At 41.7% G+C, this 140,202-nt stretch overlaps 14 protein-coding genes, 2 long non-coding RNA genes, 2 other non-coding genes and 1 pseudogene across 29 annotated transcripts in view; 8 read left to right on the plus strand and 11 right to left on the minus strand.

Annotated features, from left to right (window-relative positions):
- Positions 1-23,503: 23,503 nt before the first annotated feature.
- Positions 23,504-32,366, minus strand: LOC107279829 (chloride channel protein CLC-c). Of its 2 annotated transcripts, none has more exons than XM_015765362.3 (8): positions 32,073-32,366; positions 28,989-29,307; positions 28,117-28,317; positions 27,770-27,947; positions 26,251-26,513; positions 25,160-25,429; positions 23,933-25,064; positions 23,504-23,796 (listed from the first exon to the last, which is right to left on the minus strand). In XM_015765362.3, exons 2-8 carry the CDS (start codon positions 29,252-29,254, stop codon positions 23,707-23,709), a joined length of 2,400 nt encoding a protein of 799 aa, XP_015620848.1. In that variant the 5' UTR covers positions 29,255-29,307; positions 32,073-32,366; the 3' UTR covers positions 23,504-23,706. The 2 variants fall into 2 exon arrangements, with proteins under 2 accessions (XP_015620848.1, XP_015620849.1); XM_015765363.3 differs by having other exon boundaries at positions 28,989-29,312.
- A 12,039-nt stretch (positions 32,367-44,405) lies between these two features.
- On the plus strand, positions 44,406-58,021 carry LOC136356053 (uncharacterized). 6 transcript variants are annotated; one of them, XR_010740707.1, is made up of 4 exons: positions 44,406-44,556; positions 44,722-44,817; positions 45,269-45,364; positions 57,965-58,021. It is a non-coding gene; the product is annotated as an uncharacterized lncRNA (long non-coding RNA). The 6 variants fall into 6 exon arrangements; XR_010740705.1 differs by lacking the exon at positions 57,965-58,021 and adding an exon at positions 49,085-49,103; XR_010740703.1 differs by lacking the exon at positions 57,965-58,021 and adding an exon at positions 47,679-47,818.
- Positions 58,022-58,808: 787 nt separating this feature from the next.
- Positions 58,809-61,743, plus strand: LOC4335941 (protein FAR1-RELATED SEQUENCE 11). Its single transcript, XM_015780575.3, has 3 exons — positions 58,809-60,020; positions 60,137-60,583; positions 60,800-61,743. The coding sequence occupies exons 1-3, from the start codon at positions 59,013-59,015 to the stop codon at positions 61,418-61,420; spliced, it is 2,076 nt and encodes a 691-aa protein (XP_015636061.1). The 5' UTR covers positions 58,809-59,012; the 3' UTR covers positions 61,421-61,743.
- On the plus strand, positions 61,744-61,816 carry TRNAK-UUU (transfer RNA lysine (anticodon UUU)). Its single transcript has one exon. It is a non-coding gene; the product is annotated as a tRNA-Lys (tRNA).
- A 789-nt stretch (positions 61,817-62,605) lies between these two features.
- On the minus strand, positions 62,606-63,319 carry LOC4335943 (uncharacterized). Its single transcript, XM_015779570.3, has one exon. It carries the CDS (start codon positions 63,258-63,260, stop codon positions 62,763-62,765), a length of 498 nt encoding a protein of 165 aa, XP_015635056.1. The 5' UTR covers positions 63,261-63,319; the 3' UTR covers positions 62,606-62,762.
- A 2,148-nt stretch (positions 63,320-65,467) lies between these two features.
- Positions 65,468-68,089, minus strand: LOC4335944 (endoglucanase 11). Its single transcript, XM_015779604.3, has 4 exons — positions 67,813-68,089; positions 67,072-67,728; positions 66,496-66,771; positions 65,468-66,028 (listed from the first exon to the last, which is right to left on the minus strand). The coding sequence occupies exons 1-4, from the start codon at positions 68,077-68,079 to the stop codon at positions 65,696-65,698; spliced, it is 1,533 nt and encodes a 510-aa protein (XP_015635090.1). The 5' UTR covers positions 68,080-68,089; the 3' UTR covers positions 65,468-65,695.
- Positions 68,090-70,096: 2,007 nt separating this feature from the next.
- On the minus strand, positions 70,097-70,178 carry TRNAS-AGA (transfer RNA serine (anticodon AGA)). The gene has a single exon. It is a non-coding gene; the product is annotated as a tRNA-Ser (tRNA).
- Positions 70,179-71,438: 1,260 nt separating this feature from the next.
- On the plus strand, positions 71,439-76,970 carry LOC4335946 (uncharacterized). Of its 2 annotated transcripts, XM_015781635.3 has the most exons (13): positions 71,439-71,656; positions 71,794-71,878; positions 72,000-72,070; positions 73,060-73,174; positions 73,331-73,410; positions 73,749-73,833; positions 73,916-73,996; positions 74,528-74,622; positions 74,745-74,795; positions 75,313-75,393; positions 76,106-76,178; positions 76,504-76,581; positions 76,671-76,970. In XM_015781635.3, exons 1-13 carry the CDS (start codon positions 71,553-71,555, stop codon positions 76,701-76,703), a joined length of 1,032 nt encoding a protein of 343 aa, XP_015637121.1. In that variant the 5' UTR covers positions 71,439-71,552; the 3' UTR covers positions 76,704-76,970. The 2 variants fall into 2 exon arrangements, with proteins under 2 accessions (XP_015637121.1, XP_025880592.1); XM_026024807.2 differs by lacking the exon at positions 71,794-71,878.
- A 1,824-nt stretch (positions 76,971-78,794) lies between these two features.
- On the minus strand, positions 78,795-81,300 carry LOC4335947 (uncharacterized). Its single transcript, XM_015778541.3, has 2 exons — positions 81,018-81,300; positions 78,795-80,140 (listed from the first exon to the last, which is right to left on the minus strand). Exon 2 carries the CDS (start codon positions 80,064-80,066, stop codon positions 79,110-79,112), a length of 957 nt encoding a protein of 318 aa, XP_015634027.1. The 5' UTR covers positions 80,067-80,140; positions 81,018-81,300; the 3' UTR covers positions 78,795-79,109.
- Positions 81,301-83,769: 2,469 nt separating this feature from the next.
- On the minus strand, positions 83,770-85,043 carry LOC136356054 (ethylene-responsive transcription factor ERF022-like). Its single transcript, XM_066309473.1, has one exon. The coding sequence runs from the start codon at positions 84,687-84,689 to the stop codon at positions 84,093-84,095; it is 597 nt and encodes a 198-aa protein (XP_066165570.1). The 5' UTR covers positions 84,690-85,043; the 3' UTR covers positions 83,770-84,092.
- A 15,740-nt stretch (positions 85,044-100,783) lies between these two features.
- Positions 100,784-102,423, plus strand: LOC136356294 (putative RING-H2 finger protein ATL50). Its single transcript, XM_066310025.1, has one exon. It carries the CDS (start codon positions 101,819-101,821, stop codon positions 102,356-102,358), a length of 540 nt encoding a protein of 179 aa, XP_066166122.1. The 5' UTR covers positions 100,784-101,818; the 3' UTR covers positions 102,359-102,423.
- Positions 102,424-103,094: 671 nt separating this feature from the next.
- Positions 103,095-106,245, plus strand: LOC136356280 (uncharacterized). Its single transcript, XM_066310007.1, has 10 exons — positions 103,095-103,516; positions 103,620-103,658; positions 104,008-104,128; positions 104,227-104,288; positions 104,502-104,569; positions 104,688-104,737; positions 104,925-104,994; positions 105,167-105,287; positions 105,407-105,523; positions 105,747-106,245. The coding sequence occupies exons 1-10, from the start codon at positions 103,244-103,246 to the stop codon at positions 105,840-105,842; spliced, it is 1,017 nt and encodes a 338-aa protein (XP_066166104.1). The 5' UTR covers positions 103,095-103,243; the 3' UTR covers positions 105,843-106,245.
- On the minus strand, positions 106,033-107,391 carry LOC136356283 (uncharacterized). Its single transcript, XR_010740987.1, has 2 exons — positions 106,688-107,391; positions 106,033-106,506 (listed from the first exon to the last, which is right to left on the minus strand). It is a non-coding gene; the product is annotated as an uncharacterized lncRNA (long non-coding RNA).
- LOC136356281 (GTP-binding protein YPTM1) lies at positions 106,408-111,257 on the plus strand. Of its 3 annotated transcripts, XR_010740986.1 has the most exons (9): positions 106,408-106,550; positions 106,681-106,753; positions 106,883-106,930; positions 107,057-107,104; positions 108,633-108,704; positions 108,797-108,952; positions 109,050-109,153; positions 109,234-109,404; positions 110,885-111,257. XR_010740986.1 is itself a non-coding variant. In XM_066310008.1 (8 exons), the coding sequence occupies exons 1-8, from the start codon at positions 106,537-106,539 to the stop codon at positions 109,346-109,348; spliced, it is 630 nt and encodes a 209-aa protein (XP_066166105.1). In that variant the 5' UTR covers positions 106,408-106,536; the 3' UTR covers positions 109,349-109,636. The 3 variants fall into 3 exon arrangements, 2 of the variants coding, with proteins under 2 accessions (XP_066166105.1, XP_066166106.1); XM_066310008.1 differs by lacking the exon at positions 110,885-111,257 and having other exon boundaries at positions 109,234-109,636; XM_066310009.1 differs by lacking the exons at positions 107,057-107,104; positions 110,885-111,257 and having other exon boundaries at positions 109,234-109,636.
- Positions 109,736-112,305, minus strand: LOC136356282 (MADS-box transcription factor 26-like). Its single transcript, XM_066310010.1, has 7 exons — positions 112,029-112,305; positions 111,659-111,740; positions 111,354-111,415; positions 110,900-111,002; positions 110,772-110,813; positions 110,607-110,648; positions 109,736-110,070 (listed from the first exon to the last, which is right to left on the minus strand). The coding sequence occupies exons 1-7, from the start codon at positions 112,208-112,210 to the stop codon at positions 109,975-109,977; spliced, it is 609 nt and encodes a 202-aa protein (XP_066166107.1). The 5' UTR covers positions 112,211-112,305; the 3' UTR covers positions 109,736-109,974.
- Positions 112,306-120,043: 7,738 nt separating this feature from the next.
- Positions 120,044-123,152, minus strand: LOC136356384 (putative 12-oxophytodienoate reductase 11). Of its 3 annotated transcripts, none has more exons than XM_066310167.1 (5): positions 122,897-123,148; positions 121,816-121,877; positions 121,570-121,698; positions 121,115-121,291; positions 120,044-120,939 (listed from the first exon to the last, which is right to left on the minus strand). In XM_066310167.1, the coding sequence occupies exons 3-5, from the start codon at positions 121,634-121,636 to the stop codon at positions 120,344-120,346; spliced, it is 840 nt and encodes a 279-aa protein (XP_066166264.1). In that variant the 5' UTR covers positions 121,637-121,698; positions 121,816-121,877; positions 122,897-123,148; the 3' UTR covers positions 120,044-120,343. The 3 variants fall into 3 exon arrangements, 2 of the variants coding, with proteins under 2 accessions (XP_066166264.1, XP_066166263.1); XM_066310166.1 differs by having other exon boundaries at positions 121,816-121,956; XR_010741139.1 differs by lacking the exon at positions 120,044-120,939 and having other exon boundaries at positions 121,162-121,304; positions 121,816-121,956; positions 122,897-123,152.
- A 4,360-nt stretch (positions 123,153-127,512) lies between these two features.
- Positions 127,513-128,082, plus strand: LOC136356345 (GTP-binding protein YPTM1-like; annotated as a pseudogene).
- Positions 128,083-128,278: 196 nt separating this feature from the next.
- LOC136356354 (MADS-box transcription factor 26-like) lies at positions 128,279-130,993 on the minus strand. The gene is made up of 7 exons (XM_066310116.1): positions 130,714-130,993; positions 130,209-130,296; positions 129,925-129,986; positions 129,365-129,467; positions 129,242-129,283; positions 129,115-129,156; positions 128,279-128,582 (listed from the first exon to the last, which is right to left on the minus strand). Exons 1-7 carry the CDS (start codon positions 130,893-130,895, stop codon positions 128,487-128,489), a joined length of 615 nt encoding a protein of 204 aa, XP_066166213.1. The 5' UTR covers positions 130,896-130,993; the 3' UTR covers positions 128,279-128,486.
- A 6,235-nt stretch (positions 130,994-137,228) lies between these two features.
- Positions 137,229-140,202, minus strand: part of LOC136356083 (putative 12-oxophytodienoate reductase 11) — a 3,510-nt gene continuing 536 nt past the window's right edge. Inside the window, exons 3-6 of the mRNA XM_066309546.1 lie at positions 139,137-139,277; positions 138,891-139,021; positions 138,429-138,605; positions 137,229-138,241 (exon numbers count right to left, since the gene is read on the minus strand). Coding sequence (XP_066165643.1) covers positions 137,649-138,241; positions 138,429-138,605; positions 138,891-139,021; positions 139,137-139,277 — 1,042 coding nt within the window. The 3' untranslated portion in view covers positions 137,229-137,648. The remainder of the gene's footprint in view (positions 138,242-138,428; positions 138,606-138,890; positions 139,022-139,136; positions 139,278-140,202) is intronic.

The raw sequence follows: 140,202 nt of genomic DNA on the forward strand, positions 1-140,202 counted from the left end.
AAATCCCTGGAGATGTGGTCATACGCGAGGGGGCCGGGCCGTGGCAGAGGGGATGTGACGTTAAGGTGGGGCTATAGCTAGGGAGATCTGGGCGGAGATCCTCGCGTGGGGCCCACGTGATCCGGGCTTGCCGTTGCGATTGCGTTGCATTGCCTGTGTGTGTGCAGTGCACGCGTCATGGATGTCGTCTCGGCTTGTTCTCACCAACCAAGCTAGTACTCCAGCAGCCTGCCAGCTAGGTTTGTCTGTCTTTGGAGTTTGGGCATCATGTGACGTGACACCGTCAGTTCAGTGAGTTGGAGTATATGGTTAATTACAGGGAGAAGATTGGATAACTCTGCAGAAGATGTTGTGCACTCGCTGGACGTGATCCACCGCTCGCCTCCCTCACCCAGAGGAGGGCCTCTGCACTCACTGTACCATGTTTTTCTCACTGACATATAGACCCAATATATCATTAGGTCCACATGTTAGTTACTAAGGCCACGTTTAGTTCCCAAAAACATCACATTAAATCTTTGGACACATGTATGAAGTATTAAATATAGACAACTTAAAAAAACTAATTGCACGGTTAGGGGGAAAATCGCGAGACGAATCTTTTAAGCCTAACTAGAAAGAAAGCCCGCGCATATGCGCGGGCATCTAATTTAATGTGCTTGAAATATTACTCTACACATGTGAATATAATGTTTGTATATGCGTGATTGTTCCAGATTCTATTGGCAACATGTTTTTTTGTCAATATTTTGTTTGTGAATATTTTGAATGCTAATTATCCTTGCAACACATAAATTCTAAACTAAAATTACTTACAAACATGAAATCTTTAATTATTGGAAAGTATTATGTCGCAAAAATGAAGTCGGTTCCTATGAACTGTCATCTAAACTATATGTTATTTTTAATACATATCAAATCTTCGTTTTGGAGTTCTAAACTTTAAGAAATTCGTGTTCTTAAGAATAGTTATTGAACTTTAAGCAAAAAAAAATTCAAATGATTTCTTCAATTTATATTGGGCTTTGGATTCAACAAAATTTGTTTAAATTTAGCTCAAATTTTGTCTGAATTGCAGTCATCCTTTCTGTTTTTTTGGGAATATTGGAGGTCTATGTTCTATCAATTGTTCTTGAAATGCTTTTGATCTCTTAAAATTGGGATGTAAACATAACTATGTTGAGTGTACAACTTGGTATGGGATAAATGTGTCCTTTCTAATGCAGCGAGAATATATACATATAGACACACACACCCTAATCTCCAGTTGAATCAAGAGCAGCATCAATATTAAGATAGAGATCTCATCCAGCAAAGTATATAGGGTCGCACACATAAGATCGTTTACTCCAGATAGACTGAACTGAATAGCTATATATATATATATATATATATATATATATATATATATATATATATATATATATATATATATATATATATATATATATATATATATATATATATATATATATATATACATACATACATATATATATATATATATATATACATACATATACATACACATATACACACACACACACCCTAATCTCCAGTTGAATCAAGAGCAGCATCAATATTAAGATAGAGATCTCATCCAGCAAAGTACATAGGGTCGCACATATAAGCTCGTTTACTCCAGATAGACTAAACTGAATAGCTCCAGTAGCATCAAATTTAAACAGACAGATGATTCAGTTTATAATGAATAAACTAACGGAACCTGTACATAAACTCCACCCATGCAGCAAGAATGATAGCCGATCAGAGCAAGAAGACTTTGTCAGAAATCAGAACATGCCTAGGACCAAATTAACCAACGCAGCAATGATGGTGGCAAAACGTATGGAATCGCCATCTCCTTCCTGACCTAGGCGGTGGCGGCAGCACAACACAGAGGAAAACTAAAAACCAATCTCCTAATACAAGGAACATGGCATATATAGGTGGCACAAAGGCCTAGCCAGCTGAACGGACTAAAGCCCAACATGGACTCCTACATACCGATCCAAATAACAGAAAAAAAAAACCTTATTAATGTAAAACCCTGATTACTTGGTAATCCTGCCGCTAAGCATGGAAGGAAAGCATCCACATGCATGCGTACATGCGGACGTTGTGGGAGAGGATTTCGTTTTTTTTTGTGGGTCCTCATCTCCTTTCCTCCCACCACGTGGCAGCTTGAGAGCGCTTTTAGGATGCCACATGTCAGCTTGAGAGCGATTTTAGAAAGGTTAATGGACTTTTAGTATATAATAGATTAGTCCATGATTAGCTATAAGTGCTACAGTGTCACACCCTAAAAATCCTAAATATATAAATTGTGGTTTAATTGGAATTATTAGAATTTATTTTAAAAGCCTAGAAGAGAAGATCTAATTTTAATTAATAAATTCCAATATAAAATGGGGCCAGATAAAATTTCATTAAATACTTTGCTTAATTCTATAATTCCTAGATTTTTCTGAGATTTATTTGAGCTAAGGAAGTATTTTTAATAAATGAAATCGCATTTCATGAATAATTTAAATTGAAAAAGGATTTTAAAAGTCTCTTTTGGCTTTGGGCCGAAAGTCGGCCCAAAACCTTCTCTCTCTCGGCCCAGGTCGGCCCAAGCCGAGCGCCCGCCCGTGCGCGCACGTTCCCGTCGCTGACAGGTGGGGCCCGCCTGTCGGGGTCGTCGTCAACCTCCAGCCGCCACCGCCCGAACCCTAGCCGAACCGTGCCGTCGTCTCCTTCCAAATTCAGCCGCGCCTTTCCTTCTCCGGTGAAATCAATTGAGGGGAAATGTTTCCCGAGATCTCCTCTACCTTTTATCTTTTGGAATCATCGGCTAAAATCGTTTGGAAATTCGCGGATTCGATCTCGAATCGGATTCGTCTCTCTCTCCCGAACCCTAACCTTTCCATCGTGTCGCCGGCCGCCGTGGGCCTTCGCCGCCGCTCCTTAACCCCTATATAAGGATCCCCAAGTCCGCCGCTACCCGTCGCCACCTTCGCCTTCGCCTCTTGTCGTCCGTAGCGCCCTAGCCCCGTGAGACCTCGCACCGCCGTCGTCGTCGCCGCTCCAGCCGTGCGTTGCCGTCGCTCCAGTCGTCGCCGTCGCTCGGGGAGGTCGCCATCGTGGTCGCCGTCGCGTCGCCGTCCTCGTCCGCCCCTTTGCCGTCGCTGTCAACCGCCGGAGCACCGTCGCCGTCGTCAAGCCGAAGAGTGCCGCCGCCTTTTCCTCGACGCCGTCGCCGTCCGTTGCTCCTCCGCTGCTTCTTTGGTCACCGGTGAGTTCGCCGCGTCGCTCTCTACGTGCCGGTGCCCTCCGTTCGTGCCGTCGCGCCGTCGTTCGCCGGCGAGCATGCGCACCCGAGTCGCCGCCGGTGATGACGTCATCGCCGATGTCATCGTTGCCGTCCGTCGTGGTCCGGCCGTGGATCGGTCGATCTCAGCCGTCCGTTTTGGATCGAAAGATCTCGGCCGTTCGTTTCCGTGAGCCGCCGCCGTGCACCCGGTTCACCGCGAACCCTAGCCGCTGACGCAATAATTCCCTTTTTCCTTTTCAAAAATAATTCATTATTGCGTCGTAATTCAATTAAAATCTAAATAAATGATTTAAATCGATTTAATCTTTGAAAATTCATAACTAATTCATTTTAGCTCGGATTTAGTTGGTTCAAGTCTTTAAATTTTTCTAAAATTGAGATCTACATGTTAAAAATATCCACATGTACTGTTCATGCTTGTTTATGTGCTGTTTTGGTGATTTTGCTCTTTTCTGTTTAGATTCCGACGTTTCCGGAGAGTCCGTTTTTGCAGGAGAAGAATTTGAAGAGTTCCAAGGCCAGCAAGGCAAGTCACACAGATCCCAAACAACCCTTTGAGCATGTTGATCCCGTTTAAAGCTATTGTTTCTATTCAACTATCGCATTTATTTTCGAATGTCATTGGGTGGAATTAACCTATTGTTTGTTATAGCCCTTTTGTTCTTGATTACTTTATTCCTTGATACCTTGGGTTATTATAACTTGACTAGTTGGGCTATATATATATATTGGTTCAGCTAGATATTAGATATGATTGCTTAGCGATACTTAGAAACATTAGCACACTATTGGGATAACTTATGACTCACTATTATTTAATGATGGCTTAATGATAGTTCACGATGTTCAATCGTGATTAGGTTAATTAATTACTTGCCAACTAAAACTTGATAATGGTGGGTTGTGAGCACATGGTTTTGAGAGTCGTGCTCATGACAATTAAGGACCGGTTCACGAGTTTCGGTTGTGAAACATTAACCGTGCCAACCACAAGCCAGCGTGGGCAACGGCTTTACCTTTTGTATAGCATGGTTCATTGCGGAGCACGAGACTGAGAAGTGGCGGAGATAAGCCCACGGGGGTCGCTGGGGAGTCCATGCCTTGTTTATAAGGGGGTGATTATGATCCAGGAAAGGTGCCCTGTGGTGGATTGTGTTGTGCGAGGGGTATTGTCACAGCTCCTTTCCGAGGTACCGTGGTGATATTGAGGCACATGGTGACATGTTGTGGGGCTGTGTCTTATGGGTACAGTGGTACACCTCTGGCCAGAGTAAAACTATTCGAATAGCCGTGCCCGCGGTTATGGGCGGGTCTAACAATGTCTTTCGTGATTAGTCTCACACCTCTCATCTTAATAAAAGATGCTATAACTGGTAATAATTTGTTTAGCTCCTGGTTTGGAATGGTTTATTCCTGGTTTGGAGATAGATCTGTACAGCCGGGTATGGTTGTTCAGAATGGTTGGGCCTATACAACAGGTATGTTGTATAGCGTTGGATTAATATTGTTTAATTATTACTTAACTGTTTTATTAAATTCTGAAATGTTTATTAAATGCTGTTTATGCAAATGAAACCCTATTATGCCATCCTTTGTTATCCTGTGCACTTGCATATTTGCTGCGTGACTTGCTGAGTATGTCATATACTCACCTTGCAATCATTCATCAGAGGAAGAGTTCTACAGTGAAGCTGATGGTGTGGAGGATTAGGTGTAGCCCTAGTCAAGCTGCCTGTGGAGTGGAGCCGTCTGCGCCGTTTATCTTTTTTTTTCCGCTGCTTAGATCTTTATTGATTGAGAGGAACTATCTACCTCTGTAATGACATTTTATTCGCTTATTAATTAGAGTAATAATCGTACTTTATTATCAATTTGTTATTGTGTGCCTCGGCTGATTCCTGGACGAGGGTTCACACACATGTAAGCGTTTGGAATTTTGGATAGAAATTCCGGGCGTGACATACATTAACCCACATTTACTAATGACGGATTAAATAGGCTCAAGCGAGCTATGAAATTAGTTTTTTCATTCGTATCCGAAAACCCCTTACAATGTCCGTCAAACGTCCAATGTGACCTAAAGGCATGGTGCAGTCGACTGCTACACCGTCCACCTCTCAGCAGCAGCGCGGGTCTCCGCCACTCCGGCACACGTCCTCCTCACGGAAATCCGCGCGCGACCGCGCCACTGGCTGGCTACGTGATCCTACGGCCGCGCGGCCGTGCGAACCCCCTCCCCCAATCCCCGCGCGCGCGCGTTCACCGATTCCAATTCACGTACGCGAAGGCACAGGAAACGCTCCGGAGTCAGGGCCGGCCAGAATCCGGGCCGCGCCCCTCGGCGATTTCTCGCGTCGGTGCGCGCGCTGCTGCTGGCTTGCACGGCGCGTCACGGCAAATGCGCGCCGGAGCGTTTGACACGTGCGGTTTCCGGTAGTACGTGCACGCGTCGTACGCACGGTACGGGCGCGGGATATGTTGTGTACTGAAGCGATGCGACGTGACAGGATGATATCTAGCGTACGTACAGCGTACTGGTAGTTGTTGTAGTAGTACGCGCGGGTATCCCCAGCGAGCGGGTGCACGGTCACTGGTGGAGAAACCCTTTATAGTCCCGGTTCGTAACCCCCCTTTAGTCCCGGTTTCCAAACCGGAAGTACCAATCCGGGACTAAAGATCGCTATCTTTAGTCCCGGGTGAAATAACCGGGAGTAAAGATCGATCTTTAGTCCCGATTGGTAAAGATGGCTCAGCCACGTGGCCGGCTGAGAGCTGACCTTTTTTTTTTTGCACGGCCCTGTTGCTGCATGGTATATATATATATATATATATATATATATATATATATATATATATATATATATACATATATATATATACATATATATATACATATATATATATATATATATATATATATATGTATATATATATATATATATATGTATATGTATATATATATATATGTATATGTATATATATGTATATGTATATATATATATATATATGTATATGTATATATATATATATGTATATGTATATATATATATATATTATATGTATATATATATATATTATATTATATTATATTATATGTATATACATGCATAATATATATGTATTTATACATATATATGTTATGCAAATGCATATGTATATAGATATATATATGACCAAAATATATTTACATTATAGAAAATGTGTACACATGCATATAGAAACATATGTAGTCATGTATTAATTACAATCCATTATATGTCCTAGCTAGCTACGATTTCGACGTAGTAGTAGTCGCTGCTAGCTCAGAAGCTAAGGACCTGTGAATTGTGTTTCCGTCGTAGTAGAATTTACCCTTGGGATCAAGGATTTCTTCGTTGATGAATCCCATGAGTTGTTCTTGAACCGCCGCGATAAATTCCTTGTGCGTGGTCAGGTTATCCCTCATGCGAATAAACTATATGAATGTATGAAATTGATTAGTAATTAAACAAGAAATCGCTACGTAATGAAATTTTGAATTTATTTGTACGTACATCGAGCTCTCTTGTGGTGATGATTTGGTCTGCAAGGCAGTGGCAATACTCGCACACGTAATAGCCGCACAAGTTAGTTCCCTGCTTTTGCTTTGCGCACTACAAATAAATGACAAACAACGAGAGATCTAATTAATATACACTTGTATGTATTTGAATCGGAGAAATATAAATGTAGAGCATGTGTACTCACATGAAATTTGAACTTCCGCCTAAGTCTTTCTCTCCATTTGCCGCGGACCAAATGACGGAACCGATACCAAGCCCTACATGGAGTTTAAAGCTATGATTCGTAGTAGCAATTAACATAACAAGATTTTCTTAATTAACAAAGGAACTTATGACGATACCTGTCTATAAGTTCGGTACCTGTCTATAAGTTCGAAAACCTTGTCAAACGTAGACTCTTTTTTATCCATTGAGTCATATACGTTGACGGTGCAGGCCTCCAGGTCGAAGAGTAAAAGCACCCAGTGGAATCTGCAATGTGCGTGGGATGCATTACATATGAAACACTTAGCAAGTTCATACGGGAATGAAATTTGGTATGTAGGAAGACAGTAAAATTAAACTAACTCTGTGTTGTATGGCAACAGTATGAACGTCTTGTAATGCTGCGCCTTCAGGAGATGGACGAGATTGTCCTCTGTTTCTTGTGGATATTGGTCGAGCATTGCGACGTTTACTTTCCGAGGGTCGATGAATCCAGTATCGAAAACCCTCCGCCGTCGGGCCCTTTGAATCTCCATTCTACAACGATAAAAGGGAGTATATTATTTTCTATAGTCTACTTATATACAAGGACCTAATTAATTAAAGGAGACGTATAGTAAGAAATCTAACTGAACGATATACTTACAAAATCCAGCAAGAGACGTCGAGGGCGTCCAGCTGGTATAGTTCGTAGATTCCCCTGAAATTGATCCAGAGAATGCCATCTCCTTGCAAGAAGTCCGTGTCCCTGATCCTCGCTCCGATCATCTCTCTACCGGTGGCGCTCATCTCCATGTACAGCTGATGGAACTTGTACATTTGTGTGGGTAGGGACTGCAGCAGCTCAGGCTTGACAAGCGGTTTACCGAGTTTGTACATGTATTTCACTTCCGCCTTTTCGATTGGTGCGACTCCTAGCAATTGATCCGTAGTTAGACCGGTGTCAGTAATAAATTGTTCTATCGTCATTTCTTTACCGGTCACCAACGGCTCGATCTCCTGGTTTGGTTGCTCTCCAAGCTGAGGGACTGGTTTGGACTTTCCAGAAGATGCTTTCTTCAGCGTTCGCTCATAGTCCGATAGCTTGATGGCCTCCTTGACAGATGCAGACATACCCCTGAAGAAGTTCCTGACACTGGGGTCTATAGGAATCTTCTTTTCTGGACTTCGAGGCTTGAATTGTCTCTTGACTTCTGATGCAACGTAAGCGTCAAGCTCCTCTTGCGTGCAATCGTACCCCGGGTCCTTGTTCTTGGCGGCGTCAACTTTCGCCTTCTTCGTTGCCCTTGTGTGGGCAGGCGGTGGAGCTAGGGGGGCCCTTGACTTTGAAGGTGCCGGAAGAGGAGCTTGCGGGGGAGTAGGTGTAGGAGCACGAGGAGGAGTCGGTGCAGGATCCTGAGGAGGAGTCGATGCTGGAGCCTGAGGTGGAGACGGTGTTGGCGGAGCATGAGGAGGAGACGGTGCAGGATCCTGAGGAGGAGATGGCGGAGCCGGAGGAGATGGTGCACGAGACGCCGCTTGTCGCCCAGGGAGTATGATGTACCGCCTGCGCCATAGAATAATGGCATGGCTTGTGTCTCGTAGATGCGTCTCACCGTCTCCTCCAGGGTAATCCAGCTCGAGGTCCTCGTACGCGTCTTCGACCAACTCAATTTCGACCTTCGAGTATCCTGCTGGAATCAGCCTGCAGTGGTAAGTACCTGAAGGGTCCGTTGGGATGGCCATGCCCGAGGCCACCTTCATGTTGTGAGAGATTATTTATTAGTAATCAACATATATAAGCAGCAACTAGCGGAATGGCTAAATCTTACCTTTATTGATAAGTTCTTCAAAGGAATATGCAGCTCACATGGTGTCCGCTGAGTGATGTCATCAACGGGATAGGTCGATTCGTCCTGTGTTTGCATGGCGTCCATGCTCTGTGATCCTACCTGCCCCGTTGAGACGCAGCTGCTACGGTTTCCTGACGGGCTCACCATTGCAGGAGGAATGGTCGGCTGGGGATCATGGGACCGATGTGCGGCCATGCGTTCATCAACCTTCCTTGCCACCTCCTCTTGCATGTTGAGTTCGTAGCTCGATACCCGGAACTCTAGGTCTGCAATCTTCGCCTCGGTATCTCTCTTGCTCCTCATCCGACTCCTGTACGTGTGGATGTCCTCCTTGAAACCAATCTTCCAAGGAATCACCCCTTTCCCTCGTGTTCGTCCTGGATGCTCTGGAGTCTGCAGGGCGAGTGTCAGCTCGTCCCTATCTCTGTCTGGTCGGAACGTGCTCTGAGAGGAGGCTTCCACTGCATCTGTTAGTCGTCGCGCAGCCTCTCGTATCTGATCGCCGAAGACCAGTGAGCCATCAGCTGGGTTGAGCGTTCCACCGTGAGCATAGTACCAGAACTTCGATCGTTCCGGCCAATTGGCTGTTGCCGGTTCGATACCCCTCTCAATCAAGCTAGCCTCCATCTGCTCCCACTTCGGCATCGCGACGCTATAGCCTCCTGACCCCAAGTGGTGATGGTACTTCTTCTTGGCGGCATTTTCTTTGTTTCTTTCCATCATCGCCTGCCCTTGTTCACCTGTCTTATATGCAACGAACTCGTCCCAGTGATCCCTTAGCTTTGGGAATGTGTCGAAGTTCGGTGTCTGCCCCTTCAGTATATACTTCTGGTACAGATCTCCCTTGAAGCTCTGAAACTGTTCTGCCATTTTCTTCAGAGTCCACCTTTTCACTTTGTCCTCTGTACCCGCAGGAAGGGTGAATGTCTCGAGCATTGTGGTCCACGGCATCTCTTTCTCCGAATCTGGGACAAAGCTCTCATGATCTCCGCGTGCCCTTGTTCTTCGCCAGTACACCCTACTGACAGGCACGTTATCCCGCACAACCCAACCGCTGTGATGTACATAGTTCTTGGCGGCTTCGGCCGGGGCACTAGGACGTCCATCTTCTTGCACTTCCGTTATGATGTGCCGACCCTCAAGCTTCTTCGCTGCACCTCGTTGCCCGCGTGCCCTCTTCTGTCCAACGGAGGGTTGACTACCACTAGCCTCCTCCTCCTGGTTCCCCTCCACATCCCTTTCCATGTGCCCCTGCTGGTTCCCCTCCGCATCCCTCTCCACGTTCCCTTCCTCGTTCAAGTACTGGTTTGGATCCTCGTTCCCCTCTTCTTCATTCCAGTACTGGCTGCTTCCCTCCGCGATTGTATCGTACAATATCTGTTCCTCATCGCGGTCAGCCATCTGTTGATACAAGAAACATCTGCTAAGTCACGAGACATTTATGTTTTAACAATCTAAGTCATGTATGCTAAGTGTAAATGTCGTACATTAGAACCCTACACAACCTTACGTGCTAAGTCTAATTACAAATCGTGATATAAGCTAAGTCTAGGTGACGTATATTATACAACCCTAGCTAGTAAATAATTATATACTAAGTCTAATTACAAATAAAATAATCTTATATTAAAACTCAAATAATATTACATGCTAAGACTACAATAGTCATGTATATGCTAAGTGTTTCGTGCGTATATGCTAAGTCTAATTAAGACTACAATAGTCAATTGTTACTTGTCGCACCAATTCCGTAGTCAATAATTACATACTAAGTCTAATTACAAATAAAGTAATCTTATATTAAAACTCAAATAATATTACATGCTAAGACTAAAATAGTCATATATATGCTAAGTGTTTCGTGCGTATATGCTAAGTCTAATTAAGACTACAATAGTCAATTGCTACTTGTCGCACCAATTCCGTAGTCAATAATTACATACTAAGTCTAATTACAAATAAAGTAATCTTATATTAAAACTCAAATAATATTACATGTTAAGACTAAAATAGTCATCTATGCTAAGTGTTTCGTGCGTATATGCTAAGTCTAATTAAGACTACAATAGTCAATTGCTACTTGTCGCACCAATTCCATAGTCAATAATTACATACTAAGTCTAATTACAAATAAAGTAATCTTATATTAAAACTCAAATAATATTAGAACACTACACAATCTTATATGATAAGTCTAATTACAGGTCTAATAATCTTAATTAATTGCATTACAAATATAACAATCATTTACATTATTACGTCACTTGCCTGCTCCAATTCCTTCTAGGGCTAGCTCTTCCACTCAGGCTTGACGGACGACTCCGACAACACGTCTTTTCTGCAAGATACAAAAAGATGTATTAGGATAAATGCGAAGTAACATATATATATATATATATATATATATATATATATATATATATATATATATATATATATATATATATATATATATATATATATATATATATATATATATATATATATATATATATATATATATATATATATATATATATATATATATATATATATATATATATATATATATATATATATATATATATATATATATATATATATATATATATATATATATATATATATATATATATATATATATATATATATATATATATGTTACTTCGCATTTATCCTAATACATCTTTTTGTATCTTGCAGAAAAGACGTGTTGTCGGAGTCGTCCGTCAAGCCTGAGTGGAAGAGCTAGCCCTAGAAGGAATTGGAGCAGGCAAGTGACGTAATAATGTAAATGATTGTTATATTTGTAATGCAATTAATTAAGATTATTAGACCTGTAATTAGACTTATCATATAAGATTGTGTAGTGTTCTAATATTATTTGAGTTTTAATATAAGATTACTTTATTTGTAATTAGACTTAGTATGTAATTATTGACTATGGAATTGGTGCGACAAGTAGTATATATATATATATGACACTCATATGGGGGCACCATGGTATCAAATGCACAAAATCACTCAAATTTTTCAAATTGTGAGTATATACCTAGTTATAATAATTTGATTCATACCTATACCTATCAACAAAACAACTCAAATTTAACTTTATTTCACAATCCATGATTACATACCTAACTAATTATATGTATGGATGCTATATACTTAGAATCAAAATCTAACAAAAACAAGTTCAAATTCAGTTCAAACTTGCTTTGAACTAGTTAGTAAAGTAGTTAATGTTAATACCTAAGTAATTAAAAAAGTTTCATACTCATTTGAATTGGGTATATACTCAATTTCAACAATGGTGCCCGGGCACCATGGAGCACCAAACAAATTTACTATATATATATATATATATATATATATATATATATATATATATATATATATATATATATATATATATATATATATATATATATATATATATATATATATATATATATATATATATATATATATATATATATATATATATATATATATATATATATATATATATATATATATATATATATATATATTGCATTTCACGTTAACGTTCGTTCGCTCGTTCTCATTCACGTTCGTTCCCTCGTTCTCGCTTGTCTTCGATCGATCGTTCTCGTTCTCGCTCTCGTTCGTTCGATCGTTCTCGTTCTCGTTCACGTTCTCGCGGCAACGTACGTTGACGTGTTCGTTCTCGCTCTCGTTCGTTCCATCGTTCTCGTTCGTTAACGGCGGTGTGGCGGCATCGGGGCGGCGGTTGGCGCGGCGGCGGCGTGGCGTTACGGGGCCGTGGCCGCGGCGGCGTGGCGTGGCGGCGGCGGCATTGCGCGCGCGGCGGCGAAGGCGGCGGCGGCGTGGCGTTGGCATGCGGCGGCGGCGAAGGCGGCGGCGTGGCGCGTCGTCGTCGTGGCGCGTCGTCGTCGTGGCGCGGCGTCTCATGGCGGGCGGCGCGACGGAGAGAGATCGAGATCGGAGAGATCGAGATGCATGAAGGGAGATCTGGCGGCGGCGGCTCTCACCCCAGAGATGCGGCGGCAGCGGAGGAGGCGGAGGCGGCGGCGAGGACGACGAGCTCGAGACGACGGCGAGATACGGCGGCGTCGGCGCAGGGATTTGCCCTAGGCAGTGGCGGCGAAGAAGAGAGGCCGAGAGAGATCGATCGGCCGAAAACGTCTAAGTGTTGGTGAAGAAGACGAGGGCGTACCGGGAATATATATACCCTCGGATCTTTACTCCCGGTTGTTGAGAACAACCGGGAGTAAAGAAAAGATCTTTACTCCCGGTTGTTGAGAACAACCGGGACTAAAGATATCTTTAGTCCCGGTTGTTCTCAACAACCGGGAGTAAATATCTTTTCCCGCTATTTCGAAATTCTTTTTAAACCCGGTTAGGGTTAAGAACCGGGACTAAAGATTATAGCACTGCATATGATTTTCGCTTACATATGTGTTTATAAAATAGAAGTTAATGCATTAACATTATTTAAAGTACAAAGATTAATGACAATTACTTCGAAAAATTATTTTTGTCTGTAATAAATTAAGTGGATAAATCGTAATAAGCAAATATATGACTTATAATTAATAAAAATTCCAATATATATATATACTTAGCATATATATGAATGATATTATTATATTGGTAAAAACTGTAATTAAGATATGTATGTACATACTGCATGATTTAAAATTAATAAAAATTGTAATCATCATATATACTTAGCGTAGGAATTATATTAAATTAAATGCTAAAAACTCTAATTAACATATTTAAATGCCACATGCATGATTTAAACCTTTTAAAAATTCGAATAGTCATATATAAGTAGCATATGAAAGATAGTAAATTAAATTGTGAAAAACTCTAATATATGAATGATAGTTTTAAAAATATATTAAATTTAATACTTTTAAAAATTCTCCAGTCAATTATAATTAGCATATGAATGATAGTAAATTAAATGTTAAAAACTCTAATTAACATATGAAATTGCCACTTGCGTGATTTAAAACTTTTAAAAATCCTCTAGTCAATTATAATTAGCATATGAATGCTAGTAAATTAAATGTTAAAAACTCTAATTAACATACATATGAAATTGCCACCTGTGTGATTTAAAACTTTTAAAAATTGTAAGTATCACATATAACTAGCATATACATGATTTAAACTTGTTGAAACCTCTAATAATCGTGCGTAATTAACATATACCATACATCAATTGATTTATATGGATAATCAATACATCCAAAATAGTTTACATCGTGTACACAATAATTACGGCATTACATCGGCGGTGACGGTTGACCGCACGTACTTTCTCCTCACTATTGTTCCCTCCTTGTGATCGCTGCGTGAGTAAGGGGTGTCTTCATTTGATAGGAGGATGCTAGGGTCAATCGTCACCGTGAAAGGGGGTTGCCCATCCAACTGATCGTAATCCTCGTCAGTCTTGTCCTCAACTCCGACGATTTTTCTTTTGCCTGGGAGAACCACTTGACGCTTAGGCTCATCAGGCCCTCTGCCCTTCTTTCCTTTGCTAGACATGTCCTTCACGAAAAAGACTTGCGTTAAATCATTGGCAAGGACAAAAGGTTCGTCCGAGTATCCAACCTTGTTAAGGTCAACAGTTGTCATCCCACTGTCATCAATCATTACGCCTCCACCAGTCAACCTAACCCATTGGCACCGGAACAGAGGAACCTTGAGAGGACCATAGTCAAGTTCCCATATGTCCTCGATGGCACCGTAATACGTGGCAGTTGTTCCATCGTGTCCCATGGCATCGACACGAACAGCGCTGTTTTGGTTCGTGCTCTTCATGTCTTGGGCTCTCGTGTAGAATGTGTACCCATTGATCTCATATCCCTGGAATGTCGTGATCGACCCAGACGGTCCCCTCGCCAGGAAGGCAAGTTGTTGGTTGATCGACTCGTTACCCATGAGATGTTGTCGTAGCCACGCGGAGAAAGTATCAATGTGATGCCGTGTAATCCATGCATCGGACTTACCGATGTTCCTGGCGCGAACTAGAGCCAAGTGCTCCTCGATGTAAGGAGCTACCAATGAAGAGTGTTGCAGAACAGTGAAATGGGCTTTACGGAATAAATTGTTGTCTACCGTCATTATTGCTTTCCTTCCGAGAGTTCCCTTTCCCCGTAGTCTCCCTTCATGGCGTGATTCAGGTACCCCGATTGGGCGAAGGTCTTCGATAAATTCTACGCAAAATTCGATGACCTCCTCTGTTCCATAACCCTTGGCGATGCTTGCCTCTGGACGTGCACGGTTACGAACATACTTCTTCAGAACGCCCATGTACCTCTCGAAAGGAAACATGTTGTGTAGGTACATAGGCCCGAGAATACGGATCTCTTTCACAAGGTGACAAAGCAGATGCGTCATTATATTGAAAAATGAAGGTGGAAATATCAACTCAAAACTGACGAGACATTGCACCACTTCATTCTGAAGGGCTTCTAATCTATCCGGATCGATGACCTTCTGCGAAATTGCGTTCATGAATGCACATAGCTTTGTTATTGTTGCCCGGACATTGTCTGGAAGGATACCCCTTATTACAACCGGTAGCAGTTGTGTCATCAACACGTGACAGTCATGAGACTTTAGGTTTGTGAACTTCTTCTCCTTCGTGCTTATTATTCGCTTGATATTCGTGGAGTATCCAGACGGTACCTTTATGCTCTCCAAGCATTCAAACATACTTTCCTTCTCTGCCTTGCTAAGAGTGTAGCTGGCTGGACTCAAGTAATGGCTTCCTTTCTCCTTTGGTTCCGGGTGAAGGTCGCCGCGTTGTTCCATATGCTTCAGATCATTACGTGCTTCCAGTGTATCTTTCGACTTTCCGTATACACCTAGGAAGCCAAGAAGGTTTACGCAAAGGTTCTTAGTGAGGTGCATCATGTCGATTGCGTGGCGTACGTCCAAGAATTTCCAATATGGTAACTCCCAAAATATAGAGTTCTTTTTCCACATCGCCGCGTGACCATCTTCGCTCTCTATATGCTGGCTTCTAGGCCCCTTTCCGAACACTACTTTAAGATTTTTAACCATAGCAAACACTGTTTTCCCGCTGCGATGTTTAGGCTTCGTACGGTGGTCGGCCTTATGTTCGAAGTGCTTGCCTTTCTTCCGTACCGGGTGGTTTGCTACAAGGAATCGACGATGACCCATGTATACAACCTTCCTACAGTGCTTAAGATACGTACTTTCTGTTTTATCCATACAGTGAGTGCAAGCCTTGTACCCCTTGTTGGACTGTCTGGATAGGTTGCTAAGTGCAGGCCAATCGTTGATGGTTACGAACAGCAGCGCTCGTAGGTTAAACTCCTCCTGTTTGTCCTCGTCCCACACGGGGACACCTTCCTTCTTCCACAACTGTTTAAGATCTTCTACCAGTGGTCTTAGGTACACGTCGATGTCGTTACCAGGTTGCTTGGGGCCTTGAATAATAATCGGCATCATTATGTACTTCCTCTTCATGCATAGCCAGGGGGGACGTTGTAGATACACATCGTAACGGGCCAAGTGCTATGGCCGCTGCTCATCTCTCCAAAAGGATTCATGCCATCCGTACTCAAACCAAACCGTATGTTTCGTGCGTCCTTTCCAAATTCTTTAAATTTTATGTCGATGTTTCTCCATTGCGAACCATCGGCGGGGTATCTCAGCATCCCGTCCTGTTGACGCTCTTCAGCGTGCCATCGCAACATTCTAGCATTCCCCTTGTTCCTGAACAAACGCCTTAGCCGTGGTATTATAGGGAAATACCACATCACCTTAGCAGGAATTCTCTTCTTTGTTAGCTGCCCGTCAACTTCTCCTGGATCGTCCCGTCTAAACTTGTATCGTAGTGCTTTGCAAACAGGGCATGCTTCTAGGTTCTTATACTCCTCACCGCGATATAGGATACAATCGTTCAGACATGCGTGAATCTTATGAACTTCCAGTCCTAACGGGCAGACTATCTTCTTAGCCTCATACGTTGTCTCGGGCAATTTGTTTCCCCCCGGAAGAATGTTCTTGACGAGTTTCAATAAATCGCCAAATGCCTTGTCACTAACCCCATTTTTTGCCTTCCATTGCAACAACTCCAGAGTGGTATCCAACTTTTTGTGCCCCTACTCGCAACCTGGGTACAACGAAGTTCTGTGGTCCTCCAACATCTTGTCCAATTTATGGGCCTCCTTTTCACTTTCGCAGTCCTCCCTGGCGTCCTGCAACATCTGACCAAGATCATCCGCAACGTCGTTACCATCAGCGGCTATTTCGTCCTCGCCCGTTTGATTTCCTTCAAATCCAACATACTGAGCAAAGTCCGGAATATTGTCGTCTTCCACTTCATCTTCTTCCATTTCAACACCTTGCTCTCCGTGGGATGTCCAACAATTATAGCTTGGCATGAACCCCGACTCAAACAAGTGGAAATGAATAGTCCTGGATGCAGAATACTCCTTCTGATTCTTACACTTATTGCATGGACAACAAATAAAACCCCTTTGCCTGTTAGCTTCGGCCACTCTCAAAAAATAGTGCACGCCGTCAATAAACTCTTTGGACCGCCGGTCAGCGTACATCCATTGCCGATCCATCTACATGAGTCAAAAAAACCGTACACAAATAATTATTCTTACAATAATGACAGTCATACAATAATTATAAGATATCTTTATTCATACAAAAATCATAAAATATTACACCAAATAATTCTTAAAAACTATTTGTAAAGTTTTAAACTAATTTTAATGTGTTTTACTTCTTTTAATTTTCATTTTAGTTTGTTTTCTATTATTTAAGATTAACTTTCACTAGAGTTTTCCTTCTCAACTATTTTATAAAACCTTGTTTAGCAAATAAACTAAATTTCTATATATTCTTTCTTCCCCACACACATTTTCTCTCTCATCAACTTACAGCTAAATTTTGGAGACAAAAAAAGTGTGCAAAACATAGGTGCAAATGTAGTATGACAAAAAAAACATTGGAGGATGAAGTTGCAAACCTTTTAGGCACCTCCGATTTGTATGTAATCACCAAAATAAATTCAATAGAAATTTTGGCATGACCTCCCCTCTTTTTTGAAGAAATTTTGAAGCTTGCTCGGGCAGCTGGAGGAGGAAGAAGACATATATATAGGGGTGGGACTTTAGTCCCGGTTGGTAGCACCAACCGGGGCTAAAGATCACCGGGATCTTTAGTCCCGGTTGGTACCAACCGGGACTAAAGTTACGATCTTTAGTCCCGGTTGGTACCGGGACTAAAGATCCCGGGGGGGCCTGACAAGCCCTGACAGCATTCGAACCGGGACTAAAGATGATCTTTAGTCCCGGTTGGTAACACAAACCGGGACTAAAGATCAAATATGCCTGTTACCCTTTTGAACCGGGACTAAAGATCATCTTTAGCCCCGGTTTTTATTGCATCCGGGACTATTGTGGAAATCGGCCGACCGACGAAAGATGGTTTCTCCACCAGTGGGTATTCCACGGGCCACCGTGATCTGGTACTACCACGACCTGACCTGCAGCTGCCAGCCTTTCTTCTTCTTCTTCTTCTTCTTCTTGTGGTTCTGTGTTTCTCTCCTCTTCTGTTACTTAGGCTGTTTTCGGAACTTCCGGTTCCCATCCCCACTCTCTCATTTTCCGTGCGCACGTTTTTTAAACTACTAAACGGTGCATTTTTTGTAAAAAGTTTCTATACAAAAGTTGCTTTGAAAAATCAAATTAATCAATTTTTGAATAAAAAAAATTAGCTAATACTTAATTAATCACACGCTAGTAGACTGCTCCGTTTTCCGTGCGAAGAGATGAGTTCCCAACCCACAAGTAACGAACACAGCCTTACTTTAGTTCGCGAAAAAAAAAATTTGAGTGTCACATCGGATGTTTGATCGAATGTCGGAAGAGACTTTCGATTTCACAACTCGATTGGAAACCGTGAGACGAATCTTTTGAGTCTAATTAATTCGTCATTAGCACATATGGATTACTGTAGCACTTATAGCTAATTATGAACTAATTAGGCTCAAAAGGTTTGTCACACGATTTTTCCCCTAACTGTATAATTAGTTTTTGTTTTAATCTATATTTAATATTTTATGCATGTGTCCAAAGATTCGATGTAATGTTTTTAGGAAAAAAATTTGCCTTTTTGAGGATCTCTTGCTGGATCTCGCGGTGGATTTTGTGGTGATCAATATGGGGTGGAATGGCCGGATGGGGTACTCCCTCCGTCCCAAAAAAAGACAAACCCTGGTTTCCGTGCCCAACGTTTGACCGTCCGTCTTATTTGAAAAAATTATGAAAAATTAAAAAGACAAGTCACGCATAAAATATTAATCATGTTTTATCATCTAACAACAATGAAAATACGAATTATAAAAAAATTTAGGGTTTGCCTTTTTTTCTGAGAGGGAGGGAGTACTTGCTGCTGACGTGATGGCGGTGCGGTATTGCTGAGGTAGATATAGTAGGTTGGGCATAGCAATCGGGTTGCAGTGCATGCAACCTGCCGCATAATCGTAGTACTACTACAGGGAGATGAGTGCTGCGCTAATTACTGCTGTCATTTATGAGGACATGTAAGCGAACTTTGGACACACATCCATCAGTTGATGGTTCAACGATTGCCGGCTGCCGACGCGCGCGCGCGCGGGCGGCAACTGTACCGCCGCCTCGCGCTGCTGTCACGTACGCACGTACGGGCCCAACCGAAAGCACGACCCGTCCGTCCGTCCATCCGCTTCACCGCGCGGCCGGCGCCCGGATCGTCATCGCGGTTTTGGGTGGTGCGCATGCACAGCACAGGCAATACTGCCAGGATTTCGCCGTGCGCCCGCGGAGACGTATGGGAGGATATATCATCCAACGAGGCAGCAAAACCATCACCGTGACCGATCGATCGCTATAGCTCGCTCGATTTCGCGGATCTCTCGTGATTTTGATCAATCGCTCGCCGCGCGCGCGGCGCCCCCACCGGTGTTTTGACGAGGCTCTGCAGTGCAGGGTGACTGTTAGGACTATACGTACGTACACGTACGAGGCGTATCTAATCCGAATCGAGAGGAAGAAAAGTCTCGGTGGAAATGGTACGGGCGAGAGGGCATCGAAATAGATGGGAGTGGACGATGGCAAGGGAACGGCACAGGGACAGGGGTACGTGAGGTACGTTTGCCCGGGCGTAAATAGATCGAGCGAACGCACTAGTACAGAGCTGTTTTTCCACACGGGCCAAAAGAGATTTTCGCATGTAGATCGGAGACCTGTCTACACCTAAAAATCTACAAAAATCGTCATTTTATCGTGCGGGTGGCGCACCCAACTTTTGCATGCAGGCGCTTAAGCTAGCCGTCAGCGAAGATAAAATATCACAAAAGAAACTCTAAAAATCCAAATCATCGTCATGAAACCCTAGATCCGCCGCCACCCACTCACCGTCGAGGTCATCGTCATTATGGGGAGGGTGGCCACCGCCGGATCCATATGTGGGACGGCCACCGCCCGCCCGAGCCCTCCACTGCCAGAGGGGGCCACGCGCGTGGGGGAGCGCAAGGGGAGGGCAGAGGGAGCCGCCGCGCGCTGAATCCGTGCCGGGTGCCAACAGATCTGTGGCGGGACGATTGCCACCGCTGGATTCGTGCGGAGGTTGGTCACTACCCGCCGACGCATGCGCATGGGGAGCACGGGGAGAGAGGGTGGAGGAGGCCGCCGCGCACCGTTGCCAACGATTATGTTATTTTGATGTATTGATTTGGTGTTAATTAATCTTATTGTTTGAGAAATAAAGTCCGTACTCTTTTCATCGATCAACCGAACCGGATTGTGCAAATAAAAGTTTATAGTTAGAGGCCCACTAATCTTGGTCATTGGTATGAATGTTGGGCTAAAAAAATCTGATTGTTTTAGGCTCTGTTTTATGTTGCCACTTATTTAGATTGTCGCAGTCTCACAGAGAGAACTATATACGCTTTACATTTTGAGACGGTGGGAGGTGACATATGTGTTTGGAAGAGCACCAGGAGTTTGGCGGTGAAAACCAATATATTGCTTAGACTGATTGAGCACTAGTTCCACATTTTAAAAGGCATTGGTGAATTTTGTTTGTATTCATGGCCTTTTCTTCCACGCTTCATTATTCATTTATTCTTATAATTGCCCATGTAATTGTAGTTTCTACATGAAATCACGGAGCCAAGTCCTACCCACCAAGTCTCGACTAACTTGTAACACTTTTTGTTGTAGCAAGGATCAGACGACATGACTTTGAACCTTCAACGAGCATGCTTCTGCCTGGAACGACTTTAACTCTTTTTGGATAGCTGGTTGGGAACTCGAGAAGTATCAACCTCCGTTTGGAGATTTGCTCATTGAAGGTTCGAGTAATGTCTTAGACTCTTGGTCTAATAGGAGGTGCGGCGCCTAATCCCTGCTACAACACTTTGTATCCACGGTTTTCTCTAGACCTTAAGCTGGTCCACGTACACACAATATTATGTTATACTTTCGTTCTCGCTTAATGTAAAAAAGGTTAATTTGAGAGTACCATGGTTGAAGCATAAAAGGGTTATAAGTAGATCGTCGTACATGTAAACCTTCAAGGGAGCACTAAACCACCACTACCGTATCACTTCGGGGTCACTTGAGTCTAAACCACACCACCATTTGTAGGGTAAGGCACCTCTCTATCTCGCTAATTTCTTCGCTCTCGCTTCATTTACTTGCCCCAGATACCTCCCCCCCCCCTCCCGCCGCGTGAGCCGCCTCCTCAGTTTTTAGTGGTTACGTTCCCACCACTAGATTCACCACAACCGTCCCCATGAAGCGGCTTCATTGGTGTCACTATCACCTCACTGCTACACCATTACTATCATCGACCGTCATTCCTATATCAATCCTCAGATAAATTTAGGAACACCATAGCTTCCTATATTATAGAACACCCTGCGTTCTATTTAACTTGGGAACACCCCCATCCCATTCCCTCTCCCTAATCCCATAATCTAATTAGTTGCTCGAGGTTGTTGGGATTTGTGGAGACTACACATGTTCAAATCATGAAAATATATAACAAGTTCAGTAATTTGTAAGGTCCAACCATGAATTTTTTTTATCAGAATGTTGGCAAATCCGTTTTTATATGATTGGAATCAATATTTTTTCTCCGGAATACTATTCAATCTCCCTCGGATCTTCATATGATCCAAACCAATGAGCACTATTCAATTTCTTAGGAATATTGTTTTCCATCGGATACAAATGGGCCCAATACACAAAAGGGATTCAACTCCGAGACAAAAACAGGGAACTACAACGAATTTATTGCTCGTTTGCCTTGCTTGTAAGGCAAGGTTAAGCAATATTGCCAGCTTCCCGTATATCACCCACCAAAATTCTTTATCCCTTTTTCTCCTCGAAGTACACTGTAGGTGTACACATGTTGAGGTTGAGTTTTGTGTCCTTTCCCAGCATGATGTCTAGTTCCATTCGACTCACATGGGGTGTAACCTGCAATGCAACCAATCCTTCCCACTGACACCAAAAGCGCAGAGAAAAAACCAATCAACCAATGCCTAGAAAGGTTTCTAGAGACGATAATCTAATTTATTTAGTCCTACTGTAGTACTGTACCCTACTTTGATATGGAGTTTGTGCAAAAAGCTGTTCGTGGCAATTGTCAAGCATGCCTCACTCAGAAAAATGAAAAGGCTACATACTCTGCCTATACTTCCTTTGGTCCTGACCTGAACTCCTGATAGTTTTTTTTTTTTTTTGATATTTTTATAATGCACTCATGTTTGTTTGGGAGATGAGGGACTACAAGCAGGCAATGACCACATGCTGGAATCTACAGAGGCAGAATCATGGTGTCTTGCCTGTCACTGTTCCCTCCTTTTCTGTTCGTGTCTGGGGCGCCATGTCACTGACATGTGGGCCCACCGACGCGCGGTGGTTGGGATCAGTAGATGCCCGTGCCAACGTCGGAGGTCGCTGTGCAAGGATCCTGGCGAATTTCTCATGAATCTTTTGGAATAGCATCGGCATGTGACAGCAACAAATAGGATGTCTCTCCATCGACATGTGGACGTACGGACGGTTTGTTTGCAAGCAACGCATTCCCTGTCTGCATTATTATTATCTGCTTCCTAGGATGTGTTTAGTTTCACGCTAAAATTAGAAATTTGACTAAAATTGGATGTTTGAAGAAAAAGGTTGTAAGTTTATGTGTGTAAAAAAGTTTTGATGTGATGGAAAAGTTAAAAGTTTGAGGAAAAAGTTATAAACCAAACAAGTGCCTAGTGCTAGTAGTTTGCATCTGCTTGTTCAGAAGTAAAGAGGTCAATCTCGACAATTGTGTTACCATCGAAGATTTGAAGTAACAGTGAGGTTGGGAAGGCACATGAGAAACACACATCAGCACGTAGAGATGCAAGTGGATTGAACCACCTTACAAGTCATTTGAGTGAATCGGCATGTAAAAATGAGTTTAGTATATGTGGGTTTATGCCTTTATGGGCTAGCCACTAGTCCAATTATATTTCTAGCAGTAAGACTTTTAACAGGAAAAGGAAACCTCAGAATATACATTGAAAAAATATGGTTTCCGACAGGAACACAAACTACAAAATTTCCATTCTCTTGTTGATTATACTATTATTCAATGTTTTGAGTACATTTGGAAGAAATGAATATAGATAAACAAAAAGGCAAGATAGGAGCAGCGAATATTACACACAGTCGCTTCCTTCGATACCGGTAGCCACAAGGCGACGGCAAGCAAAAAAACAAGACATGTCTGCTGAATGCAATCGATTTGGCCCTTGTTAGTGTGACTTGCCGAGATTTGGGAACAGCCCATGAATATGCTCATGCATGAAATCGTGCCTTGTGAGAATTCCAACTATAGGGGGCCTCTGCATTGCAAAGAGAGAAAAAAAAAATCGTTAACCAAGGTTAACCCAATCACGATTACAGTGAACTTCCGTTTACGCAAAAAAGAAAGTGGGAATCATGTTTTTAATTAATTTCTTTGAGATAAAGAGGGCTTACTCCTGGGGTCTTTGGCACGACCAGTAGGTGCCTTAATCCTAGTGCCCTGAAGAGCACTGCAGCCTTTGCAAGTGACATTGTTTCGACCACCGTGTAGGGTGAGGTGTTTGTAATCGGATGGAGATCAACATACATGTCCAGCTCCTCATCGGTGAGATCCAGGTCTTCGATCTTGAGGCCTTTCCCAGAGCCTGGCTTGGCGAAGTCGAAGGCACCAAACCTTCGCAGCACGAAGCTACCGCTGGTTTTCACCTTCTCCTTCATGAAGGACCTGCCTTTCAGCAGAACCAGCAGATGGGACCGAAGCACCAACCCAACCAGCTCTGGGGCTTCTGATACAGGTGGCTCGTCGACCACTGGGAACCCATTGTGGCCCGTGATCCTCAGCGCGTGAACGATGTTCCCCACCTTCTCGACCCCGGAGAAGGTGATGAGTGGCCCAGACACGACGTCACCGGCAACCAGGTTCCTCATGAACGGCTCGGCATGTGCCTCCATGAATGGCAAGCCTTTCATCACCACAATCTGATCATAGACCCCCTTGTTGAAGCTATCGGCTATGGTCTTGGATATCAGAAGGACGAGCATGACCAAAGGGAGCATGTGGAGGTCATTTGTGAGCTCCAGAAGGATCACGCAGACTGATACCGTCATCCTCATTGTCCCACCAAGGAAAGAAGCCGCACCGAGCAGTGCGAAGAGGCCTGGGTCAAGATCAGATATGGGACCCAGAAGTGTCCCAACTATGCGCCCGTACGTAGCCCCAGCAAGTATCACAGGGATGAAGAGACCAGATGGAACGGCGATACCGTAGGTGACGAGGCCAAGGCAGTAGATGGCGGTGAAGAAGACGAACAGGGTGGACATATGGAACTCCTTCTCGGTGCCACTGCTGAACAGGTTGCGGATGGCATCATCGTTTGTGTTGAAGAAGAGCGACGCGAGGCCGTTGTAATGGCCCGGTGGGCACTGAAAGTTCTTAAAGTTTCCGGACCGGCCAATGGTGGGGCATTCCTCCGCAGCATCAGCAGGGCACGGCGTGCAAGGAGCAAGCCATGGGAGCCCATAGGAGCATGCTGAGGTGATGATTGATATTATCATGGTGAGAAGGATCTTGAATGGAGGGCCTCTCCTGCAGGTAAGCGTAACAATGTAAATGAGATTCATTTTGAAATACCAGATAAAACTGTCAGCGTAAAAAATCAAATGTATAATATTGGCCCATACTCATTAATAATACTGTAGGCACGGAGAATCCTATCCAAGAGAAAATTGAAAAGGCCTCCAAAAACACCGCCAATTATTCCAAGGACTATTATTGCCACAACATCTTGGGCAGTGTATGTCGGGATGGTTGAACTTAGATCAAACATAATCAACCCTCCTTGCCCAAAGAGACCGCATTTTCCACTACGACAGAACTCGATAAGGCCCCTCAACACAACAGCAACAACAGCAGTTGTAAAGAATGTTCTCCATAGAAGAGCACTTCGCCACCTGAAAAATCATATAAAGAATTTTATCATGGAAATAGATGAAAGCAGATGTGGTCGAATTCAAATGCCCACACAATCGTATTACCTACCCTAGGTATGCAAAGATAGAGATTAATCCATATTATTAAACTACAGTATTTATTAGGACATGAATATTGTAGAATACTATCCAGTTAATTTGCTCCTCTCCCATTCAAATTAGCAACAAGAAAGATGGATTTAGGTATTTCCATCTGAAATGTTGTTTTGTCTGAACAAATCCCATGCACAAATTTGAATTACAAAGCAACATATGTATTTCGGTTGCCTCATGTCGAATAGTTGGACAATTTTCTTATTTAGAGACGAACGGATATTCATTAGGTTAACTAAAAAAGTTACTATGATCAATTCTTCTGAAAAGAAGGGATCAAGGGACCAGGGTCATTCATATCTAACCAATATGGACGCATACAAACTCAACCAGGTAAGATAGAAATTTAATTTGCTTTTGTATTACTTTCTAACATGGAAATGATTACTGTGATTACTAAAATGCTGTTTCAACGCTATACCCAGTTATACACTAACTACGCTTGCAACAAGATCTTTTGTATTATTTGTCCATTTTCAACCAATTGTCCTATTGTGTGCCTAACCTAGACTAATATTGAAGTCTACAACATTCCATGTGGATTTTAGATTGAGAAAGTTATATATCCACTGGCACGGTTACTTCTTTAGAAACAAGACTTCCAGTTTAAGAGTGTCAGCAAGTAAAACAGTAATTTTGAAGCAAATGTAATGTGCGAAGAAAAAGAACAGCTTGAGAAGAGGTGATACCATGATGCTGCTTCCTCAAGAGCAAAGAGCACACCACCAACTGGTGCACGAAATGCTGCTGCAACTCCAGCTGCTGATCCACAAGTAATCAAATCTCGCCTATCCCTGTCGTTCTTAAAATATCTCAGCCAATTCCATGTAAGATGGTATTTGCGTGAACCCCCCTGACCAAGCAAGTTGGCTATGCATGCTCCTGTATGTACCATGGGTCCTTCCTTTCCAAGTACAAATCCAGCTGAAACTCCAAGTATTGAACCAAATATCTGTGAAGTACAAAGGAAAATTTTCAGAACATGGTCATTTTATTCTGACCAACAATTAGCAAAATATGTCTGTCTCTGAACTAAAAGTCAGAAACAAACAAACCTGCTATAACTTATACACCATTATCCTGAAGCTATTACAGTGCAAGATACATGCCAATTTTTTCCTAACTTTCACAACTGATATTTTTTTTTCTAAGTATCATATGCTGCCATGGCATCACCAATCTGAGAAATATATTACTACTAACAATGACACTCTTTCGCATTTACTAATTGCTGAAAAATATAAAACGATAATAAAATGAAGATGATTGTCCAATATATATTATATAGTGAAAGCAGCAAGCTTTCTTGCACGAGGATGTGCCACATCATCAAAAATATATTAGCCGTTGGATAAAGAGTTCGGATAAATAATGACCATTGGATCGAAAGAGTGCATGTATTAAAAAAAATCACAAATGGGCTAAACATACGGAAATTTCCGAATATTTCTGGTATCTCCTCCTAAATATATCATACATACATACATACAAAAGAGAAAGGGAACAAAGAGAAGAAAGAAGAGGCTTCTAGTGATTCCTCCTATAAACATATAGTACAACTTATCTATATTTATAGTTGGCTAGGACAATAGATACTTTGTAAACAAATTAACTTATATCAAAACCTTATTAAGAGCTAAGGTAAACTAATAGACCATATACAAAAGTTCTTAAACAGGATCAAAAAGTCGCGCAAAGCGCAACTATGTGGCTAGTATAATGGATGTATTTTGTAATAAGCAAAGTAGGTACCACCAAAAGTTGACTCCATTCCTATTTCTAGAATTCTGTCCAAACTACCTTTAGGCTTCCTTCGTTTTCATTGTTGCAGAAAGGATTCTACAACCCAAACTAGGCAGTTTGGCACCTGGCCAAACTCATTTAGATTGATCCTTGCTTACCAAGTTAGTTTCCATCTATATCAATTAGATCAATGCCTTGTTAGCCGTATTTTATAATAATTTAGGTATTGTAGATTGTAATAAACAATTTGGGCAAACAATTATGGGCTATGGCTGGGAAGGAAACAACAGTTGGAAAAATGTTGGATATTTTTTAGGAGGTTCTGTGAAAAATGCAATTGTTGGAAATTATCTAAACAATCCAACAATATAAGCTGACAGAAAAGAATAAATAGTGTAAATATACATGAAATATAAGAAATCTTACTTGACTGTGCATGTATGTTATTCTAAGTTTAAACCTTACCTTCACAAATAGTGTACTGGGAGCTAATATAGAATAAGCATCAACCCCATTAAGATATGCTTTAACTTCAGGAATACCAGATCCAGCAGCAGCTGGTGCTATGTAAGCACAGATTGCTGCAGCAGTAGTTGCCAGGACTAGATTACAACCACCATATGCCAAAAATGCTGTGAAGTACCTGCACTGGAAGCAGCACACCGTCAATAAATTTAAATTGCTCCATCGAATCAAATCAACAAACCATATGGAGAATGAGCAGGAGGCATTAATCTGCAACTTTTTTTTTTGAAGCCGAATTAATCTGCCACTTATGGTAGAATAGCAAAAGCACCAGAGTGAAGCTTTACCTCTGCTTGAGCATGAGATCACTTGTGAGCAATAGTTTTAATCCTGCAATATTTTCGACTGCAAGATTGTTAAAGAAGCCAACAATTCCAGTCAACATGCCAATAAGCAGAACTAAGGCCCATTTAAGAACAATATACTGAAATATCTGCTTCTTCTTTCTCGATCGCCAGTCTTGCTTGAAAAGGTCATTTTCCACAATTCTGAAATACACGGTATAAAATTAAGAGAGTGACTAATTAAACGGGCAAAGTAAACAATTAAGCACTGTGCATTCTTGAACACACTGCTATTCTTTCTCTTCAGGATTCAATCCCTGGCTTCCTTAGAAATTCATTGCAGGAACTATTGTAGTTAACTTATTATCAATTTCTTGATATATATTACTTCTGTATGTTGCAGTCCGTTAAAGAAACATCTTAATCCGTCTAAAATTTTTGCAACAAAAATGAAAACACAGTCCTGCTTATATATGATATTCGTTTACATGAAGAGAAATGATTGACACGTCCCCGGAGCAAAGCCCAAAATTCCCTTTTCTTTTTCACTAGCATCATCGTACAATCTATTACATGGTTATTATTTTACAGCAAGTGTTCGTTAAACAATATATTATCTGATTCTTTTCGAACTTCAACAAAAGGCACATCAAGATCACCCGTTTCCCCCTTTAAAATATCAAAAAGGACCATGTTTTCATCTTCTAAATGCACGGCAGGATCCTAACTTTCTTGTGCCCAAGTCAAACAATAAACTAGTATAGTAAGGATCATCCGTCAAGAATCAGATCGTCACCGCCAAACAATAAAAATCAAACTTTTCCCCAACCAAGGAATTATCAGAAGAGAGAGGTCACGGGCTTCGGGGGGCTTACTCGTAGTCGAGGCTCTCGATGGGGCAGACGTTGGCGCCGACGATGGCGATCTGAGAGGTGGTGTTCATGGTGCGCTTCCGCAGCAGCGGCTGGCGCGGGCCGCCGCCGGCCTCGTCGTCGTACCGCAGCAGCACCTCCGACGACTCGTACCGCCCTCGCCACGCGCCGCCGCCGCCGTCCATGCTCTCTATGTCGTAGTTGAAGCTGCCGTCCCGCTCTGGCGGAGGGGGCTGGTGGTGTGAACGCGGCGAGGGGTGGCCGTCCATCTTTGTCGCCCGAGTGGGGTTGGCCTCGCTGATCCTGCCTCGTCCTCTGCCCCCTGCACTTTTATGTGGCGTTAGGGGAGACGAAATTAGGAGAAAGGAAATGGACAAGAAAACAAAATGGCGTTGAATTGTATCTGCAACCCATTTTGGAGAAAAAAAAAAGGTTAAATACTTTGAACATACAGACAAATGTGTTTCTTACTACACTTAAAATTCCCAGTGGCATATTGTTGGTCTCCCAAAACTTTCCCTCCGATGTTGTTGATGGAAAAGGCTATATATATAAATTTTTCTTATGGACTCTTACAAATGTTGATGTAACATGCTGTGAGTAAATCAAGATTTTATTTCATACAATTAATTAAATGGTTAAGGCTTTGTTTGTAAGAGTTTGTAGGACTTCTTTTAAGTGCCTGTAGCAGTGCTTGTTATTGACAGAATGACAGGCCACAAATTATCCATGTAAATTTGTCTTGGAATATATATATTTAATTGTTGGCAACAGAGGCGGATCCAGAAAAAAATAATAGTGGGGCTAAACAAACTAGGAGAGCCTTCAGCCCCTATATCTTATGCATCTATGAAAAAAAATAGTGGGGGCTTAGGGGGGTCTCCATGGTCGGCCCCCATGTTAAATCCACAACTGGTTGGCAAAGGTTATTTTCATGGTGATATTTGCCATAGGTTTGCTTACTTCTGCACAATCCTACGAAAGCACACATTTATTTCGGCAAAAGGAAAAAAAAAAGATGTGTTCGGCAGCCATTTTTTGGCTGCAGCTGTAGCTGTGGCTAGTGCTATTTGGCTGTGCGCCGCAGCCGCATACACGCAGTGCAGCAGCAGCAGCTGTTAGAAACTTGCAGCCAAACACACCCAAAGAATACCGAGTGACCGTACCGAAATGGACGGCTCCATACAATCTGCAGCGCATTGTGAGCGGTTGTCCCCGGCCGACTTGTCACAGCAACCAGCGTGGCATTTTGCTTCCAATGCTCGCAAGATGAAAATCCCAAGCCTCTTCACATGCTTGAGACTTCACATGATTTTTATACAAATTTTGCAGCCTGTCCGTCCCTATCGCTCTAACTACTCACCCCGATCCCATTCGTCATGTGCTCCCGAGAAAAAGAAACGAGAGTTATACTCTCGACAGATCAGTCTAAACTGCATTTGCTTGTGGATTATCTATTGATTATAGAGATAAATAAATATTTTTTATAAAATAAATTAGAACAAATTGTATAAGAAATCGCTAAAGCAAATAATTCACGGTAATAGTCGGGTGAAGTGGTTGAAAATAATGGAGAGGATGAAAAACATGAAGATTAGGACAGACAGAGGCATAGGATAAGAATGAAGAAAGAAAAAAAAGAAAGAACAGGATATGCAACTCGATTAGGACAGACAGGCGCAACTTTTAGACTACAGCTGGGCCATACAACTCGATTATTGTTTGTCCTAGGAAGAATTCGATGGATTTCTCTCAATCTGGGACAGAGGGAGTATGTAGATCATGTACGTATCGCATAAAAGCAAGTTTAATAGTATAGTCCATTACTAACTTTAATTCATTTATAGCCAATTCATATAATAGATACTTACTATACTATTAATATATGTTCCTATCTGTCATACACATATTGCGTCTTGGAATCTGTACTACAGCTGGCTACAGATTTATAGCCCGCTGCTCTTCTCTCTCATCATTTATCTCATTAAAATATATTTATAGCTAGCTAATAATCTGTTATTGTATCTGTTCTAATGATGTGTCGCGTACTAAATACGAGTCAAATTTGCAACCATTTCACTGTGAAAAGATCAGCACCACAAGAAAGCACCACGTGTAAAGGCAAGAGATGCCCGCTCCGACGGGGACAAATTCCCAAGTCAATCGATCCATCCACATGGCGCAACAGCAGCGTCCCAGCAGTTAAGCTTTGCCATTCCCCTCACGGCTCATCATTGTTAACCTGATCCTAATTAGCTTTTTCCCCCCCGATTAATTTAATCCATTAGTTTATGGATTACTCCTCTTCTTCTTCCCACAAGTGGACTAGAGGACAAAGAGTTGGTAGAACGAAATGGGGATCTCCCAAGTGTTTTGCAACTAACACCAAAACCGGATTAGTCAGTTTTGGTAGTAGAATCTACTGGAAATGACTTGCTTATTCCATTTTTATATAAAAGAAAAAAATATTAGTTGGGTAGAGCATAGCATAAGTGACCTTGAACATGCAAATCACTGGCGATTCAAACAGTTTCACAAAGGTAAATGAAGGAAACAGTAAAAGTCATGCTATACTAGTGTTTCCCGATTTTTCCTAGCGTCGTACTCGCTCCGTCCCGTAAAAAATAAACGTAGAACGAGATACTACTACTTATGATTCACGATCACATCACCTAGAAAAGGAAAAAGGCTTAATGCTATATATATAATCAGATCATTGCTAGTGAAGAATTTCCCCATGTGCCTATGCAATTTTGTTGCTGATCCATTAGGTAGACGACAATAATTTGAGTTGAATTGAACTGGAGAGAGAGAGAGAGAGGAAGGTGGTCCACCGTACAGTTTGCCAATAGGATGCAGACACGTTGGATCCAGCTTGGCATTTTTCTGGTTAGTTCCAGACTAGTCGGTAATGAACCGAGCCCAAATTCGCTAGAACACGTCGCGAAGGAGGCATAGAACAAACAAACAATCAAACCCCATCCCCCACCCCGAGTAATCGCCATGGATCACACGCACGCGCGCACCAAACGAAGCAACAGCAGAGGCGGCGAAGCAGACAAAGGGGGCGACGCGGAGGGCACATACCTATATCAATCCCGACGCGACGTTGCGGCGGCGGGCGATCAGCGGGGTAGGGATCGGACCTTCCGGTTGCGGCCGCCGCGCGCCAGAGAGATCCTGCATGCGCGCGCGCGCGAACACCTTCGCCGGCCGATCGATCGGACCGACCCCGCCGCTGGCGATCGGCGGGAGTCGGCCGGGAGGAGAGGGGGAGCGCGCGCGGGAGAGATGCAGGGCGTGGTGGGGAAAAAGCTTGTGGAGGAAGGAAGCAAGGCGGGGTGGGGGAGAGGGGACGACGAAACGAGAGAGGAAGAGGAGGAAGACTCGATGGAGAGGAGAGAGCTTTATATCCACGGGGCACGGGGGGAATAGGGGGGGATGGCTTCCGTTTCGTGCACTCGACCTCGACTCGTCTGGGGCCGTCTCATGATGCGGGATATGTATGGATCATGCTGCGTACGACTGCAGCAGTGGTATTACATTATTATTACTAAGGGCCTGTTTGTATGTGTAAGTTTAGTTGAAATTAGAACGATTTGACGAAAAATTTAAAAGTTTATGTGTACGGAAAAGTTTTGATGTGATAAAAAAGTTAAAAGTTTGAAGAAAAAGTTTGGAACTAAACTCAGCCTTAGTTGGCAAAAATTTTACCAACTAATATGGACACATATTTGAAGTATTAAACATAGTCTAATAACAAAACAAATTACAGATTCCACCAGAAAACTGTGAGACGGATTTATTAAACCTAATTAATTCATCATTAGCAAATATTTACTATAGCACCACATGTCAAATCATGACGCAATTAGGCTTAAAAGATTCATCTTGCAATTTGCATGCTATTTGTGTAATTGGTTTTATTTTTGCATACATTTAATACTTCATGCATGTATCTAAACATTCGATGTGACAGCGTAAAAATTTTTATTTTGGGAACTAAACAAGGCCTAACCTTGTTTTCATAAAATTCTCTCGCACATTATCTACTTGTAATCCATTTGAGGGATTGTGAGAAAGAGGAGATTGCTCTCATTCTCCGCGAGCACACTTCCCGAACGGCTAAACGGTATGTTTTTTAAAAAATTATATAGAAAAGTTACTTTAAAAATCATATTAATATATTTTTGAAGTTTAAAATAGTTAATAATCAATTAATCATGCGCTAATGGCTTATCTCGTTTTGTGTTTCTTCCTAATCTTGTCCTTTCTCCTTCTCTCAAACGCAGCCTAAATGGATTTGCCATAAATGTGTCGTCATATTTTTCTTGAAAAAATAGTTAGCGTGTATTTGCATTGTACTTTCTTTGTCCCATACAAAACCAACATATTACTGGATGTGAGGCTCTGTCCAGATTTATTGTATTACAATGTGTCATATTCAGTACTAGATTCGTTTTTTTTATGAGACAGAGGGAGTAAGTCCCTAGATTACATATATAATTTTAGGGTATTTAAAATGAATACCCTAAAATTATATATGTAAGTTCCTAATTTACATATGTAATTACACTATATTTATACTATAATTATATTTGATATATTTTTTATCTAAAATCTGTTGTCATATTTTTAGATAGACTTTAAAAGAAATAATAAACTTAATAAGTGATCTAACAGAGCCATTGTTTCGCTTATTCACGGAATAAGAGAAACGACATATTTCCAAATGAAAAGTAATTTGTGAATAAAAATTTTATATACGTGTTCTTAGCGATCTAAAAGCAAAGGCTGAAAAAATAAATTTCGATAAAAAAAACCCCTCAAAATCAGCTCCAAATTTAAGGTTGAAAATTTAAATTTTTGCTGATAAACATAAGCATAAACGAAAAGATGAGGCATGCGTCGTCTTCAACCTCCGAAAGGTAGTCCCGTGCTCGTCAATGTCGGAGCCGATCCTCCCATCAAATTTGGCCGAATATTTCTCGATCTACTAAAATTAGCTGAGGGTTTTTGATCCACTCAATCTCCACTTTCTGTTTTTTCCAAAATTGAAGCGAATCAAGCTCGCTGACCGGCCATCATCAGCAACTTTTAAATAGAGATTACATTTAGCGAATTAATGTCAAATTGGCAGAGAAAATCATGGAGAAAATAATGATGGAGGAATGGGGAATTGATTTTTGCCATCAATTGGAGAAGGAAACATATGAGGAAGTAGATCGACGTGGCAACGGCTATAGGGTTCGGCCCAGCTGTGGCTGACGCGGGGCACGCTGCGCACATGTGGACAGACAAGATGAGATAAAAAAAGACAAAAAAAGGGACTTGCCGCGTGCGCGGAAAAATAAACCGTTTCGTGTGCAAAAAAATGGTAACCAAAAAACCACAAGAACCAAGAAAACCGGAAGCTTGGCGGCTGAGGCGGGGCGTGCTACGCGCGTGCGGATTGGACCGGAGATAGGAAAAAAAAAGTTTAAAAACCAGACTTACCGCGTGCACGGAAAGAAAAAATCGTTCGCGTATAGATGTTTAGATTGCTGCCTTGCCAGATTATGTTAAAGCCAAAATTTAGTAGGGTTAAGTTTGGCAACAAAGTGCGAAGTGAGTGTAGCTAAGGTTCCTTGTGGTGTGGAACGAGTTCATCTGGGTTCAATTCAAGCTCTAGACTTGATACGAGTACTCGTATTTACAGCTATTTATTTTTCAGTGGTAGACGATGTACCATCCACAACGAGTCACTTGTGGTGACCTTATCAATCTAAATAAATTATATTCCAGTTTTTTTCGGAGATGCTCATAGACGTAAGGTATGTGTACGTGTGTTCATAGGGGTAATAGTGTATGTATTTATATTGTGTTTTTAGAAAAAGTTTAGTACAAAGTGAACAGCCTAAAAAAAGAGATGGTTCATTTGTTGAGACCTGTATTTACACGGATATATACGTGCTTGATCGAACTAATCACGAATTTGTGATGTGGCAGCACGATAAAATTCATCGATGAAAACTCATCAGGAGGTCAGGAGTCAGGACTCGGGAGGCAGGCCGACCGCGCAGACGTGCGCGCGTCGGAAATCCCGTCTTGTGTTCCTTTCCGATTTCTCTCTTCCTCCCGTGTGGGACGCACACGTTTTAGAGCCAAACCGAGCTAAACAATGGACTCGGACTAAAAATTGGCGCGTGCAAGCAAACGCTAAGCGGGGCGCGACGCTCAAGCGGAATCGGATAATATGACGTACAAAATAGTTGGGCAAAAATATTTTTAATTTTTATAATAACTAGAAAAAATATCCGTGCGTTGCAACGGGTAAAACCATTTTTGGATTGATATACATTGTACCTTTTGATTTTGGATAAAAACTTATTTTCTTCCTTCCTATTCAGTCTCGGCCCAACCCCCGCTACTTCTCTCTACTTGACTTACTTCTTTTGAACCTAGACCACAAGTAGAGCTATAGGGCTAGCTCGTATAGTCGACTGCCGTCTTCAACCTCGAAGACAGTACCGTGTGGTATGATGCCAGAACCAATACTCCCCATCAAATACGATCCAATCTTTCTCAATCCCCTCAAATTGGTTGAGTGCTCTTATTCACTCGATTTTTTCTTTCCGTTTTTATCAAAACCGCAGCGAATCCATAAAACTCTAGGATATAAATGGTGACTTCTAAATATAGAGATTGAATCTGGTAAATTAAAGCGGAACTAAAAGAAAAAATTATGGGGGAAATGATGATGGAGTAGTGGAGAATTGATTTTTCAATCAATTGGAGGAGGGAAAGCATGAGAAAGCCGATCGATGTAGCGGTGGTGCTAGAATTCGGCCCGACGACGAAAAAACCGGGTAGATAAAAAAAGAATCCTCACAATGTGCACAGACCCTTTCTCATGACAAAAATTGCGAATAAAATATAAGGACAAAAAAAAGAGGATGGGAAAAAAAGAAAAGCGGAAAAAAAAAGAAAAAAAAGGCGGATAAAAGAGAGGGACTATTTTTTTGCTGTTTTATAATGTGTTTTTTTCTCTGGTAATTTTTGCGGTCTTTTTTCTACACCGTTTTTTAGACGACAGTTTCTTTTTTCGCGTGGCTTTCTTTATTTTTTTTACGATCGGTGACTTTTATATTTTTGTACAGTCGGCTTTTTCTGTTTTTTTCAGCTTTTTTCCGCCACATTATTTTTCCCGTTTCCAGTCCGGATCGGACTTTTTTTCGCTGTTTTTCTTTCGCGTTTCATTACGATGCGTTTTCTTTTCCCGCATGATTTTTTTTCACCCTTTCTAAAATTACGGATTTTAAGTAGTAGAGATTAAAACTGAAAAAAATATTAAAACCTACTCAAATACGGATGACGTACCAAAATATTGGCAAAAACATCTTAAACTTTTATAATAGGTAAAGACAAGCAAAAATGTCTGTGCGTTGCAACGGGTGAAAAAAATTCTAATGATAATATACGTTTTATATGCATAATGATTTCAATGACAATGTTTATATTTTAATGAGCGGCTTGTTTTTTTATAAACGGTGTTCGCGATTTTCTCAAACCATTTTTTAGAAATGACGCATTTCTTTCTAATATTTTTTCTTAGAAATGTTTTTTTTTGCTTTTTTTACTGACGACGAAAACCATATTTTTCTCCCTTTTTTTCTCGTGTGTTTTTTGCCTATTTTTTTGACAATTATTTTCTCACGTGTTTTTTTGCTTGTATTTTCGAATGTTCTTTTTTTTACTTTTTTCCAATACAGGAGAATATATGATGAAATAAAAGCCGTGTAGTAGATGGCAAAAAAATGATGGATTCTATCCGACTCAAGCGTCCATCAATTTAGCGTTTTTCTGATAGTTTTATCCAGAGAGATTTGTTTTTAAATAGACGGTGTTTTTTTCTTGCGAGGTTTTCTTAAACCATTTTTTTTAGAAATGGCACGTTTTTCTGGCAGTTTTTTCCTCGCATGTTTTTTTTTAAAAAAAACATTTTACCGACGATGGAAATAACTCTTCTCGCAAGTTTTTTTATTTTTTTATGGAAGATGGAAAACATTTTTATAGTATTTTTTTGCGCTTTTTCTAACTTTTTTCTCACATGTTTTTTGAACCGTTTTTTATTTTCTCATGCATTTTCTCTTTTTAAATAGTTAGATTAGATTAGAGATAGAGAAGAGATATATACTGATTAGAAATCAGACTTTGTTTCACCCATTCTATTTTTTTCTCGCGTGCATTTTTTAATTCATACGAACCAGCTTTTATTTTTTACGAACCATTTTTTTGCCACTTTCTTAGATGTTTTTTTAGATGTTTTTTTCAGATTTTTTTTCGCCTTTATAGGAATCGGACTTTTTTTTCCTTTTTAAAGGAATTGGATCTAGCTTTTTTTCACCACTTTTTGTTTGCCTTTTATAGGAATAGGATTTTTTTTGTTCGGATTTATGGTTTTTTTGCCACTTAGGGGAAACAAAGTTTTGTTGTTGTTGTTGTTTTTCTTTTTTCCTTTATTTTTTTGCGCCTTTTCTTTTTCTTTTTATGCACCTTTATGCCTTTGTTATCTCCCTTTTATTTTTTTTTAAAAACAACCTCAAATACCTTATTGTAAGATTATAGGGACTTAAATGTAAATGTAAAAAAAATATAGGGACTCAAATGCAAAAGTACATACCTAAAAATTAAAATCATATAAAAATAGAATACTCTCGACATGTAGGTTCCGTTTTTGCAAACAGATCTCCAATCCGGCACATCAATTTTTTTTCACCAAGATGTATGGGATATCACGGTATAGATTAAAACCAAGTGGAGTGGTGCCTGGGATCTTGGACTAAGCCTAGAGGAGAGGTGCCTTTTATTTTTCGTTTTCAAGGGGGAATCGGATCTAGAGTTGGATTTTTTTTTCTTTATAGACAGATTCTTTTTTTATTTTTTTCGTCCTTCTTTTTACCCGGAGTCGGATTCGTTTTTCTTTAATGGACAGATTTTTTTTTCGCCCCTTTTTTTTTATCGGACAGGTTTAGGTTTTTCTTTTACCCGGTTTTTCAGGATCGGATAGATTTAGTTTTTTTTTTTTTGCCTGGTTTTTTGTTTTTTCGCCTTTTTTATCAGACAAGTTTGGTTTTTTTTTCCTCCTGATTTTTTTACAGACAGATTTGGTTTTTTCGTCCGGTTTTTTCGACGGACGATGGAAGCACCTCTTATTTTAGTAGAGATAGAGAATAGTAGAGGAGAGATAGAGATATTATTAATTTCTTGTGCTTTACTTATGCATCTATTTTTGAACGAACGTTTAATATATATGGCATCTTTTTTTGGTATTTCCGTCACACTACTATTTCCATCTTCTGATCGAGACTTTTTATTATTTTATCCTGATATAGTTGCGTGGCTGGAGTAGATCGGTCGGTCGGCTCCTGTAGTCTGTGCTTGCCAACCGCTCGAGACACCATGCTACGTGCATCATGTGATCCCGATCGATCGATGGATGGATGGTTGCATCGATCACGGGGAGGCCCTCGTTATCATAAAGCATTGACAGGGATGGGTTCTGAAATTATACTCTTTTTATCTCAAATTATAAGACATATATTTTTTTACACAGTATTCAATAATATACTTTGATCAGTATTTAATTTCGTTCTATAATCCCAACTAATATAAAATTAGTACCACATAAAAATACTTCAAAATTTGAATCTAGTGATATGATATGTATAAGTATATAGATATAGTTAGTATGACAATTAGTTAAAAGCTACCGAGTTTAAATTTTTTTAAAAAGGGGACGTCTAATTTGAAAGGAAGGGGATAACACAAAAAGAAATGATGCGAGGCCAGTAGAGGCATCTACCGGAAGTACTCCAGGATGATAGTATGCATGCATGTTTAATTGCGCCTGTGTTACGAGGTAATCTTAACTCTCTTCCAATTGTGAGATCACGCTCGAATAAATATTTGAATGGTGGTTGGTTGGGACGATGTTTTCCATATGGAATTACAGAGGCGGCATGTGATGGTCATATGCAGAAGCATCTCGTTTTGAATTGATTGACGTGCAAGCGCGTTCGCGAAAAAAAAACTCGTTTCGAATTACAGAAATTAATTTTATATCATAATAATATAATTGATTTTACCTCTTTTAGTTATCCCTAATATAAGATATTTTAGTGTGTTACTTATCACACCACCAACTTCAATTCAAATTTTTAGCTATTTAACCCCTCAACTACCCACTCACTAACTCGCCTACAACCAAATATCATTTAATATGAGTATTATAGTATTTTTCTTACTATCCTTAGTCTTAAAATATAATCTATTAAAATATAGGACGAGTGAAGTAATTAATTTATGAGTGTTTTAATTTATCGGTACCTAATTTTTTCCGATAAAAACAAAAATATAAAAGTCATATCTCCAGTATTTTAATTACATGTCTTCAGCTCCAAATATACTGCATACATAACTTGTAATGAAGCAAATCTCACATGCGCTTGTATACCGATGTAACACGCTCATAGCGCTATGGTTGGGATGGCTGGCATATGCACGGATCATGCACCCATCAGTTCGGATTCGAGTCTCTTCGAGTAGCGAGTCTCGTCATCTCGTCCCGTTTGATATGTTGCAAGGAAATACATTGTTCTTTCTTAAAATTATTGACACCAAGATCCTTCCTGTGTCCAGCTTTTATCATCGATCGAATTACAGCCAGCCTGAAACCTTTGCATCAATCCGCTGATCCTCCGTACGCGATTGAATGAGATGACAGAGGTAATGCAAAAATACACACGTGCATAGGTCGGGAGGACGAGTTAGGGTCTGCTTGGTACAGCTCCAGCTCCTGGAGGTGGAGCTTAGCCAAACAGTTTCAGCTCCACCAAAACTGGGAGTTGAGCTGGATGAATCTCTCTCACAAAATAAACTAGAGTTGTGGAGCTAGATTTAGACAGCTCCACAACTCCAAAATTTAGAAGTTGGAGCTGTACCAAACATACCCTTATTATCATTGCGGCTTCGCTTCCACATCATTGGTCGCATGTGCACAGGCAAAATGCAAGAATTAGTCGACGAGTGCAGATATAACCGGGCTGGTATTGCCTCCTGGGCACGTGGGGCCCGCGCTGCCGCCTCGCGGGGATGTATCACATGGACTCGTCGTGGAGGCTAGCTCACCGCACATGTGGCACTGGCAACGGACGATGCGACCAGCAACCGACCGAGCCAGAGCGGCAGAGCATCCGTTGTTTCTGGACGGCCGGACGTGCGTTTCATGGTACAGTGATAAATGACGCGTGATGTTAATCCTAAAATCTTGTGTTTAATCTCTAACAGGCGTATAATTTATTTTTTAAAAAAATATTTAATCGCGTTTCTTTTTTTTTTCCGTTTCTGGCTGGCCATGGCTATTGTTAGGTTCATAGCTTGGGCGTCTTCGTTGTCTGCATGCACCTGCATATATCTACATGCGCGAGGTCTTGTTCCATGTAAGGTGGATCTTGTCTGCTCTATGGAGTACTCCGGCCGTATTGCGTACGAGTACACATGAATGTACTTATGTACGTAAGCCAGGCTGAATTTTAGTTGTGTTTGGACACACACACACACACACACACACACACACACACATATATATATATATATATATATATATATATATATATATATATATATATATATATATATATATATATATATATATATATATATATATATATATATATATATATATATATATATATATATATATATATATATATATATATATATATATATATATATATATATATATATATATATATATGCATGTTTTCTGTGCCTACGGGAAATTAATTAAGCAAATATATATATATATGCAGGGCACCTGCTGACATGCACATCTGCCAGTCCACAGGCACACATCACATTGAGTCATTGACCCTCAACGAACAATTATTGAAACATTATATTATCAAACCGTATTGTTTTCTTGAACGTTGTAACATGGGTACCAAACAATGTATCCAGCGAGATAGAATGTTTTAATTAGGATGTCATTTTGTTTGCGTAATTAATTAAATTAACACCTGTAAACCGCGCCGGACACGCGCACCCCATTCCATAATCTTTCTTGCAGTGTTTCCTATATAAAAATACATGTCATGGCTAATAAATCTGTAGTTAGCTTGGAGGATATTTTAACAAAAACGTACCCGCCTGCCAGCAAACAGCCTGACCCTGTAACTTTAAGGCCTCCACATCGGATAAGCTAATCTTTTCACGAGCGTACGTGTTCATGCGACGCATGTACGTCACAGACGCGAAACCACGGGTATAAACGGGCAGAAAGAAAAAAAAAAGGTTTAAAGCACTTTGATCGGCTTAGGTAGGTCAGCCAATACAACTAGGCATATCCCAACCAATGCTTCTTCACAATGGACATACTGGGAACGCTAAATTTTCGTAGTTTATCCACTATAAATGAGCCAGATCAGTCATGTTCAAATTAATTCTCCGGCCATCTGAATGGGATCGATGTAGTTAAAACTTGCTCTGGGATCTATATGTAGGTGTTTTTTTTCCTATATGTAAAGATACTTTTTTTATTAGTATGCATATAAAATTAAACATGATGATGAATACAATAGTAGCACTGATAAAATAATTAATTTTGTTGTAGTCTTTTGATTGTTATATTAATGACGTGATTTTAATTGGTGGGTAGGAAATGAAAGGGAACTTTCGCCTAATGGCTAACAATATCACATAGCGTGTTGGTTCAATAATTGAAATTATCTTGATAAAGTGGCTAAACGTTTGAAATACTTCAGTAAGCATCAGTGCGGTTGTTCGATATGTGATCATATATAAGAAATGGCTTATATACTTAGGGCTTGTTTCAAAGGCTAGATTTTTTGGCACATATGTTGTAGAGAGCCTATGATGCTCGCAAGGTCAAATTCTTAGTATATCCATGAGATGCGTTCCACATTGGCTACGTTCAGCATCCAATCGAGGTTGGTGTGCACATTAATCGTATCTTAGCCCTGAGTTGAAAATAAATTTATTCACACGAGCCTATGAGGTACTATTAACATATGAGTAAACATATATCATTAAATTTTATTAGACGGTAGGACGGATCTATGAGCGATAACTAAGCTTCATAATTAGATGAACGACCCACAATTCATGTGTGGTCTACTATCTCCCTGATAAAAGTGGCGTCACAAATTTTGATAGAGGGGTCATGTTCCTTTAATCCCTGCTAAACTATAAATAAAAATATACCCCCACCGTCCCAAAAGGAATTCAATTCTAACTACGAACCTGGACATATGCGTGTCTAAGTTTATAGCTAAAGTTTATTTTTTTTAGACGGAGTAGTATGTCATATTTTAGTTAAGGCATTTATTGATTTGACATTATTATCCATATTTATCTTACAGGTCTATTAAATAAAGAAGATAGAGCGTGTTTGATAACCTTTGTGGAAGGGTGATACTAGGGGTGGGCATTCGGTCTAACCGAGAATTTTAGTCTTGGTCTTCGGTCTTTCAGTCATTTCGGTCTTTGAAAAGTGAAGACTAAATTTCAACGTAAAAATGTCATGATCGATAAATTCGGTCTTGGTCTTGGTCCTGACCGAAATTCAGCAATATTTTCATATATGCAAAGAAATATTGGAAATTTTCAACACAAAAATCACAAAAAAAAAATCGTAAGCATGTATGCGTAAAGACACTTCTTACGTTGCATGCCTATAAGAAGTAGGGATGTGAAAATTAGAGTTTAATCTTATTGAATTTAGTGGATTACTAGCAAAATGCCCGTACGTTGCACCGGGTAATGATAGGTCTGAACTATTTACCTGAAGAAAATAAGTGGAATTGAGCTGATGGCATATCTGTGTATCTCGTGCACATCTCAGGAACAATTATCCTATCCTATGCGTGAAACGAGTCAGAGTCCCACGAGTCAGAGTCCCACGACAGCTCCACTGCTAGTGTCTATTGTCGCTAGTGTGTCTAATATGTCGTCTCGTGGAAAATTTTATTTTATTTACAATCCATAATTTTTATCACAAACAAAGATTAACATGCAAGTATTTTAATTGTCTGTATTTTATACTATTTAATGGTTTATTTTACCCTTAACGAAGTATAGATATTTTGCTAGTAATATTAAAATAAAATATTACTTGTCTGTAAAGTAGGTACGTGTATATAAAAAAAGTTTGTTTTCAGCGAAATTCAATGCTGTGATTAGCACAATATAGGCATTGTTTAGTTCGCAAAATGAAAATTTTTAGATGTCACATCGAACATTTGACCGCATATCGGAAGGGGGTTTTTGGACACGAATGAAAAAACTAATTTCATAACTTGCCTGGAAACCGCGAGACGAATCTTTTAAGCCTAATTAATCCGTCATTAGCACGTGTGAGTTACTGTAGCATTTATGGCTAATCATGGACTAATTAGGCTCAAAAGATTCATCTCGTGATTTCGTCCATAACTGTGTAATTAGTTTTTATTTTTATCTATATTTAATGCTCCATGCATGCATGTGTTAAAGATTCGATTTGACTTTTTGGAAAAAAAATTTGGATACTAAACAAGACCAAAGAGCATAATGGCACTTGACTGTAATTATCTAAAGCCAAGTAAAAATATCGTGACTGTCGCTCTCTCTCTTTTTTCCTCTCTCTTCCTGTCTTTCTCCGCCTCTCTCCCTCCTCACTTTGTCGTTTGTTCCTCTCCTCACATTTCTTCCTCTACCTCAACCTTGCCGGCCGATCCACCACATCATCTCCGGCCAATCCACATGATCGTCGTCAGCCTTCTTTTTCCCTCGAAGTTGTCGGCCAGATCCACGATGCCATCACCGCGGAGGTCCTCATCGAGGGTGAAGACGTGGGTCCTAGAGGATGCGGCGGCGGTACTCGGAGGCGAGCAGCTTGAGGCAGAGGGAGTGGTCGAAGACGGGGAGGCCGAGCGAGTCATGGATGGATCGCCTCGCTCGTCATCTCGCCTCCCTCCCGCAGCAGATCCGGCGTCAGTGGCGGCGGCGGCGGCGGCCGCGGGTGGATCGGCGACGGTGGCAGTGGCGGCTCCTTCCGCCCTCTCTCGCCTCCCTCCCGCTGCAGATCCAACGGCGGTGGCGGCGACCGCGTGTGGATCCGGCGGCGGTGGCAGCGGCCGAGGGTGGATTCGACGGTAGTGGCTCCTCCCGCGGCGGATCCGGCGGCTGCTGCTCCTCCCTGGCATGGTGGCCGGCGGATGCTTCCCTCCCCGGTGTGTTGGCAGCACCTGCCCGATCCGGCGATCTCTTCCCCTCTCGCACGGATCCCATGGTTTTTCCATTCCCTCTTGCGCGGATCCGCCGTCGGCTGCGACGGGATGGATGGATTCGGCGACCTCCTCCTCTCCCGCTCTGATCCCGTCGTCTCTCTGCGCCCTGCTCATGCGGATCCGCCGCCGGCGACGATGGGAGTGTCCAGATCCGGCGGTGTCGACCGTGGTCGCGGCCTCCCTGCCGCCACCGTTTCTGCACGTGCGGCCCGTACACCGCACCCTGTCGTCTCCTTCTTCTCCAGGTTAGTATGCCTGTCATATGTTTTTATTCATTCGATGTTATAAAATTTGTGACACAAGTACAAATGCTAGACCCATCACCTAAAAGTTTTCGGGTGAAATTAAATTGCAAATTTTAGTACCATAGCTTTTCAGGTGATTTACCAATATGACCTGTTGAATTGCAGATTGGAGAGGATGTTAGAACTGCTTGTGTCTATGTTGAATCATTGACAAAGGAGTTAGTTTTCACTACAAAGGATGTAACACAACTGTTGGTGAAGGTACATGCATCTCAATATTGTCGTCTAAAGATTTGCTGATATGTTTCTCATATGTTTGTGCTGTTGAATATTGATCCTAATTTCTAATAGAGTTAAATTTGTCACTTGTCGCTGTCAGACATGCCTATTCTGAGCTAAAACAATTCACGGTTATGATTTCGTCTTGTTTAATGTCTTATCTGGCTGATAACGTATCCTTGTTAATTCTGCGGGCAGTGGATATTGTTTACTTTACCTGAGTTCTTGTTTTCTTCCAAGACACTGTAGCATCTGGAAATAACAATGATGCAGCATTTGCAACAATAACGATTAGCAGATGCTGCATAGTAGTTCTAAAAAATTCATGACGAGCTGCATGCTTATTTCTTCCTAATTGTTATTTCCAGTACCTAACATAGAGCATATTCTTTCCTCTTCTATTTAGGAACTTTGATTAATTTATATGTTGCAGGGCCTCTCAAATCGGAGGACCGGGGCAACAAGCGCAAATGCAGACAGCTCACGCTCACATTGCGTTTTTACATGTGTCAGCAAGTCTGAATCAAAGGTAGTTCTATTAATCATACTATCATGTACTTTCAACTTTTATTTGGTCATGTCCTTTTTCTTGCGATCATGATGCTCTATCTTATCTTGTTTATGTGAGCTGATAATTTTTCCAAGTGGGTTTTCCACTTCACCTGTCTGCATCTTATTTATAGTTTATTTCATTATGCTGAAGCATACGCCAAATGCTAAATGTATAACTTCCCTCCTCTCTCTCTCCACCTCGCCTCTATTTTCCTTCTCTCCCCCGAGGGCAGCGGCACAAATCCTCCATCCCGAATCATCCCCATGCCCGAGGCTGAGTTCGGGGGTTAGCTTGAAGCCTTGAAGGCACATTTGGGATAGTTTAGGTATCGTCTGTAGTCATCCATATTTTGTTGTGATGGTATTATCCCATGATTTTTGTTGCATGGATCGGAATAGCAGTTAAGATTAGACTCGGATATGATTATATTCAATTCTTGCAAATAAATAGATGAGCGCATATTTTTTTTGATGCTGTAGATGAGCATATATCACCTGATCATCGGCAATCCAGGTTTCAGAGATCGATATTTGGTTGCATGACTAAATTGGAATGTACTGTACTTGCTATGCCCCCTTTAATGCTTTGGAAATTGTAAGAGCTCTATACTGTTGTCTATGACTGTTGTCTGCTGGTTCTGCATGGACCACAGGTGTTTATTGTCACGCCAAGAAATTCCCGAATAGAATTCCAAGCAGAATGTGCATTAAAATCCCCGTTCAGGACCGGTCGGGGTACACAAACGACAATGTTGACATTCAGACCCACGTCTTACAAACATCATAAAAGTCTTACATAAATGCAGCGGAAAAGCGAAAGACAACAGGAGCTAAGCCTTGATTAGAACTGCAGCGGGAACACCACTCCACAGGCATCCTTGACGGCACGGACGAAGCCTACTCCTCGGAGAAACCTCCATCTGACACATACTCGTACTCTGGGGTTGGGAAAAATAGAGCAAGACTGAGTACTACCCACTGTACTCAGCAAGTCATACCGGAATAGGGGTATGATGCAGGGAATTATCAAAGGAGAGCTAGAGTGGTTCATTTGCATAAAGCGAGCATTTATAAACAGAAGTTGAAAGATTTAAACAGTTGTAATAATTAATTAATATTAACTATCCATTGTCCAACGCTATCCCACGTTGCAACAGGCCCAACCATCCATCTAAACTATCCAAATTCAAAAGATTACACTAGGGTGAGACTAATCACGGTGAATCTGGTTGACCGCCCATAACCGCGGGCTCGGCTATTCGAATAGTTTTACTCTGATCAGAGGTGTACAACTGTACCCACAAGACACAGCCCCACGACACGTTTCCGTGCGCCGACATGCCACCACGACATACCGAAAAGAGGCCGTAACAGGACCCTTCGCATAACCCCCTCTAGCCAAGCACACCACACCTCAGGTTTCACCCCCGTCCCCAGCGGGCAACGGGCAGTCCCCTCTCGTGCCTAGGTGAATCCGGAAGCGACAGAGGCCGTCGCAGGGCCCGCCCCGCTCCATCACGCCCACCCTTGCCTGGATGCGTCAGCTAGAGGAAAGCTACACTACAAGCCCAGCCGTTGCCCACACTGGCTTGTGGTAAGTACGATAAGTTCTTCCAGGGCATCCCGCGAACCGGTCCTTAACTGCCATGGGTGCGACCAGCAAAACCATGCACCCACAGCCCACCATGTGATTTATTTTAATTAACCAACACCCAAGCGGTGGCACTAATCCAACAATACCATTAGAACCAATAGTCTAAACATTAATAGGATTTTCCCCATTGTGCACTAGTTAAACTAAGCATGGCTAAGCAATCCCTAGTCCAATCTCTAGTCATGTTATAACCCCAAGCTGACAAAGGGACATGGTACAACAATAGCATGGCTATGACAATAGGTAAACATCCCATAATAACATTATAAAACGATGCAGTATTTGAAGAAAAACAATAGAGCATTTGCAATATAGGATCAACATGTTCAAGTGGCAAGCATGACTTGCCTTGCTCTGCTGCTGAAGGAACCTTGGCGACTATTTCGAAGTGCACCGGAGCGTCGGAAGAACCGGAATCGAGCGACATACAAGGCAAAACATTGCAAATAGGCTATAAGACTACTGAAACAGAGAACAAAACCATTTTTAATGGATTCTACACATTTTTCTTGATTTACTGAGACTTGAATGGGCTTAAACGGAGCACGGATGAATTAGTTATGAATTTTAGAAGATTCACTGTGTTTATTACTTTAACAAAAAGTCCTTAAACCATTTATTGCTCAATAATTCCCAGGGTTGACGTCATCAAGGGGGGGCGCGGCGCCGATATGCGGGGCCCACCGGTCAGCGGCTCGGGAGAGAGGGAAAAGGGGCGCCGGCAAGCGGGCCCCACTTGGCAGCGGCTCAAAGGGGGGTGGTCCACCATGGACCGGGACCATGCGGGTGGTCCACTGCCGGTCCACGGGACCGACGGCCCAGATCGCCCCCGGGGTTGATTGGACGGGCGGCGGCGACCCGGCTCGGCTCGGCTCAAGGCCGGCCGACCGGCCACGGCGATGGTGACGGCGCGTGCGCGCGAACGCGTTGCCGGCGACGGCAACCGGCGGCGGAGGCGACGGCGCAAAGGCGACGCGAAGGCGGCGGTGCTAAGCGGCGGCTAGGAAGGAGAGGGAGGGGAATAGAGGGGAGAGGAAGCCTCACCGAGGGTGGCCGGCACGGAGGAAGACGACGGCGAACGGCGACGGCAAGCCACGGGAGGACGACGGCAACCGACGGACGGGCTTCGGGGTGCTCGGAGCGCGAGGGGATGCGAATTCCGGCGACGAATCCCGGCGGAGGAAGGGCGGATGGGGTGGAGTTCGTCCTTGCGAACCCGACGGCGGCGACGGCGCGGTGCGGCGGCGAGCCTAGCGGCGGCTAGCGGCGGCCGGAGCGGCGGGAAAGGCGGCGGCGGGTGGGTGCACGGCGCGGGAGCGATGGGGAGCACGAGGGAGTTCGGCGAAATGGGGAAAAGGAGAGAGGGGACGACGGCATAGCTTAAATAGGGAGAGAGGGGGGCCGGACGTGGCCGGGGGAGGCGGGAATCGCCGGCCAACGTGGGGGAGTGGGGGAGGAGAGAGAGGCGGGATTCGAAAATCGAATCCCGGCCATCTCGGGCGCGGGCGGGAGAAAGAGGGGAGTGGGCGCGGGAGGTGCGGCGCATGTGCGGGTGTGGCCGACGTGGCCCGGAGGAGGCGGAGGCGTGGGCGCGGCGGCGGTTGCGGGCGCGGCGGCGTGGGCGCGAGGTAGGAGACGGGTCCGACAGGTGGGGCCCACCTGTCGGCGACCCGGGTGAGAGGAGGCGGGCGGCTGGCCCGCGCGGCCTAGTTGGGCCTTGGCCTTCGGCCGGCCCAGCGGGAGGAGAGGAGGAAGGAGAATGGGCCGGTGGCCCACTCGAAAAGAAAAGGGGGAAAAAGAAAAAGAAAAAGGAAGAAAAGGATTTTCCCTGGAATTAAAATATTGCTTGCTCAATTTTAATTGGTTAAAATTATTTCTAGGGCTCTGAAAATTCCACTAAAAATCCTGTTAGTGACTTTCGACATGTAGAACTCAAGAAAAATTCCACATGCCAGATTCGATTATTATTTGTATTACTTTCTTAGGGTTCTCTCTTGATTTACACCGGCATTTTCTCAGGATCATTTATAAATTAAATTTTAGGCTTGGGAGGAGAACTGCAGGGTGTGACATTTATTCCACTTGCTGTGTTCTATTGCCATTAAGCAATACTTTTGCACACTGAGTTCAGAGTAAGAAGGTATTTTGAATATATTTATGTCTCTACTGAGGGATATTGTGTGTGTAGTTTATGCATGCTTTCAGTTTTTAAATATTTTCCGTGGTTGATTAAGACGATTAGATTGAATATATTTTTTTAGAGTAAAGTCCATCACCGGTCCCTAAACTTGTACCGTTGTGTCATCCCGGTTCCTAAACTCGCAAATCGACCGTTCAGGTCCTCAAACTTGTTCGACTGTGTCATTCCGGTCCCTAAACTTTCATATCACTCATTTAGGTCCTCCAACTTGTTCAGTTGTGTTACCCCGGTCCCTAAACTTGGATTTGAATATTATCTGGGTCAAATAGGACGGTCTAAAGACTTTATATTTAAAATAATTCATAACTTTTTCATGTGAACTTTAATGAAGACAAACTTTATATCAAACTTGTAGCTCTCAACGCGATCTACAACTTTGTAGTTGATTTTTTTTTATTTTAAGTCATTTTTTGTCCGAAAATGTAATTTTAAAATTAAAATTTCAAAATCTATAAACATGAAACAATATTTTGGGACCCTAAACAGTTTAAATTCAAAAACTTTTCAACTACAAAGTTGTAGGTCGTGTCAAGGGCTACAATTTTGATATAAAGTTTATCTCCATTAGAGTTCACATGAAAAAGTTATGAATTATTTTTTATATAGTTTTTAGACCGTCCTGTTTAGGTACCAGGGTGACACAACTGAACAAGTTGGAGGGTGACACAACTGAACAAGTTGGAGGACCTAAACGAGTGATTTGCAAGTTTAGGGACCGGGATGATATAGTCGAACAAGTTTGAGGACCTGAACGGTCGATTTGCAAGTTTAGGGACCAAGATAACACAGCGGTACAAGTTTAGGGATCGGTGATGGACTTTACTCTATTGTTTAAGTAGGTGTAGATATATTTTTGTCTTGGACCCTGTTTAGATGGGACTAAAACTTTTAAGTCCCTATCACATCGGATGTTTGGACACTAATTATAAATATTAATAAAACCCATCCATAATCTTGGACTAATTCACGAGACGAATCTATTGAGCCTAATTAATCCATGATTAGCCTATGTGATGCTACAGTAAACATTCTCTAATTATGGATTAATTAGGCTTAAAAAATTTGTCTCGCAAATTAGCTTTCATTTATGTAATTAGTTTTTAAGTAATATATATTTAATACTCTAAATTAGTGTCTAAATACAGAGACTAAAGTTAAGTCCCTCGATCCAAACACCACCTTGGTTGCATAGCTAAATTGGAATGTACTGTACTTGCTATGCCCCCTTTAATGCTTTGGAATTAAAGCTCTGTACTGTTGTCTACTGGATCTGCATGGACCATAGGTGTTTATTCCACTTGCTATGTTCTATTGCCATTAAACAATACTTTTTCACACTGAGTTCAGAGTAAGAAGGTATTTTGTGTTGAGAAACCAGTCGATTCTACTGATCAGCACACAAGCAAACCAAACACAGAGTTGTGGAACACAGAAAGTATGAGCGAGTGGAAGCTTTATTTCTTCTGGATTTGAGTACAAGCTACAAGAGGAGAAGCAGGAGACCGAAGATCGGTTATTCTTGCCTTGGACCTTCTGGGCCCTATTTATAGGCGGAGGAGGGTGGAGGCTTACGTCGTAAGCCTTGGACCTTCTGGCTTGCGTCGTAAACCGGCTTACGTCGTAAGCTGGCTTCTCTTGTAAGCTGACTTCCTCTGTAAGCTGGCTTGCGCCGTAAGCTAGCTTTCTTTGTAAGCTGGCTTCTAGCGTAAGCTTTCTTCTGTAGTAAGCTTCCCACTCATAATTTAATTCGTCCACAATAAGATAGGTTTCATAACACTCCCCCTTGGACGAATTTGAATTATGCGCATGCCTCATCAAAAACTCCTCCCAAAAACCCAGTGGGAAAAAATGGTAGGAGAAAAGAGTACATGGCACTCTGAATATTGTGTTGCACCTGTTGCCTCGTTAAAAACCTTGCGTGAGAAAAACCCAATGAGAAAAAAAAACTCACCAAGGGAAAAAGAGTACAACAGTTGATCAAGTCTTCAGGACTTGTTTGTGATTCTTCAGGATCACAATCATGGGCTATTCTCTTAATTGTTTGCTCCCCCTGATCCTTGCAATTCACTAAGTCCTCTCATGCCAATGCCACGAACACATCTGTGAAAACTTGATGCTGGCAGAGACTTCATAAATAAATCTGCGAGATTTTCGCATGACTTAGTTTGCAGGACATTTATTTCCCCGCTCTTCTGGAGCTCGTGGGGATAAAAGAATTTGGGAGCAATATGCTTTGTGAAATTTCTTTTCACATAGCCCATATGTATTTGTGCAACACAAGCAGCATTATCCTCATATATAATGGTGGGGGTGTTATCAATGTTTAGGCCACATGACTTCTGGATGTGACCGATCATCCGCCTAAGCCACACACATTCTCGTGTGGCCTCATATAGAGCAATTATTTCTGAGTGGTTGGTTGACGTTGCAACCAGGGTCTGCTTTACAGACCACCAGGAAATGGCAGTATTACCACAAAGAAATACAAACCCAGTCTGGGATCTGGCATTATGAGGAACCGACATATAGCCAGCATCCACATATCCCACCATGGATGGATCTTGGTTCTTCGGGAACCATAACCCAAGATCTTGAGTACCTCGAAGGTACCTGAGGATAGTTTTGACACCAACCCAATGTCTTCTAGTTGGGGCTGCACTATATCTAGCCAATAGATTAACTGCAAAAGCAATATCAGGTCTCGTGCAATTGGCTAGATACATTAGTGCTCCAATAGCGTTTAAGTAGGGAACTTCAGGTCCCAACACTTTCTCATCATCTTCCTTGGGTTTAAATGGGTCCTTATCCGCTTCTAGGGATCGGACCACCATGGGGGTTTTCAATGGATGACATTTATCCATATTGAACTTACCAAGGACCCTCTTGGTATAGGTAGACTGGTGCATAAACACTCCTTCAGGGAGGTGCTCGAGCTGCAGGCCCAAACAGAACTTGGTTTTCCCCAAGTCCTTCATCTCAAACTCGGTCTTAAGATAAGCCATTGCTTCTTTAATGTCCTCTGTGGTGCCAATGATATTAAGATCATCGACATAGACCGAGATGATACAAAATCCATTCAGGGATTTCTTTATGAACACACAGGGACAATCATCATTGTTTAAGTAACCTCTCTTCAGGAGATAGTTACTTAACCAATTGAACCACATCCTTCCGGATTGTTTCAATCCATATAATGATCGCTGCAGGCGAACACTATACATGTTGCGATTTCCTTTCGGATTCGCAATCTTGAGTCCTTCAGGGACCCTCATATAAATTTCCGAATCTAGTGACCCATACAAGTATGCGGTCACTACATCCATCAACTGCATATCCAAATTCATATTAGTTGCCATTGAGATCAAGTATCGGAACGTGATTCCACTCATCACAGGAGAGTAAGTTTCATCATAGTCAATACCGGGTCTCTGCGTGAACCCTTGTGCCACTAGCCTCGCTTTATACCTCACCACCTAGCCATGTTCATTCCTCTTCCGGAGGAAGACCCATTTGCATCCTACAGGGATGACTTTTGGAGGTGTTGGGACTACAGGCCCAAAAACCTCTCTTTTATAAAGCGAGCGCAACTCTGCCTCTATTGCTGCTTTCCATTTGTCCCAATCTGAGCGCTTCTGGCACTCAGCCATGGACTTTGGTTCTGGATCCGGATCCATTATGTCAGCAATCTTTGAGGCAAAGTGTATGTCGACAATAGTGGTCTTTCTATGATGTAACTCTCCTGTATCAGCATAGTTAGTGGAAATCTCCTCATTTATTTCCTCCAGCTCGTCGTGATTTCCCATAAAGACCGAGTTGGAGTGTTCCGATCTTCCAGTGCCAAGGTACGCGCGTAAAACACTGGGTTCTCCATCTTCAGGATGGTGTCCTTCTGGGACCATCTCAACTTCAGGTTGAGTTGCCTCTTCTGGGGCTTTCTCAACTTCAGGTTGAGCTTCTTTAACTGATTCTTTGAGTGAAACAAGTGGCTCAGGTTCTTGTCTCCGCGGACGTCTCTGCGGAACCTTGTCCCGAGCACCCGGAGGTCTCCCCCTCTTCCTAGGATGGGGGGTAAGAGCAGAGTCAGTAACCTTCTGGGTTACCTCTACTCTTTCCGGCGCATTTACTGCAGGTATATGCGGCCTTGTCACTCCCTTGTAATCAGTGAAGGCATCTGGCAACTTATTTGCAAGATTTTGCAAATTTATGATTCTCTGAACTTCCAGTTCAGCTTCACTAGTGCATGGATCTAAGGACTGCATCCCAGTTGCGTTCCATATTATATCTCGGCATTCTTCTGGATGCTTTTCTCCCCCTAATGCTGGGAAATGGTCCTCATCAAAGATACAATCAGCGTACTGAGCCGTATGAAGATCCCCAGTCATAGGCTCAAGATACTTGATTATGGACAAAGTCTCATAACCAACGTATATCCCCAACTTCCGGTGGGGTCCCATAGAAGTACGATGTGGTGGTGGGATCGGCACATATACTACACTGCCGAATTTACACAGATGGGAAATACTTGGTTCTTTTCCACGCACTAGCTGAAGGGGGGATGTACTATGATATGCAGTTGGCCTGAGTTGAATTAGTGTTGCTGCATGCAACACAACATGGCCCCAACAACTGGTTGGCAGCCTACAATCCTGCAATAGTGGCCGAGCAATCAACTTGATCCTCTTGATCAAGGACTCAGCTAGGCCATTTTGAGTGTGGACATGTGGTACTGAATATTCTACCTTAATGCCCATGGCTAAACAATAATCATCAAAAGCCTTCGACCTGAACTCACCAGCATTATCCATTCGAATGGATTGTACGTGGCTATCAGGGAAGCTAGCTTTTAACCTGATGATTTGGGCAATTAGCTTTGAAAAAGCATGGTTCCTTGTGGACAACAGGTCCACATGGCTCCACCTGGTAGATGCATCAATCAGTACCATGAAATACCTAAACGGGCCCGACAGGGGCTGGATAGGTCCACATATGTCACCTTGTATCCTTGCCAGGAAAACAGGTGACTCATCCCTAATCTTCAGGAGGGATGGCCTAGTGATCAACTTCCCTTTTGCACAAGCAGGGCAAATAAAATCTTCAGGATTAGGGAAGTCTTTAGTTTCAACATTGTGGCCAGCAGAATTGTTGATGATTCTCCTCATCATACCCAACCCAAGATGACCCAGCCTGTCATGCCAAACTCTAAATGACTCTGGGTTTCTAAATATGCTCTTCATCGCAACATATTCCTTAGTGGGTTTTATGTACGTGTAGTACAAACCCGATGGCGATGAAGGGAGCCTTTCCACCACTTGCTTTTGATATCCATCTATTTTTGTTATGAGCAGATATTCAGCATCTTGCTCAATCTCGGTTCTATATGGAAACCGTTTGCACGGATATCTTTAAAACTTAAGAGGGTACTCTTTGAATCAGGATACAATAGAGCATCCTTTACAAAGATATGGGTACCCATAGGGAGAACTAGAGTAGCACTTCCAGTGCCTACTATATGGGCATTGCTTCCGGCAATGGTCATAATATTTCCAGTTTTCTTAGTTAAGGTGTGGAAATATCTAGTTTCCCTTAAGATTGTGTTAGTGTTGGCACTATCTACTAGACATATATCCTCTTCTACCATGGGATTCCCACAAAGTCTGTTTATAGAACATAAACATAAATGAAATTAAACATGGAGTAAGTTGATTCTATTAAGGGAAACATTACAAGGACTTCAGGCCCAGTAAAAGACTAAGCGTGCTCTTCAGGAGCATTATTCATGACCAAAGTTCTACATGTGCTACTCATGCGGAACACTGTATATGACTGACATATAGGAGATTACTTCAGGTCTCCAAATATGTCATCATCTTTTTCAAGAAGGTTGTCCCAATCATCGTCCATACAGACGTCCCCACCATCCTTAACATTGATAAGCATGTCATCATGTTTTTCAATCTGAGCTTCAGGCTCAATGGTGAAGTGGGACTCATGTTGGCTCTTTTTCTCATTCATGCTTTGTTGGTAGAGCTCAACCAGGTGCTTGGGGACACGGCAGTTACGAGACCAATGCCCTCTGCCTCCACATCTATAGCAGTTATCCTGCTTTACCCCAGATGATTCACCTGTAACCTTCTTGAGTTCGCCTTTACCTCTGGGTTTACCCTTGTTCTTGCCCTTGAATATGATACTTCCCTTACCTTTCCCTTTCTTCTCACCATGGCCTCTTTTACGGCCATGTGAGTTTCCAACAACATTGGCGTGTGCTTCGGGCACTGCCATAGACCCAGTGGGTCGAGCAGAATGATTCTTTAGAAGAACCTCATTCTGCCTTTCTGCAACTAACAGGACTGAAATAAGATCAAAGTACTTCGGGTACTTTGAGTTCCTGTATTGCTGTTGCAGCACTATGTTGTTGGGATGAAAGGTAGATAAGGTTTTCTCGATCATCTCAGCGTCAGTGATCTTCTGGCCACATAAACGCAACTGAGAAATGATCCTATGTAGAGCAGAGTTATACGCTGCCACAGACTTGTAGTCTTGGAAGCGTAGGGTGATCCAGTCATGTTGTGCTTGTGGGAGCACAATTGACCCTTGCTGGTCAAAGCGATCCTTCAGGGATTGCCATAATACCAGTGGATCTTTCTCGGTCATATACTCAGACTTCAGGTCTGGGTGGAGATGGTGGCGCAAGAAATGCAATGCCTTTGCTTTCTCGGCCTTCGTAGACTCCACAGTGCCAACTTTGGGCAGCACAATAGTATGATCGAGACCCATGGAGTCGAGTTTAATCTCAACGTCCAATGCCCAAGTGAGGTAGTTACTACCATCCAAGGCAAGCTCGGCGAATTCCTTCTTTGCTATGTCCGACATGTCCTGCAACAACATTTGGTATTTACGACAGGTAAATACGATGTGCAGGGTCGACATGAATTGGTCATGCGTAATCTTCAGGATTACTATTGTGTGTAATCTTCAGGATTACTAGTGTGTGTAATCTTCAGGATTATCACACAGTTTCCCATAGAATCTTTCCTAGCAAATTAACTTAAGTAATCTTTAGGATTACAGATTGCTTGATTAAATATTATCAATCATGCTAGGAAATCAATTTCATAACAATAAAATAAATGTTATGAAAGTCATGCAAACAGCAAAGTAAGCATGTAAAACAAAACGAAGAGTATACATGGGCACAACTTCATGTATATTGTGCAGACTGTAAAAAGTAAGATAAACCATATAGTACTTTCCCCACTATGAGCCCACGCTTCATGGCGACAGAGCCGACCTTAGTGGCATCAAGGGCCCATATGGGTGATGTCCATAAAACAAAGGGCATCCATAACGACACTTCAGGGTCGTGCAGAAGGTTCGTTTGCTTCCGATATTTGGTGGCAACAGCGGCAGAGCCGTCCATTAAGTTGCCATGCCGGTGCTTCACGCACCTACATCACCTCTAGCATTTGGGCGATAACGGCGGCAGAGCCTCCATTGTGTTATCGAATAGTGCTAAGAGGATGTACCATCTCAAGCCTTTGGACGGTAATGGCGGCAGAGCTGCCATCATGTTACCGAGCGTTGCTGAGAGAATGTATCAACTCTAGCAATTGGACGATAACGGCGGCAGAGCCGCCATCATGTTATCGTGTATTGCTGAGAGGATATCGGAGGATGGTACTTCAGGTACCATGCTCTTCTGCTTATTTCAACTATAGCAGAAGAATGATTTGCATATAAAGAGCAAGATGATCAGTAGAAACTGATTTCTCACCTGTTTACCTTTTTAGCACGGTAAAGTCTCATGCTGATAACGTGTTGAGAAACCAATCGATTCTACTGATCAGCACACAAGCAAACCAAACACAGAGTTGTAGAACACAGAAAGTATGAGCGAGTGGAAGCTTTATTTCTTCTGGATTTGAGTACAAGCTACAAGAGGAGAAGCATGAGACCGAAGATCGGTTGTTCTTGCCTTGGACCTTCTAGGCCCTATTTATATGCGGAGGAGGGTGGAGGCTTACGTCGTAAGCCTTGGACCTTCTGGCTTGCGTCGTAAGCCGGCTTACGTCGTAAGCTGGCTTCTCTTGTAAGCTGGCTTCCTCTATAAGCTGGCTTACGCCGTAAGCTGGCTTCCTTTGTAAGCTGGCTTCTAGCGTAAGCTTTCTTCTGTAGTAAGCTTCCCACTCATAATTTAATTCGTCCACAATAAGATAGGTTTCATAACATTTTGAATATATTTATGTCTCTACTGAGGGATATTTTGCGTATTTTATGCATGCTTTTAGTTTTTAAATATTTTCGGTAGTTGATTAAGACTGTTAGATTGAATATATTTTTGTCTCTATCATACTATTATGTTATTATTATGTTATGAATTTTTTAAAAAATATTCAGGTAATTAATGTCAATATCATCTTGTTAATAATGAATTAATTATGCAATATCATCTTGGTAAATAAGTTGTATTTCTTGCTCCCGCTACATGCATTTAATAGGACAGAGTTTATGCAAATTACAATTACTCCTAAAGTTACAAAAAAAACAAATATAATTGTTAAGGGTTAAAGAATTATCTTCCGTCTTCATAAATCAGTACGCTCAATATCCACACCAAATATTGGATGTATATATGAGTCTTGTTTGTGTTTTCAGTTTCTTTATATAGGTTGAGAAGATGTTTGTATCCTACTTGGACATGTAATTCTTATTCTTGGATTATGTAGGTAATTCCTGCGTTGTAATTCGAGCCATGTAATTGTATGACTCTATTTGGGATTCAACATTTCCATGTGGCAAACCGGGAAAAAAAAAGGGAAACCGGGCAAAAAAAACGCGTGAAAAAAAAGAATCGGACGAAAAAAACCGCGTGTGCGAAAAAAACCGGGAAGAAAAAACAAAAAATGAATCGGACAAAAAAAACCACGTGAGAAAAAAAAACCGGACAAAAAAAACCGCCCATGAGGGAAAAAACCGTGTGCGGTAAAAAAACCTCCCGTGAGGAAAAAAACCGTGTGCAGTAAAAAAAAACGACGGACGAAAAAAACCATCGGAAGCCTTGCGTATTTTTTAAGTAGGTATAGATAGGTTGGATTTAGACATTTTTGTTAATTCGGTCTTTTTCGAACTATTCGGTTAACCGAGGAGACTAACCGAATTGACCGAATAAAATTCGGTCTTTCACTACCTAGGACCAAATTGATGACTGAATTTCTCGGTCTCGGTCTTTTCGATCTCGGTCTTTTCGGTTCGGTCTTTTTCTACCTACCCCTAGGGGTGTGTTTGGATAATGAGAAATGGGGAGTGGGATTGAGACGGGGAAATGAATGAAGGGTTAGGATTAAATGAAAGAGGGAGAATAAATGGTTAGGATTTAAAGATGTCTTTTGGTGGGTGGAAAATCATTTCCCAAACCCATTAGCCAAACACTGCCTAGGTGATACACACTGTTACTGCGTTGGACGGACGACGGAGTGGAAGAGTGGAACGGAAGAGGCGGAGGGCGCTTGGCGGGCTTGGGATTGCAGATGCTACTGGGCCGGATCGAGCCCAACGCCACAGTTTCTTCTCGTCACAACTTCCAATTTCCCATCGCCCCGTCGCCGACTCGCCGTCTCCTTCTCCGGCTACGGCGGTCGCCGCCGGCGGTACCACTCGTCAAGTTCATCCTCTCCCTCTCCCTCTCTCTCCTCTCGCTCTCCGATCCTCTCCAATTCTGGATTGCTGCTTTCCCCCGTCGCTGCCCCCGCCAGTCCCGAATCCACAGATGCCAGGATGATGCCCGCGGGATCGGCATCCCTTCTCCTCGAGTGCTACGGCGGTGACCCTCCTCTTTCCTCCATGGAGGGGACCAGCAGCGGCGAGGAGGTCGAGGACGGGACGGGTCCCTCGCCGGAGGCGGAGGAGGACGACGACCCGGCGCCGTACGTCGGGCAGAGGTTCCCGACGCACGACGCGGCGCACGAGCTCTACAGCGGGTTCGCGAGGCGGCGCGGGTTCTCGATCCGCCGCCACCGGACGGAGGGGAAGGACGGGGTGGGGAGGGGCCTGACGAGGAGGTACTTCGTGTGCCACCGCGCTGGGAACCCGCCGGCGAAGCCCTTCGCCGCCGGCGCCGGCGACAGGCCGCAGAGGAACCGGCGGTCCTCCCGCTGCGGGTGCAAGGCGTACATGCGCATCGGCAGGAGCGCCATCGCCGCCGCGGCCGCGGGGGAGGCGGAGGGGGAGTGGCGGGTCACGGGCTTCTCCAACCACCACAACCACGAGCTCCTGGGTCAGGACCAGGTCCGCCTCCTCCCGGCGTACCGCGTCGTCTCCGGGGACGACAGGGACCGGATCCTGATGCTCGCCAGGTCCGGGATCTCCGTGCAGCAGATGATGAGGATCATGGAGCTGGAGAGGCGCGTCGAGCCGGGCAATCTGCCCTTCACAGAGAAGGATGTGAGGAACCTCATCCAGTCGTGCAGGAAGTCTGATCAGGAGGAGAGCGTCGATCTGATCAAAATGTGCAGAAGATTTCAGGAGAAGGACCCCGATTTCAAGTATGAATTCACCAAAGGCGCGAGCAACCGCGTCGAGAACGTTGCCTGGTCGTTTGCATCGTCGGTTCAGTCGTATGAGATGTTTGGTGATGCTGTTGTATTCAACACGACACATCGGTTGCCTGCTCTGGACATGCTGCTTGGTATTTGGGTTGGATTGAACAATCATGGGATGCCTTGCTTCTTTGGTTGCGCTTTTCTAAGGGAGGAAAGTCTGCAATCCTATGCATGGGCATTAAAGGTATAAAACATTCAGGGTGAAAACTCACAGTACAGTTTTTAATATCCTGTTAGCAAGTACAAAGTACTTTTTTTTTTGTTTTGAAAAAAACATTAGCAAGTCTTTCTTGTTGACAGGTATTTCTCAACTTCATGAACAGAAAGGCTCCGCTGACAATATTGACGGATGAAAATATGTACCTCAAGGAAGCAATTGAAAAGGAGCTTCCAGGCACAAAGCAAGCCCTCTGCATATGGCTTATCGCAGCCAGGTTCCCATCTTGGTTTGATGCAGTTCTTGGCGAACGGTACAATAGCTGGAAAGATGAGTTCGATAGGTTGTATAACATGGAAAGCACAATGGAGTTTGATCTTGGGTGGAGTGACATGATGAACAGCTATGGACTACATGGGAATGGGCACATTGCTAGTCTGTTTGCATCACGAACTCTCTGGGCATTACCATATTTGAGAGGGCAGTTTTTCGCAGGACTGCTTGCTTCTCCAGAAACTTCAAAGTCAATTAGTGTCTTCATTCAGCGATTCTCGAGTGCTCAGACTCGCCTAGCCCATTTCATTGAGCAGGTGAGCTTGTAAAGATTCACAAATGACTTTTTTGTGTGTGTGTGTTTGACTTTGATCCTAGAATTATGCCTTTTTATTTACGATTCCCTTCTTACTGCCCCAAGGCAGCTTACTCATACATGCTTGGTAGTATAGAAGCCTTTTTTTGTGCTTCCTCATCGTTACTTTGTGTAAATTAAAAGGCGTAATGCATTATACTGCTCATGTTTTGCATAGGTCGCAGTCGTTGCCGAGTATAAAGACCAAGCTGGGAGGCAACAAATGATGCAACACAATCTGCAAAGCATAACCCTCAAGACTGCAACTCCAATGGAAAGGCATGCGGCTGCAGTTCTCACTCCTTATGCCTTCTCTAAGCTACAAGATGAGCTTGTTGTGGCTTGTCAATATGCATCATTCCACTTGGAAGGGAATGTCTTTCTGGTCCGTCATCATACCAAGACAGAAGACGGTGGGTGCAATGTGACATGGAGCCAAAGAGAGGAGCTAATTTCTTGCAGCTGCAATATGTTTGAGTCTGCAGGGATCCTCTGCCGGCATGGCCTCCGTGTGCTCTCGACCCTCAACTACTTTCAGATCCCGGACCATTATCTCCCTCCTCGATGGCGTAGAACCTGGCCATCACCTTCCAAGGCCTTGAATGGTGCTTATTTCCACGAGTCGCCTGAGATTGGGAGAGTGAAGGCATTGCAGTCCATGGTGTCAGCTCTGGTGAGCGAAGCTTCCAAATCTACCGAGCGGATGGATATCGCGACGCGGGAGGTCTCTGCCCTGTTGTCGCGGATGAGGCAGCAACCTGTTGTCATGCACGTTTCAGGTGATGGTGTTCACAAGTAGGGGTAGCTAAACCGTGCACTCCTCCATGAGTGAGTGACGACTGACAGCTTTAGACCTGTTAGGCTGGTGTAATGCCGATGCTGTTTTCCCCTTCATTTTTAGGTACATTTTGGTAGATTTTTTAGGGATAACCATTTCTTTAGACGCAATTCTGCCCAGTTTTTCAGGGTGACCATTTCTCACCCGCATACCTTTTGCTATGCACACATCTTGCCCATATATCTAGTACCCTAGTCATTGCAATTGGAGCTTCATGGTGTGCTTTCACGCAAAATGGAAGTGAATGTCAATAATTAGCTTATGTGGTTAAACCATTCGTGCCAGCCGTCTTAGCTCAGCCGGTAGAGCGCATGGCTTTTAACCATGTGGTCGTGGGTTCGATTCCCACAGACGGCGTTCAATTTGATTTTTTTTTACTACCTCCGTCCAAAAAATTGCATTTTTAGCTCCAAGTATTTGTCCCACAAAAATTGTATTTGTAGCTATATGGGGCCCAGCAAATTGATTGATCTAGATAAGATTCCTAATGCGAGCAACAAATTTTTGGTTCCAAATCCATTTGGCGCTAAAGCATGAAATTTGGGCTGTTAATGCTTGTAATTAAGTATGCTAATTATATGGGTTAATTCTCTCAAATTTCCTTTTAATCATTTGTATATATGGAATGTGTGCATGCAGTGGGTTCATTAAATAAGGCTATTGTGGTCATTTTCCAATCATACTGTTTTGTCCTAAATTAGCTAGAAATGCAATTTTTATGGGACGGAGGGAGTACCTTTTTGGTCATTCAGTTAAGCTGATGTTTATTGGTCATCAGTTAAGTTAAAACTGAATATCATTATCAGATCATTCAAAATAAATCTTTCCTTTTTGGTCATTTAGTTAAGCTGATATTTTATTTTGGTCATCAATTAAGTCGAAACTGAACATCATCATCAGAACATTCAGTCATTCGGTTAGGCTGATGTTTTTTGGTCATCAGTTAAGTTAAAACTGAATATCATCATCTGAACATTCAAAATAAATCTTTTTCTTTTTGGTCATTTAGTTAAGCTGATAACTTTTTGGTCATCAGATAAGTCATAACTGAATATCATCATCAGAACATTCAAAATAAATCTTTACCAGCAGAGTGACAAAATCAGTACTAGGCTACTAGCACTGATTCAATCTTTCCTGGCACAGTGACAAAAAAAAGAGAGAGTACTTGGCACTGATTTATAGCGTTTAATCGTGTGTGTAATCTTATGAACAAGTGTTGTTCACAGGAACAAGTACACCAACCCTGTCCTAGCAAATAGCAACGAACTAACTGCTCTAGAAACCAAAGGCTAATCAAGAATCATCCATCGCTCGCCGTCGCCGGCGTCGCCGCGCCGGCGATGCAGCGGGGGCTGGACTTGAACCCGGCGGCCGGGAACGACTTCTTGATCGGGCCGAGGCTGACGGTGACCTCCCCGCCGGCCACCTCGACGGCGGTGACGGGCACCCAGGCGAACAGCACGCGGACGCGGACGCCCCCGAGCCCCGTGGCCCGCCCGGGCGCCACCGCGCCGGAGAGCTTGACGCCGTAGCCGACGCGGTAGCCGCCGGCCTCGGCCACGCAGCCGCCGTCGAGGAAGAGCTGGAAGGAGCCGTCGTCGTGGAGGAGGTACCGCCGGGCGGTGACCGGGAGCAGAGCGCGCGGGAGGCCGAACCGGTCCATGAGCTCCGGCACCGTCGGCGGGTCGTAGGGCCCCGCGGCGGATTCGGCGGCGGAGGCGGAGGCGGAGGCGGTAGGGACGACGAGGGCGGCGATGAGGAGGAAGGTGGAGGCCGCCGCCGCCGCCATGCGGACCATTGGGGATTGGCGGTTGCTTGTTTTGGGCGTTGGGTTTTTTCCTTTTTGACACCTTGGGCAGATTTTGGTTAGATGGCCGAAGGAACTCTTTTTATTCCACTAGACTACTAGAGTAGTTGGGTCCCAGGAGAAGGCTCAAATGCTGAGGAACCTTGAGATATTCTGTTTAGGGGGTGTTTAGATACACGGACACATATTTAAAGTATTAAACGTAGTATAATAATAAAACAAATTATATAATCCGCATGTAAACTGCGAGATAAATTTATTAAGCTTAATTAATCCGTTATTAGCAAATGTTTACTGTAGCACCACATTGTCAAATCATGACGCAATTAGGCTTAAAAGATTCGTCCAAAATGAATGAAAGAGATGAAGAAGAAATTAAAATCTAAAATGGAAGAAAGGGAGAATGAGAAATATTTTCAATTTTTTATGTTCAACTTTTTAACTTTTAGACATATTTTTGAGTATTTTGTTATATTAAAAAACAATATTATCAATTGTTTTGTTGTAATTTATTTTTATCACTAAATGTACTTTTAGCATATAAGAAAAGATGAATGGTTAACGGCATCAAACATAAATCGAATGGCGTAGTACAGTATAAGCAATGTCCAAACTGATTTGGTCCAGTTTTAATAAGCCAAATGAACTTGATACTATATTAACAAACCAATTTCCCTTGCAACCATGTGCAATTTTAGGCCCTATTTATTTAGGCTTATAAATCAACTTATAAGCTTAAAATTCTAACCTTAAACAAATGAATAGCTTCTAAAAAAAACACACAAGTCACTATTACACTAGTTAGGTTGAAGTAGCTTTTTTTTCATATAAACAGTGGAAATAGGACTCCACCATTAAACTCTTGAACTTAAGGTTTAAAAGGCAACAATTTATAAACCATATAAGACAAAACATTGACTTAAAAGTCTAAGACAATAAATCTAAGCTCAAACCAAGAGAACCTTAAGGTTGCGTTCTAAAGTGAGTTTTGGGTGGGCTAGTTTCTCATTTATCGTGAATACATTTCCAAATACTGAACGGTGTGTTTCATATAAAAATTTTCTATTTAAAAGTCTTTTTTTCAAAATAAATCTATTTTTAAAATTATAATAATTAATTCACATCGAATCTTTAGACACATGCATAAAGCATTAAATATATATAAATAAAAAACTAATTACACAGTTAGGGGGGAAATTGCGAGACGAATCTTTTGAGTCTAATTAGTCCATGATTAGCCATAAATGCTACAGTAACCCATATGTGCTAATGACAGATTAATTAGGCTCAAAAGATTTGTCTCACGGTTTCCAGACGAGTTATGAAATTAGTTTTTTCATTCATATCCAAAAAACCTTTCCGATATCCGGTCAAACATCCGATGTGACACCTAATTTTTTTTTCGCGAACTAAACAGGCCCTTATTGGCATATGAGCTCCACTTACCCTTGGCCTTATATCAAGGGGGCAGTCATGAGTCATTTGCAGAATATGTTGCTAGCTGATACATCGTGGATACTTACATGTGGGAGTTTCCGTTCCTTTCCAATATAAGGAGTGGATAAAGTTTTGGATATTCCTGGTACGCTTTTTAAACTGCTAAACGGTGTGTTTCGTGCAAAAACTTTTTATATAAAAGTTGTTATAAAATATTAGATTAATCTATTTTTCAAGTTTGTAATAATTAAAACTCAATTAATCACACGTTATTATCATCTCATTTTACATGAAACACTTAATTTTTATCTTCATCTTTATTTTCAGGATATTCAAATACCACCTAAGAGTAACTGTTGTTTGTAAATGGTCTGTTCTTTCAACCATAGTGGGAGCAATTAAAGTGTTTGATTTGTAAGGGGGTGTTTGGGAGAGAGGTCTCTCCCAAACACCCCCTAAGAAGATCTGCTGATTGCAGTGATGCTGGTGTGAATTGATGACCTCTGGGATATTCCACGTGTTGATTTCCTTTGGTTGGCAGGTGAACATGACAAGTGTCCAACTGTCCATCTCTCTGTTCCTGAAACCCTGGATGATCTGCAGATATTTTACTGATCATTGATCAGGAGTTCATACACTTGTCCCGATCCTATTTGCTTACCTTGCTAAACGTCTAATCCAAATTGGCGCGCGAAATGAAGAGCAGTAATTCAGACGGAATTGCCATGCCATACGGATCGGATACGGTTCCATTTCCTTCTAACGTACTTCCAAGTAATCCTCTCATCTCAACTCAGCAGGTTTGGATGTTTGATTCTACATTATCAAAGTGTCTGATCCGATCACCACATGATCTAGTGGTTAAACGAAAATAGATTGCTAAGTTCTTCAGCTTCCAGAGCAGTAGAAAATAGGAATGTAGTGAAGATACATGCACGGATCGTCGTCGTCGTCGTCAGTGGATGGACCGATCGACGGTGGCGGCGTCGTCAGCTCCTGTAGCTGCCGGCGAAGTAGGCGAGGCAGCCGACGAGGGCGGCGTTGGTGTACGTCGTCGGCTCCGACCGGTCGTAGTCGCCGCGCTCGTCAGGGAACGCGTCGTGCTGGTCCGGCCCGCCGACGACGGCGCCGGTGTGGACGTTGGGGTTGGCGCCGCCGGCGTTGAAGTAGCCGCTGAACCCTTCCTGGCAGCCGATGTGCGCCGGGTACGCCGCCACCGACGGCATCGACGCCCCCCTGTGGTGTATCCTCTGCGGGAACCGCGCGCCGTAGCCCACCATGTACGACATCCCCTGCGGGTTCGCGCCCAGGATGTAGTCCACCTGAGGAAAGGATGACGACGACCAGAACAAGCTCAGTATGTCGTCGAGTCTACGAGAATCGGTAGCCAAGCGTCTTTTATTCTGTTTTAGATATTGTAATATCTATATAATTACTGGCTAGAATCTACGCGATTTGTGTTAACTTGTAGTTCAGGTCTTCAGGTGATCGTTTTTTCAAGGAGTTTGGGAGTTGTCCCACCACTCGATTTTGTTTAACGCTAAACTCATTGTTGTGTGCCTGCTAGCAGAGACCGAAATGTAATTAACTATTTCTATTATTAAAAAAAATATGTTGACGAGTCCTTAGAGGAAGACGACGACGACGTGGTGCTGGATACAAATCATCTGCAATACTGCTGATGCAAGTAGCAGTGACTGACATGTGGGTCCGGACCCACATATAGTATCTGCTACTGCATCAACAGTACTGCTGACAATCCCCAGTGGTGGTGCTGGTACAGACATACCTGTTTCCTGGCGAGAGCTCGGAGGGTCTTGGCGGTGACAGGGAGGCTCTGGCAGGAGAAGGTGTGGTTGGAGACGGCCATGTACTTGGCGAACGTGGTGAGGAGGAAGCTGGCCGAGGTGACGTACTGCAGGTTGGCGTGACCGGACTTGTACATCATCCCGCCGGGCGTGTACTGCGTCGTCGACGACGGCGACCCCGGCAGGATCCTACAGATGAAGTCCTCCGCCAGCCGCCGGAACGCGTCCAGCCTCCGATCGCCATTCACCAGCGCCCTCTGCTCGTGCCCATGCACGGACGGACGAACAATGTCAAATTTGGGAGTCAGATGTGGCTGAGTTCTTATCTCTACTTTTCCAACCCACTTTCCTCATTTTTCACTCAGTTAAACAGTGCATTTTTTATAAAAAATTTCTATATAGAAGTTATTTTCAAAAATCATATTAATCTATTTTTCAAATAGATACATTAAACGCTGCTTCGTTTTGCGTGCTAGGGAGCGACGGTTCCCAACCCTCACTACCGAACACAGCCATAATGGAGGTGGTGATCGGTGAGAGCTCGCTGCGCGCCTTACCCGCGACAGGAGGACGCGCGCTCCGGCGAGCTTGTTGTCCCAGCTGAACATGTCGACGCCGTCGTTGGCGCCGAGGGAGGCGAGGTAGTCGAGGTAGGAGGCGTTCCTCGTCGCCCAGAGAAGCCACGCGGACCCCCACAGGAGCTCGTCCTGGTAGCCGGAGTAGGAGGCGTAGTAGGCGCCCACGTCGCCGCCAACGTGGTCGCTGTACTTCCCCTGGTGCCGCACGGCGAACGCCATGACGTCCCTCGCCGCCGCGAGCAGCCTCCGGGAGTACCCCGGGTCGGCGGCCCTGAGCGCCAGCGACGCGGCGGCGAGCGCCGCCGCGGTCTCGGCGGCCACGTCCGACCCGGGGCTCGACGCCGACACCGAGTACACGGCCCGCGGCGTGTCCATGTCCTCCGGCCGCTCCCAGCACCGGTGGTCGGCGTCGGGGTCGCCGACGCCGACGTAGAGCACACCCGGGGTCGCCGTCGCCGCCCTGAGGAGGTAGTCCGCCGCCCACCGCACCGCGTCGCGCGCGTCGCGGAGTACGCGCCCCCGCATCCGCCCGCCGTACTCCACGACGCCCCACGACAGCATCGTCGTCGTGAACGCCATCGGGAACCCGAACTTGACGTTGTCGCCGCCGTCGTAGTAGCCGCCGGTGAGGTCAACCTGCCACAAAGTCAAAACCACAGGTCAACACGTTGACTAAAAGGTCAACACACGGGAGGGAGCAGATGCCATGAAGAACCGTACGTTCGCCGCCGAACCGTCGGAGAGGCCGGAGTTGGACCTCCACTTGACGGCCTGGTCCGGCGGAAGGCGGCCGGACCTCTGCCCTTGGAAGAAGAGAATCGACTTGGCGAGCGCGTCGGCGTAATCAGGGTGTCCGGCGGCGGCGGCGGCGACGACGACATGGCCGGAGAATGACAAGACGGCGGCGGCGACAAGCACGAGAGCCCGCCATGATGATGATGACGACGACGGCGACATTATCATCATCCTCGAGCAGCTCACCATCATCGTCTTCTAATCTTCTTCTACCCACTACAAACGCAACGAATGCACGATGATTTATACTGCTGCTATCGATCGACGAGCGGATGCAAATATGCATGTGGCGGTTTAGTTTATGCTATCTTCTCTCGAGATCTTGCACCGAAAACCGCGACAGGTCAGAGGCTCAGAGCGAAGCGAACGATCATGGGGTTGAAGTCTCGACAAGATCCAAGATTGCTCGCGATATATAATGATCTTTTCTGGATGGTTTAGCATCTGGTTTATTGTTGCTCTGAAGCTAATCATACTGCAACTGTGCTTGCTTGCTATGTTTCTGAAGGAAAAAAAAAACACTACTAATACTAGTAGGAATCTTTGATTGAAAATGGCGCGAGATGGCGGCGGTAATTGACGATGGATCTCGTACGCCAAGGCGTCCTCTCGGTTTGCGGTTCTTTGAGAGATCGGGATGCTGCCTCGGAGTGTGCTAATTTTTTCTCAAGGCTTGGTGACTTGAGTGCCACTTAAAGCTAGATTAGAGGAGAAAGGCCATGGTGATCCATGGAGAAAAAAATAGTGCAGGCTATATCTCGAGGCCTCAGGCTTTGTGGCAGAGAAACCGGATCATTTTACGAAAACTGATAAAAATTTCGACGTTTTAACATAGGACGGAAGCATATTCCGAGTGAAATTTCGAATGGTTTTCAGGAATTCAATTTTGAAACATTGAAGTTTGATCAAAATTTAATAAAAAAAAATCGTCGAAAAACGGCATACAAGATGGAATCCAGCACCCAACCCGAAAGAGCGAAGCGAGCCAACCGTGCTGGTGAAAGAGCGAGACGCAGGAGAGGAGACGAGTTTTTTATATTTTTATATTCATTTTTCAAAAATTTATAAGTAAATTCTCATTTCAAAGTTTTATAAAAATATGCTCCTCCCATCCTACCATTAAGCGAGGCATATAAATTGTGCCTACGATAAGGCAATTTATATAACATGCCACCTCGCGGGAGAGGCGCACCGTGATAATTTTTGCAGGCGCCCTCTTCTTGCTTTCCGTAGGGTGACTTAGTTTGATGACACTAACAATAGTTTGGTGATGCATGGAGCGCGTTATGAAAATTTTGCAAGCAGGCCCCTCTTAGTGATAGGGGCCGCATTCAAAATTGCCATGACGCTCTCGCCTTGTGCCACATCGTTTAATCCGCCCTACCGTAGAATGATTTATATTCCCCGTTGGATGGTATTTCTGCAAATCTTTTGAAACAGTAATTTATTTTTTAAATCTTTTAAAAATGAATTAAAAAATTTGAGACACAGACACCATGCGCTGCAACCCACCAATTGCTGGGGTACGATCTAACAGCCCACGAGGAGGAACGGGAATTCTTCCTCCGTGTGGCCCATACATGTTATAGGCCGGAACAAGTGGGACTAGGCCTTAATGAGGCCCATTCACTCGGACATAATAGAAAGAGTAAATTTTACAAAACTACATATTATATTTTATAGTTCAAGTTATAAAAAATCACACGCGCTTTAACATCTGGCACTTAACTACGTATATTTTAGTACTGAAGTTTCACAAAACTAAGCTATTAATGAATGAATCTATCGGCGAGATGGCGTGGCTGTTTATCTACTTATATTTAGAATGTGGATGTCGCATCGTGGATGTTCCACCTCGGATGAAGTACTCAAGTTCGGATCCTAGGTGGAACAACCACGTAATCTCATGGGTGGATGTATTCTCTGATAGTATATTTTTATGAAACTTTGATACCAAAATATATGTATTTAAATGCGAAGTGTTAAAAATATTTATGGATTTGTGCAACTTGAACCATAGACTATATAGTTATGTGAAATTTACTTTGATACAAAATGGTACAATAAGTAATTTGCTGTAATACAAAAAATAAAAAAAAATATTTATGGATTTGTGCAACTTGAACCATAGACTATGTAGTGATGTGAAATTTACTCTGATACAAAATGGTACAATAAGTAATTTGCTGTAATACAAAAAATAAAAAACCGTGGATGGCAGGATTCGAACCTACGCGGGCAGAGCCCACATGATTTCTAGTCATGCCCAATAACCACTCTGGCACGTCCACCGCTATGTTTAATTATGGATGCAAAGAAGTTTTTTTATTATAAATACATTTCGGAGGACATGATGAGGGAGAAGTTTGTCGATACGAGTGTGTTGCAGACTTCAGTCGCGAATGCTGTCCCAAGTGTTTACAAGGCAGCAGGCCCCAACGTGTTACTTATTACTTCCTCCCACAAAAAAAAAATACAATGATTTGATATCATCTAGATAATGAGATCAAATCCCTAGCTGGGTTGTCTTTTTTTTTTACGGAGGGAGTAGTTACTTACGATGTGGAGTATAACGGAGTATGCGGTACTTCATCATCTTCAAATATAAGATTTTTTTATTAAATGTGATATATTATAATACTATGAATCTGAACATTTAAACCGACTTTTATCCAGATTCCTATTATTAAGATATGTCACATCTAACTAAATCACTTGTATTTTCGGGATGGATGGAGTATTAGGATCAGTTTGAGTCTCTAACCTAATTTAGTTTTCTAGTGGCACGTAAAACAAGATAAGCTATTAGCATACGAACAATTGATTAATTATTAAAAACTTTTAAAATAGGTTTATTTTATTTTTTAAAGAAACTTCTATATAAAAAGTTTTTGCAAACAGCACATCATTTAGCAGTTGAAAGACACGCTAACAAAAAAAACAAGAAAGTTGTACTCCCTCCATTTCAGGTTATAAGTCGTTTTATCTTTAGTCAAAGTCAAACTGTTTTAAATTTGGCTAAGTTTATAGACAAATATAGTAATATTTATAATACTAAATTAGTTTCATCAAATTAATAATTGAATATATTTTCACAATAAATTTGTCTTAGGTTAAAAATGTTACTACTCTTTTCTACAAACTTGGTTAAATTTAAAGCAGTTTGACTTTGACCAAAGTCAAAACATCTTATAACCTGAAACGGAGATAGTAATTTAAAGTTGAAGAACATAATATAAAAAAAAGAAACGGATTATTATTCCATAGAAACTGTAAGTTCATCTGAGCATCAACAAAAGTCTCAATAGAGCGTTTGTGTGTTATTCCAAAAAATGTCGCGTATCCGCGGATAACGTCTTCTCCATGGGAAGACGTATTTCGTTAACAACGTCTTCTCCGAAGGAAGGCGTATTTCAAGCCATCTTCTTCGCCTTCCCCCACCGGCTTCCGTATCCTCGGATAGCGTCTTCTCCGAAGGAAGGCGTATTTTTCAAGCCGTCCTCGTCTTCCCTTCTAGCTTCCGCCCTTCGCTTCTCTCTCCTCCTCTCTTCGTCTCCCTCGAGAGTCGAGATCCTTCTCCTCCCAAACTCCCCAAACTCTCCAAACCCGCCTCCTACCCATTTCGCTCGCCGCCTCCGACGCCGCGGCCGCCGCCACCGCCACCCATGGAGCCCGCGCCGCTCGCCTCGCTGCAGGAGGAGGGTGAGGGGGAGCCCGGCGAGTCGCCGTCCTCCGCCGCCGCCGCCGTGCCGCCCCGCCCCGCCACGCAGTAAGTCACCCCCTCCCACTCCCCCTCCCCATCCCCCTGCCCGCCGCGCCCCACGCCATCCCCCCCGTGGCGTGGAAGGCGGAAACCCTAGCTGACGCGCCTGGCCTGACCTTCATCATCCATCCCCCCTCGCGCAGCCACTCGCTCCACAAGTACGCGCCGCTGGACTGGTCGGCCTACTTCGACGAGGAGCGCCGCGTCGCCATCCCCGACACCGAAGACGTGCGTTGCGCTTGCGCGTCCTGGGAGTAGAGGACCATTCTTTTAAAATTTTTCTCCCGGCCGGTGTGATCTTGTAAATAAATATATCATGTTCCCTTTTATGGTGTGGTTTTCCTTGTAGGTTTTCAATGTGTACATGGCCAGATCGGAGGGGCCTGTCGTGTTCTGCCTGCATGGTGGCGGCTACTCCGGGTACGTCTGCTCCACGGGCTAACATGCCGAATTGTCCGTTTCGCTGGTGAATTGCGTGGATGTTCATGGCATTTCAGTTAACAACTTGCTGGAAATGATTAGCATGGAACCAAAAATGATTTTCTGAATTGGGTGTAAAAAAAATGCTGGATATGAAAGGTGGGACTTTCATATCAATGATATTAAGCAGGGAGTGAGTCTCGAACCCAGGCCGGCTAGCCGACCAATTTGCGGTGCTAGCCAGTAAGACTCTGGACCCAGGCCGGATTGGGTGTAGGTATGTGGTTTACATGGTAATAGTCTTATTGAGGATGGTCCTGTGGGCCAAAAAAAAACTCGCAGACAGATTGAAGTTATCAGCACTTAAAGTGCCGAGGGCTGTGCTGCAATAATCCTTCTTGTGTTATTTTACTTTTTAAGGATAAAGGATTAAATGGTAATACTGTAAAATGCAGAAGTGTCTTATCTTTTTGGATATCTATAGAAGGCCTTCCATAGAGCCTTCTTTGCACTACGGAAAATGAACCAAACCCTACTTGTGTTGCAGCGTACTCCCTCCGTCCCAAAAAAAGTGAATCTAGGACTGGATGTGACACATTATAGTACAACGAATCTGGAGAGGGGTATGTCCAGATTCGTTGGATTAGGATGTGTCACATCCAGTACTAGTTTTTTTTTTGTGGGACGGAGGGAGTAGAATTTGTTGGTAAATTTTAGTTTTGATAATGATTTGACAAAAGAATCGAGATAAATGCAGAAAGCCTGGAATTAAATTGGTTTTATCGTGAAAATCGAAAGCGTTGCTGTTTAATCTTGATTCTATTTTGGGTAGGGAGCATAAGAAACTATCATTTCCTTTTTTATTCAAATTAATCATGCATAAGTTACTTTATTTGACTTGATTATTACTCCTTATGAAATGATGCAATAAGTCTTAAATTAATATATGTGTTCTTACATTGTGTTGATTATTCCCCAATCTACCTTAGGCTTTCGTTTGCTCTAGCAGCAAGTCGTATGAAGGAAAAGGCTCGTGTTGTTTCTATGGATCTGCGAGGGCATGGAAAATCAACCACAAGTGATGATTCAGATTTGTCCATTGAAGTATGTCCTTCAATTTGTACACGAATTAATCCTCTTGATAAAACATTTGCTCTTCCTCATATAATAATATATGTCATTAACTCAACTTAATAACTTATTAATTTTTGCTGAACACATGAATACAATATTTTACCTTTTCCATCTTTGCAATTGCAGACTCTCAGCAGCGATGTCATAGCTGTTTTACGCACATTGTATGGAGATTCTCCACCAGCCATTATACTTGTTGGGCATAGGTGAGTTGGCACCATGGACTTTGTACCCATTGCACGTGCACTCTTTATCTGAAATAAGATATTAAGATTGACTGAAAGTTCTACTTCTCTATGCTATTTCTCTCCAAAGGATAATGTAATGTATAAAATCCTTTGAATGGTGCACATATACCATAATCTGGGAAGTATAGCTAAAAGGCAATTTGACTTTTAGTTTCATTTGTGCTTCTACTTCAGTGCTTAATACAATGCTTTTGTTTTCTTTTCCGGATTTGGCAGGCTATTTTTTTTTCATTACTAGCATTGCCATTAGCCTCGAGTGATTGAAATTCAATTAAATAGTTATTTATCCTTTTTAGCATGGGCGGTTCTGTGGCTATACATGTGGCCGCAAAGAAAGTTATTCGCAATCTTCACGGTCTTGTTGTTATTGATGTAGTTGAGGTTAGCTATTCCTTACTTAACCACTTATATTATGATTTACAATTTTTCTTATTGCTGATATCAAATGCTTTTTCCAAAACAGGGAACAGCAATGGCTTCATTGATTCATATGCAGAAGATCTTAGCAAATCGAGCGCAACATTTCCCTAGCATTGAAAAAGCTGTATGGTGATGTAGTCCTCCATGACAATTTGAATATTGCTAGCAATCTTATTATTTAGAAAACATATCTTGTTTAGCTTATTAGTTACTCCCTCTGTCCCAGAATATAAGAAGTTTTAGAGTTGGACATGGTTATTAAGAAAGTAGGTAGAAGTGAATGGTGGAGGGTTGTGATTGGATGAGTAGTGGAGGTAGGTGGGAAAAGTGAATGGTGGAGGGTTGTGATTGGTTGGGAAGAGAATGTTGATGGAAAAGTTGTTATATTTTGGGACGGAGGGGAGTATCATTTATGAGATATGTTCCTGTAAAGAAACATTCTGATGAAAAAAAGGTATGGAGGAATGCATTTGATGTTTTAAGCTCATAAACGTCATTGGCCTGTAATAGGAGGAAATCAAACAAACATGCAATGATGGTCAAGATCTTGAATTTCTAATAATAGGCATGCTAGTAAAGTCAGTTGATTATGGTCATGCTTACTATTGCAGCAGTAAACCTTGTTTCAATAATATCCTTTCACGTAACTATGCAGATTGAATGGAGTGTCAAAGGTGGGCCACTCAGGAACATTGATTCTGCTCGTGTTTCGATTCCATCTACCTTGAAATATGATGAATCAAGGGAATGGTAAAAAACTAGCTTGCATAGTACATGCTTGTATTTTGCAGTTCAATGCGCATATGCAAAACTCTGCAAAAAAGCTTTACCCTTCCTTGAAAACCTAAGTGAACTTTCATACTTGGTTTCAGCTATACATATCGAACTCCTCTCGAGGAAACAGAAAAATACTGGAAAGGATGGTACGCTTTCAGTTTACTGGTGTTCTTTATGTTTCAATCGCTTCTGTTTAAATTCTGGTATTTCTGAACGCCTTTTTGTGATCATTACAATTTAAAAGCATGTTATTACTACTACTATATACTGTATAAAAGTATTGGTCATATTTAATTACAAGTATCTAACTCTTCATTACCTACGTAACAGTATTGATACTACTGTATTCTCTTATCCCTGTCATGTTTTGATTTAACAAAGATCTACTTTTTTGGTTCCTACACAGTAATATTAATTCTATTGTATTATTCTCTTATCTTATATGTCTGGAAGCTTGAGCTATCTTGAATTTATCGAATAAAACAGAGAATAGGGTCAATGAGTTGTTTCAGAAGTGGTAACCACATAACAAAATAGCAGCAAACATGGGGTGAACTAGGCCAGATTTCAGTTTCAAATAACATCGTTTATTTTTAGGAATACTTGAGTTATTTGTTTATCTCCTTTTGGTTGATACTGAAATATGAAATGTTTCTGTTTTAGGTATGAAGGTCTTTCTGAAAAGTTCTTGTCTTGTCCAGTGCAAAAGGTCCTATTATTAGCTGGAACTGATAGGTTGGACAGGTTTGTATTTATCTTTCTAGTGTAATGATGTTAACAATTTTCTCATTCATGATGATTGCCCTGTTGAACTCGGACCTCTATCATTATTAGCTCAATGTAATTTGTATTTAATTGATTACAAAATTTTATGCTTCCTGTTAGCTGCAATGGCATGCTATATATCCTTGGGTTTTCTACGGCCAAGCAGTAGTGCATTTTAAGGAGTTTTAATTAATCTGCCATTAGGCTAAACTGCACTAGTGATCAGGCTATCAAAATTTTGTGGCAACCTATTTGTACTGCGAAAAGCGAATTATATTATAAGTCTTTTGTTTCTGAGGAACATCTGGTTATGTTAAATCAATCAGCTGGTATGTGTTGAAGTTGATGCCTCAAGATATATGTTCCTATGAAACACAGACCATTGCTTTACTTCCTCAACCTATGTATAGGTCCTTCCAAAACAGAACTGCACATAGATTACACTTCACAATCTATCCCACCTGTACAGGTATGCTATCAGATCAGGAAATGAGAAATGACTCGAGCACACAAAATGCTACTTCTATTTAAGCTATTTGTCTTATGAAAACTATTCGATTAATGCATATATTTTTCTTATCACCCATTCTTAGTGCTTTGATTTGTGAAAATTGCATCATTTTTTAACACTTCTATGAACCATTATGGAGGACATATTGGTAATGCATTGGTTTGTCAATATGTTTTGCAGAGCTTTAACAATTGGTCAAATGCAAGGAAAGTTTCAAATGGTGGTGGTTCGACACACTGGACATGCCATACAGGTTAGCTCCTAGCCTCCTACAGTCCTACCGTAAGGCTTTCAACATTATTATTCTAATGATATCAAGGCACCCCCTTTCTAGCATTATTTCAATTTCTGCTTTTCTCCCTGCTCCTAGAGCCATCCTGCCTAGCAGCTCTAGGGTTTACTTTAAAAAAGTCACAAAAACCAATAATATGTAGAGGCAGCACATGAATTAACAACCAAAGGTTCATTTATCGAGTGTTGTTCGTTATGTTATGTAAGTATGATTGCTAACAAGATCATCGAGCTGATGAATTATTTTGTAATGGATTGTTAACATACCATCGAAAATTTCCTTTCAGGAAGATGTGCCTGAAGAATTTGCATCGCACATACTAAATTTCATAGCTCGCAACAAAATAGGTCCTAATGGTGTTGAGGTCAGTACTGCCTTAGCATTACACTTTTCAAATATTTACTCTTTTACCCATTTTTCAATGAACCTAATGCCTGTTACTTTTCTTCTCAGATTCCTGGACTGATTAAAAAATGGCAGCATTAGACGGAACGGACCTTGCGTTCCAATGTTGACAGTTTTTAGGAAAACGATGAGGCTTCTATCTCCACCGGATTGCCATATTTTCCACAGGGTAGAAGGTGTTGCAAGAAGATTGGGGATATCATAGGCACGAGCGATCTAGGTTTAACCATTCTGTTGCCGCTCGCCTTGATGCATGTCATGAGTGATTTTTATATGACACGGCTTGTGAATTCCTTTCATGGCAGGTTGTGAGAGTGAATAAAATGGAGTAATTTGACTGCTTTCAAATGCTTGTGAGAGTGTTAGATTGTGAATGTGATGCACATACTCCAGAAAAATACAAGGAAGCCAGGATTACATTGTTCGCTCTACCAGCTAGAGGCATGGGATTCAATTTTCTCCTTTCCAGCGGAACAATGATTATTCGTACGCTGATTTTTCATGGCCTGAGGTGTAATCAATGATGGGTCAAGTTATGCATAGACTAGGCAATCAAAGATTCAGGCTACTGCATGGGTATATAGTCCCTTCGAGGATTGATAGTTCAGAATTAAATCAAAGCTACACAAATTGGTAGCAGAATTCAATGCGCAATGTTATTTGCCAACCACCAAAGCATGGATAGCATCAGGATTCAATGGATCTGCCCACCCGATACGAGGCCTACGTATGAATGGTTAGGGCACCCACAATGGTTATCTATAGGCTCTCTACAAGAGAACGAGACAATAGATTAGAGAGCTATAGATACCCATGTAGACATACCATTGAAGTGGTTTACTATTAATCTAGTCTATTGTTGAGATGTATATGTTTTATAGATAGCACCTTATTTTACCATTGCGGGTGCTCTTAGAGAAAAACACAGATTTTGGTAGGACTGCGTATGCAAAACAAAGGATTATAGACGATTGGAAAAACATGAATAGCCGTTTGGATAGAACGTAGGGGAAAAATGATTTTAAGCAATGCATGATTTCACTTTGTTCAGTTTCACAGGATTGTTCAGATGCACCACCATTTATAAAAACAAACATAAATGGGTAAACAACAGATGAAGTATAAAGAACAGGAGTCACAGAGTTTAACAATACGGTTCCAAGAGTTCAACAATATAGTTGCACCCAAATCAAGTAGGATGTGAGGCATAAAATCCTAATATAAGAAACTCAAGCTAGGCAACAATAATCACTCCTATGAGCCCATCAAGTAGGATGTGAAGCATAAAACCCTACAATAAAAAAACTCAAGCTTGGCAACAATAATTACTCGTATGAGCCCAACAAGCTTGTTATCAGAGTGGACCACTAAGCTAGATAAATTGTGAAGTGAGCGTAACTTAACTGGTTAGTTTACTTGTGATGGAACCAACCTATCGACAGTGAGACGTTCGTGGTGATTACGTCAATATCAAGATATGTTATCTAGAGGTGCGTGGTGACTTCGTCAATTTCAAGATATATTGGCTTAAACTTATAGGGTAGGGTGTACGTTAATTGCGAAGTGAGTGTAACTTAACTGGTTAACTTACTTGTGATGGAACCAACCCGTTGACAATGAGACGTTGGTGATGATTTCGTCAATCTCAAGATATGTTAGTCAAGTCTTATAGAGGTAGGGGTAGGGTGTGTGTTAATTGGTGGTAGGGTGTGCGTGTGTGTATTTATAGGGGTGAGTGTGCGTGCATTGTGAACACCTAAATTTGTAATGTGTCAGAAAAATAAATCATGTTATTATTGTTCATAACTGACAACATGCCAATTATACTCCAGTCGTAAATCAAAGGAGTTAACTGTTGGCTAAATCTACAATTATGCAAGCTAAAGAATTGGCCACTAGAAGTGCTCGGAAGCTCGGTATTGCGGTGGATCATGGTAAAATCTTTGGTTGCAATTGCTTTTGATCAGAGTTTGACACACTGTTTTCCTTTTGATCTATGTTGCAAACGATGGTATTATTGTGTTCCATATAGAAATGGGGAGAGGCACGACAATTGTACAACATATTTTTATCTAACCTTTATTTTATTTGTAAAACAAATTACAACGATAATAAGTTTTTCACTTTCACGGTATCTTTTTTTTTTTTAAAAAAAAGCATGCATATCACTAGTTCACTACAACCACAAACTGATCATTATTAAGTTTTTTTTCTCGATGCACTACACCATATAATAGGTAAAGTATGCCTGGTCATTTCACTAGCCTATAGAAACTATTGTACAGGGTATAACTTCTGTTCATGGCGACATGCATGAAGAAAAGAAAGGAGAACGATAACCTAATCTAATTTGTTCTATGTTTACAAAATTGGGGAGATAGCTCTCAGCAACAACCACATAATAAATCTGAAGCATCTCCCAATGTCTTGTCCTTAGAATGAAAAGCTGAAACATATGTCAAATCATAAGGCTCAGCCATCAAAGATTCACAGGGCAATGGAATGACTTGTTTGCAGCTCAATATGCTCTTGGTTTCTTACTTCAAAGGTTTCCGCAACTGGGAAATACACCAGAATAACAATACCAAGCATAGCAGCAATCATCAGGACAAGGAAGGAGACAAACACGAGAGATTCATGGACTATTTCACCTGGCCATGGAAGAACCGAGAATCCAAGAAACATAGCTCGAGGAAGCAGTATTCCGGTGGCAAAAATTAGCATATATATCCTCCGTCGAAGCCCCTTGTTGATCACTAAAGATAATATCTGCCCTCCAACAAATATGACATAAAGAGTTAACACGGTGTAGAACGTCCCAAGAAATATGCTGCTCAACAATGGGTATGTGCATGCAACATCGCCATCATGGACTGAAGAGGCTGAATACCAATACTTTGCAACCTTTGATGTCTGTCCATCGTTTGAAGCAATATGAGGACCAATAAAAACTACACAAGCTTCCCATATGAGTGAGGGTGAGCAGAGCATAAACACTGCACATATGGTCCTCTGGTTCCATTTACGATTTAAGGCACCAACCTCTTGATTTTGCAATGCTGCACTAAGAAGGAAAGCTAGCAACAGGAACAACCCTGGTTCTGCAAACCCCAAATTTGAGACGATGTAAAATTTGCATACATTGGCTTGCCATGTCTGATCAGAAATGAACCTCCCCTCCCCATTGACAAATGTGAGCCGCAACACCTCTCCAACACCCCACCATAGTGCAACCAGTATTAATGTTATGCGAGTCAGCCATGGCCCATTGAAGTAGCTAAGCTGCTCGTCATTCGCTTGGTAGTAATTTCTCCTCCTCCGTTTGATCAACAATTGGAAGTTCAGTGAGTGGCACAGGCAAATAAGGCCCAAGATGGAGACGATGGAGATCAGAACAATGGTCACCACACCAATGATATTGGTGAAAAATGTTATCGGGTGCATCACATAAAGCACACCAACTCGAGACTTCCAGGCATTCTCACTTTTATCATCAAAACAGAGGCAGCTCCGACGCCCTACAAGCCAAGCTAAACATTAAGAGAGGAAGATTACAAGGACAAGAGAAGCAAATTATTTACAGATGGAGGATTTGTACAGGGCGGTGGGCCAACAAACTAACATTAATCGAATTAAGAATTTGATTGATCAACTGCAGGTTTTAAACACTTGATAGATGAAGCTTCTAATCTATACGCATGTATAGGTTGGGATTTTAATTCAAGTTTCCAGCCAACACAAATGGATGAGCTAGGATTATGGCACTTTGCCTTAAACTGCTTATCAATGCTCTCACGGGGACTCAGGCCCCTTGCCAGCCCGCGGTGTACTTGACCAATTAGAAAATAGCATGGTAAAATTACATACCTAGTTCTTCTTCTAGATTTGATAAGCAGAATGTGCACGCGTGTGCGAGTCTAATGGGTGTTGGGCACACGCACGCATACAATCAAATGTATTGTCAATGAACATAGAGGGGCTCAAGCATACAAAAAATAAATATACCACTATTGTTCTATTGTCAACCAAATTAGAAGGGGAATTGATCATAAATCCCCGTCCAGATAAAAAATTGAGGATTTAAGCTTATGTGCTTATACTGACATGGGGGATCATTTTAAGGTTATTGACTGGTATGGAATGGCGATAAATATAAATTCTTAATTTCAATCTAAAGGAGGGTATATGATCGAACCTCCGCAATTTGGGAATCCATACTTACACAACAACAACAAAACAAAGCAAATGATCAAAACATGTCTAGAATCAACGATCTCACGCACAAAACGTACATCTCATCTAACTATGCCAATACCTAAAAATTAAGGAAAAATCGAGTGGTGATTAGATGAAGATATAGATTCAGGAATAGCGCCAATCAGGCCCTCATCTCACCTGCCGCCCCGCCGACGGTAGGCACAGAGCCGCCGCCGCCGCTGCACGCACGTACGCCTGCCGCCCGCGATCGCACCGCGGCCAAGCTGGTCTCTCGGCTCGGCCCCCCTCCCTCGTACGTCCAGGTAGAGCACACGGCCGCGCGGCGCGGCGTCGCGTCGCGTCGCCCACTCCTCCTCTTCCTCCTCCGCCGCCGCCGCCGCCGCGCGCGCGATCGCCGGCTCGCCCTAGCACGCGCAACCGCGCAGGCGAAGCCCCCAGAGAGAGAGAGGGGGAGATGGTTGGGAGAGGAGAGGACGATTGATTACAGCTGTATTTTTAAAAAGTTTCCCTTTTCTTTTTTGGATTTTCTTTTTTTTTTTGTCCCCGCGTATTTATAACTGCCCCTATCTACAGAGGCTCCGTTTGGCTAATGGGTTATACCCATTGGGAAATGGATATAATATCCTGGTAGGATGTGGTGGTAGTTTATATGAAGGGAAATTTTATCCCATGTTTGGTTGGATGGATTGGAAAAGAAAGTTTCTAGAAGAATGACCAAAATACCCCTTCAAATTATGCTAAATGAGTAAACAAACAGCATAGCTATAAGTTCAAATGGTGAGGGTAATTCAGTAATTTTCCCTAGCGGTCAATCTACCCTCAATCAAGTAGGATTCTATATCCCACTCCCATCCACACCCAAACGGTGGAAATATGAAAAATGGAAATAACATCCATTTCCCACACTCCTCATCCCATTTGCCAAACAGAGCCAAAGTGACTTTTAATTTGTGTCCTTCTCTGGCTGCACGTATCATCTGTCAGAGTGAGGATAATATTGTAGAGCTCACTTCTTACTGTAGCCCACATTAAAATCAACATATATAATAAATTAGCTATAATGTTGTCTATAATTTTTTTCTCCTATTTCTATCTCTCACTTATACATTTAATGTATTTGTCTTAGAACTTGTGTTAAGCTAGCTCTTGAATTTAATTTGTTACATCTCTCCTTCACGTAAGCTTACAGTAAGCTTATAGCTCACTATTATACTTGCTCTCATCAACTGCAATATATACTTGCTCTCACCAACTGCAATATATACCTCTCTCCTCCATTTCATGAAGACTTCATTCTTGAATTTTTATGTCCAACGTTTAACCTTCCATCTTATTTAAAAAATATATAAAAGAAAACTAAAAAATTTAGTCACGCGTAAAGCACTATTCATGTTTCGTCATCTAGTAACAATAAAAATAATAAAAATACTAATTATAAAAAAAATTTAAATAAAATAAAGAGTCAAATGTTAACTATCCAAAATTGGAAAACAAGGTTTTTTTTTTATGGATGGAGTATGAATGAAACTTAGTTTTTAAATTGATTTTTGGTTTTTTTGTCGTGCTTTCTTTTTCAGTATTTGCTTTTGAAGCGGTGAATAATGCAGTATAAAAGTTTTACCTAAATTCTTTTAAATTAACACATGTGTAAAAGTTTTACTTTATTTCTTTCTTTCTTTGCTTTGTTTTTTCATCACGTCTTATATACCATAACTCAACCAATCGAATCTAATATATCTAACTCTTTTGGTTCGAATATATGTATACATGGGACAAGTGGACAACAGCTTGATCACGTTTGTACTTGTATTCTTCGTTTCTAACTTGGATATATCTAAAAATTCATGATGTCCTTCTTTCTCAGAAAAAAAACGTAAATCATGCTGAAACAAATGTGCTCAGGTAAGTTGAAAATTTTGATGATGCTGATTTAATTTAAGCACAATTGATTGGTAAGATACTCGATAAACGCCCAGTGGTCTTTAGCTCCACAAGATGGTGGGCTAGACGACCTGGGTACGAAGTCTCACCCCTTCTAGTTATTTAATATTAGGTTATTCCTTAATATTCACATATTTTATTGGTAAGATACTTCATCGAATCAATTGATCGGTGAGGTACTAAATCTATTAATTGATAGTAGTAAGATGCTAAATTAATTGTATCAATAATTACTAATATAAATAATGAAGGTGGATTAAGGAATACTTTCAGTCAAAAATGAAGAGGGTATATTGAGAAAACCAAATGGACATTCTTTTATGTGAAAATAAATATGCATTTACTCTTCTAGCCATCTCAACTCACTTCTTTTTATTTATATGATTAGATGATACTCCCTACGCCCAAATATAAATACATCATCGTACATATGTAGCATATTCTAGAGAACTAGGCATCTTGAACAAACAACTATCCAAATTCGTAATACTATGATAAATCATATTTGCTGGTCAGATTCGTAGTTCTAGTATATGTCATATATGTACTAGCTTGCACTTATATTGGGACGGATGGAGTATATGATATGGTAGATGATGGATTATCTAATATTTGTGATAATATCCGAGAGTACAAATGAATAAATTCACTACTATAAAGTTGAAACGTTGCTTTACAATAGGGAGTATCTATACTTCATGCGACATAAAACTTGGTAAACCTTTTGTAAATCAGACCATTTAGATACTCGAGAGATATGTACACGGTAAGAGAAAAAAAAAACTCATGCTATGCATGTCAATTTAGAGAAACCCAATCTTTTTTTCCAGCACCAAAAGTAGTGCTATAGTAGTACCACTACCATCCAGCGTACCCAAAAAATTCATAAACTATTTTCATATTACGGTGAGCAACTGGCTGGACCAAGAAAAGTCTTCTGTACTCTGTAGTAATTAGGTGCCAAATAAGTTGTCATTTTATTTTCAGATGGTGGCACAACTGTTCCGAATATCCCATTTGATTTTTTGCATGCTTCTTATCCAACGGTAAAGAGAGAGCAACCACCACCACGGAAGCAAAGAATTTGCACGGAAAACCCAAACTATAGTACTATCGATAATATTTTCAAATCCAAACTCTACATATCAGTAATGTTTTTTCACTAATTAATCATCATAATTAGCCTAACATAGGTAGTAGATGATACAATTAAAAACCGCAATCCAAGCATGATTGGAAAAGATAACCACACGAGTGACAGCTGATTAATCAAGCAAAGCTGGATTAGCTACTCGTACTTTGTAGTACAGCTTAGCAGGCGTCCCACAAGGACCCGTGGGCCCAGCAGTGTGGGCCTTCCATCTCGCTGACATCCACGGCCCATACCGGTGGGTCCAGCAGCATGGCCTCCGCCATCTCGGCCCACAGCCTCGGCGAGTCCACCTCGAACTCCTCGTCGCTCCCGCCCAGCTGCTGCTCGACCTCGACCTCGAGGCCGGCCCACCTCACCGCCGCGAGCTCGCCGGCGGCGGCGGCGGCGCCGCGCACCACGACCAGCGCAGGCTCGCGGCGCACCCGGTCCGCAGCCTCCGCCGCGGCGGCGCGGATGTCGCCCGGGCGGGAGCTGGCCGGGCGGGGCAGGCGGTCGACGGAGCCCGGGAAGTTGAGCTGCGCGTCGCGGCCGCGCAGGCGGAGCGCCGCCACGTCGTGCGCCACCGCCGCCATCTCCGCCGACTCGAAGCTCCCGAGCCAGATGCGGGTCTTGGTCCCCGGCTGCCGGATCTCCGACACCCACTTCCCCCACTTCCTCCTCCTCACCCCCCTGTACTGGCATCCGCCCCCCGCCGCCGCCGCCGCCGACGCCATCGCCGACGACGACCTCCCCATTGCCACCACCATTTCCTCCATCTGATTCTTTCTCCAAATCAACTAGCCAACCTCAACAACCTCAAAGAAGAAGAAGAGAGTGTGAGATGATGATGATGATGGATGATGCTATGCAGATCACGATCGTTGATTTCAGATGTAATCTTGGGGAGCTTTTTATAGGCGATGGATGAGATGAGATGCACGGCCACACGAGACGTCACCTTCTTAGGCTAGTTACTATGTTAAGCTAATGATTTGGTTCATGATTGGGGCGAGAGGCAATAATGGATCGATCGATGGATGCAAATGCATGCATGCATGCAAATGGCGTCCTACTATAGCTAGCGATAGTGTGCAGATGCGTCGTTGCCATGAACACTGTCAAGGCTGTTGGTTCATTTTTCTTCTTGGCAATGTATGCATGCATACTGTTTGCAGGATCGACCAGAGCAGCAAAGGACACAGAAAGTTAGTGGCATCTACAAGTAGGCTAGTCTTGTCAACCAGAATAATAATGCAAAAAGCATGTACTGATGCACACTCAAATTGGCAACTACAGTGACAAAAAGGTATATCAGGCCAAATTAATTATAGCTTTTTCTTTAAATTAAGGGGATCTTGATATGCGCGAGTGGTTCGGATTATTTGTCTTCTTTCAAAATCTTCAGCTTCCCAAACCCGTGTTTTGAGAATATATATGTAGTGGTAAAATCCAGCAAATATACCGGAGAATCGGAAACCAGAAGATGGGAAAAACAGTTTTCTCAAAATCTCACAAAATGACTCTCTGAATATCGATCTCTCCCAAACATAACTGAGGATTTTATCCCAAAATATATGTGTGCCACTGGTTAACGTGGGATGGTGTATAGATATCCAACCCAAGTTTGCGCAAAATCGTACTTAAAGGAAGATTACAGCGTCATACATACGTACACACGTACCCCTCTAGAGCCTGGATGCTATCCTTCTTATGGCGATCGAGGTCCTCTAGCTAGCTTGTGAGTTGTGATCAGCCACAGTCTACGTACATGCATTCAAGCTTGACCTAGTCCATGCATTTCAAGCTGATCTTCCATCGATCCCTTTCTCAAGTTTGGTTAAAAGCCGCCCTCTGGCCCAAGCTAAAAGTGTACTAATTAAGTGTGTGGTGAGTAGTGTAGGAGGCTATAGTTTGCGTTGTTAATTTGGGTCCAGTGAGCAGTGTTGGAATGGGGTCTATATATACATATACTTGTAGCTATAGGAACAGCCTGGATTTGGACTGTTCCCTTGACTCCTGAGAGAGACACATGAGCACAGTACAGGCTAATGAGTGAGATAGTAGAGGAGGAAGCTGGCTAAGGTCTTGTTTAGTTCTTAAATTTTTTTTCCCAAAAACGTCACATCAAATCTTTAGACACATGCATAGAGCAAATATAGATAAAAATAAAAACTAATTGTACAGTTTGCATGGAAATCACGATACGAATCTTTTGAGCCTAATAAGTATATGATTAGCCATAAGTGCTATAATAATCCACATATGCTAATGACGGCTTAATTAGGCTCAATAGATTCGTCTCGCTGTTTCCAGGCGAGTTATGAAATTAGTTTTTTTTTCATTCCTATCCGAAAACTCCTTCCGATATCCCGTTAACCATCCGATGTGACACCCAAAAATTTTCTTTTTGCAAACTAACCCGGGCCTAACTAGAATGGATTAATGGTTATGACTTACGAGCATTTGATCGATCAGATCTCCCTAAAATTCTCAAGCACACGCGGTTGGAGAGGCTTATACTTCCTCCGTTTCACAATGTAAGACTTTCTAGCATTACCCACATTCATTTAGATGTTAATAAATCTAGACATATGTATGTGTTTAGATTCATTAATATGTATATGTATGTGAAAGTCTTACATTCTGAAACGGAGGGAGTAATAGCTACGACCTCGCTTAGCCAGCCAGCAAGGCTGATGGGAATTAATTTCAGCCAGAATGCATGGTGTCCCCGAGTCCGAATCGGGGAAGGGTGCATGCACCCTGGATTTTTCACATTTTGGTCCTTTTGAAAAACTTATTTCGCAAATAGACCCCAAGAAAAACTTATCCCAAAAATGATCCTTTTTGGGGCGCCAGAGTGGCTGGCGCCGTCATTCAACAGGACGGCGCTAACCTCTTTGGCGCCGTCCCCCTGCCGACGTGGCGGGGCGATGCTGAGGTGGCTAGGGGGAGTGCGCCAGAGTGGCTGGCGCCCCCCCCCCCCCCCAAAATTTTTTATTTTTGTTTTATTTGTTTGATATTTTTTTCATGCTTAGGGACACACAAGAACCAACCATAGAAAAATTGAACTCAAATGGACGTAATATGTGACATGTAGAATTTTTCCTCTCCTCTCCTCTCTCTCCGAACTAGTGCAGAGAGAAATGTGCAACTTTTTTATTTTTATTTTATTTTTTTGATATTTTTTTCATACTTAGGAACTCACAGAAACCAACCATGTAAAAAATAAACTCAAACGGACGAAATATGTGGCATGTGGAATTTTCCAAAGCTCCACCGAAAAACTTCTCTCCTCGAAAACACAATCTTGCAAGCGGAATTTGGAGGTTTTAATATCACCGAACCCGGCAAAGCGGGGGAGAATCGGATGTAACTTTTTCTGTAGATGTCCGTGCATATATTATTTGCCTGATTCCGAGTCCGTATGAGAAAGTTACGCCTATTTTAATAGATGACATATTTTGTCCGTTTCGGTAGAGTTTTGGAAAATTCTAAATGTCAGTTATTTTGTCCGTTTGAGTTTATTTTTTATACGGTTGGTTCCTATGTTCTCCTAAGTGTGAAAAAAATATCAAAAAAATGAAATAAAAATAAAAAAAATTGCATCTCTATGTACTGTTTAACTTATATATGTCATTTCATGTGGTTATATTTTGAATTAGATTAAGTAATTTCATATAGTGGTAGAGTGCATTATGTTTAACATGCTGATCAAAGGGTTTTACTAAAGGAGTTATGGTCTAATTTTAGTGAAGGTGCAAAGTAGACTAAGTGGTATGCTAGATATTTTCAGACTTAGCTAAGTGATAGTTCGATTTAAATTTTTTTTGTGGTTGGTTGTATCGTGATCCTGAGTGTGAAAAAACATCCGAAAAAATAAAATAAAAATGACACCGTTGCAACTCCATACAGAGAAACAGGAATGGAGGCGGCGGCGCCAGCCATGCTGGCGCCCTCCTCCCTAGGGCAGCGCCAGCATAGCTGGCGCCTCCTCCTGCCACGTCGGTTCGCGTGCGCCACGGTGGCAGGAGGACGGCGCCAGAGAGGCTGGCGCCGTCCCGTTGAATGACGGCGCCAGCCACTCTGGCGTCCTAAAAAGGACTATTTCTGGGATAAGTTTTTTCAGGGGTCTATTTGTGAAATAAGTTTTTTAAAAGGACCAAAATGTGAAAAATCCAGTGCATGCACCCGTGTGGGGCCATCAGGGCCACGTGTCCGATCCTGCTCGTACGGAAGATCCCGTTGGTGGCCGTACCTCCAATCATGCATGGTACGGTGATGGATTGAGCTCATCATCGATAGTCGAAATATCTGTATCTAAATTAATCTAATTAACCTGAACGGCAATGTGCAGCTACTAGCTATGCATTGCATGTGACCAACAGTATGTGTATGTGGAAGATCTTAGGGGCGATGAATACGTACAACAATATATAAATGGATCCATCGATCGATCTATCGATCCCCATGCTAGCTAACAGTAGCTGTAGCTAGCTATAGCTTGTCCTGAGTTAATTGGCATTACATGTGCACGGCCACGAATGATGAGGTAATCATTTGTGTGGGTAGGAACAGTATAGGCTGGGACCTAAGATATATACTCCCTCCGTCCCTAAATATTTAACGCTGTTAACTTTTTTAAGACATGTTTTGACCGTTCGTCTTATTTAAAAAACTTTTGTAAAATATGTAAAACTATATATATACACATAAAAGCATATTTAACAACGAATTAAATGATAGAAAAAGAATCAATAATTACTTAATTTTTTTAATAATGTAAACAGTTAAACATTAAAAAAATTAACGGTGTTAAATATTTTAGGACGGATGGGGTAGTTAGCTGCGTGCTGCAGCAATATTGCAGAAAGTTGGTGGGGATATCTCGAGGGGGAGCTAGCTAGACCTCCCTGCGAACCTCCTGCGCCTTACGCACCAACCGTACCCAGCCGCATGATCGATAGTGGGTCAAGCTATGATTTGATCGAAACGATCTTGATCCCCACAGCCACACGCACGTACGTACAAGGACGGTGCCAATAGGTTTGTCGAGCCAGAACGACTATTTTTTTTATAAATAATAAAAACTTTATTAAGCACAACCAATTACAATTGTCGGAGGCCGGTGAACTCCTCAAACGGGGGACCGTGAGGCCTCCTTTTTAGTTCGGCTGGGTGCAGCAGGTGAGAATCGAGAACTCGGTGGAAGGTGTGATGTAGAGGGGGTCGGGCCCCTTAAGAGAAATGAGACAAAATGGGTTTATACAGGTTCGGACCGTTGAGAAGTGTAACACCTTACTCCTGCGCTTCGTTGATTGAGTATGGAATACCGGCTCTTCAATCTCTGAGACCCAAGCGTGAGTTAGCCAAAGAACCGACCTCCCTCTCACTAGGCCTGGGCTACCTTTTATATCTCAAGAGGCTGCCACATGGGCCTAGAGGTCTATCTAGGGATAAAGGAAAATATTCTTTATATTAAATGCATGTATTGTGCCTTAACTTGGAAGCCACACGCACGAGCGCTGCAGCATGGGGCCCATCAAATCGAACCGGCTGACATGGGGGACACCCGTGTCATTCACCATTTAATGGGTGAAGACTTCTGGGTTCCCATTTGCACCGGGAAAAGGGAACCCTGCTTGACCAGAGTGGACCAACCGACTCCGTCCGGGATGAGAGACTAAAAGACTCTCATCGTCACGACGTGATGGGGCATGGCAGGCTGCACGCCGCCTGACGCGTGATCAGTGCGCAGGCGCACTACCTCGGTCCCATCAGTCATTTGACTGGTTAGGCGTGCAGCATGTCACATTAAATACGGTGTGGCGCGCCCACTCAGACCGCCTTAAATGCGGTTAGGTGGGCATTGGGGCCGCCCACCTAACCCTGCACACGTGGCGTCCTGCGGAGGGGGTCGGGGCAGCCCGACCCCCAGGCATGGAGGGGGCGGCCACCGCCCCACCCCGGGCCCGACCCCATTCGGGGGAGTGCCACGTGGGTACTGGGGGCAGCTTTCTCCCTCTAGTCTTGATACCCTCGGGCCCATAACACCGACAACAAATATTTTGATAACACTTCCGGTTGATGCTTCACGAAAGTGCACACAATCTGTACACACCCGCTAAAAAAAGGAATACAAAAGCAAAAATTGATCAACGGCCACCTATCCGAGGACTAAATCGCCATCTATGTATTAGGGTAAAATACTCTATGATCACTTACTCCAAAAGTGGATAAGCCACAGAAATAAACTCTTATAAACTGGGCGTCTAGAGGATAGATCAAGACTGAAGCTAGTGTATGATAAAAAAAAAACTTGTAAAGGGGGAAGAAACATATTTCCTTTCAAAAATCACATCGTTCCTATAAAACCAAATAAACCAATAAGTAGCTGCCAGTCTGCCACCCCAAGTAAAAAAACAAGTCTATACTCCTTAGTTTGAAAAGTCCATTGTCCAAACACATATGTGAGACATTCCTCGACGAACAAATGTTCGGTGCAAACTGGCTAGATTAGAGACCAAACAAATCGAGCTAACCGACAGTCTGATCACTGAATTAGAGCCCGAACGACTAATAGCTCTGTTTTAACGGTCGGTTAGTCATTTTTTTGCAGACATCAACGACGGTCGGAAGTGGAGATATGCAACAACAGCTCGAGCGGCCGCCCGACCAAGTACGTACGTACATTAGGTGGTTCCGCTTCTGCTCACAAGACTTCTCAGTTCAGTTGATTAAACGAGAGCGGGGTTAACGGAACGAGTTAAGTGACCCCGTTGCCAGTGAGCTCGATCGATCTTATGTACACCGACGACACACACGGCCATCGATCGAACGAGAGATGAGCCGTACGTCGACCGACCAAATTAAACGATTCGTGCGTGCGATCGCTCGCTCTCGCTCGCGCCGGCGCCGCCTGTAGATATGCATGTCGGCCGAACGAGAGCCACAAAACGGGCAACCAACCGCGGTGCTAAGCTTTTGCTTGTGGCCGGAGCACGGGCCGCGTCACGCGCCCATACCGACCGATCGAATTTGACCCGGGGGGAATTTAACTGGTCGATCTATCGATCGATCTCGGTCGTACTACTTGCCGTCAAATCGTCACGTCACACGTGCATCCATCTATCCATCCATCAAGCCAGCTCCCACGTACGGCCACCTGATGGAGTAGAGAAATTTGCATATGTACCATGGTTAAAAACCGGCTACGCTACAATACCACCGCTCAAATGGGATTCGCCCAAACGCCATCCTCAAGATGTGGGCGTCCGCTATAATGCTATTTTCACCATTTGTTGCAATTCCAAACCATTTTTCATTGAAATAATATTTTTGCGGACCGTTTTACCCCTTGGGAACAAATCGCATTTCCATCTCCATGCCGTGAGCACAGATTGATATCTGTGACCACGCATTTTCTATCCACCGCGAGAGGAGAGATGGCGACGACGTCGGCGCCGTCCGCCGGAAAACCCGCCGCCGCCTCCACAAGCTAGGTCACGGCGCCAGCTCTTCTCTCCCCAGCCGAGCCGCTCCTCCTCCCAGAGCCGCTTCCCCTGCGCAGCGCAACTACCCCAACCCATCGGCGCCGGCTCCATCCTGGTCCTCGTCAGTGCCGTCTCCGTCCTAGTCCTTGTCGGCGTCATCTCCATCCCGCTAGCACGCCACCTCCCCCACCATCCGTGCTGCTTCCATCCCCCTCCTCGCCGAACCTCGCTACCTCCCCCACGCTAGCAGCCGGCGCACAAACCCTAGCTATGGCGAGGTGGGGGAATGCGGGGACGAGGTGGGACACGGCGTGCCCGGTGCGTCCTAGGGTTTAGGCGCCTACGAGGTGGGGAAGGCGGTGGCGCGGATGGCGGGGGAGGAGGCCGCATCGTCGCGCTGAGAGGAGAGCAGCCGTCTGGGCAGCGGCGGCGGCGTCCCTCGTGTGTGGTTCAGTTCAACCAGTTCCTAGGGGCAAAACGGTCCGTGGAAATATTATTTCGGTGGAAAATGGTTTAGAATTGCAACAAATGGTGAAAATGGCATTGTAGCGAACGCCCACATCTTAATAATGGTGTTTGGGCGAATCCCATTTGAGCGATGGTATTGTAGCGAAGCCGGTTTTTAACCGTGGTACATATGCAAATTTCTCGATGGAGTACTCCGTTCCCGCACATATACGCTCTCGTACACCTGAGAAGGCGTCGTGCAAGCGTGAAAAAACCTCGCACGCAGGAGGAAGCATCGTCTCTCTCGTACGGAGGATTTTAGAGGGCGATGGGAATGGTCTCATCTTTTCGCTTATGCTGATGCTTATCAGTTAAAATTTGAATTTTCAATCTTAAATTTAGAGCTGATTTTGATGTTTTCTCGTCGAAGTTTATTATTCAGCAGTTACTTTAAGATCGCTAAGAACACATATATAAAAGTTTTATTCACAAGATACTTTTCGTTTGTAAATATATTGTTTCTCTTATTCCGCGAATAACGGATCGGAGGGGATTCGTTACGTACACGTACAAGACGGGGGCCCCTCTCCGTGCAATTCAATCAGGGATAGAGCTGCTCCTAGCTAGTAGTAGTACGTACTCCAGATGAGCTGTTGGATCAATCGCTATCGTCGCCGCACGACGTGACGCCCGATCCATCGTCCGCCCCGACGGCCGGCCGGTCAAGGAAAGGAACCCGTACTGTAAGTGTGGTCCGCTTGACTTCGCCAGTTGATCAATTTCGCCTCGCTCTCGCAACGTGTGTGGTCACGCACTAGCTCATGCGCGTGTGTTCTCCGTCGATCAGCCCGCGCGCGCGCGCGGTTGATGACAGTAGCCAGTATGGCGCATTGGCGCCTAGCTGTGTTAATTTGCGAACATTGTCAAGCACCGCGCGCCCTACTATGGCTGAGTACTTTTTCTAACTTTCCCAACTCATCTATCTTGTTTTACACATGCACGTTTTTTAAATTACTAAACGGTGTTTTTTTTAAAAAAAATTATATACAAAAGTTGCTTTTAAAAAAATAATATTAATCCATTTTAAAAATATTAGTAAATACTTAGGTAGTGTTTGAGAGGAGAGGAAAAGATAGGATTGAGAAGATACGCAAAACGAGGTGAGCCATTAGCGCATAATTAATTAAATATTAATAATTTTAAATTTCAAAAATATATTAATATGATTTTTTAAAGCAACTTTCTATAGAATTTTTTTTTTGAAAAAACACACACCGTTTAATAGTTTGGGAAGCATGCGCGCGGAAAACGAAGTGCTTTCTATCTCAATCTCATCTGGATGAACGCAAAATCATAAGAAAATATGCCGCTCCATTTTACGTGCAAAGGGAATCACTTCCAAGGAAACGAACACAGTCTATATCCAGCCCATGGCCCAATCTAGATCCTCTGCAGTACTGCACCATTGACGTGTGGGCCTGATGATCTGTGAGACCTATATGTCAGTGCGCAATGCAGTTCTGCAGAGAGGACTCTCCCTCCCTCCCATGGCCATATACATGCGGCGCAGCAGGTGGACAGCGACGACACCGCGCAACACCGATCGATCGCGCGAGTGATCAGCTAAGCTAGCAGCGCGCGGCGCCGGTTTACAAACAGGGCGCAGTACGTACCACACAGGTCCCGCTTAATATTGTGTACATGCATGTGCATGACCGAGAGCTAGCTAGCAACCGGGCGGGTGCATGCACGCGCGAGCAACAACAAGCAGAAAATGGTTCTTCCAATCCATCCCATCCATCACACGGCGCCATCACCCATATGGCAGCTGGCGATCGAGCGCCTTTTACTGCTGTGCCTCTGTTTTGCCGACAGTCGCCATCAGTCCGATCGTCGGTCTCGGTCTCCTCGGCGTTAAGCAGGCCCGCCGGGAGATCGATGACCACCTATAGTAACCGTGACTCAGATAAATCGAGTTAATAGTGATAAAGAGTAAAATATCCATTATCTAAAAAAATAAGGAGTAAAATATACAGCTGGTATTAAAGTTTTATGGTGATGTCACTTTGATCCCATCTTGGTTTAATGTCTCACATTAGTTTCAAATCTTTTTTCAAAATTGCTAGAAAACTTTCGCAAGTTTTTTATCCCCAAACTTTTAGATTTGAGACCATTGGATCACTTTGAAACTTGTGCATGAAGGAAAAAAATGCCAGAAAGAAATTTTCACTAGGTTACATTTAAGATCCCAATACTTACTAACCGAACCATAGCGAGGATAGGCTCATTACGTTAAAAAGTTAGAAGTTGAAAAAATGGAAGTAGCCATAACGAAGAAGAAGAAGAAGAAGAAGAAGAAGAAGGAGAAGAAAACAAGAGCGTGAGAGCTTAATGAATTGAAAAATTCATGTGAATATAAGTTTTGTATAAGGTATATCATAGTTACAATACAGTTACAGTACAGTCACAATATAATTACACTTCAATTGTACTATAGTTACATTCGATATAACAATTTTTTAGATACTCCCATCATTTTTTATCGTGTATGATTGTTGACGTGACACTTTAAGCTGACACACATTTCACATTCAACCTCTTTGGCAACACATTGTGGAAGAAAATATATTTACCCTTTCATGCTACAGTGCATCTCCAAATCCCCCAGATACCAGACTTCCCGCTCCATTGCAAAGCCTTATTAGTCGTTGCTCCGGTTATATTGCCCATTTTGCTGCCATTAACTCCCCGTCTAGCTCGGCCTCCCCGCGTCCCTTGCTCGCATTGCCGAATGTGACATGGGAAACTCCTTGCCAATATTGTGGGTTTATGGACGCTCACCAACGCTGTTTGTTGGACCGACCGACGACATATCAGCCCGATCACTCCTCAGATAGTGGAGCTGCATGGGACAATAACGAAGGTTCTTAACTTCTTGGTGTCAAAGAAGGCGTTCTGCTTTCTGGTAGCACTCTAACATAGGGCATGGCAGGCACTAGATATATGTTATTTGGGGCTACACAGAAGCGGAAAGGGAGTAAATGCAATTTTTTTTTTTTGCCGTGGCGTGCTATGGAGGGGGCCGAATAAAAAATATGTGCAAACATAAAGCATTACATCGACGGTTGTATACGGTCAAAGGAGGTTTGGATATGTTGTGATATATTGAAAGACAATTATAAATCTAAATGTGCATTTTACAATATCGGGAATCTAAGTGACACACAATTGTAGAACTATTAAGAATCTATCATATATATTCCGCTCTTAATTAATTAACATACAAAAATCGTGGTCGCACCGCGAGTGACAGCTAGCTTAGAGATCGATCGATCGATCGAAACCGTGTGTGTATGTGTTTACACGCCGCGTACAGCGAACTGGCAGGGCGCGCTGTGAACTGAATGCGATTGATGCGCACGTACCCTTGTCGATGATTAGATGGTCCCATGCTCCATGACAACAATATAATCTGTATATGTGCATGACAGCATGGATGGATAATAATGCAGCTAGGATTGATGCGACTGTTCATCCGACGGATTTGAAAGAACTAGCTAGCTCAGCCGGCCGGGGATCTCGACCGATTGACGAAGGAATAAGCTACGAAATTACTCCCTCCGTCCAAAGAAAACTAAACTACAGTACAATGTCCAGACTCACTGTACTAGGATGTGTTCTATCTTAATATGAGGTTGGATATTTATGGGATGGAGGGAGTATGTACTACAGCTAGCCTACGGTCTTTCGATGGATGTGTCAGTTTGGTACTCCATCCGTCCTTAAAAAAACAAACCTATGATTTGGATGAGACATAATCTAGTTGTAACGTCCCGCCTTCCCCCAGGCCGGGCCCGCTTACATCTGATAGCTTTCATAGGTCATAAACTGCCATATGTCAGTTTGGTACTCCATCCGTCCTAAAAAACCAAACCTATGATTTGGATGAGACATAATCTAGTTGTAACGTCCCGCCTTCCCCCAGGCCAAGCCCGCTTACATCTGATAGCTTTCATAGGTCATAGACTAGACATAATCTAGTTGTAACGTCCCGCCTTCCCCCAGGCCAAGCCCGCTTACATCTGATAGCTTTCATAGGTCATAGACTAGACATAATCTAGTTGTAACGTCCCGCCTTCCCCCAGGCCAAGCCCGCTTACATCTGATAGCTTTCATAGGTCATAGACTGCCCTTACAGACCAACACATGTCTTTTCTGCACACTTTGTCCTCACTCATGCGCACCCGGGAATAATTTCTCAGTCGGTCACCCATCCCAAATTGCTCCAGGCCAAGCACGCTTAACCCTGGAGTTCTTTGGAGATCGGTTTCCGGAAAAGAAGTTGCAACTTGTTGATATGAGTATTCTATTAATCCTAATAAGCCCTGGGATGTCACATCCTCACCCTCTTAAGAGAGATCGATGCCCCCGTCGATCAACCCCAGGCCAGGAACGTCCCCTCTTGGCCACGTCCATGTGTCCAGTGCCAGCGCATGTGCCATGCTGTGTGACCACTCCCGGTCCACACTAGCCATGCGCACCATGCCTGCGCAACTGCGACACACGCGCCCGTGAAACCGTGAGAGTCGGCTCTAATCGGGACAAGTGCGACCACATGGGTGGAATGGGACACCCCTGGCTGAGTAACTAGCTAATCGGGGGAGCCATGATGCCAAGAGATATGTGGATTCAATGGGGTGGTGCCGGGGAGAACCACCGGGTTTCCTGGCACAGTATGGTCTGGGACCTAACCTGGTGTTGGTCTGGGACCCCTCTCGTTGGCATATGGTAAACCTGTGTCGGCTTTCGAAATGCCTTGTCATGAAAACCTTAAGGTCTCTAGACGTGGCCGTTCTGCACGGGCTGGATGATCCGGGTTAGTAATGTCGTGTGGGTAAAGTGTACCCCCCCTCTGCAGAGATTATTAAACTGTTCGAACAGCCGTGCCCACGGTCATGGGCGGATGTGAGGTGATTCCTAGCGTAGTTTTGTTTGACTACTGCTTTGTGAAATTGCTGTTGTGGAATGGGTTCGATGTTTGGAAAATCTGCGGCTGATGGGATCAGCCAGGCCCGGGTGGCCGTTTGAAAGCTGTTGGCCGGGTGCCAACCTTGAATCAATTCAAAGACTGATACATTGCACATACTCCGACTGGACGAAACGCACTGTCTCATCCGTGTCGTTTGAGAAGCACTCACTTAGTTGTTTCAAAAAGGAGTTTAACTAAAATCAATTGTGAAAACAAGCAGCCTTTCCTTTGAAGCCTGCATTAAACACTTAATTCCCATAGCTTGCTGAGTACGAAAGTACTCACCCTTGCTCTATATAAATATATATATATATAGTTCCTCCGTCTTGAAGAGAAGATGAAGTGAAGCGAAGATTAGGGTTTCGTCCTGGTTCCCAGCCGTCGCCTGTGGTGTTGGGTGTTAGTTCGTTGGTTCCGCTGCTGCTGCTGCTGCTGCTGCTGGTGTTTCCCCGTCCGCGTCGTCGGTTGTATTCTCAGGCTGTCCTGAGCTGCAACCTAAGTTAAGGTAAATAAGTCCTCTAATTATTTTAAGGATTTGCAATGATTCATATTTGTCATCGTGAGTACCAGCACTATATCCTGGGACTGGTACTGAGAACGCGGTTTCGTAGGAAGCGGTTCGCGCCGTTATTCCTACGACACGCTCCAGTCAGGTGCCGTTGTATGGCGGTGCTAGATTGGGGTGTGACACTAGTACAACGAATCTGAACAGGCTGCCTGTTCAGATTCGTTATACTAGATTATATCCCATTCAAATCTTAGGTTAGCTTTTTTTTTGGATGGAGGGATCTATCTATCTATTATATTATTAAAACAGCTTTAAAAAAAGACATCACGTTCGCTGTGGGGGCTAGAAATTCCTACATTAATCGGAGAAAAAGAAAAAAAAAAGAAAAGAAGAGTCTAAGTAGAAATACAATTTAAAAATAGCTGAAATTCGGAATTAAAAATAAGCAATATTAAAAGAAGTTTCCATATAAGAACCCAATACGAGATTAATCAAAATTCAAAATAAAAATAAAATAAAATCTAAAATTCGAAAACGAAAGGAGAGTCCAAGTAGAAATACAATTAAAAATAGCTGAAATTCGGAATTAAAAATAAGCAATATTAAAAGAAGTTTCCATATAATAACCCAGTACGAGATTAATCAAAATTCAAAATAAAAATAAAATAAAATCCAAAATTAGAAAAGGAAAGGAAAGTCCAAGTAGAAATACAATTAAAAATAGCTGAAATTCGGAATTAAAAATAAGCAATATTGAAAGAAGTTTCTATATAAGAACCCAATACGAGATTAATCAAAATTCGAAATAAAAATAAAATAAAATCCAAAATTAGAAAAGGAAAGGAGAGTCCAAGTTGTAATACAATTTAAAAATAGCTGAAATTCGGAATTAAAAATAAGGAATTTTAAAAGAAGAGTCCATACAAGAACCCAATACGAGATTAATTAAAATTCAGAATAAAAATGAAAATAAATCCGAAATTAGCAAAAGAAAATAAAAGAAGAGTTCAAGTAGGAATATAATTTAAAAATAGCTGAAATTCGAAATTAAAAATAAGCAATATTGAAAGAAGAATCCATATAAGAACCCAATACGAGATTAATTAAAATTTCGAATAAAAAGAAAATAATAACCAAAATTAGAAAAATTAAAAGAGAGTTCAAGTAGGAAAACAATTTTGAAACAACTGAAATTGAAAATAAAAAAATAAAAACATTAAAAGAACACAATACGGTATTAATTAAATTTTTTTAAAAAAATAAATTCTGAAATTAGAAAAAGGAAAATAAGATTTCAATTAGGAACATAATTTATAAATAACTAAAATTTGTGATAAAAATAAAGACTATTGAAATAAAAGATAATCTAAAACACATGACGAGATAAATTAAGTAATATACCTTTAAAGGAGTAGAGTGGTGGCGGTTGATACGACATATAAAAATTGTTAATAAAATACTAAATAGAATCCTAATGACGATTAAAAGGAGGGACGTCAGGCAGGCCGTGAAGCAAACAAGTAAGGCGATTGCCGGGACTTCTAGAAAGTAAAAAAAAAAACCCCATTAATAATCATATTCGAATTTTAAAATCTCAATGACAATAAAAAAGAGAAACAGCAGGCGTGGTGTATAAGAGTATAGTTGCAAAGCCGTCGACGGTTGATGGGACTTTTAGAAAATAAAAAATGAATTCCAACGATAGTTATATTCGATTTTTAGAATCACAATGACAATAAAAAGTAGGCGGCGGACAGGCTGTAGAGGGGCATAGTGGCATCGTTTGATGGGACTTCTAAAAATTATAAAAAAATGAAACTACAAGTCCAATTTTTAAAGGTTCGGAACTTCTAAAAAGAAAAAAAAACAATGATAATCATGTTCAATTTTAAAATCTCAATGATAATAAAGAAGGGAGAGAACCCAATACGAGATTAATTAAAATTCAGAATAAAAAATAAAATAATATCCAAAATTAGAAAAAATAAAAGAGAGTTTAAGCATGAATACAATTTTGAAACAACTGAAACTGAAAATAAAAAATAAAAATATTAAAAGAACACAATACGATATTAATTAAAATTTGAAAAAAAATAAATTCTAAAATTAGAAAAAGAAAAATAATATTTCAATTAGTAATACAATTTATAAATAACTAAAATTTATAATAAAAATAAAGACTATTGAAAATTTATGATAAAAATAAAGACTATCGAAAGAAAAGACCATCTAAAACACATGACGAGATAAATTAAGTAACATGCCTATAAAAGGAGTAGATGGTGGCGGTTGATACGACATATAAAAACTGTTAATAAAACACCAAATAGAATCCTAATGATGATTAAAAGGAGGAACGACATGCAGGCCGTGAAGCAAACGAGCAAAGCGGTTGCCGGGACTTCTAGAAAGTTAAAAAAACCCATTGATAATCATATTCGAATTTTAAAATCTCAAATAAAAAGGAGAAGCAGCGGGCGGGGTGTATAGGAGTATAGTTGAAGAGCCGCCGACGGTTGACAGGACTTCTAGAAAATAAAAAATAAATTTCAACGATAGTTATGTTCGATTTTTAGAATCACGATGACAATAAAGAGTATGCGGCGAACAGGCCGTAGAGAAGCATAGTGGCATCGTTTGACGAGACTTCTAAAAATTATAAAAAATGAAACCCAACAAGATAATAAACTCTAAAAACTACAATGTCCAATTTTTAAATATGTTCGAAACTTCTAAAAAATTAAAAAAAACAATAATAATCATGGTCGATTTTAAAATCACAACAATAATAAAGAAGGGAGGCAGCGGACGAGCCGTAGAGAAATACAATGGCAAAGCCGCTGACGGTTTGGCGGGACTTCTAGAAAGTAAAAATAAACCTAAATGATAATTATGTTCGATTTTTAATATCTCAATGACAATAAAGAGAAGAGACAGTGGACGGGCCATAGAGGAGTATAATGGCAACGTTTGACGGGACGTCTATAAATTATAAAAACGAAACCCAACGTGACAATAAACTCTAAAAACTATAAGATCCAATTTTTAAAAGTTGTAAGGAGAATGAATAGAAATAATGGTAGATCAAGCAAGCAAATAAAGAAAGAGATGGTATAAGGGGTAGCAACTGGTGTGACTTTTAAAAAAACTATATAATTAGAACACGTGAATGATAGGGTTTGGTCTTTCAAAATCTTAAGACAATGAGATAGCTATTTAATAAATTTTAAGTAAAATCATACTTAATATATATATAATTTTGTTTAGGTGCTAGCCGTGCAATTGCGCGGGCCACCCAGCTAGTTTAATTTAATTTGGCTGGAGATGCAATGCATGTCCTTTTTAGATGGAGTTCGTCTATATGACCGTATCCAATGAACTTACTACATCAGCCTTAATTGGGAGCGGGTCGATCGACAGCAAAGCCGGAATTGAATCCCGGTACAATGTGACACGAAGTTTTTCATTAATGCAGTTAAGATTCACCCAGCCCCAGTACCATTAGAAAAAGAAAAAGAACGGTTAATTGGATCCATGCCACTATAAATATACCAAATTAGAAAAATACCAATACTATTTACGATATCGGCTGGGTGGCACTAGAATTTAGAAAAATTAGAACCGTGCCACTCCGTCGTATTTTCCATCCATTTTTCCGTCATCCCAGTTATTCCTATCGTTGCTGTCCCGTGCATCTCCGACACCACGCCACCGCAACGACGAGCAAACCGGAGGCGATGGCGGCGGCGGAGGAGCAACCCGAGCACTCCTGGGGGCTGGAGTGCGCCGACCAGCAGCACTCCTGGGTGGCGGCGAAGGAGCTCGACCGCGGCAAGGGAGCTCGGCGTGCTTGTGGACGCTGTTGACCACCTTGAGGACGCGCTTGGCCGGAGGCGGTGGGCGCTTCCGCGGCGGCATAGCTCGGGGACAGCGACGGGCGGCGCCGTGCCGGACGCCGTCCACGACCGTGTCGGCCTCCGGGAGAACCTTCGGCAGAGGGCCGTCTTCCAGCGGCTGCGTCGCAGGACGGCACCTCCTGATCAACCAAACGCAAAGATCGATGGTTGTATGTTGATTGGTTTAGTTAGCTAGCTAGCTAGCCTCGCGCGCTGCATCTGTAGCAGCTAGCTAGCTACTCCCTGAGCTCGTTGGGTGTTTCTGCCTGAGCTCCCTGATGAGTGATGAGCGGAGGTGCATGGATAGATATGATGTGTGTCTCACTCGCCTGCCGCCCTCCCCCTTGCTTCCGCGCGCGCATCCGACGATCCTGTTCCGCGCCGAACCCCGTCAGGCCCGGCCGCGACCGCGCCGGGCTGTCCTTCGCCCGTGCCAGCCGTCGCGCCAGCTCCCCATCCTCTTCTCCGTTTTGTCGCGTGCGCCTCATCGGCTTCGACTCCGGTGGTCGAGCTGCTCACGCGCGTCCGGGGGATGGTGCCTCCGGCGCCGGGCGCGGCCGCCGCCGGCGAAGGGCTTCCTGGGCGGTGGATGATGCGAACGCTGGACGCCGGCGGCCGCCGCGGCGGGGCGCAGCAGAGGTGGCGGCGATGCAGCTGCTTACGACGGCCAGCAACGGCAAGGGCGGCGCCGTCGTGTCGCCGCACCCCAAACGCGTCCATCTACTGCTTCATCCACCGTAGGCACCAGCACCAGCACCAGCACCAGCTCGATGAGGTGGCGATCGAGTCCATCGCCCTCACAAGGTACCACGACGGCGCCTGCATGCTCGGCGCCACCGACTGCCCCGTCTGCCTCGGCGAGTTCCGCGATGGCGAGCTCCTCCGCCTTCTCCCCAAGTGCGGCCGCGCGTTCTACGTCCCTGCATTGACGCCTGGCTCCGCGCCGTTGGCCGCGGCGGACAGCGCCGGAGGGCTGGGAGACAGCCAGCTGCCGCTCGATCTAACAGAAAAAGTAACGGAGACGACAGAAATCGTGATGGAGTGGCATGGTTCTAATTTTAGAAGATTATAGTAGCATCTACCCGATTACATAAATAGTAGTGGTATTTTTTTAATATGACATATTTACAATGACATGGATCCAATTAACCCTTAGAAAAATAGCGTCTATAAAACCGTGTGATCAACTGAGCATCGAAAACTGATTAAACCAATAGTTTTATATCTCTCAATCAAGATATATCAACATAAATCGTACATAATATTATTATGAAACTATATACTATAATACTAACATCCTAATCAACTATATTTTATAGAATGAGACTGCATCACATGAATTTTGCAATCCTTAGATTAAGATCCAACGCACATTAATAGATAACCTCGATTATCGGCCGCTCGGCGGGACTAGACCCACGAGTACCATATCAACTACTTCCTTCGCCTTAAAATATAAGAGATATTTCCTATTCAGTTGATAGTACTAGAAAATATCTCTAGATTAGTTCATAGTACTGGGAAATACTCCCTCCGTCTAAAAAAATTAAATCTGGACATACATTTGTCATTCGTTGTATTAGAATGTGTCACATCTGATACTAGATTGTTTTTTATGAGACGGAGGGAGTATATCTCATCTACATATATATATATTTTGAGACGGATGGAGTAGTCGTGGAATCGTGAGACCACCGCCTGGGCCCGACCGAAGCAGCCCATTTCGCAGCCGCTGGCCCACGCAGCGCATCACCCCCCACCAAGGCCGGTTTTGCATTTCTTTTCCTCGGCCCGATCCACGCCACGCTGTCCACTTCCAACAACGAAGCCGCGCCCGTCCGCTTCCCCTTCTCTTCCCCCGCCAGCGAGCGACGGACGACGCGACGCCCCACCACCACCACACGCCGGCAACGCCTCCCCTCCTCCTCCTCCTCCTCCGGCCAGCTCCCGCCGCGGCATGCTGCCCCTCGCGCGCCCCGTCCACCACCACCACCACCACCATCCACGCCTCTGCCCTACAGCTCCGTGGCGCTCCCCTCCTCCTGCCCGAGGAGCACGCCTCCGCAGCCGCGCCCGGGGACCACAAACCCTCGCCGCGCGGGCGCGCCCTCCGAGAGCGGAGGCGGGAGAAGCCGAAACTGCCGCGGGCGGAACGGGCGCCACCACCACCACCGGCGGCGGCGGCGGCAGCGTCTTGTCCTTCCTGTGCCCGCTCCTCAAGCTCCTCGGGGTAATTGATTTGCTGCCGATTTTGCTGCCAGTTCGCCGAATTTTATGGGCTTGTTTGCTCACACAGTGCGCGTTCTTTTTTTTCTCTGTGAATGTTCACGCAGGGAGGTGACCCTTCACAGGAGCGGAATGACATCGTGGAGGTAATCTCTGGCTTTTGGCTCGTAAAATTAACCCTTTTGAGATGAAAAATCTTAAGAGAACTTGAATTTCAGTGTAGAATTTAGTGAAAAAATTGATGTTCGATCGATTGGATATCCCATGAAGCAAATTCATGTGGGCAAAAGGAAGCTTTTGTTGTTTGTAACTCATTGCTGCTGATGCTGTAATCTGTAATGTGAGCAAAATCTCATCCTGATACTAAAAGAATTTATTGGTCTTAACTGCAAATGGCAAGCTAAAGAGATTAAGTATAAATGCAAGCATTTCTATTCGGGTACCAATTGCTAGGCCATTGATGAATGGCTATTAATTGTTACATTTTTTTGCCAGGTCGCTACATCTTCACTCTCAAGTTTAGCTAGACTACCATGGGGCTCAAGTGTATCTACTAGCAGCGAGAATAATGTTAACCCAACAACAAGTGCGCCGACTCTGCAATTGTACGAGTTTGGTAAAAAATATTAGTACTTTGGTTTCTGATTCGTCAGCATCAAAACTTAGTTATTTTCAGAATGTTCTGAACGATTTCTTCGTTTTTCTTCCCAATAGAGGCATGCCCCTTCTGTAGGAGAGTTCGGGAGGCCATGACTGAGCTTGACCTTTCTGCAGAGGTATCTTACTTCTTACAATGCTTTTCCAAATTCTCTCCAATTCTGAGATTATACATTGATGATTAAGAATATGATGCAATCAACATAGCTTTGCTCAATATCGTTTTCTTATAGACTTTCAATGTAGCTGTGAAGCAATGTACGTCGAGGAAATACATATGAACATGTTTTGATTAGTTAATAACTTCCTCTCCAAATATGAATAAAATACAGGTATATCCTTGCCCAAAAGGATCGCTAAGACATAGAGATGTGGTCAAGAAAATTGGAGGGAAGGAGCAGTACGTGTTTGTCAACTATGCATTTATACTAATTACAGCTGCAGTAATGCTTCAGCTGAACAGAATGCAAAGACCTGGACCTAAAGTGTCACTGAACTGGTGTCATTCTGATACACAGGTTTCCACTTCTTGTTGATGCAAGTAATGGTGTCACCATGTATGAAAGTGGTAACATCCAATTAAACCTTTCTTTTAATATTTCTGTAAGCTTCTACCGTGGAGTTTTTTGTACTCTTTTGTTCTTGGCATAAAAACATCATATCCCTTAACTATGTTTAAGATGAGTAGTTTTCCTATTTTGATAGCTAATAAACTACAAAATTAATATGGATACTAATGAGTCTTGAATGTGCAGGAGATATTGTAAAATACCTGTTCAGACAGTACGGAGAAGGAAAGAGTCCTTCATTTGGACTCCTTGAGAGGTCTCTTTTGCATGTTTTAGTCAGCTATATCTATTGTACCTCTTGAAGGTTTTAGAGATAATATACTTTTCTATGATTTAGATCCAAAATACTTTAGAAGAAACTACTGCGATGCTAGACAAGTTTCCTTTTATCTTTGGCTGTTCTCAGGGCATCTCCATATTTTTTGCAGTACAATTCTCACAGGATGGGTGCCTACTCTTCTTCGAGCTGGAAGAGGAATGACATTGTGGAACAAAGCTGGTGAGGTACCTGAAGACAAGCTAGAGCTCTTCTCGTTTGAGAATAATACTGTAAGAACATTGCTTATATTTCCTATCCTTTTCTAGAAGTTTGACCTATTTATTTCTCATATGTGATGGTTTATAGAAGTTGGCTCTATTTTATTTCTCATATGTGGTTGGTGATTCAGTATGCAAGGATTGTCCGTGAGGCTCTCTGTGAATTGGAGGTTCCTTATATCCTCCAGAATGTTGGAGAGGGGTCCTCAAAGATGGATTTGCTTCAAAAGATATCAGGTTCTAAGCAGGTAAAGCGAGTCATATGATGCATTTTGAAAAGTAATAAGTCGGAAGGAGCAGCAATAAAATTATTTGAGAAATTTGGTGATGGAGACTCTGATACTCATGTTACCTCATAATTCATGGAATTCTATATGCCCAGTATTTTTTGTTACGCGTGCATATTGTTTGACTTGCAGTTTTAGCATCTTACGCCCCATTTTTTAATACTTATTACCCTTTGTGTTTCAGGTGCCATATCTGATTGATCCTAATACTGGGTTCCAATCGGGGGACCATAAGAAGATACTATCCTACTTATTTCAACAATACTCGACTAGTGGGTAGTTTCTTTCTGAACCTCTGATAGACGTGCGTTCTCCAGTAGCAAGCAGACATGACTTGAGAGTCTTCAGTGTATATTTTGCTCTGAGAAGCCAGTAGTGTTTCATGGTTCTTGCCTGGTAGATTTCTCTTTCTTAACTTGTGCCATCTTTAAGTACTCGGGTCTACATACAAAGTAGCGCAGCTTTTGGTGGCACCGACTCGCACAACCACACAAGATTACAAGGAGAGTGGCACATGAAACTGCCGGCAGCTGTCCAATGTATCTTGGATTCTGCTGCCACAATTTTCTGTGCTATCTTCATGGCGTCTCCAGCTCAAAGTACTAACAATTTCTTTGTACTTTGGACTATTTTAGTATTGTACTGGAAGAGGTACGCGACAGCATCGTGTTCATCCTGGGCAAGGCACCCGTGAATCTTGTCTTGGATTTTTTTAAAACAAAACAGCCTGCAGGGGTGAGGGAACACTCCAACGTCGTGAGGATAAAAATACAAAAAAAAATGTTGTACGGGCTGATGAGTTGCTTTGTTTATACTTCTCCTAGGTCGTCTCCCATATTCTCACCACCTTCTTGTTCCTGGAGAACCTCCTCTCCAGCTCTGTCCAAGCATCAATTCTCTTTCTTTTGCTTCCTGCTGATACCTTTGATCCTGAGCAGAAGAAGCTGCAGAAGTGGGTTAAGGCAGGAAGAGCCATGAACAACGAATTGTAATCCTCTATTTTTTTTTTCTTTTCGATCTTGGAATTTACGGCTAATTAATGTGGTTTCTGTTGTTATCTATCCGTTCTTCGGTTGTACTGAAAATGCTGCTTGCTTATCCCCCTGATGAGTTGCCAGTGATTACCTGTTCAAGCTGCTCCTCATCGGCGACTCCTCGGTCGGCAAGTCATGCTTCCTCCTCCGATTCGCGGTGAGTTTTTGAGTTTTCTCGCGAATGGCAATGCGGATTTGGTTTCCAAGATTTTGGGTCATATATTTTGCTGTGGTTTCTGTCCCTCTTTGGAATGATTGATTGATTGATGTGTTCTTCTTCATCCAGGACGACTCCTACGTCGACAGCTACATCAGCACGATCGGTGTTGACTTCGTGAGTCCCCCCTCTCTTTCTTGCAAAATGCCCGCATTGTTCTTCGTTCTTTCGTCTCTGTGATCATGCCGGTTTCTGATTCTGATTCATTCGAGTCCACTCCCTTGTTAATTTGTTCATCTGCAGAAGATTCGCACGATCGAGATGGACGGGAAGACCATCAAGCTGCAGATCGTGAGTGTCTCTCGCCGATCCCCTGAAACCTCTTCGCGATTAGCTTCCGAGCAGAGCAGCGCGCGGCGGCGGCGGCCTATCTCGCACCGATCTCTTCGTCGGTAATCGCCGGCCGCCGCCGACCCGGGGCCGTCGGAGAGAGAGAGTGGATTCTCGCCGGATTGTCTCGTAGATGGCCGGCGATGCTGCCGCGTGCGTGTGGGGCCGAAGCCGAGGGAGGTTGTGCCCGCGTGGCTCGCCGGAGCTCCGCCGCCCCGCCGCGTGGCGGGGTGGCGCCGTGGCGGTGCGAGGGACACAGGAGGATGGTGAGACGAGTATGGCCTTGTTTGAATGGGCCTCAACGCGGCCCATGATATCGGTGGGCTCGTATTGAGGCCCATCTAAAAGAGGCCTAAGCGAGGGCCTTTTCCGCATAAAACCTGATGCCCTCCATCTGAGCCGCGCGCTCTCTATCCAACGGTCACTTCGCGTACCAGGTTCTAGAATTTAACGTGGAAGTCAAGTCCCTGCTTTGGATCACTATTAGAAAAAAAGTGATATTAGCAATAAAAAAATGCTATAAAATAAACTGCGACGAAAAACAAAAAATTAAATTCAAAATTAGGTTCTATAATTTAATTTTAGCTTATATAAGTATGAACATAAGCGAAACAATGAGATGTGCTAGACGATCCTGAAATTTTGCTAAGATACCCTGCTTCGGATCAATTTTGTTCGTGCGATCCTAGAATTTCGCATAAAGGCTCTTCTTCTTCGGATCTCAATTATTGCTAGTGTAGTGATTCTGGAAAATTTTTAGCGATCCAGGATTTTTTTTGCAAATAGACCCAACTTTGGGCCGCGTCTATTGCTAGCGATCCTGGAATTTTGCAAACCGGTAAACTCGGATATACGAGACGACGGACGTGTCGACGTCGCCGCCGGCGATGGCCAGCTCCTCGCCCGTACCGCCGCCGCGTTTTTTCCCGGGCTCCGGCGACGTCGGGCGGAGGTAACTCCTCCTCCACCGATTTTGCGCGTTGATCTTGTTGCCCCACTTCGCTGCGATTTAGGGTGGGCTCGGAGAATAGCTGGATGCCTCAGTCATGCCTGGATCCCGCCCTCTGGTGATTTTGGGGGGAAATTTCGATCTAGTTCGTTATCGAGATGCACTTTCTAATGGAGAGTAGGGGATTGGAGTTTGCTTCCGTGCTTACTGATGATATATAACCGGTGGTTGCTAGATATCGCTGAATCCTGAATCAATGTGCCAGTTCTGATTTCTGTGCTTGATTTGTTTTTTTCGCTTGAATTTGTAAACCGAACCATTTGTGAAAATTAAAATTAGTGATTTGAGATTGTGCGATTACACTTGGAGGTATTGGTTCTTCCTGAATGAATTCTGGCATCTTATCATTTCTAGTGCCAAATGACTTCTGTACTTCCTACATAATCATTAGATCGAACTATGAAATAGAATATGTTGCACAGATCAGAAGCTGCAATCCTCTAATGTTTAGTGTGACATTGGTACTTGCATTGCAAACAGTGGGACACAGCAGGACAGGAGCGATTCAGAACCATCACCAGTAGCTACTACCGGGGAGCTCATGGGATAATTGTAAGCTTTTTCAGCCTATGAACAATTTTTTTTGCCATTTTCATGTGTGTTTTCAGTAAAGAAAAAAAAAGGGTTCATGTGAATGCATCCAGATCGTCTATGACATTACGGATATGGAGAGCTTCAACAATGTGAAGGAGTGGATGAGCGAGATCGACAAGTACGCCAATGACAGCGTATGCAAGCTTCTTGTTGGTAACAAGTGTGATCTGGCAGAGAGCAGAGTTGTTGAAACTGCAGTAGCACAGGTCGCATTGCAAACCCTATTACACTATGGATGGCTTATCCATGCAGAAGTTATGTTATATTTTGTTAAGCTAAATGAAAAGGTACGAATCACTGCAGGCTTATGCTGATGAGATAGGCATTCCATTCCTTGAAACAAGTGCTAAGGACTCGATCAATGTCGAAGAGGCTTTCTTGGCTATGTGTGCCGCAATCAAAAAGCAGTAGGATAAATGACAATGCATAAAGTTTCATAGTCTCTTATAAACAAGTTATTCTGCTGAATCTTGTGTCTAATCTGCAGAAAATCTGGGAGCCAGGCAGCCCTGGAGAGGAAGGCATCCAATCTAGTTCAGATGAAAGGTCAGCCAATTCAGCAACAGCAGCAGCCACAGAAGAGCAGCTGTTGTTCATCGTGATGGCACAATGGTCTGGCATCTTCCATGAATTGGGATGAACATGGCATATCTGTTAAGTGTGTTCCTCTGTCTTCTCATAGATTTGAGCACTTTAGTTACTGCAAGGTGTCGCCACATCTGTTGAAAATCGAGTCAAGAACCTAATTTCCTGTCTTTGATGATTCTCTAATAAACATTGCATCTAGAAAGTTGTACCATATTTAATAGATACATGTAGTTTCCAGTCTGAAAGGTCAATTTACACATGCAAAATAATGCACAGATGCAAATGCATATATTTTTTCCCTACAACATGTGTAGGCACATGCTTATAATAGGTCTTTTCACTGTAGCCTTGCGGAGCTCAAAACAGGGTAAAATATATGATGTAACTACCTATGTAGTAGAAACCTGAAAACTACCATTGGATCGAAAAAATGGACGTCTGAGATTCGTCCACGTCATCACGATTAAAAATTTTACTCGTGGATTTACTCATGAGTAAAAATTTTACTGGGAGTAACATATTTACTTATGGTAACGTGGACGAATCTCAGACGTCAATTTTTCAATCCAATGATAGTTTCTAGGTTTCCACTATAGAACATGTGAGATAACTTGACAGGCAGGTACTTCGGCCTTCCATGCTAGAAATAGTAGTTACTCTCCGTGGTTAGCTGAAATGGCACTTGTGGTATCATCATGTTGCCGCGCACATCCAGAATACTAGTCTGCTCGATTATCTGCAGACACACGATCAAGCTAATAAGGAAGGTGCTAATTTCTGAAAAATGGAACATGGTGGGTCAAAAATGTTTTTAAGAGATGATACAGTTACTCTCCCTTACAGAATAGCATAAATATTTGATGCCACGAGATTATCAGCTAAACATTTTATGTTCTCTGTTTTTTCTTATCCTAATTTCAGTTGGCACATAGGTTGGCTGTTGTATTAACTGTTCTAAGTTCTCAATCATAATATAATTATACACAACTCTTTTGCATGCCCCTGAAAAAAAGGGAAAACATAAATGTTCTTTGTATGTGAGCTTCCTACATGCATATGTCAACTGGATAGAATAGGAGGCACCTTATTACAAACAAAATGTGTTTGTTTATACAGAAATCAGAAAACGGATGGTAAATAAACTCTCTTTAAATTAAGTGTAGCCTATTTCTAAATAATAATTATAACATCAAATTCCTACAAATCAAAAGTTATTTCTTTTAAATAGTGTTGTTTCTTTTAAAGAATGCATGAATTAATTGCCAGAAGTACCCTTTCTTGAAGTATATCATTAGCAGCCTTCAATATGCCTTCCTGCAATTGAAACACATAAAACTATCAGTGAATAATTATTCTACTTGCATCTCCTCTATATATGAGCTGGTCTCAAATACTAAAAGTTGGTTAGAGGGATGAAATCAAGCATGCTGATCTAACCTTGTTCTTGAGCATCTCGATCTCCCTAGACATGAGCTGCATCTATTCAGCAGAAAAAGGGTAACATATTATAATAATTGCCAACTTTATGGGAAGTTCTTTTTATTCTACAGTGATGAATGGCTTACTTTTGTGGAGCGAATGTTATTCACCCATACTTCAAGATTACTTTCAAGGGATTGCAGCTCACCAAGATTCATATGGTTTATATCTTTCTCTCCATACATGTACCTGCAAGAGGTGTGCTTAGTTGCTTACTTTTTCCCATCAGTGTCTTGATCAGTATACTAGCTAGTTTCCTACACCCTTGAAAAATCCCTTCCATGATCTTTTAAAACTTACAGATTCTCAGCAGTCTATGTTGCCCATTGTACTATATAATTAAGTAGTTTCATTTTCCTTTTCCTTTTTCTTATTTTCTGAATTAAAAACTACTCTCCTGGAAACATTTTATGAAGAAATATCATACAACAGTTTTGTGATGTTCATAGAATTATCAACTGAACTACTAGGGCCATTTTCTGATAAGAAAAAGAGAAACAAATGTCGTTTCATTGTATTACAAGTAATGCGGATGATTACCTTAAGCTGTTCTGAAGCAGGTCAACTTCTCGCCTTAGAAACAATACATCTTGCTGTATCACCTAGTATAGCATCACAATGACTTAATATTAGACGAATCATTCTATACAAAACACTCAAAATAAATAAATAAATCAGATTTTATGTCCGTGAGCAAAACACAAAGCGCAAGTGTGCTGAGCCTTGAAAATTTTCCACAATTAAATATAAATTCCATTCGTATGCATAAATAGTTCTGTAAATCTATTTGAAACAACTGTGGAGATGTGCATATCATGTTGTCTACGTGATTGTGTGATGCTGACCATAGGTATGTTCTGCTCGGTGCTTTCAACTTGCGCTTCTGGGAGGTTACACTTGTACCGTTCAATCAAGCCTTCCATGTTCCTAATATCATCATCAGCCATGCATAAAACACATCAACAATGTTTGTAAAACGAAATACTAATTCCATCCTAAAATATAACAACATTTAGTTATGAATTTGGATAAATGGTTGTTCAGAACTCCATATTCATATCTAAAACTTACTATATTTTGAGACAGAGGGAGTAAGATGCATACTTTTGGTCCACTAATAATTTTACTCCCTCCGTCTGAAAATATAAACATTTTGATAGTCAAAAGTTGCTATATCTTCGAACGGTTGTAGTAATATACATGTATATACTTTACCCGTTGGTGGCGAGCTCATAGATCTTGCCATGAGGGGAGAAGACAATAACGCCGATATCAGCATCACACAGGACAGAGAGCTCCTTGGCCTTCTTGAGCAAACCCATCCGCCGCTTGCAGAAGGTGACCTGCCTATGCACCGGGTTCTCTATCCTCCTCATCTGAACCTTGCCACGAGCCATATCACTCACTGGTTGATTGATATGATTCTTCACTTCAGTCGTCTTGTGTTTTGCGATCTCTCTTTTCTTTCAATTTTTTTGCACACAAACCCCCACTAGTTTGAACTAGCTTCTGAAGGCAGTGGCAAACTGTATGTAACTATCTCCCTCTGGCTTTGAGAGGCTAATGGCGGTTTGGATTTTGCCGCCGAAGTGGGGGCATTTTATGGTGGCCTTGGGAGGGACAAGGAATAATTTTGGTAGACCACTCATTGGCTCATTGCACATCACAAAAAGGGCGCCTATATACATGACCTGAATTGCTGGGCCCTTAGACATGGTCATCTTTTGCTCAACATTTTGATGCTTCTTGGTTCCTAGCATAGCCTTCCATTCTTGTTGCTCAGTTCTTGTAGATGAAACTCGGGTTAAAGCCGTGGGATGATCTACTTTATTATAGAAACTAGCTGGGTGGCCACACAATTGCGCGGCTAACAACCATAAAAAAAATATCTATTATATTACATATGATTTTATTTAAAAATTATTAAATAGCTCAAAAGATGTCTTATGAATTTGAAAAACCGAACCTTATTATTCTTGTGTTTCTAATTTTATAAATTTTAAAAGGCACACCAGTTGCTACCCCTTACTTATTCTCTATCACTCTTTTATTTGCTTGCTCAACCAACCACGGATTCTCTCATCCTCCTTGGTACCTTTAAAAAAAGAGAGAATCTATTCTATGCCAGTGAGTTTATCCCAGTTCAACGATTCACCACTGACATTGTCTCTTTCTATAATATACCGATGACTTTATCAATTGTTCTACAATTTGCCATTGGGATGGGGCTCTTTTTAAAAAATTACCCAAAATACCCTTAGAGACATACATGGTTAACAATTAATTTATCTCATTATAAAGTTTCAGAAAAAATGAAAATTTTTATATGGCCTCCTTACACAATAAGGAAGTATGTATACATATTTTCAATTTTTTTGGTATTTGTTTTTAGAAAAAAATATTTTTGTGTGTTATACTAGAGAGAAATAGCTTAATAACAGCAAAAAATATCTTATGTTGCATATGAAAGATAATTTGCATTAAAAACAACAACACAAAAAAATATTTTATATAGCATATAACATATAAGTTATATTTTATAAAAATATAAATGGAAAAAAATTGAAACTCATATACAAACTTTTATACTGTATAAGGATGCCACATAAAAGTTTCATATTTTTTTGAAACTTCTAATGAGATAAATCAACTGTTAATCTTATATGTCCATAAGGGTATTTTAGGTATTATTGAAAAATAAGTCCAACCCAATGGTGTATTGTAGAACAATTGATAAAGTCGCCGATATATTGTAGAAAGAGACAAAGTCAGTGGTAAATTGTTGAATTATAACAAACTCAGTGGTATAGAATAGATTCTCTCTTAAAAAATGGACCTTTTAGTTTTTAGAATTCATTTGTCTCGTTGGGTTTCATTTTTATACTTTTAAAAGTCTCGTTAAACGTCAACACTGTACTTCTCTATAGCATGTTCGCTGCCTCCTCTCTTTATTGTCATTGGATTTTAAAAACTGATAATAATCATTTGGGGGTTTAGTTTTTTACTTTCTATAAGTTCCGCTAAACTGCCGTCACTACTCCTCTACGGCCCGCCCGCTGCCTTCCCTCTTTATTGACATTGAGATTTTAAAAATCAAACATAATTATCACTGAGGTTTATTTTTTAATTTCTATAAGTCCCTTCAACCACCATACTGTGCTGCTTAACGGCATGCCTATCGTCCCTCCCCTTAATAGTCATTAGGATTCTATTTGGTTTTTTAGATGTTCCATCAACCGTCACCACCCTACTCCTTTGTGGGCATGTTGCTTCTCCTCTGTTTATTGTCATTTGTCATCGTTGTGTTTTAGAAGGTCTATTTTTTAAAAAAAAATCCATATTTTTCATTCCAATATTTTGTTATTTATAAATTGTATCCCTGCTTGAAATCTTATAATTATTTTTCTATTTTTAAAATTTATTTTATTTTTATTTAAAATTTTAATTAATCTCGCGATATGTTCTAGATGATCTTTTCTTTCAATAGTCGATTTTTTTATTCCGAATTTTAGTTATTTATTAATTGTATTCCGAGTTGAACTCTTGTTTTTATTTTTTTAATTTCAATTTTTTTTAATTTTAATTAATCCCATATTGTGTTTTATATGGTCTATCCTTTCAATATTCCTTATTTTTTAATTCCTAATTTTAGTTTTTTGTAAATTATATTCTTCCTCGAACTCTTATTTTTATTTTTTTATTCAGGAATTTATTTTATTTTTATTTTGAATTTTAGTTAATCTCCAATTGTGTTCTACATGGAGTTTTCTTTAAATATTTTTTATTTTTATTCCGAATTTCAATTATTTCTAAATGTATTTTTACTCGAACTCTTCTTTTCTTTTTCTCTGATTAATGTGGGAATTTGTAACCTCCATAGCGAACGTGTTGTTTCCTATTTTAATAATATAATAGATAAATTACGTATTATATATTATATACTTAGCAATTAGGTTTGAACAAGTTGTATAAGCAATGCATTCGAATTAAGTTTCTCAAAAAGTCGTATTTATAGAAGCGCGAAGCAAATAATCCGTTACAATAATTTGGTGGATAAAACCGTGAACTCGTGAAGAATGGGCAAGCTGACGCTACTCTGTGTTGTGTCTTATTACATATAAGCATTTTTTTGGGGGGAAGAGGTACGATGGAGACGTGCATTTTTCATCCAACAAACATGAGCGCACCCAAGGCCTAGTGATCCCATGTAGCCGATGATGTCAGCGACTGTTTATGCTTGTTTCTGACCGAGCTCTAGAAATTAAAAATTCCAAGATCTGTGTTATGACACTGCCAACATGCCCTCACAGGCTTCCATTCTCCATGTTTCCAAATACACATATTACAACAGGCTTCATGTTCTTTTCATGACTTCTTTTATGCTCTTATAACTCCTTTTGAAGGATCCCCTTGATGTTGCTGTAACTTCTTGGATTAAATGACATGTTATATTTATTTTATGGCAGATACATGTACACACACTAATACACATAACACCACACTGATATCCTGCAAATGCGCCTCACAACACACGTTCCAAGAGATAGAAACCAACTACACATCTCTAATCTCACTAAAATTTTATTGAAAGCTTACCTACATGTGGTTAAATAACATCTTGTTTTGACTGTTTAGTTGCCTTATACTATAGAGCAGGTAAATCTTATTGTTACAAACCAATCAAGGCATCTTAAAATAATCAGATCGGTAAAAGGGTGTTGATTACTTTAAAAAGCGCAGAGAGTTCTTTTAATCAATTGAATTCATATTGTCCCGTACTACCTCGTCCTAGATAGTCAAGTGGTCCATTAGTAATGAATATTTAGTGAGGAATATGTCTCATATAAAGGCATTTGCACTTTATATTGTTAAGAATTTGTTCTGGTCAGATTATTATTTTTTATAATCTGCCCTTTCTTTCTCCCAACATCATCTTCTCTATGCTGTCATAATATATATGTACTAGAACAAAGGATTGCCACAATATATATCATGTAGTTCTTTAAAAAAAAATAGAAGAACATGGTGGGATCAACACTTTTTTATTTAAATACGTAGGAGATCTGCGCATCATTTCATTAAAAAATAGGGAAAAAAAGTGAACGGTGTTAGAGAAAAACTCCGATACCCACCCACTTGGAAATACAACGACAACACCACACACACCCAAATGAAAAAAAAAAAAACAACCTAGTGCCCTTAGCACTATAGCCCTAGACAAAAGGACTCGAAGTTTGGACGCTCCTGCTTGGTAATAAAGCACACCCTCGCTGGTAATGGCTTGAAGAACATCAGCCATACTCGAGGCAGCGCCGTTAAAAACACAATTATTTCTGTGCTTCCATATCTCCCAAGCGACCAAGATAATACAAGAATTGAGCTTCATCCTCTCATTAGGATGAACACTTGTTAGCATATAAGTCACCACCACAATTCTAGTTTCATAGATGCTATGTTAATTGTACGCTTGGTTTACTGACCAACACCTTTTATACAATCTAGCTTAAAAATCTGTTGTTTAAAAAAGAAGAAAAAAAATCTGGTGATCCATTGGCATCATCCATGCTTGCTGTCAAACTTCACTTGGGATAATCAAGAAGCAGCACGATTGGTGAGCGAACAATGTATCTGCTGACTGCTGATTAGCAAATCCCAGCTACCTGGTTATTTACAGAAAGTTGCACTGGAAACTAGTTCATATTATACCAAAACTTGTTATTCCATAGCTCCCAAATTGGCAAGTTCTAGAAGAATAAAGCTTTGCACCGGTGTGGAACATTATAAATACACACATGAAGCCGTTAATTACTCGCAGGAGTCCAGGACCACTCTTCCTGCATCTTTTCAATAGAGTAATATATAAGCTTGCAGTAAGCATACACTTTTAACACTTGGTCAACATATGTGCATGCACATCTGACTAAGATTAAGAAAAATGCAGGCGCAATTCATGAATCTTAGCTGATCAAACCAAAGAAAGACTGTAAGCCATATATATGGGCCCATGATTGTAGCTTACCAGGACCACCCCTTTAATGATCCCTTTTTCTTAGATTCCAAACAAGTTGTCTTCAAGTTTATTGTGGCAGCAGTCACATTAGAGAGGCACATCAATGGAACAATCTCAATAATTAACCAAATCTTGTGAAGACCAATGAAACCTTAGAATTAACGAATCTAGTTAACATAGGACATGCATTTATGTGAGCATTTCAAAATCACAGTTGTTCCTCTATTATCAACTCTTTTTGTTGATTGGAATTTCTATCTTTTGCGTTGCTGTGCTATTACTATTTTGACTGTTAACCACAAGCATATTCATTGGCCATAAGAATCATATCCTTTGTGTACATGTTTAGCTTAGCAAGGAAGGTGTCTTTTCATGTATACATTAAGACAAGTGGTCACCAAAAGGCAGTAGAAATGGTTTCCAATTTATTTATTTTTTTCAATTTATAAAGATGCAGCACTTAAGCATATAAGATGAAGCAGCAACATTCTTTAATGTCTGTCACGCCCACAACTTATCTACTATGCTAATAAAATAGTGTGGGAAAAAGTAAACATGTTTATTTTCAAAGAGATGGAATTATCACATTAATCGAAGAAAAAGAGAATGATATATGCGGTTGATAAGAGTGGGTTCAGAAAATAATGGGTTAGATTGATTTGATAATAAAACAGAACCAGAAAGTACTACAAGTCTATAATTATATAAGAAATGCTAGAAATAAAACTAATAGTTGTATAGCAAATACAATTCTACGCTCAGTGCAATATAATCTAGTTCTACACAAATGCGTGGGAAATTCAGGAAGAAATTACCACATTAATCAACGGAATAGAGAAAGATTCTATACTGTTAATTATGGTCTGAGTCTAGGTTATGATCTTATTATAGCCTCGATTAAAAGAAAGGGCCATGATGAAAACAAGTCACAAATAACTGAAGTGAAGGATAACTATTAAAGAGAATAGTTCATGTGAAACATAAAGCATCAATGAAATACAGAATAAAAAATAAACTATAATCTAGCTCATGGGAATTCGACTAGTTCAATAAAGATGTGACACAACATATGAAGAGCATTCTACCAAGACCAATAACCCAACAATTTATGATATTCGAACAGTAACTCTACAGATTTTTGAAAGGCTGACCCAAGTGATGTATTGAGTATTGATACTTAGATAAACATGAATAATACAAGGGTGATTCTGCCCATTCTTCAGAATAGTTCTTTTTATAATGCTGCAATGATTTGGGCCAGGGAGAAGTGCAGAGCAGCATGAAGACAAAAGAAAAAAAATATTCACACTTAAGATAATAGAAAAAGAATGCAGAGTAAATATTTTTATTTTGTGTGTGTCTGTTTTCCCAGCCAATGTTCTTAGATAATATAGAATATACTGAAGAAGCACAAGTTCTGTGTTCCTAGATATCAAGGTAAAAACATATTTAAGGGAAAAAAAGGAGTTACCAGGATCACCATATATTAATGCAATAATAATGAGAGTTCGAAGTCAAAACAAACTTTCAACCAACTACTATCCGTCATCATGAAGTACCAATGAACAGATATTAGTTCTCTTTTGGAAGGAGTGTGTTTTTCCTTATTCGTGGTAGAATTGAACTGATTGTTGTAAAAATCCTGAAAATTCCACTTTAATTTTAACGTCCCAAAGAGACATTACTCTTCATATATAATATTCAATTAATGCAAGCAGGAACTATGTTCGCAATGAAATATGTAACATGCCCTATATTCCTAACCTATTCATACTTTTTGAAATTCAAGCAAAGTAAATCCTTTCTGAAATTATTATTTACTTGTTTCTACAAAATAAGATTAAACAGCTGTTCAAACTGCAGAGTTGCTAGATGATTTTCGTTTCTTGAAATCCGTTCAATGTTGCTGAAATAATTCTGGACATCATGTGTTAGTACACAAGTTTTTGACGCTTCTGGAATTTGGCGGACTATTGTAGGATTTTTCTTTCTTTCTAAAGCTCAATCGAGAACTAGACATTAGGCCCAGAAATTTGCAGTTAACATGCCCAGAAATCCCTACAAGGGTTCTGCCTACCATAATATGGCAACCAGGGGCAGAAAATGACAATTTGCTGATTAAATTGTATGGTCCATAGTTTAGCCTTACACTAAACCTCCATGTATGTAGATGCTGTAGGAGAGCAATTGTTGGAAACCCCAGGTCTCTAGAGCAATATGTTAATATAAAGCAGATTTTCTTGTATTCGTCAAAAACATAAAGCAGATTTTCAATTGGATACCTATCTTTGTTCTTTTGTTCACCAATAAACAAACACAAAGATGCTTCTGTGCTTTCATGTACCCATGAATTCACTATGACATAACTGAGCACTGATAGCTCTTCCTTGAACATGGTACTATGTCCAGGAAAAATTAAAGAAAGAAGAATGTGACAGCTATAAGGCTACAAAATTGCATAATAATTAAGAAAATCAACAGAAACGACACTTTAACTTCCAAAGTAAGCTCTCTAACATCACCAAGATGCTAAAGGCGCCATAAGCATTGACCATTAGCTCTTGTTTTTATATATATATTCAGTACTAAGAATGCTTCTCATTTACTTTATCCTGGCATTGGTGATATCCAAGAACCACGATTAAAGCTAAGCATGATATTCCCATAATCCATAAACCTGACTTATCTACCAGCTTCAAGTTCTAATAACTTAGTTACGAGATGGCTTTGTCAAGCATTACCTGGAATTATCATTCAAAACATGCCTAGGCTATTGCTTTGATGATAAGCTCGAATGTCTAGTGGATGATGAATCATTTCATAAAGGACTAAATACCAGGCCTGGGTGATTTTCACAAAACAACAAAAAGGATACACAAACTTTTTTCTCTAAGAACAATACAGATGATGGGCGGGGAGAGATCCTTTCTTCCCTTCCTAAGCTCTTTCTGTGAAGTCTGTATCCTAACTCCTTCTGCAGTATGCCCCTGTAATCAGTAACCGTTCAGAACGTCAGACCAAAAGGTAATTCTGAAACATCAAACATGCTAAGCTACGAATAGCAGTCTGCATACACTCAACTTACATATTCCACTTGTTATTCCAATCGTACTCTATTCTCAGAGTCAGTGGCACATATTTCAGGAATACACAAACGTTTTGCAGCCGCTGATATATTTGATCATCCACAGTCAACCATCTGAATGACTGTGAGAACACATTTGAGAGCAAAATGGGACAGGCAAGCCTCATGATATTATATCAAGCTCACAATAGTTGCATGCAAACTAAATCAAATTTTCAACAGATGAACAACTGCTTGATCTACTTATCATTTCCCTTTATTCACATGCAGTTCTGAAACCACAATGGTCACATTATTTTACCAATGCCTTGCCACACATATGAAAACTACACTTTCAGATCAAATGCCATAATCCTTCAATCCTACCAATACAAATGGTAGCTGCTGTGCCACTCTAGTGAGAGGTGGAAGAGAATTCAGTACTGAAAGGCACATTTAGACATCTGATGTAAGAAATGGATAGTCAGTGTATCCAATAACTGGATCAGAGATGTAGAAAGTCTCTCTGTTGTACTTGTTGAGAGGGGCGGCGTCTATTTCAAATCTCCGAGGCAAATCAGGATTAGACAAAAACAAGCGCCCATAAGCAACCAAATCAGTATATCCAGTGGATACTGCTTTATTTCCATCCTCCTTATTGTAGCCACCTGCAGCAATAAACGTTCCCTTGAAAGCGTCCCTGATTGGACGAAGGCTGTGTGGGGTTTCAAACTTTTCACCAAGTTTTACCATCCGTGGCTCCACCATGTGACAATAAAGGATTCCAAACTTGTTTAGCACCTTTGCCATGAACAGGGCTAGAGCTTCTGGGTTTGAGTCTGCTCCCTCTGAATAGCTGGCAAAGGGTGACAGCCTTATCCCAACCTTGTCAGCTCCAATTTCATCAGCTACGGCTTGGACCACTTCTAGCGCAAACCGGCAGCGATTCTCTAAGCTCCCACCATATTTGTCGGTACGATCATTGACTTGGTCTTTTAGAAACTGATCGATCAAATAACCATGCGCTCCATGGATTTCAACACCATCAAATCCTACAAATTATATCAAATATGAAGGTTAGATGTTTCCATCAGGAGTCAAGACTAAGGATCTTCATTTAATCTACTAGGTATTTATTAAAAAGTGAACACAATATCCGTATTAAGATAATCAAAATATTCCTAGTCAAAATATCTGGTGTGACAAATGTAATAGGAAGGTGTGTACTTGCTTCAATTGTATTTCTAGCAGCAACCCTGTAATCATTCACGACGAAAGGGATCTCATCAGTCTCTAATCGCCTAGGAGTTGAGAAAGTAGCCACATCTATGCCATTGGCTCTTACTGCAGGTTTTAGTGACTTATTGGTGCTCGAAATTGGAGCCTGCCCATTAGGCTGAAAAGCTGCATAGTGATACTGAACATGTGTTGGTTGCTTGGTTGGATACCCAGAAAAGGAAAAAAACAAGTAAAGAAATGAGCAAGAGTTTGCCCGCACAGTTTCATTTAAAACAAAGATGGCATAACTTATGCTGCGATGAGTACCAGTGAACAATTATACAGTAGGTTTTTACAAAAGCATTTCTCAAAATTTCCAGAATTCAATTTGAAGGTTTCCTGCTTGCAAATAACTACAATTACATAGATAAAGAACAGGCTTATATCAGATATAGTAAACATACTGTTATTAGAGACTCTTCCTACGTGCCAAATCTGACAGAAATATTCCTCCTTTGGCATGAACGCCATCTACGATTGGCTTCCATGCTTCCACTTGCTCCTTTGTACAAATGCCAGGAGTATCTTTGTACCTTGCACGCATACAGGAAACAAATTTGATCTTTAAAGATTGCTGAACCGTCAAAAGGTAATTGAACATGGCTCCTGATATTTCATAAAGGCACAGCCTAACAATCTATGATACACACCCTTGAGCAGTGTCTGAGATTCCAGTGGCCTCAGCAATCAAAAGGCCTCCTTTGGTTGTTATCTGTTGATAGTACAGAATGGCATGAGGCTAAGGAACATTACCATAGGATCGCTGCCTTGTCAATGGTGCAAGAACTAGCCTAGACACACGAGTAAAATTTCAGTAAAAAAATGGATCATTGCATAAACAAGAGCAACAAGTTTCTAATTATAGGCATAAGCAGGAATTGGATATAGATCTTGCCATGTTTTCAGAGAGAAATCATTGAACTTGTTGCTTATAAGTCGTGACAGATATATTATTATCTTGTCTATTACTCGATATAAACTGACGATGGAGAACCTGCGATTCTTCGGAAAACATCACAATTTTGGACCTAATTATGATTTCCGCATACATAACAGTACATTTCAATTTTCATTGTTTTGAGCCATCCACGGCCGAGCCTTTCTGCTCAAAACCTGGTCGATTACGCTGTCATTTCAGTACAAATGTATCTGTTCTTTGTCATAAACACCACATATCGGGGCACCACATGGTTCTTCCTAGTAGAATAAGATACAGGACCACCATCCCAACTTGCCCAGAGCAAAAAGTGAAAGAAAAAGAGAGAGAGAGAGAGAGAGAGAGAGAGAGAGAGAGAGAGAGAGAGAGAGAGGATGAACTGGGAGAATCTAGTCGTCCTATGAACAAACAGTACAAGCAAAGCAAAAACACATTCAGTGATTCAGAGAACAAAGATGACGAAACCACGATCTGAGGTCCATGGATTCCTCCTACCTAATTTGGAAAAAGGCAATCTTTGCTATCTTGCTATGTTTGGCACCCAAAATGACATGTTCATGTTTTTTTTCTCTCTCTCTTTCACCATCCTATCCAATAACCGGTGCTGGGATGGCATCTCATGCGTCAGAGATCACCTAAACAGAATAGATCTAACGAATCGACGCCAGTTGCGATCTTGTGTACTTTCTTAATCAGACTGAGCTGTCAATTAGGAACTCGAAAATTGGGAGGGCACAGTACATCCATTCATTCATTCAGGTAGACTACGAGATAGGGCAAAGAGAAGGCGAAACCTGTGGGAAAGATCAAATCTTCCAGGGTGTGAGGAGGTGGAGCTGTGCTAGCGCCGCTTCCCCATCTTGACGCTCTGCATGCCAAGTTGAAAGATCAGAAAAATTTAGAGCTGTAACTCGATTACAAAAGCAGAAGGATGCGGAGTGATTTCGTGCGGGTGGCGCTCGTCCAACGTCGTCTTCCTTTGTCGCAGTCGCAAATTCGCAAAAGGAGGGGAATGTGGGAAATAGATAGGGCCAGCATTCAGCCTAGGAAATAAACAGTAACCAAGTTACTGTGCTATTTTTCTCTTCTACAATAGAAGGTACTGTAGCAGTCTATAAGAGCCAGTTTAATAGTATAGCTCACTACTAGTTTCAAATCATCCATAGTCAATGCAATAGCTAATTTATACAATAGTTGCTTACTACACTATTAATATCTGGTCCCATATGTCATACACACATTACTGTTCTTCTCTCTCTTCCTTTATCTCTTTAAAATATGTTTATAGCTGGCTTATAGCTTGCTATTGTACCTGCTCTAAGCTAGTTATAACCACGTATCGAGAAGAAAAGAGAAGAGAGAGAAGAAAGCGGGCTACAGATCTATAGCCAGCTGTAACACGGACTCCAAGACATTGTGTCTGTATGAGAAGTAGGACTGATTATTAATGGTGTAGTATATTTTTATAGTTAACTATTGTATGAATGGGCTATTAGATTAGCTATAGATAGTTTGGAGCTAACATTTGGTTATACTATTAAACTTGGTCTAAAGTTACTTCTTCCATACCAAAGTGTAATTATTTTTTTATGTTGACTCATGTATTAGGAAAGTAGGTAAAAGTAATTGGAGAAGTTTATGATTGATTGAGAAGAGAAAGTAGATGAAAGAGTGGCTATGATTGGTTTAGAGGAGGAGGACCTGTTGAGAAATAGCTTTATTTTGGGACAAGGTACATTACTAGAAAACTAGAAATAGGTATACTGTGAGATGGATGTAGATAAAAGGCAAATATTGCTACAAGACACTACGATTTCGTGGTTTAGCCGTGGGACACTGCCCAAACTCACTTTTGGGGAAAAACACTCCATAAACGTGGTAATTTGCCAATGGACACCACGCCGATTAAAATAATGATTCCCGGTTGAGGAGGAGAGAGAAATCGCGTGAAATGTCAAAAATGCCCTTGGGCCCACATGCCAGCTCTCCATATCTCTTCCCTGGATTTTTCACATTTTGGTCCTTTTGAAAAACTTATTTCGCAAATAGACCCCTGAAAAAACTTATCCCAGAAATGGTCCTTTTTGGGGCGCTAGAGTGGCTGGCGCCGTCATCCAACGGGACGGCGCCAGCCTCTCTAGCGCCGTCCTCCTGCCATCGTGGCGCACGCGAACCGACGTGGCAGGAGGAGGGCGCCAGCATGGCTGGCGCCGCCGCCTCTATTCCTGTTTCTCTGTATGGAGTTGCAACGGTGTCATTTTTATTTTATTTTTTCGGATGTTTTTTCACACTCAGGATCACGATAAACCCAACCACAAAAAAAATTTAAACTCGAACTACCACTTAGCTAAGTCTGAAAATATCTAGCATACCACTTAGTCTACTTTGCACTTTCACTAAAATTAGACCATAACTCCTTTAGTAAAACCCTTTGATCAGCATGTTAAACATAATGCACTCTACCACTATATGAAATTACTTAATCTAATTCAAAATATATCCACATGAAATGACATATATAAGTTAAACAGTACATAGAGATGCAATTTTTTATTTTTATTTCATTTTTTTGATATTTTTTTCACACTTAGGAGAATATAGGAACCAACCGTATAAAAAATAAACTCAAACGGACAAAATATGTGACATGTAGAATTTTCCAAAACTCTACCGAAACGGACAAAATATGTCATCTATTAAAATAGGCGTAACTTTCTCATACGGACTCAGAATCAGGCAAATAATATATGTACGGACATCTACAGAAAAAGTTACATCCGATTCTCCCCGCTTTGTCGGGTTCGGCGATATTAAAACCTCCAAATTCCGCTTGCAAGATTGTGTTTTCGAGGAGAGAAGTTTTTCGGTAGAGCTTTGGAAAATTCCACATGCCACATATTTCGTCCGTTTGAGTTGATTTTTTACATGGTTGGTTCCTGTGAGTTCCTAAGTGTGAAAAAAATATCAAAAAAATAAAATAAAAATAAAAAATTTGCACATCTCTCTCCTCTGCACTAGTTCGGAGAGAGAGGAGAGGAGAGGAAAAATTATACACGTCACATATTACGTCCATTTGAGTTCAATTTTTCTATGGTTGGTTATTGTGTGTCCCTAAGCGTGAAAAAAATATCAAACAAATAAAACAAAAATAAAAAATTTTAGGAGGGGGGGGGGCGCCAGCCACTCTGGCGCACTCCCCCTAGCCACCTCAGCATCGCCCGGCCACGTCGGCAGGGGGATGGCGTCAAAGAGGCTGGCGCCGTCCTGTTGAACGACGGCGCCAGCCACTCTGGCGCCCCAAAAATGACCATTTTTAGGATAAGTTTTTCTAGAGGTCTATTTACGAAATAAGTTTTTTCAAAAGAACCAAAATGTGAAAAATCCAGTATCTCTTCCTCTCTTTCTCCCTCCTTTCTCTCTTCTCCCAGTCGTGGCTTGCTCGGCGACGGCGGCGACGCCCGGAGCGCGCGCGGCCTACTCGGTGGCCGAGGCACTGCTTGTGGCACCCGAGCGCGAGCGCCTCACGCAGCGACACCCGCATTAGCAGCAACGGGCCATGAAGACGAGCACAGGCTGCACGACGACCGTGGCGAAGCTCACAAATGCGACGCCGCAGAGCAGGACGTAGATGGACACAAGCGGCGGTCCGGAGCCCGAGAGCGCGATGACGAGGGCAAGCATCACCCACGCGGTGATGTCGTTGACAGCCGCGGCCGACATGGCCATGTGGCCGAGGTAGATGGTGAGGAGCTTGAGCTTGGCGCGACGCCCATGAAGACGATGAGCGGGCCGCGCGGGGCATCGGGGGCGATGGCGCGGAGCACGAGCGAGGCGCCGACGCCGAGGGCGAAGGGGAGCGAGATTCCGGCGGCGGCGACGGCGTTGGCGGTGCGGTCGGGTCGAGCTCGAGGCCGAGGAGGAAGAGGAAGAAGTGCAAGCCGATGTTGGCGAGCGTGTCGAGCACGGTGAGGCTCTCCTTGGGGAAGACATTGCCGGGTGGTTCTTCTCGGCGTCGTCAGGTGTGGAGTAGGAGGTCCTCCAGCGGCCACCGGTGCCGAGTAGGCCGCGCGCGCTCCGGGCGCCGCGGCCGTCGCCGAGCAAGCCGCGACCGGGAGATGAGAGAAAGGAGGGAGAAAGAGAGGAGGAGAGATGGAGAGCTGACACGTGGGCTCAAGAGAATTTTTTGACATTTCACGTGATTTTTCTCTCTTTTGCAACCGAAAATCATTATTTTAATTGGTGCGTTGTCCATTAGGAAATTACCACGTTTATAAAGTGTTTTCCCTCAAAAGTGAGTTTGAGCAGTGTCCCACGGCTAAAACCAAAAAAATCATAGTACCCTGCAGCAGTATAGTACCGCTACACTAGCTAAGATTTTGGTTGTTCGATTTTGGTTGTGCCAAACTTCAGTCCTTTTTCATAACATCAACCTATCATACACATAACTTTTTAGTCACATCATTTCTAATTTCAACCAAAATTTAAACTTTTAGCTGAACTAAACAAAGCCTTCGATGCTATTCACTTTGCATGGTAGAGTGACTGGCTCAGCTTTTGATGCCTGTCTTTAGCCTTCAATGTAGCATGACTGATGTTTGCATGGCCCGATGGCCGGTGATGCTGCCCGCGTGCATGCGGCGAGAGATCGCAGGATCTTCTGACGTGAACTTTCCCCTGACGTGGTCACTGACATGCGGTTCCGTGGATGGTGGGGCTCACATAATCAGTGTCCGTCCCTCTAACTTGTACATGAGATGATCTCTTTCCGAGATTGCGTGGCGTCCCGCGTGGCAATGTGAGGGACAGTGAGGGTGACAACACTAGTAAGGCCTTGTCTGAATGAGCCACAATTCCAGCCCATACACACATTAAACTAAATGTATACACACATTAATATGGAGGAGTCCATTTAAATATGCTTTCGCCTATTGAAGATATCTAGCCGTGGTTGGTTGCTAGATGTCGCTGAATCTCAGTGTGCTTGGATTTATAAATTACAAGAATTGTATATATTAGAATTAGTTATTTGGGAAAAAATTAGTTCCAGAGCATCTAAATTGTTTTTAGTTCTCGCTGAAAACTAGATTATCTTCTTGGATGAATTTTGGCCTCTTATCTTTCATAGTACCAAAGGGCTTCTGGTATTTCCTATGGATAATCAGCACATCGAATTACGGAATTGACTATGTTGCAAAAGCCAGAAGCTGCACTCTGTAATGTAGTCTGACATTTGGTACGTGCATTGCAAACAGTGGGACACAGCAGGACAGGAGCGATTCAGAACCATCACTAGCAGCTACTACCGGGGAGCTCATGGGATAACTGTAAGTTTTTGCAACCTCTCAACATTTTCTTTTTATACTTTAATGTGTGTTTTCAGTAAACATTTAGTTTCCATGGATGCATCCAGATCGTCTATGACATTACGGATATGGAGAGCTTCAACAATGTGAAAGAGTGGATGAGTGAAATCGACAAGTATGCCAATGACATCGTATGCAAGCTTCTTGTTGGTAACAAGTGTGATCTGGCAGAGAGCAGGGTTGTTGAAACTGCAGCAGCACAGGTCGCATTGCAAACTACCCTATTACACTATGGTCTATGGAAGGCTTATCAATGCAAAAGTTATGTTATATTTTGTTAAGCTAAATGAAAAGGTACAAATCACTGCAGGCTTATGCTGATGAGATAGGCATTTCATTCCTCGAAACAAGTGCTAAGGACTCGATCAAAGTCTAAGAGGCTTTCTTGGCGATGTGTGCCTCAATCAAAAAGCAGTAGGATAAATGACAGTGGATAAGGCTTCAGAGTTTCTTATAAACAAGTTATGCTGCTGAAACTTTTGTTTCTAATTTGCAGAAAATCTGGGAGCCAGGCAGCCCTGGAGAGGAAGGCATCCAATCTAGTTCAGATGAAAGGCCAGCCAATTCAGCAGCAGCAGCAGCAGCAGCCACAGAAGAGCAGCTGCTGTTCATCATGATGGCACAATGGTCTGGGAACTTCCATGAGTTGGGATGAACATGGCATATCTGCTAAGTGTGTACCTCTGCCTTCTCATAGTTTTGTGCACTTTTGGTTACCGCAAGTGTTGGTAAATCTGTTGAAATCGAGTCAAGAACCTAATTTCCCGGTTTCGATGATTCTCTAATCAATATCGCATCTAGAAAGTTGTACCATATTAAACAGATACATGTAATTTAGTAAGATTTCAGTCTGAAAGGTCAATTTACACATGCAAAATAATTCACAGATGCAAATGCAGACAATATTTTCTCTCCAACACGGATAGCAGGATATGGTCTTTTCACTGTAGTCTGTAGCCTTGTGGAACTCAAAACAGAACTGGTGAGATAACTTGACAGGCAGGTAGTTCGGCCTCTCAGACTAGAAATAGTAGTTACTCTCTGTGGTTAGCTGGAATGGCACTTGTGGTATCATCATGTTGCAGCCCACATCCATAATACTAGTCTGCGCGATTATCTGCAGACACAAGATCAAGCTAATAAGATAGGTGCTAATCCCTGAAAAATTGAACATGGTGGGCCAAAAATGTTTTTAAGAGATGATACAGATTCAGTTACTCTTTCTTACAGAATAGCTTAAGTATTTGATGCCACGAGATTGTCAGCTAAACATTTTATGTTCTCAGTTTTTTCTTATCCTAATTTCAGTTGGCACATGGTGGCTGTTGTATTGACTGTTCTAAGTTCTCAATCATAATATTATAGACAAGTCTTTTGCATATCCTTGGTAAAAAGGGAAAGAAAAAACATTCTTTGTATGTGAGCTTCCTACATGTATATGTCAACTGGATTAAATAGGAGACACATTATTACAAACAAAATGTGTGTACTTGTGGAGAAAAATGGATGGTGAGGAAAATCTCTTTAAATTAAGCGTACCCTATTTCTAAGTTATAATTCTAATCTTGAACCAATTCCTACAAAAAAAAAAATTTTGCGAGGACAATTGTTTCTTTTGACAGAATGCATGTGTTAATTGCCAGTTGTACCCTTTCTTGAAGTATATCATTAGCAGCCTTCAATATGCCTTCCTGCAATTGAAGCACATAAAACTTTGGTGAATAATTATTCTACTTTCATCTCTTTTATATATGAAATCAAGCATTCTGATCTAACCTTGTTCTTGAGCATCTCGATCTCCCTAGACATGATCTGCATCTATTCAGCAGAAAAGGTGACATATTATAAGTGTCATTTTTCTGGGAATTTCTTTTTATTCTACAGTGATGAATGGCTTACTTTTGTGGAGCGAATGTTATTCACCCATACTTCAAGATTACTTTCAAGGGATTGCAGCTCACCAAGATTCATGTGGCTTATGTCTCTCTCTCCATACATGTACCTGCATGAGGTGTGCTTAGTTGCTTACTTTTTTCCATCAGCGTCTTGATCAGTACTAGCTAGTTTCCTACACCCTTGAAAAGTGCCTTTCATTATCTTTTGAAACTTCTTACAGATTTTCATCAATTTATATGGTCCATTGTACTATATTATTAAGTAGCTGCACTTTCCTTTTCCTTTTTTTTCTTATTTTCTGATTTAAAAACTACTCTCCTGAACACATTTTATAAAGAAGTAGGAGTATCATGCAGCAGTTCTCTGATGTTCATAGCGTTATCATATTATCTGTCCTTCGTGATGCATTCCTTACACATGATCATTTTCAAGAACACATGAGAATGCAAAATAGTTTAGGCATTGTTACTGTATAAACAGAACTACTAGGGCCATTTTCTAACAAAAAAAGGTAACAAATGTAGTTTCATTATACTAGCTTACAAGTAATGCGGATGATTTACCTCAAGCTGTTCTGAAGCAGGTCAACTTCTTGCCTTAGAAGTAGTACATCTTGTTGTATCACCTGGAATTGCACAACAATGAGTTAATGTTAGAGGAACCGTTCTATCCAAAACAATAAAATCCAGAAGTTTATGTCCATGGGCAAAACACAAAAGCGCAAGTGTGCTGAGCTGAAGCCTTGAAAAATCACCATAATTAAAAATAAATTCCATTCGTATGCAAATCTATTTGAAACTGAACTGGTGGACATACGTATATCATGTTGTCTATGTATGATGCTGACCTGAGGTATGTTCTGTTCGTTGCTTTCAGCTTGCGCTTCAGGGAGGTTACTCTTGTTCTTGTACCGCTCAATCAAGCCTTGCATGTTCCTATCATCATCATCATCAGCCATGCATAAAACACATCAACAATGTTTTTAAAATGAAATAAGATTTTCTTTTCTAGAGAGGTGGTAGTACTTTTGGACCACACTAATGAAGATAAATACTCCCTCCGTTTCCAAATATTTGACATCGTTGACTTTTAAGCACATGTTTGACTGTTCGTCTTATTCGAAAACTTTTGTGAAATATGTAAAACTATATGTATACATATAAATATATTTAACAATGAATCAAATGATAGGAAAAGAATTAATAATTACATAAAATTTTTAATAAGACAAACGGTCAACATATTTTAAAAAAATCAACGGTGTTAAATATTTAGAAGCGGGGGGGTACTTTTTTTGGACCACTAACAATTGAACAATGAAGAGAAACATAGTACAGATATATATACTTTACCCGTTGGTGGCGAGCTCATAGATCTTGCCATGAGGAGAGAAGACAATGACGCCGATATCAGCATCACAGAGGACAGAAAGCTCCTTGGCTTTCTTGAGCAAGCCCATCCGCCGCTTGCAGAAGGTGACCTGCCTGTGCACCGGGTTCTCTATCCTCCTCATCTGAACCTTGCCACGAGCCATATCACCCACTGAATCACTGATTGATTGATATGATTCTTCACTTCACTTCAGTCTAGCTTGTGTTTTGCCTATTCTTTCTTCCTCTCTTTTGCACACAAACCCCTCACTAGTTTGAACTAGCTTCTGAGGCAGTGGCAGTGGCAGCTAGGCCCTTGGATCTCCCGCTGGATTTGAGGCTAATGGCGGCTTGGATTTGTCGCAGAAGTGGGGGTGTTTTTATTGTGGCCTTGGGAGGGAATAATTTTGGTAGGCCAGCCATTGCACATCACAAAAGGCGCCTATGGAATGCATGGCCTGAATTTGATGGCCCTTGCTTAGAGACATAGGGTCATGTTTACTGAACGCTGATGTTTCTGGGTTTCCCTGCATTGCCTTCCATTCTTGTTGCTCAGTTCTCTAGCTGCTGATATCAGGGTTCACAAAACTGATGGAATTTCGCGAAAACCTTTTGGTTTTCATGAAACCGCTAGGTCTCGGGTTGTTAAAACCGGTCGGTATTAGCTGGTTTCCATGCGGTGTTACTGAAATTCGTAGGTTTTTCCTGGTTTTTGGTCGGATTTCGATAATCCGGTGAGAGGCGGTTTTTTACTTCAAAATCGAAAAGGTAAACCCTGCCTAGTACTCTAAAACAGGTACAATGGAGGCATCCCATTTTCACACAACAAGATAGATGGAGGATTCTGTCAGGGTTACGGATAAGGTATACCCTCTATCCTTGGATGTATGTTGTATACCGATACGGTATACTCGCATGTATACGGAAAATTTCCGTATACAGTAAGGAAATCTATCACGTGATAGATATGGTATCTACAGATAGAAAGAGTTCTACTCAGACAATATTGGGTCTTTACCATATCATGAGGGGTCCGATATCTCCGAGTCCTACTTAGAGATCAACTGACCCGCCGTATATAAGGGACCCCCTGGCAGGACCTAAGGAATCGAGTATCACCGCCTACACATCCACCACGGCCTACGAAGTCGGAGCCTACAGGAGCCAAATTGCCGAGAGATCCAGTCGAACCAACTCGACTATGGTCTCGTCGGTATCATCGAGTTCTTTTATTCCCTTTGTAATATGTGATTTCCATGATATCATCCCATATCAACTGGATTAGGGCTATTACCTACTAAGGGGCCTGAACCAGTATAATCCTTGTCTTTTGTTTGCTTGATGTCGTACTACGTAGATCCTCGTACCAACGGACCCCAATACCCTCTATATCCGGTTTACGGGTATCCCCTATCAACAGATTCCGTACCTAATCCCAGCAAACTCAATTCTATCTAACTAAGCTACGTATGTATCGTGAGGATGGAGATATCTTTCCCATTGAACCTAGGACTCCCTGCACAATGCCCATAACACATAGGTGGATCTAATACCCATGACACATAGGCAAATCTAAGGTGTGCTCGCGCATGCTTTTGTCCATGCTCTAAAAAATCCCTAAGTCCATCATCGCTGGCAAGTGCTTATACTCTTCAAGACTTCGAAATTTTAGAGTTGATTTTGATTCTTTTTCTTTATCGTAGCTTATTTTTTAGCATTTAAATCGATGAGGACACATGTATAAAAAGTTTATTCATAATAATAATAATAATAATAATAATAATAATAATAATAATAATAATAATAATAATAATAATAATAATAATAATAATTATTATTATTATTATTATTATTATTATTATTATTATTATTATTATTATTATTATTATTATTATTATTATTATTATTATTATTATTATTATTATTATAAAGGCTGTAGGCGAACCATGGAGTATTTCCATTTTCCACATTCTAAATATACATATATCGCATAAGGCTTTACGTTTCTTTTTCGTAACTTATCTTATTCATTCATGCTTTTCTAGCTTACTGGTTTTTACAATTATTTTGATGGATTCCCTTAGATGACTTTATGTGTGTGTAACTTGTAGATTTAAATAGCCTTTTGTTCTGACTATTTCGCTGCCTTTTATAAAGCAGGTAAATCTTATTGTTACAGCCCCTAAGCATCTTAAAATAACCACATGGTAAAAGGGTGTAGGTTACTTTAAAGCGTAATTTTTTTAATGAATTCACTTCATATTGGCTCGTGCTACCTCATCCTTGATGGTCAAGTGGTCTATGAATAATGAATATTTAGCGAGGAATATGTCTCATACAAAGGCATTTGCACTTTACATTGTTAAGAATTTGTTCTACTTTGAAATGTCAGATTAACATTTAATAATCTGCCCTTCTTTTTTCCTAACCTCATCTTCCGATCTTCTCTATGCCGCCATAATATGCGTACCGATGATAGAAATAGGATTGCCCCAATATATGTTCCACAATTCTGAGTTAAAAGAAAAGGGGAGAATAAACACTTGTTAGTGATAGAAATCCGTGATATAAATCCGGCTTAGCTTGTGAGAATGTGAAGCTTCTAGTTTATTTTCCGGTTTATCCGTTTATGCAACTACAACTTCTCAAAATTTAAATGAAAAGCTAATTGTTGGGGGGACTTTTGATTTTGGGTGGAGCTATAGCTGACAGAAGCTCCCAAAAAAGGACCTAAGGCACCACTGCAATTAGTTTCATAGAGGCTATGTTGTTGATTGTAGACTTGGTTTTCAGACCACCACCTTGTATACAAATTTATCTTTTAAAATGAAATTAAATAAAAAATCTTGTGATCCATTGGCACCACTCATAGTTATTGTCAAGCTTCACTTGGAATAATCAAAGAAACATGATTGTGCACGAAAAATGTACCTGCTGATTAGCAAATCTCAGCTCACTGATTAGTATCATAGTTTATTTAAAGAGAGCTGCGCTAAAAACTACTAATTCGCTCAATGGACCAAAACTTGTCATGTCCTCATTCCGGAATTGGCAAGTATACCAGAAGAATAAATCTTTGCACCGGTGTTGCAACATTACAAATACACATAAATCAAGCCGTTAATTATTCACAGGAGTCCAGGACCATTCTTCCTGCCTATTTTCAATAATAAGGTTGCAGCAAGCATACACTTTAAACACTCAACGAATTTGTCCATGCACATCTGACAAAGACTAAGAGAAGTGAATGCACAATTCAAGAATCTTAACTGATCAAACCAAAGAAAAACTAAAAACTGTATGCCATGGCATATGTATGGGCCCATAATTGCAGCTTACCAGGACCACCCCTTTAATGATCCTTTTTTTCTTTAGAACCAAGATTCCAAACAAGCTGTCTTCAGGTTTAATTATTATGGAAGCAAATCACATTACAGAGGTACATCAGTGCAATCATCTCAGCTGTTAATCAAATCTTGTGAGGGCCAATGAAACCTTAGAACCAAACGAATCTAGTTAACATAGGACATGCATTTATGTGAGCTTTTGAAATAAAAACATTTGTTCCTCTATGGCTCTATTATCAACTCTTTTGTTGATAGGAATCCATCTTTTGTGTTGATGTGCAATTAACTATTTTGGCTGTCAATCCACAGCATTGCTTGGCCATAAGAGGCATATCTTCTGTGTACATGTTTAGCTTAGCAAGGAAGGTGTCTATTCATGTATATATTAAGACAAGTGATCACCATAGGGCAGTAGAAAGGATTTCCAATATAAAAATACATTTTCAATTCAATAAAGATGCATAAATTAAGCACAAAAGATTGAGCAGCAACGTTCATAATGTTTATTAAAACCGCAATCTATCTATTATACTAATAAAATAGGGCAAAAAGAAGCAAATGCCCATTCTCAATTGTTGAATTACCACATTAATCTCGGAGAATAAGAGAAGGATATACACAGTTGATAAGAGCTGCTATGGGCTATATTGGTGTAGATTGATTGGATGTATACTAGAGAGGTACTGCAAGTCTACAATTGTATGAGAAATACAGATGCATTTTAGACATAAAACTAATATTTGTATAGCAAATATAATTCTACTTTCAATAGAATATATAATCTATGCCCGTACAATTGCGTGGAAAATTGAGCTAGCAATTACCAAATTAATCAGTTGAAAAGATAAAGATCCATACCATTGATTAGTCTATGTTATGATAGGGCCATGCCAAAAACAATCCACAAATAAATGAAAATAGTTCACGTGAGAAATAATCTAGAAATAGAAGCATAGATGAAATACAGAATAAAAAATAACTATAATCTAGCTCACACAATTTACATGGGAATTTCACTAGTTAAATAAAGAGTTGTGCATAACAAATGAAGCAACAACATTCTACCAAGCCCGATGATCTGACAATTCATGACATTTTTTTTTTGAGGAAGAGACAATTCATGACATTTGACTAGTGCTTCTGTAAATTTAGAAATATTGGCCCAACTAGTATTGAGTATTGACACGTCAAGAATACGTGATGCAATACAAGGGTGACTCTGCACATTCCTCAGAATAATGCCTTTTGCATTGCTCCAGTTATTTGGACCAAGGAAGTGCAGAGCAGCACCAAAAGAGCAAAGAAACAAAGAGAATAATCACACTCAGGTCAAAAGGAAAGGAAAAAAAAAGCAAAGTAAATATTTTTCTTTTGTCTCCTTTTTCTAGCTCTAGCCAATGGTAAATCCACTGAAGAAGGACAAGCCTGGTCCTTGAATCAGGTAAAAGCAAAGTGACAGGCTACCAGCCAACCCTTATATCCTTCATGTTGAAGTACCAACCACTGAGGAAACCACATATTAATTCAACAATAATGTGATTTCAAGTAAACACAAAGTGCCAACCAACTAATATCTTTCATCTTAAAGAGCCAAAGGACAACCGTTCGGCTACCCATAATTAGTTCTCTTTTGGAACATCTGATTTTTTTTCCTGATTCCTGGTACAATTGAACTAGTTGTTGTAAAAATACTGAAAAGTTCCTATGAAATTATTGTGTTCCAGAGACCTTACTCATTAAATACAACTTTACAAATGAATTCCAATATCTAAAAAGGAACAAGGATTTCGATTTAAGGGTACCGTGGGAAGAACGTATTAAGTTTGCTGCGAAATATGAAACACACTGCATTTCTAAACAAGACTATTCAAAAAATATCCCTAACCTGTTCATGCTTGCTAAAACCCAAGTAAAGCAAATTCTGTATGAAATATTTAATTATTTCTACAGAATGGGATTAAACAGCTATGCACAACAGCTAAATGATTTCCATTTCTGGAAACACATAATCCATTTAGTTTGCCAGTTTTTCGCCCTTCAGGGAATTTGGCAAACTATCATAGTACCTTTTGTTCTTGATTATAATTAACTCCAGAACTAGATACAGAAAATCGCAGTTAACATGCCTTGAAATTCTTACAAGAATTTTTCCAACCATAGTACAGCGACCAGAGGCAGGCATGACAATTTGCTGGTTCATTGAATGATCCCATGTTTTAGTTACAGTAAACTTCCCTCTATATATATGCTGCAAGACAACAAGTGGGGAAAACAGCAGGTCTTTAAAAGAAAAAAAAAGCATAAAGCATATTTTTAATGGGATACATATCTTTGTTCGCCAATAAACAAACGACCCAAGATGACAGCATGCTTTCGTGTATCTGTGGAGTGTGGACAGTGGACTTGCTATGATGCAATTGGCCACTGATAGCTCTTCCTTGAACATGGTACTTTGTAAAGAAAAAACACACACGCACACAAAGAGGAATGTGATAGCTATTAGGCTATAAAATTGCAAAATAATTAAGAAAACTAACACAGACAACGCTTTAACTTCCAAAGTAAGCTCTCTAGACTCTAGCACCTCCAAGATGCTAAAGGCACTACATGCATTGCTTAGTAGCTTTTGTTTTTATATTAGGACTAATAATGCTTCTCATTTACTTTATCCTGGCACTCTGGCAGTGGAGATATCCACAGAACAGAACACGATTAAAGCTAAGCATGATATTCCCTTAACCCATAATCCTGACTTATCTACCAGCAACAAGCTCTAATAACTTAATTACGAGATGGCTCTATCAAGTAGCATAGAGAGAAATCGTTAAAAGCATCCTTAAGCTATTACTTTTATGATAAGCTCAAGTTTTTAGTGGATGATGAATCATTTGTAAAGGACTGGAAATTAGGCCAGGATGATTTTCACAACACAAATACAGGATACACAAATTTTTGTTTAGTAAAAACATACGGAGATGGGCAGGGAGAGGTCCTTCTTGCCTTCGTAAGCTCTTTCTGTGCAGTCTGTATCCTAATTACTTGTCCAGTATGCCCCTGTAATCAGTAACTGCCAGAAGAACAGCTCAGAACTTCAGACCCAAAAGGTATCCTGAAACATCAAACATGATAAGCTAGGAATAGCAGTCTGCATACATTCAACTTCCACTTTTTATTCCAACTGTACTCCCATCTCTCAGTCAGTGACACATATCAGGAATACGTAAAAGATTTGCAGTCGCTGACAACCATGTGAATGACTGAGAACATATTTGAGAGCAAAGTAAGACAGGCAAGCTCCCTGATATTATATCAGGCTCACAATATTTGTGCATACAAACTAAAATAATTTCTCAACACTGCTTGATCTACCTATCATCTCCCTTTGTATTCATGTGCCGTGCTGAAATCACAATGTCACATTATTTTATCAATGCTTTGCCCACACACATGAAAAACAGCTTTCAGATCAATGGCCATATTTCTTCAATCCTACCAAGTAACAACACAAATGGTGGCTGCTGAGCTGCTTTGATGAGAGGCGGAAGAGAATTCGAGTACTGAAAGGCACATTTAGACATCTGATGGAAGAAATGGGTAGTCAGTGTATCCAATAACTGGATCAGAGATGTAGAAAGTCTCTCTGTTGTATTTGTTGAGAGGAGCATCTATTTCAAACCTCTCAGGCAAATCAGGATTAGACAAAAACAAGCGCCCATAAGCAACCAAATCAGTATATCCAGTGGAGACTGCTTTATTTCCATCCTCCTTATTGTAGCCACCAGCAGCAATAAACGTTCCCTTGAAAGCATCCCTGATTGGACGAAGACTATGGGGGGTTTCAAACTTTTCACCAAGCTTTACCATCCGTGGCTCCACCATGTGACAATAGAGGATACCAAACTTGTTTAGTGCATTTGCCATGTATAGGCCTAGAGCTTCTGGGTTTGAGTCTGCTGCCTCTGAATAGCTGGCAAAGGGTGACAGCCTTATCCCAACCTTGTCAGCTCCAATTTCATCAGTTACGGCTTGGACCACTTCTAGCGCAAACCGGCAGCGATTCTCTAAGCTCCCACCATATTTGTCAGAACGATCATTGACTTGGTCTTTTAGAAACTGATCGATCAAATAACCATGAGCTCCATGGATTTCAACACCATCAAATCCTACAGATCATATCAAACATGAAGGTTAGATGTTTCCATCAGTAGTCAAGACTTAAGGATATTGGTTTAATCTACTACTCCTCCGTATCAAGATAAAAAAAAGTTGACACAATACCTGTTTTAGGATAATTCAAAATGTTCCTAATCAAAATATCTGGAGTGAAAAATGTAATAGGATGGCGTTTACCTGCTTCAATTGCATTTCTAGCAGCAACCCTGTAATCATTCACGACAAAAGGGATCTCATCAGTCTCTAATCGCCTAGGAGTTGAGAAAGTAGCCACATCTATGCCGTTGGCTCTTACTGCAGGTTTTAGTGACTTATTGGTGCTCGAAATTGGAGCCTGCCCATTAGGCTGAAAAGCTGCATAGTGATGTTGAACATGTGTTCGTCACATGGTTGGATACCACATAAAAAGGAGTACAGAAAATGAGCAAGAGTTTTCCTACACAGCTTCACTCTAAACAAAGATGGCACAACTTGTGCCAGGATGAGGTGTCAGTGAAATGTGAATAATTATACAGTATGCTTATAGTCTCATCATTTGGAAATCCAATTTAAAGGTTCTCCTGCTTGCAAATAACTACATGTCTACACAGATAATTATATAGCTAGGGAACATGCTTATATCAGATATAGTAAACATACTGTTATTAGAGACTCTTCCTACGTGCCAAATCTGACAGAAAAATATTCCTCCTTTGGCATGAACGCCGTCTACGATTGGCTTCCACGCTTCCACTTGCTCCTTTGTCCAAATACCAGGAGTATCTTTGTACCTTGCATGCATACAGGAAACATTTGATCTTTAAAGATTGTTGAACCGTCAAAAGGCAATTGAACATGGCTCATGAAATTTCAGAAAGTCACAGCCTAACAATCTAGGATACAGACCCTTGAGCAGTGTCCGAGATTCCAGTGGCCTCAGCAATCAAAAGGCCTCCTTTGGTTGTTCTCTGCTGATAGTACAGAATGGCATGAGGCTGAGGAACATTACCATAGGATCGCTGCCTTGTCAGTGGTGCGAGAACTACCCTAGAAAGACAAAAACATTCAGTATTTTGATAATGGATCATTGCATAGATAAAAGAGATGGTTTTGTAGTTCTAGCCATAAGCCCATAAGCAGGAATTGTTGAACACACATATTGCCATAGTTTCAGATAGAGTTCACTGTTTGTTGCTTGTAAGTCCTCATGACTGCTATATTACGGTCTTGTTGTCAAATAATTACTCGGCAAAAAAAGACAATAGAAAACTCACAATTCTTCTGAAAACATCACAATTTTGGATTGAAGTATTATTCCACATAGATAACACATATTTATTTTTCATTGTTTGAGTTATCCACTACCGAACCTTTCAACTCCAAAACCTGATCAATTACATCGTCGTTTCACTACATATATCTGTGCACTTTTCGTTAAACATACCACATAATGGGGCACCATATGATTCATCCTAGTACAATAAGATAAGATACAACAACAAATCCCAACTTGCCAAGAGGCAAAAGGCAGAAAAGTGAAAAGATAAGAGGAACGGATAGAATCTAGCCGTCCTATGAACAACAGTACAGCACTGCAGTATCCAACTAAGTAACAGAAACCAATCAAAACACATCCGGAGAACAAAGATGACAAAACCATGGCCTGCGGTCCATGGATTTCCTCCTCCCAAATTGGAAAAAGGCAGTCTTGCTATCATGCTATGTCTGGCACATAGATGGCATGCCATGTTCATGTTCATGGCATGGCATAAATGGAATGAGAATCGGCACCCGAGACCGTCTTGATGCGGCAGAGATCACCTAAGTAGAACAGACCTAACGAATCGACACCAGTTGCAATCTTCATCTACTTCTTTAAACAACAGATTGGTGGCAAAAAATAAATAAATAAATTGGAAACCGGGTAAAATTGGGTCACATTGCAGGTAAAAAAGTGGAGGGAGAGGGAGAG

Source organism: Oryza sativa, chromosome 4, assembly GCF_034140825.1.
Source record: "Oryza sativa Japonica Group chromosome 4, ASM3414082v1".
Classification (NCBI taxonomy): domain Eukaryota; kingdom Viridiplantae; phylum Streptophyta; class Magnoliopsida; order Poales; family Poaceae; genus Oryza; species Oryza sativa.

What these genes read in the sequence shown, in the direction of transcription:
- LOC4335943 (XM_015779570.3), bottom strand. Translation starts at nt 63,260, where the DNA reads ATGGTCCGCATGGCGGCGGCGGCGGCCTCCACCTTCCTCCTCATCGCC.
- LOC107279829 (XM_015765362.3), bottom strand. Translation starts at nt 29,254, where the DNA reads ATGGACGGCCACCCCTCGCCGCGTTCACACCACCAGCCCCCTCCGCCA. An exon ending in ATCGAGAGCCTCGACTACGA is followed by an intron (nt 28,318 to 28,988) that starts GTAAGCCCCCCG and finishes CGTGTATTTCAG; the next exon opens with AATTGTGGAAAATGACCTTT. An exon ending in CTTGAGGAAGCAGCATCATG is followed by an intron (nt 25,430 to 26,250) that starts GTATCACCTCTT and finishes ATGATTTTTCAG; the next exon opens with GTGGCGAAGTGCTCTTCTAT.
- LOC136356280 (XM_066310007.1), top strand. Translation starts at nt 103,244, where the DNA reads ATGCTGCCCCTCGCGCGCCCCGTCCACCACCACCACCACCACCATCCA. An exon ending in CGCTCCTCAAGCTCCTCGGG is followed by an intron (nt 103,517 to 103,619) that starts GTAATTGATTTG and finishes ATGTTCACGCAG; the next exon opens with GGAGGTGACCCTTCACAGGA. An exon ending in TCTCGTTTGAGAATAATACT is followed by an intron (nt 105,288 to 105,406) that starts GTAAGAACATTG and finishes TTGGTGATTCAG; the next exon opens with TATGCAAGGATTGTCCGTGA.
- LOC136356281 (XM_066310008.1), top strand. An exon ending in GCACGATCGGTGTTGACTTC is followed by an intron (nt 106,931 to 107,056) that starts GTGAGTCCCCCC and finishes GTTCATCTGCAG; the next exon opens with AAGATTCGCACGATCGAGAT. An exon ending in GGGGAGCTCATGGGATAATT is followed by an intron (nt 108,705 to 108,796) that starts GTAAGCTTTTTC and finishes GAATGCATCCAG; the next exon opens with ATCGTCTATGACATTACGGA.
- LOC136356294 (XM_066310025.1), top strand. Translation starts at nt 101,819, where the DNA reads ATGGTGCCTCCGGCGCCGGGCGCGGCCGCCGCCGGCGAAGGGCTTCCT.
- LOC4335941 (XM_015780575.3), top strand. Translation starts at nt 59,013, where the DNA reads ATGATGCCCGCGGGATCGGCATCCCTTCTCCTCGAGTGCTACGGCGGT. An exon ending in CCTATGCATGGGCATTAAAG is followed by an intron (nt 60,021 to 60,136) that starts GTATAAAACATT and finishes TCTTGTTGACAG; the next exon opens with GTATTTCTCAACTTCATGAA. An exon ending in TAGCCCATTTCATTGAGCAG is followed by an intron (nt 60,584 to 60,799) that starts GTGAGCTTGTAA and finishes TGTTTTGCATAG; the next exon opens with GTCGCAGTCGTTGCCGAGTA.
- LOC4335947 (XM_015778541.3), bottom strand. Translation starts at nt 80,066, where the DNA reads ATGCACCCGATAACATTTTTCACCAATATCATTGGTGTGGTGACCATT.
- LOC136356282 (XM_066310010.1), bottom strand. Translation starts at nt 112,210, where the DNA reads ATGGCTCGTGGCAAGGTTCAGATGAGGAGGATAGAGAACCCGGTGCAT. An exon ending in CTGCTTCAGAACAGCTTAAG is followed by an intron (nt 111,003 to 111,353) that starts GTAATCATCCGC and finishes CACCTCTTGCAG; the next exon opens with GTACATGTATGGAGAGAAAG. An exon ending in ATGATATACTTCAAGAAAGG is followed by an intron (nt 110,071 to 110,606) that starts GTACTTCTGGCA and finishes GTGTGTCTGCAG; the next exon opens with ATAATCGAGCAGACTAGTAT.
- LOC136356384 (XM_066310167.1), bottom strand. Translation starts at nt 121,636, where the DNA reads ATGGCGTTCATGCCAAAGGAGGAATATTTCTGTCAGATTTGGCACGTA. An exon ending in AGGAAGAGTCTCTAATAACA is followed by an intron (nt 121,292 to 121,569) that starts GTATGTTTACTA and finishes ATCACTATGCAG; the next exon opens with CTTTTCAGCCTAATGGGCAG. An exon ending in TAGAAATACAATTGAAGCAA is followed by an intron (nt 120,940 to 121,114) that starts GTACACACCTTC and finishes TATAATTTGTAG; the next exon opens with GATTTGATGGTGTTGAAATC.
- LOC136356354 (XM_066310116.1), bottom strand. Translation starts at nt 130,895, where the DNA reads ATGGCTCGTGGCAAGGTTCAGATGAGGAGGATAGAGAACCCGGTGCAC. An exon ending in ATAACATTCGCTCCACAAAA is followed by an intron (nt 129,284 to 129,364) that starts GTAAGCCATTCA and finishes TCTGCTGAATAG; the next exon opens with ATGCAGATCATGTCTAGGGA. An exon ending in TCGAGATGCTCAAGAACAAG is followed by an intron (nt 129,157 to 129,241) that starts GTTAGATCAGAA and finishes CTTCAATTGCAG; the next exon opens with GAAGGCATATTGAAGGCTGC.
- LOC4335944 (XM_015779604.3), bottom strand. Translation starts at nt 68,079, where the DNA reads ATGATGGTGAGCTGCTCGAGGATGATGATAATGTCGCCGTCGTCGTCA. An exon ending in CGCGCGTCCTCCTGTCGCGG is followed by an intron (nt 66,772 to 67,071) that starts GTAAGGCGCGCA and finishes GGGCACGAGCAG; the next exon opens with AGGGCGCTGGTGAATGGCGA. An exon ending in GAGCTCTCGCCAGGAAACAG is followed by an intron (nt 66,029 to 66,495) that starts GTATGTCTGTAC and finishes TCCTTTCCTCAG; the next exon opens with GTGGACTACATCCTGGGCGC.
- LOC136356054 (XM_066309473.1), bottom strand. Translation starts at nt 84,689, where the DNA reads ATGGAGGAAATGGTGGTGGCAATGGGGAGGTCGTCGTCGGCGATGGCG.
- LOC4335946 (XM_015781635.3), top strand. Translation starts at nt 71,553, where the DNA reads ATGGAGCCCGCGCCGCTCGCCTCGCTGCAGGAGGAGGGTGAGGGGGAG. An exon ending in CATGGTGGCGGCTACTCCGG is followed by an intron (nt 72,071 to 73,059) that starts GTACGTCTGCTC and finishes AATCTACCTTAG; the next exon opens with GCTTTCGTTTGCTCTAGCAG. An exon ending in GGAACTGATAGGTTGGACAG is followed by an intron (nt 75,394 to 76,105) that starts GTTTGTATTTAT and finishes TATGTTTTGCAG; the next exon opens with AGCTTTAACAATTGGTCAAA.